Here is a 144179-nt window from a genome sequence, read left to right as displayed (position 1 = left end):
CTTTGTGTTTGTCTTGGGTTCAGGCTCAGCGGCCGACAACGGTTTCCTGGAAGGATGGAGATGGGCCGGCAGGATGGCATGTCTGATGGGGAGGGAGCGAAAGGCGGCAAGCTGGCAGCAAAATTGCTCCCGTCTCCCAGCAAGAAGAAAGTCAGCAAGAAAAAGAAGAAAAAGAAAACCATTCCAGGTCATAGTGGGTAGCTATATAGAATCTAAGTGATGTTTCAGTCGTGATAGCAGTCTTCCAATATTTATGGGGCTGCCCCAAAAAAGAGGGAGTCAAGCTATTCTCCAAAGCACTTGTGAAGGCAGGACAAGAAGCAACGGATGGAAACTAATCAAGGAGAGAAGCAACCTGGAATTAAGGAGAAATTTCCTAATAGTGAGAAAAATTAACTGATGGAACAGCTTGCCACCAGAAGTTGTAGGTAGAAGAGGTTGTAGAAAAAATGCTTTTAAAGGGTTGTGACGATCCCAGCTGAGCAGCGTGATCATCAGAGGCTTTTTTTTTTTACTTTTAAAAGCATTTTTTCGGCCGAAGAAAAATTGCACCAGTACCGTATATGTGGTACCTTGCTCAATAGTAGTACCTGTGAGAGGGATCTTGGAGTCCTAGTGGATAACCATTTAGATATGAGCCAGCAGTGTGCAGCAGCTGTTAAAAAAGCCAACACAGTTCTGGGCTGCATAAACAGAGGGATAGAATCAAGATCACGTGAAGTGTTAGTGCCACTTTATAATGCCTTGGTAAGGCCACACTTGGAATATTGCATCCAGTTTTGGTCGCCACGATGTAAAAAAGATGTTGAGACTCTAGAAAGAGTGCAGAGAAGAGCAACAAAGATGATTAGGGGACTGGAGGATAAAACATATGAAGAACGGTTGCAGGAACTGGGTATGTCTAGTTTAACAAAAAGAAGGACTAGGGGAGACATGATAGCTGTGTTCCAATATCTCAGGGGCTGCCACAAAGAAGAGGGAGTCGGGCTGTTCACCAAAGCACCTGAGGGCAGAACAAGAAGCAATGGGTGGAAACTGATCAAAGAAAGAAGCAACTTAGAACTAAGGAGAAATTTCCTGACAGTTAGAACAATTAATAAGTGGAACGACTTGCCTTCAGAAGTTGTGAATGCTCCAACACTGGAAATTTTTAAGAAAATGTTGGATAACCATCTGACTGAGATGGTGTAGGGTTTCCTGCCTGGGCAGGGGGTTGGACTAGAAGGCCTCCAAGGTCCCTTCCAACTCTGATGTTATGTTATGTTATATGTTATGCTTTTAAAAGTAAAAAAAAAAACCTGTGATGATTGCGCGATTCGGATTGGGGGGGGAGCTACCAGTTCTCCGAACCACCCACCGCCATCGCTACCGGATCAGGTGATCCGGTCCGAACCGGGAGCATTTCACCCCTGAGTGTTTTACATATAAGTTAAATAGGCAGAGCGACAGTATACAGCCTTGTCGGACTCTTTTCCCAATTTTGAACGACTGAGTGGTTCCGTGTCCAGTTTTCACTGTAGCTTCTTGACCCACATCTAGGCTTCTCAAGAGACAAATAAGATGGTCTGGTACGCCCATCTCTTTAAGAACTTGCCACAATTTTTATTTATTTATTTATTTATTTATTTATTTATTTTGTCACAACAACATATAAAAAGATTATATAGTATATAAACATATATTTGTTGTGATCCACACAATCAAAGGCTTTCGCATAGTCAATGAAGCAGAAGTAGATGTTTTTCTGGAATTCCCTAGCTTTCTTCGTGATTCAGCATATGTTGGCAATTTGAAGGGGCCATTAGCAATCCCATTATTTACCTTGGCAACCTCTAGGAATTCACGGAGTCGGTAACTGTACTATCTGCATGGCAGGAAAAGGTAGGTCTCGACTTGCGACCACTGTGGAGCCCAAAATTTCCATTGCTAAGCAAGACAGTTTTGAAGTGAGTTTTGCTCCATTTTACAACCTTTCTTGCCCAGACGTGTTAAATGAATCCCTGTAGTGGTTAAGTAAGCAAAACGGCTGTTGAGTGAATCTGGCTTGCCCATGGACTTTGCTTGTCAGAAGGTCACCAAAAGGGGATCACGACCACCCCGGGACACTGCAACCGTCATAAATATGAATCAGTTGCCAAGTGTCCGCATTTTGATCATGCGACGGTGGGGATGCTGCAGTGATCATAATTGAAAATGTGAAAAGTTGTCATGTAATTTTTTTCAGTAACTTCAAATGATCACTAAACAAATGGTAGTAAGTCAAGAACTACCTGTAATTCAATAATCGGGGACTGAGGGAAATTTATCATGGAAGCTCACAGATCCATCCCTTTGGCAAGATAAGGATGGTCTGGAGGGATTCTTACGTGCTCTGGAAACTGATAGTTGGCCCGGGTGATAAGGGAAACGGATACCATAGAAATATAGGTACTCCTCCACTTATGACCACAATTGAACCCCAAATTTATACTGCTAAGCAAGACAGTTTGTTAAGATATTTAAATTTAGTAGCTGGAACAGTGGGGTTGTGCAGTGAGCCAGAACACACAATTGTGGTTGATTAGTTAGAGAGTACTGGCTCTGCATGAGGCAATCTGCGCTGTGATTGGTTGCTGTGGATGTAAAAGGGGTGTTTCCCTTTTTTCCCGCCTTTTTCTTCTGTGTGCCCTTTTTTGCTCTGTGATTTACCTAAGGATGCTCGTGCTGTGTGGATTTACCTCAGGATGTTCCTGCCTTATTGATTTACCTCAGGATGCTCGTGCTGTATTGATTTACCTCAGGATGCTCCTCCTGTACTGATTTACCTCAGGATGCTCCTGCTCTGTAGATTTACCCCATGATGCTCCTGCTTTGTAGATTTATCCCATGATGCTCCTGCTGTGTTGATTTACCTCAGGATGCTCCTGCTGTCTGGATTTACCTCAGGATGCTCCTGCTGTATTGATTTACCTCATGATGCTCCTGCTCTGTAGATTTACCTCAGGATGCTCCTGCTCTGTTGATTTACCTAAGGATGCTCCTAGTTTGCTGTGTATGCAGTTGTAAAATATATTTATTTACATAAAAATACAAGAACGTGTCAGAGTCTCTGACTCCATTTGGATACCGGCTGCGCAATTCCCTGACACGGTTGTATATTAGAGTATAACATTCAACTCTGAGTGAATAAAACAAAATAAAAGTACCACAGTGATTTGCTTAAAAGCCATGCCAAAAAAGGTAAAATTGGGCAGGATACACTTAACATCCACCTTACTTAGCAGTGGAAATTTTGGTCCAACTTGTGGTCGTACGTCGAGGACCCCATCCTGTAAAAAATTCAAAATTGCTCTGAATCACTTTTGATTTTGATTTTTTTTTAAAAAAAACAGACAAGCATTCCAGCCAAGTCAAGAAAAAATCCATCTTTGCCATATTTCCACTGGATCTGCTGCAGCGCTGGAAGTGCGACGGGACCCCTCAGGAGGGTCACAGCAAGCGAGGATCAGGCAAAGCCACCAGGAATTCGCTCTCAGCCTGCTCGTCGGCCACTTCGATCTCGACCCCAGGAGACGCCACCCTGCCCAATGAGAGTCTTCGCTGGGACGGCGTTCTGGACGACCCCAAAGCCGAAGAGGAAAGACTGTGCAACTATCGACTAAGCCGTAGAAAACGCTACGGTGAATTCTTGCAGCAAAACCCCCTGTTGGACTCGCCCTTTCCATGCCAGCAGCTGCCCGATCTGGACAAAGTCCCCGAGGCAGAGAAAGAGCGTTCCTTACACAAGAGTAAATCATCCTCTCTCATGGCCGCCAAAAACAAACGGCGTCCAAATTCGAAGCAGGGTAGTAAAACCCCAAAGAGGCAGCCGACGACGTTGCCGTCCAGTAAATCTCAGGGAGTTCTGTGAAACGCTCCGAATTTGAGCAACAATTTTTATGTTTTTACGGCCAAAGCACAAGATCAGAATTATTATTAATAATTATTTTTTTGCCTGTGGGAGTCTCACAATGATCCAGATGTATTTTTCAGTTTTTGCAAATTGTATGTTGGAGAATAAAAATGCTGTGTTTGACAGTAGCACCTGCCCGTATTTGCATAAGTTGTACGCGAGGGGAGGAAGGGGAAGCGTGTGAAATTTGTACAAAAGGGATATTCTTCACAGGTGTGTTCAGAAGGGCAAACAGGTTGACAGGACCTGAACGAACAGAAATTTATTTGCATAAATAGAACAAGAGATAAGATCCAAGGGCTCGGGTGCGTGTTTTTTTTTTTTTCCAAAAACGCAAATACGGTACTTCCTGTAATGATAATACAGTAATCCTCGACTTTTGACCACAACTGAGCCCAAAATTTCTGTTGCTAAGCAAGACAGCTGTTGAGTTTTGCCCCATTTGATGAGCTGTCTTGCCACGGTTGTTAAGTGAATCCCTGCAGTTGTTAAGTTAGTCACACGGTTGTTAAGTGAACCCGGCTTCCCCATCGACTTTGCTTGTCAGAAGGTCGCAAAAGCGGATCACGTGACATCTCAATTTTGATCACTCGAGAACGTTGATGCTGCAATGGCCATAAGTGTGGAAAAACAGTCATACGTCCCTTTTTTTCAATAATTTTGAATGGTCACTAAATGAACTGTTGTAAGTCGAGGATTACCTGTAGACCTCAGAAGGGAAAGAATAAAACACATCTAAGGACAGGTTTCCCTCAAATTCTCTTTCCCTCTTTTACGAAATGTTCCTTACACAGGTAGTCCTCGATTTATGACCACAGTTGAATCCAAAATTTCCGTTGCTAAGCAAGACAGTTGTTAGGTGAGTTTTGCCCCATTTTATGACTCTTCTTGCCAGTTGTTAAATGAATCACTGCAGTTATTAAGTTAGTAACAAGGTGGTTAACAGAAACCTGCTTTCCCATTGACTTGGCCTGTCAGTAGGTCACAAAAGAGGATTATTTTTTTATTATTATTTATTGAATTTCTAGACCGCACTTCTCCCGAAGGACTCAGGGCGGTATACAGCCAGGCTAAAAAACATACACAATATACAATTTAAAAACTAAATTTAGAAACTTATTACACAATTGGCCGAAAAATTAAAATATTAAAATCTAAAAACCCCAATTTAAAACAAAAATAGAATTTAAAATTTAAAAAACTAAACAGTTAAAAAGTTTAAGCTAGCCCCGCGCGAATAAACAAATACGTTTTCAATTTGCGGCGAAAGGTCCAAAGGTCAGGTATTTGGCGTAAACCATGGGGATATTCATTCCAAAGAGTAGGAGCCCCCACAGAGGATCACGTGACCCCAGGATACTGCAGCCATCATAACTATGAACCAGTTGCCAAGAATTTTGATCATGTGACCGAATGCCGCAACAGCCGTAAGTGTGAAAATCGGCCATACGTCACATTTTTCAGTGCCATTGTAACTGAATGGTCACTAAACAAATGGCTGTAAGTCAACAACTATCTATATACCGCGTTTCCCCGAAAATAAGACCCTGTCTTATATTTTTTTGAACCCTGAAATAAACGCTTGGCCTTATTGCCATGCGCTCCAAAGCCCAATTGGGCTTCTTATCAGGGGATGTCTTATTTTGGGGGAAACGGTACCAGAAATTAATTAATTAATTAATTTTAATTAATTGTAATTTAATTTAATTTAATTAATTAATTAATTTAATTTTAATTTTTTACATTTATATCCCGCCCTTCTCCGAAGATTCAGGGCGGCTTACAGTGTATAAGGCAATAGTCTCATTCTATTTGTATATTTACAAAGTCAACTTATTGGCCCCTCAACAATCTGGGTCCTCATTTTACCTACCTTATAAAGGATGGAAGGCTGAGTCAACCTCGGGCCGGGCTTGAACCTGCAGTAATTGCAGGCTGCTGTGTTCTAATAACAGGCTTCTTACAGCCTGAGCTACCACGGCTCACAGCCTGAGCTACCATGGTGAACCTTTGTCGTGTGGAAACGTGTGTGTGCGTTTGTTGGGACTGCGCTCCGGAAAAGCCAAACATCCGGGTTCTGGCACACATGCACACCTGACAATTAGCTGGCTGGTGCACATGTGCACACTGGTTTTCGGCACTGCCGCGCACACGAAGGATAGCTGATCGTCGTGCACGCATAATAATAATAATAATAATAATAATATTTTAATTTGTATACCGCCCTTCTCCCGAAGGACTCAGGGCGGTGAACAGGCAGATAAAATATACATACATACAATAATTAAAAACATCCCTTAAAAAACTAATTTAAATGCCCAAAATATTAAAAAACGTACTTCCCCATAAAATCACAGAATTTTAAAAACCCATCCAATAAAAATAAGAATCAGGCTAGTCCAGCCATACGGAATAAATAAGTTTTAAGTTCGCGGCGAAAGGTCCTAAGGTCAGGTAATTGTCGAAGTCCGAGGGAAGTTCGTTCCACAGGGTGGAGCCCCACAGAGAAGGCCCTCCCCTGGGGGCCGCCAGTCGACACTGTTTGGCTGACGGCACCCTGAGGAGTCCCTCTGTGTGGGAGCGCACCGGACGATGGGAGATAGAAGCCGGCAGTAGACGGTCCCGTAGATAGCCCGGTCCTAAGCCATGGAGCGCTTTAAAGGTGGTAACCAATACCTTGAAGCGCACCCGGAAAACAACAGGTAGCCAGTGCAGTCTGCGCAGGATAGGTGTTATATGGGAGCTCCGAGACGCTCCCTCAATAACCCGCGCAGCCGCGTTCTGAACTAGCTGAAGTCTCCGGGTGCTCTTCAAGGGGAGCCCCATGTAGAGAGCATTGCAGTAGTCCAGGCGAGAGGTAACGAGAGCATGAGTGACTGTGCATAAGGCATCCCGGTCCAGGAAGGGACGCAACTGGCGGATCAGGCGAACCTGGTAAAATGCTCTCCTGGAGACGGTCGCCAAATGGTCTTCAAAGGACAACCGACCATCCAGGAGCACGCCCAAGTTGCGTACCTTCTCCATCGGGGCCAATGATTCACCCCCGACAGACAGCCGCATCTGCAGCTGACTGTACCGAGGTGTCGCATCCACAGCCACTCCGCCTTGGAGGGATTAAGTTTGAGCCTGTTCCTCCCCATCCAGACCCGACGGCCTCCAGACACCGGGACAGCACTTCGACAGCTTCACTGGGGTGGCCGGGGTGGAAAAGTACAGCTGGGTATCATCAGCGACAGTTGGTATCTCACCCCAAAGCCACTGATGATCTCACCCAGCGGCTTCATATAGATGTTGAACAGGAGGGTGAGAGAATCGACCCCGCGGCACCCCACACATGAGGCACCTTGAGTCGATCTCTGCCCCCTGTCAACACCGTCTCGTCCGATCAGAGAGGTAGGAGGAGAACCACCGATAAACGGTGCCTCCCACTCCCAACCCTCCAACCGGCGCAGCAGGATACCATGGTCGATGGTATCAAAAGCCGCTGAGAGATCTAATAGGACCAGGGCAGAGGAATAACCCCTATCCCTGGCCCTCCAGAGATCATCCACCAGTGCGACCAAAGCTGTCTCCGTACTGTATCCGGGCCGGAAGCCGGACTGGAACGGGTCTAGATAGACAGCTTCATCCAGGTACTGGGGTAGCTGACATGCCACCACACTCTCAACAACCTTCGCCGTGAAGCGAAGATTGGAGACTGGCCGGTAGTTCCCTAAAACAGCTGGGTCCAGGGAAGGCTTCTTGAGGAGGGGTCTCACCACTGCCTCTTTCAAGGCCGCGGGAAAGACCCCCTCCCGCAAAGAAGCATTTGTAATCCCCTGGAGCCAGCCTCGCGTCACCTCCTGAGTAGCCAGTACTAACCAGGAGGGACACGGATCCAGTAAACATGTGGTGGCGTTCAGCCTACCCAGCAACCTGTCCATGTCCTCGGGAGTCACAGGATCAAAGTCATCCCAAACCACCTCAACAAGACGGGCCTCAGAACCCTCGCCTGGATCTACCCAATTTTGATCCAATCCGTCCCGAAGCTGAACGATTTTGTCGATAGATAACCGTTAACCTCCTCGGCACGCCCTTGTAGGGGGTCCTCCCGCCCCTGTTGAAGGAGAGAGCGGGTCACCCGAAACAGGGCGGCCGGGCGGTTATCTGCCGACGCAATGAGGGAGGAACGAGGAACGCCGAACCCTCATTGCCACTAGGTAGGTCCTACTATAGGACCTAACTAGTGTCCGTCAGCCTCAGAGCGGCTGGATCTCCAGGCACTCTCTAGGCGCCTTCTCCGCGCTTCATCTCCCTCAGCTCCTCGGAGAACCAAGGAGCTGGTTGAGACCGACGCCGGGTCAGAGGCCGCAAAGGCACGACACGGTCCAAAGCTCCAGCCGCGCCCGCTCCCAGGCCGCAACTAGCTCTTCAGTCGAGTCGTGGGCCAGGTGCTCGGGAACGCCCAAGCTCCGCCAGGAACCTCTCCGGGTCCATCAGGCGCCTGGGACGGAACCAGCGCATTGGTTCCGTCTCCCTGCGGTGGTGGGTAGCGGTCAGAAAGTCTAGACGAAGGAGAAAATGATCTGACCATGACAAAGGTTCAACAACTAAATCATTTAAAACCAGATCATTAGACCACTGGCCAGAGATAAAAATCAGATCTAGGGTACCTCCCCCGACGTGGGTAGGGCCGTCAATTAACTGAATCAGGTCCATGGCCGTCATGGAAGCCATGAACTCCTGAGCTGCCGAAGATGCTATGCCGGCTGATGGCAATTGAAATCCCCCATGACCAACAGTCTGGGGGTTTCAACTGCCAACCCGGCCAGCAACTCCAACAGCTCAGGCAGGGCTGTAGTCACGCAGCAAGGAGCCAGGTACGTGATCAACAAGCCCACCTGAGTTCTACGACCCCACTTCACGAAGAGGGATTCACACCCAGCTATCTGAGGCACAGTGGTTTCCCTCGGCTCGAGACTCTCCTTAATAATAACCGCCACCCCTCCACCCCTACCCTGGGCCCTCGGCTGATGGAATGCTCGGAAGCCTGGTGGGCACATCTCCACTAGGGGGACCCCCCCTTCGGTGCCCAACCAGGTCTCCGTAATGCCCATAACGTCCGCGGTCCCTTCCTGAATAAGATCTGCAATCAGGGGGGCTTTATTAACCGCGGACCTGGCATTACATAACATCAGCCGGAGGCCCAGGTCCCGATTACTCTGGCCACTCGGGTCACGGGAAATTTCTGGGGGGCCGGAGCACGCAATCGCTCGTAAACAGCGAGGGCGAGCCCCCGAGACCTGATGTGGCCCCCCCTTCCGTCATATCTGCCTCTCCCACTTACCGTAGTAATAACTCGACCCTGACAAACTGGAACGACACCCCTCGCCATAACCCCAGGACCTATTAAGTTACCGCCGCGAACACATGGTGGACCTAGCCCCCTCCCTGACGGGTTTTCCCCCCCACCCATCCACCCCCCCGCATTAAAATTCCCATTAAAACTCCCCTTAAAAAAACGATTAAAACAATTAATTAAAAATCCCCTAAGTCTCCTATTTTTGGCATGCCACCTCTCGGGGTTCCAAAACCCGTCCTCAAGATGGGCCCTCGATAGTGTAGGGGGCCAAACCCGCGAGAGAGGGGAATCTCGCAGGGCAAGAAGGTCGGCCGCTGTAAAAGTCCGCATACTGCGCGCCAGAAACCCGGAAGAGAAACAGGCAAGTCCGCGTGTGCCGGGCAACATGGCTTCGCGTGCCACTTTGGGCACCCGTGCCATAGGTTCGCCATTGTGGCTATATACACCATGGCCGCCAGGGGAATTCTGAGAATTGAAGTCCACTCATCTTAAAGTTGAGAAAGTTGCTAAGCAATTTAGCGCACCATCATCATACAAACAGCACAGCTCAGGCTATTTTGTTTGGATAATTTATTATGACATGAAAAAGAGGGATTTCAAAAATTTGGCATGACAAACTTTAAATCGCACATTTGAAACCTTCCTTTAAAAATACACAGTTGTTTCAAAGCGTTCATGCTGAAAATGACACAAGAGCGAGACTTTTTTCTTAAAAAACAAAACAAAACAACAACAACAAGGATTTATGCAAAGCTTTTATAAATGAACTCTTGAGCAATGCAATTTAAAAGAGCCCGGAGCACACCTATTCGAGAGTAATATTGCAAGACAGATGTATTTTTAAAAAATCTACTATCTGTGATCCTATGAAAACTGATGCTGTCTTTAGGGAAATTCAGACTGGGAAAATGCCAGATTGTGAAAAATCTCGCCAGGTGTGCCTTCATGTGTGCAAAACGCACACTAGGAGGCCACAGAAGACTGTTGTTACAACATGTCAAATGAACTTGGAGGAATTTTTTTTTTTTGTAGGATCTAAGGGCCCTTTCAGATAATTTATGATCCCTGGCTTCCAAGTTTGGCTGGGCAGGTAAACCCCCCAAAGTCCTTTTTTTTTTTAAAGTAATTTTGCAGGACAAAATATCACAGCAAAGAATTTTAACGTGGGGAAACAGCCCAATAAAATGCAAAAGTTGGCCAAGAATGCAACAATTTCGAATTTCTTAACATGAAAACGCAAAACCAATCCGATCTCCTTTTTATTGCTAAAGTTATTCCTTGACCCACTTTAAAACAAGTTAAGGGTTTTTTTAAAAAACAAAACCAAACTCCGAAGCAATCCTGCCCTCAGCACATTGTCTTAAACTTGATTTATGGCGGTTTTCAGTTGGATATGTAGGCAGTCCCCAATTTACAAAAAATTTCCATTGCTAACTGGCTGTTGAGTAAGCTGCGCCCGATTTTATGACTTTTGCCATAGGTGTTAAGGAAATCACTGCGGTTGTAAAGTGAATCAGGAGGCCATTAAGCGAATCCATCTACCCCATTGACTTTGCTTGTTGGAAGCTCTCTGGAAAAGTCACAAATATTGATCACGTAGCGCTGAGATGCTACAACTCTCGTAATATATAAACCCATGGACAAGTTTGATCATGGTACGCTAAGAATACTACAACAATCTTTTAAGTGTGAGAATTGGCCAGAAGTCACTTTTTTCAGGACCGTGGCAACTTGGAACAGCCGGTAAACAATGTTCGTAAGTCGAGGATTACCACAAATTTCAGAGAAGAGCAACTAAAATGATCAAAGGCCTCTGGTGGCTCAGACTGGTAAGACAGTCTGTTATTAACAGCAGCTGCTTGCAATTACTGCAGGTTCAAGCCCCACCAGGCCCAAGGTTGACTCAGCCTTCCATCCTTTATAAGGTAGGTAAAATGAGGACCCAGATTGTTGGGGGCAATAAATTGACTTTGTATATAATATACAAATGGATGAAGACTATTGCTTGACATAGTGTAAGCCGCCCTGAGTCTTCGGAGAAGGGCGGGATATAAATGTAAATTAAAAAAAAAATCAAAGGCCTGGAGACTAAAATATAGGAAGAACGGTTGCAGGATGTGGGTTTGGCTAGTCTAGAGAAAAGAAAGGCTAGGGGGAGAAGTGGAATTCACTTCTGTAGCAACCAGTTCGCCCAGCACTGGAAATGTGAGCGCGCTCGCTTCACTCGTGCGCGCGCCGTCCTCATATTCATGCAACATCACAAAACACGGCAATTCGATCCTGCGTGCCGTCTACACATGCATGCAACGTCAAACAACATGGTAATTCGCTCGTACGTGCCATCCGTGCATGCATGTGGCTCAAAAACAGCGATATAGGACAGGATTGCGATAGGCCGCCATTACCGGCTGAATAACATCTCTGACTAGATGGGACATGATAGCGATATTGCAGTATTTGAGGGGCTGCCACAAAGAAGAGGGAGTCAAGCTATTCTCCAAAGCACTAGGAGGCAGGAGAAGAAACAACAGATGGAAACTAAAGAAGAGAAGCAACCTGGAATTAAGGAGAACCTTCCGAACAGTGAGAACAATTAACCAGTGGAACAGCCTGCCACCAGATGTTGTGGGTGCTCCATCACTGCAGGTTTTTAAGAAGAGTCTAAACAGCCACTTATCTGAAATGGCATAGGGGGTCTCCTGCTAGAGCAGGGGGCTGGACTAGAAGACCTCCAAGGTCCCTTCCGGCTCTATTCTATTCTACATTTAAAAAAAAAAGAAAGCAGAAAGCCGCTTTTTTTTTTTGCACAGTGAAAATAACCAGAGCTCTCCCGTAAAACTTGCAGTAGCATAACAAACTTGTTATTTTTAATTTTTTCCATCTTCGGATCGTTTTACAGCTTTTAGAATTATTATTTTTAAAAAAATTTTTTTTAAAATACCACGTTGCTGGAATGCACCGCCGATGCCTTGAGTTATGTTCCTTTACAAGGAACACCGTGCCCTACTAAAATATTCCTCTTTTTTTTTTTTTTTAAACCCGAGTCCGTAAGAGAGACAATAGCTGGCGGGTCTCAAACAGGTCCTTTCGCAAATTTAAGGAATTCCTTTCTGCTGCCAGAGGGGGGGGGGGAAATCAAGGCAGTTGGCTTGAAATATCGCTGGTGTCAGCAACTCTGGAGCAACTTTTTAAGTTTTGGCTGGGTTACAATAGCCCACGGCAGTTTCCCCTAACATGCTCCTTTCAGGAACATTTAACTTTTCAAAGAATAACTCTTATTATTCCACCCCCTTTGGCAAGGTTGAACCGCACGTGATGGCTGAGATCTCATAATTTATTTGCCCCCTGTCCTGGGTTCAGGACTTCCAAAACTGGGATTTCTCTTTCAGCCAGAGGCTATTTTAGAGAAGCTGCCTGGAGAAATGCAATCTTTGCATAAAGGAACGTGCTCTCCCTCTATAATGTGCTTTTTTCTTTATACTTCTCAGGTTTCCTATCCAGCAAAAAATAATAATAATAAAAATAAATCGGTTCTAACAAGCAACTCGCTCTAAATCCTCCCCCGGAGTGAAAATCAAGAATCCTAACAAATTTGACTTAAAAGTATAGAGATTTTCCAAGTGTGATTTTGTTAAAGGCTCACAAAGCTTTTAATAAAATTTTCGGGGCAGTACAGCTCCTATTTAATTCCTGATATATATTTTTTGGCCACTACAGATCAGCATTTTTCGAACTTTTTTATTTATTTATTTGATTTTTATTTGAACTTGGCAGTTTTAACGAAGGGTGGACCTCAACTCCCAGAATTCCCCCTAGTTGGCTAGGGAATAGTTGGCTAGGGAATTCTGGGAGTTGAAGTCCACCCATTTTAAGGTTTGCCCAAATTGAAAAATATTCTCATAAATTAACACAACTTTTGCTCCAACAAAATCCTCCCCACGAATCAGACCTAACACAAATATCATAAAATACTTCTCCCTTCTTATTATCACTTTCAAAAAACTTTCTCAGTTAAAGCTAAGCATTGGCTTCCACTCAACATTTTAGATTATTTATATTCCATCCATTAAATCTGTTTGAGCTGGGCTTTTTTTTTAATTAAAAAAAAAACATTTTCTTCAACTATGTGACTACCATTTTTATGGAATATTTTCTGGATTCATCAAAGGTGCCTAAAACTATGGCTTTACAGTCCAGCATACTTTTAGAATGCACCCACTGTGGCTTCTCTTACAAACCATGATAAACCCAACCTTATCTTAGTTACGCGACTGCCTATGCAAAAGGAAATATTTGTTTCCTAACCTTGTCTGAATTTTCTCCCTTTTTGTGATTAGGGATTATTGATCCTGAACTCACAAAAGCAAATATTTGTTTCTTAACCTTTGCTGAATTTTTCTCTCATTCTGTGATTAGGAATTATTGATCCTGAACTCACTAAAGTAAATATTTGTTTCTTAACCTTTGCTGATTTTTCCCCCTCACATTTTGTATTGATCCTAAAACTTGTTTCACACAGGAAAAACAGCTGGAAGACAATAAAACACATATCCCATTTAATCCGCACTCAAGAATGTAAAAAAAATAGCTTCAGATGTAAAAACTTTATCCTGGGAAACAATTTTGCAGCTGTTCCTTTCTCAAAATTAATGGCTAATTCCCACAAGTGCACAAAATGAGCTACTTTTCCTCTCTTCTGCCTTGTCTAGATAAATTATCCCATGATAAGTAATTTTTTTTTTAATCCAAAGTGAAGCAGTAGTATTTAATTGTCTCATTGTTTGGAATTAATGATTAAAAGGCCTGTCTGAATCAAAAATGCTTTTGTTCGATCATTATAAACAGAACTAGCAAAAGTCAATTAATTTTATAGAAAATACAGGGGTGGGTTTCATATAATTTTACCACTGGTTCGCCATGCACTGAAAATGAGCGTGCGTGTGCCTTCCGCACATCCACGCAGCCTTCCACATGTGGTTTGCTCGCGCGCATGACTTGCACACATGCACGTGGCTTAGAAAACGTGGCTAAATAGGAGGGCATAGTGCCGGGGCGCGTGGGCAGACCCACCCGTAGGTCGCCACTACTGGTTTGCCCGAACCGATCTGAACTGCTTGAATGCCACCTCTGAGCAAATAAGATATATTGGTTAAAGTACATCTAAATCTCATTGGTCTTTTCCTTTAAATGTAAAATTATTTCAAACAACTGAATGCTTCGAATATCCTGAATAGAGATAACAGCTAATTTTTTAAAAAATATACATCCATCTAAAATTAGGAACTGCTCCAGCAAAATCTATATATTATACTTTTTAGCTCTTATGTTTTTCAAAGTTGGGAACCTTAAGATGGGTGGACTTCAACTCCCAGAATTCCCCAGCCAGCCATGCTGGCTAGGGAATTCTGGGAACTGAAGCCCACCCCTTTTAAAGTGGCCACGTTTGAAAAAAAACATTGCTTTAACTTAACAAAGGAAGAGCTGAATTTAGCCTTAAAATTGCAACGGCTTTAAAAGGTGAGATTTAAAAAAAAAAGTTTTGTTTTTTAAAACCCCCTGAATCAAAAAAACCATAGTTTCCATAATCCTTTAAAAGTTCTTACTTTAAGTAAGAGGAAAATTAAGTTACTTAAATTTATTTAAGATAAGTTCCCGCTGAAAAAAACAGATCCTGATTTTCACCCCATATAAGAAAACATCAAAACCACCAATAGTCTTTTTGGTTTTTTTAAAGGGAAAGTTAAAAAGAAAAAGAAAAAAAGAAAAGAGAGGGGAGAAATTGCTATTTTTATACATAAAAGCAAAAATGAAGTACGGGAACTTTTAAGCAAAAAGGGACATGCTAGAAGGGAACCGACTTTTAATGAGACTGGGGTGAAATGTGAGATACTTTACACAAGGATTCCACCCTGGTTTAAAGTAGCTCTTGATTATTATTTTTTTCCAATTCCACCACATCAGTGGTGGGTGAAAGCCCATTTATTCCTGGCGTTATTCAAGATTTATTTGAAAGTCTCCATAAAAGCAGCACTTTCTCTTCCAAAGACTCTGAAACGCCATCTCTCTCTTTCTCTCTCTTCTCCCATTTTCCCATTCATGGAAACATTCTTCCCTAACTTTGCAGGTCCTTTCATAGGAATGGTGGCTTGACGGCTTTGCAACCACTTCCAATCCACCGTTCAGATTCTCCCCCCCCCCCCCCCCCGTTGAACTCAACAAGACGAGAAATAAGAACATGGATGAAGGGAGAGAAATTTGATTTTTTTTAAAAATCATTTTTTGGTGCGATCAGAGATTAGAGGCTTAATTTTTTTTTTTTAACTCTATGGCCTGTAACAAATAGGAGGAAGCAAAGCAGCCGCTGACGGATGCTCCCACTTCCTCGTTCCTGTTGCCTGTTGAATCCATAGTGGTGCGGATGTGCAACAGGTCACTCCAACGCTATTTTTTTATTTTTTTTAGTTCTGAGCGTGAAAAAGATGGCGGTGTAGAAGCCACTTGAGTTTCGGCGAGAGAGAATCGGCAGTCAGCAGCTTTCTGGGCGGCTCTCAATTCCAGACGATTCCAACTCCACGCTAGACAAGAATTTCCGGTTGAATTTTTTGCAATTGTAATCCAAGGTCGTGGTATACACAGTCTTGGTGTGCTTCGGGTACACAATGGTGGTGCTCGTGAAATTCCCAGGTCGGTTGCAAAGGTGGAATTGCACCTCCGCTTTGTAACTGCGCCATGTGCTGTCGGGAACACAAATGATGGTCTGGCTGCAAGACGACACGCCAAGCCGGACTGGCATGTAAACATTATTAATGAAGTGTTTTTCGGAGTCATACTTAACCGAGGAGGTATATCTGGGCAAGAAAAAAAAATAAATACAGATTAATATCATTTTCTTGGGAGGAAAAAATACAGGAACTCCTCGATTGACAACCACAATTCATCATCATCGTCTTCTTTTAACGACCCCGTAATCCCTTGCGGGGTGGAGTCTGGGCAACTGAATGGAGCTAGCGGAGTGTTTACTGGCCGGATGCCCTTCCAGTCCCCAATGCAGAGTTTTGTTCGGCAAATACATTCTCATTGTGCCCAGAGAGAGAAATATCTGCCTCTACCTAGGATCGAACTCACAACCTCCTGATTGTGAGGCGAGAGCTCCACCTCTAGGCCACCGCACCGCTCCCTTACAACCACAATTGAGCCCCAAGTTTCTGTTGCTAAATGAGACATTTGTGAAGATAGTTTTGCCCCATTTGATGAGCTATGTTGCCACGGTTGTTAAGCGAATCACTGCAGTTGTTAAGTTAGTCACAGGGTTGTTAAGTGAATCCGGCTTTCCCACTGGCTTTGCTGGTCAGAAGGTCGCAAAAGGGGATCGCATGACCCCAGGAAAACTGCAACCGTCATAAATACGAGTCGGTTGCCAAGCATCTGAATTTTGATCATGTGACCATGGGGATTTCTGTGACGGATGTGTGAAAAACTGGTCATAAGTCAGTTTTTTTCAGTTCCGTTGTAATTTTGAATGGTCACTAAATGAACTGCTGTAAGTCAAGGACTTACAACAGTTCATTTAATGGCTCTTCAAAATTACAACCGCGCTAAAAAAATGTGACTTACGAGCTTTTTTCGCACTTACAACTTTACAACAGCACTTACAACAGCAGCGCCTCCGTAGTCACGTGATCGAAATTCAGACATTTGGCAACTGACTCATATTTATGACGGCTGCAGTGTCCCAGGGTCACGTGATCCCCTTTTGCCCTATGCACGGTCACTCACGCTCACGCTCTCGTGACGTCTCGCCTGGATTACTGCAACGCTCTCTACATGGGGCTTCCCTTGAAGGGCATCCGGAGGCTCCAGTTAGTTCAGAATGCAGCTGCGCGGGTGATAGATGGAGCCCCTCGTGGCTCCCGCATAACACCCATCCTGCGCAGGCTGCACTGGCTACCTGTGGCCTTCCGGGTGCGCTTCAAGGTTTTGGTGACCACCTTTAAAGCGCTCCATGGCATAGGGCCGGGTTATCACGGACCGCCTACTGCGACCAGATACCTCTCACCGACCGTGCGCTCTCACAGAGGACTCCTCAGGGTGCCGTCAGCTAGGCAGTGTCGTCTGGCGGCGCCCAGGAAGGGCCTTCTCTGTGGGGCTCCACCTCTGGAGCAGAACTCCCCAGGACCGTCAACTTCCAGATCTCCGAACCTTCCGTCGCGAGCTCAAGACTCATTTATTCATCTGTGCAGGACTGGCTTAGATTTTTAAATTTAGAGGGGTTTTAAATTGATTTTAATATTTATATTTCTATTTTTAATAATTGGTATTATTAATTATTGGCATTAGAATAAGTCTTTTAATGATTATTTTAATTTGTATATTGATGTTTTTATATGCCTGTAAACCGCCCTGAGTCCTTTGGGAGATAGGGCGGTATATAAGTTTAAATAATAAATAAATAAATAAATAAATTTTGCGACCTTCTGACAAGCAAAGTTTGATTATAATTATAACAACAGAGTTGGAAGGGACCTTGGAGGCCTTCTAGTCCAACCCCCTGCCCAGGCAGGAAACCCTACACCATCTCAGACAGATGGTTATCCAACATTTTCTTAAAAATTTCCAGTGTTGGAGCATTTACAACTTCTGCAGGCAAGTCGTTCCACTGATTAATTGTTCTCACTGTCAGGAAATTTCTCCTTAGTTCTAAGTTGCTTCTCTCCTTGATTAGTTTCCACCCATTGCTTCTTGTTCTACCCTCAGGTGCTTTGGAGAATAGCTTGACCCTCCCAAATCTTCTTTGTGGCAACCCCTGAGATATTGGAACACTGCTATCATGTCTCCCCTAATCCTTCTTTTTATTAAACTAGACATACCGAGTTCCTGCAACCGTTCTTCATATGTTTTATCCTCCAGTCCCCTAATCATCTTTGTTGCTCTTCTCTGCACTCTTTCTAGAGTCTCAACATCTTTTTTTACATCATGGCGACCAAAACTGGATGCAATATTCCAAGTGTGGCCTTACCAAGGCATTATAAAGTGGTATTAACACTTCACGTGATCTTGATGTGTTCATGGGGAAGCCCGATTTTTATTTTATTTATTTATTTATTTATTTATTTATTTAATCACATTTTTATACCGCCCTATCTCCCAAGGGACTCAGGGCGGTTTACGGCCTATTAAAAACACAAATACACAAATATAAATACAGAAATAAAACACTAATTAAAAAACTTATTAAATAAGGCCGAATTAAAATTTATAATTAAAATAATAAAACCCCATTAAAACTACATTAAATTAAAATCCTAGCCCAGTCCTGCGCAAATAAATAGATGTGTCTTAAGCTCGCGGCGAAAGGTTCGAAGGTCGGGGAGTTGACGGAGTCCCAGGGGAAGTTCATTCCAGAGGGTAGGGGCCCCCACAGAGAAGGCCCTTCCCCTGGGTGTCGCCAGTCGGCACTGCCTGGCGGACGGCACCCCAAGGAGTCCCTCCCTGTGAGAGCACACGGGTCGGTGGGAGGCAGTCGGTGGCAGCAGACGGTCCCGTAAGTAGATTCACAACCGTCTTATTGACTGCAGTGATTCACTTAACAACGGCGGCAAGAAAGGTCGTAAAATGGGGCAACACTCACTTCGCAGCTGCCTCGCTTAGCCACAGGAATCTTGGGCTCAATTGCGGTCGTAAGTCAAGGACTTACCTGTACTTGAAGATTTCTATAGTGTCTTTTTTCTCGCATTTTGTGTTGTTTTTAGCTAACTATTACGGGAGATTTTTTTTATGTGGGATTCCATGCAGACAGATTTGAAACCAATCTCATCTCCAAGTTTAACTCACACAGCTGTCCTGTTCCTTCTAGCGAAGAAATCTGTTTTTATGATCTATTTCAGGGGTCTCCAATCTTGGCAACTTTAAGACTCGTGGACTTCAACTCCCAGAATTCCTCAACCTCAGTTGCCAAGGTTGGAGACCCCTGATCTATCTGAAGCTTAACTTGAGACCCATTCCCATTTCTCTGCACTACTTAATGTTTCTCAAACTTGGCAACTTTAAGAAGGGTGGACTTCCAATTCCCAGCATTCCTCAGGAAAAATGCTGAGTTGACTCAGTGGGACTTGAAGTCCCATGTTTTAAAGCATGCTGACTGAGGAATTCTGGGTATTGAAGTCCACCCATATTAAAGCACGCTGGCTGGGGAATTCTGGGAGTGGAAGTCCAACCATCTTAAAGCATGCTGACTGAGGAATTCTGGGTATTGAAGTCCACCCATATTAAAGCACGCTGACTGAGGAATTCTGGGAGTGGAAGTCCACCCATATTAAAGGATGCTGGCTGGGGGATTCTGGGAGTGGAAGTCCTTCCCTCTTAAAGCAGGCTGGCTGGGGAATTCTGGGAGTGGAAGTCCACCCATATTAAAGTATGCTGGCTGGGGAATTCTGAGAGTGGAAGTCCAACCATCTTAAAGCAAGCTGGTTGGGGAATTCTGGGAGTGGAAGTCCACCCATATTAAAGTATGCTGGCTGGGGGATTCTGGGAGTGGAAGTCCAACCATCTTAAAGCAAGCTGGTTGGGGAATTCTGGGAGTGGAAGTCCACCCATATTAAAGTATGCTGGTTGGGGAATTCTGGGAGTGAAAGTCCTTCCCTCTTAAAGCAGGCTGGCTGGGGAATTCTGGGAGTGGAAGTCCCCCCCTCTTAAAACAGGCTGGCTGGGGAATTCTGGGAGTGGAAGTCCACCCCTCTTAAAACAGGCTGGCTGAATTCTGGGAGTGGAAGTCAACCATCTTAAAGCATGCTGGTTTGGGAATTCTGGGAGTGGAAGTCCAACCATCTTAAAGCATGCTGGCTGGGGAATTCTGGGAGTGGAAGTCAACCATCTTAAAGCATGCTGGTTTGGGAATTCTGGGGTGGAAGTCCACCCATATTAAAGCACGCTGGCTGGGGAATTCTGGGAGTGGAAGTCCAACCATCTTAAAGCATGCTGACTGAGGAATTCTGGGTATTGAAGTCCACCCATATTAAAGCACGCTGACTGAGGAATTCTGGGAGTGGAAGTCCACCCATATTAAAGGATGCTGGCTGGGGGATTCTGGGAGTGGAAGTCCTTCCCTCTTAAAGCAGGCTGGCTGGGGAATTCTGGGAGTGGAAGTCCACCCATCTTAAAGCAGGCTGGCTGGGGAATTCTGGGAGTGGAAGTCCAACCATCTTAAAGCATGCTGGTTTGGGAATTCTGGGAGTGGAAGTCCAACCATATTAAAGTACGCTGGCTGAGGAATTCTGGGAGTGGAAGTCCAACCATCTTAAAGCATGCTGGTTTGGGAATTCTGGGAGTGGAAGTCCACCCATATTAAAGGATGCTGGCTGGGGGATTCTGGGAGTGGAAGTCCTTCCCTCTTAAAGCAGGCTGGCTGGGGAATTCTGGGAGTGGAAGTCCACCCCTCTTAAAGCAGGCTGGCTGGGGAATTCTGGGAGTGGAAGTCCACCCCTCTTAAAGCAGGCTGGCTGGGGAATTCTGGGAGTGGAAGTCCACCCCTCTTAAAGCATGCTGGCTGGGGAATTCTGGGAGTGGAAGTCCACCCATCTTAAAGCATGCTGGCTGGGGAATTCTGGGAGTGGAAGTCCAACCATCTTAAAGCATGCTGGTTTGGGAATTCTGGGAGTGGAAGTCCAACCATCTTAAAGCACGCTGGCTGGGGAATTCTGGGAATGGAAGTCCAACCATCTTAAAGCAAGCTGGTTGGGGAATTCTGGGAGTGGAAGTCCAACCATCTTAAAGTTGCCAAGATAGACACGACCGTGAACTGAAGATAGTTCAGCGGCTACTAGAGAAAAACACGACTGAAGTAAGAGACAGGACCACAAAACAGCTCAATTCAAAGTTTAGTGACCCCAACCCCATGGATTTTAACCATGATATGTTGAGAGAATCCCAATGGCTTGGCACATGCAACTTGTGGATTTCAACTCCCAGAATTCCCCAGCCAACATAGCTGGCTGGGGAATTCTGGGCATTGAAGTCCACAGGTCTTAAACTTTGCATACATTCAGCCACTTCTTTTTCAACCACGCTGCTTCTTCTCTTGCCGCCCCCCCCCAAAAAAGCAAACACAATATAAAAACAAATCGACTACCTTACATCCTTGGGCGGCAACGGATCAAAGGCCACCCCTTCGCCAAAGGAGAGCGGGCAGAGCCGCAGTGGGTTGGGAGAAGACGAGGGCTCCTGCAAAGCAACCAATACAATATTTTGAAGGACAAAATATATCAAGGGCCGGTTTAGCTCACGCTGGTAAAAGCCTGTTATTAAGGCTTATTAAGAACACAGTAGCCTGCAATTACTGCAGGTTCGAGCCCGGCCCAAGGTTGACTCAGCCTTCCATCCTTTATAAGGTAGGTAAAATGAGGACCCAGATTGTTGGGGGGGCAATAAGTTGACTTTGTAAAAATATACAAATAGAATGAGACTATTGCCTTATACACTGTAAGCCGCCCTGAGTCTTCGGAGAAGGGCGGGGTATAAATGTAAACAAAAAAAAAAAAAAAAATGTGAAAAAACAGACTTTGAGAAGAACAAAGTTACACCTGACGCAAGAGCAAGGAAAACCCAGCCAAATACAGGACCTAATCCAGCAGTGAAATCCAGCAGGTTCTGACAGGTTCTGGAGAACCGGTAGCGGAAATTTTGAGCAGTTCGGAGAACCGGCAAATACCACTGCTGGCTGGCCCCAGAGTGGGGTGGGAATAGGGATTTTGCAGTATTCTTCCCCTGGGGTGGGGTGGGAATGGGGATTTTGCAGTATTCTTCCCCTGGAGTGGGAAGGGAATGGGGATTTTGCAATTTCCTTCCCCCAGGAGTGGGGAGAGAATGGAGATTTTGCAGTATCCTTCCCCTGGGATGAGGTGGGAATGGAGATTTTGCAATATCCTTCCACCAGGAGTGGGGAGAGAATGGAGATTTTGCAGTATCCTTCCCCCTGGAGTGGGGAGGGAATGGAGATTTTGCAATATCCTTTCCCTGCCACGGCCACCAAGCCACACCACATCACATCCACCAAGCCACGCCCACCAAACCGGTAGTAAAAAAATTTGGATTTCAACACTGACCTAATCCTTTTATTCAGCAATTACAGATACTCTAGATTTACAACAGTTCATTTACTGACCATTCAAAGTTACAACGGCACTGAAAAATGTTACTTATGACCTTTTTCCCCGCACGTACAACTTTTGCAGCATCCCCATGGTCAGGTGATCAATATTCAGCCGCTTGACAACCGACTCATATTTATGACGGCTGCAGTGTCCCGGGGTCACTTGATCCCCTTTTGGGACCTTCTCCCAAGAAAAGTCAATGGAGGAGCCAGATTCACTTAACAACTAGGTTACTAATTTAACCACTGCAGCGATTCACTTAACAACCATGGCAAGAAAGGTCGTAAAATGGGGGGAAAAACCCCACTTAACAACTGCCTTGCTTAGCAACCGAAATGTTGGGCTCAATTGTCATAAGTCAAGGACTATCTATATTAGAAAGCATTATACCAAATTGCTGTTCTTGGAATACAGATCAGTGTTTATTAAACTCAGGAATGATGACTGTCTCCTGTCTGGGGAATTCTGGGAGTTGAAGTCCACCCCTCTTAAATCATCCTGACTGGAGAATTCTGGGAATTGAAATCCACCTATTTTAAAGCATGCAGGCTGGGGAATTCTGGGAGTGGAAGTCTTCCCCTCTTAAAGCATGCATGCTGGGGAATTCTGGGACTTGAAGTCCACCCCTCTTAAAGTTGTGGGGTTTAGTTAGACCATCTGCTCTCTGAACCATCTAAACCAGTATCTGCAAAATGGTTGAAGCATTACAAGGGAGAATTGCAACACGTAGGAAAAAGGTGAGTGAGATGGGAGTTGAGCTATTCGGTCTCTTCTGCATGGTCAGCGTATTTACTTGCAGCTCATCGGTCATGACATACCAGCAATACTCCACATGCAACTCAACAGCTGCCTCTAATCCACTTTCTGGAAGAAGAAATAAAATCGCTTTGCAGCATTTCTGGTAGTTCGTTATTTCCCAGCACGCATAATGTACATTCCTGCAGGGAAACCCCAGCCAGAGATGCTGTCTTGCTTTTGATGGGCAGCTTTGTAGATTTCCTGTGGGGCTGGCTCGTATTTGTCCCAGGTTGTTTGCAGCAGCTGAACCAGGGTTTCTCAAACTTGGCAGCTTTGAGATGGGTGGATTTCCACTCCCACAATTCCCCAGCCAGCATGCTTTAAGATGGGTGGACTTCCACTCCCAGAATTCCCCAGCCAGCATGCTTTAAGAGGGGTGGACTTCAACTCCCACAATTCCCCAGCCAGCATGCTTTAAGATGGGTGGACTTCCACTCCCAGAATTCCCCAGCCAGCATGCTTTAAGATGGGTGGACTTCCACTCCCAGAATCCTCCAGCCAGCATGCTTTAAGATGGGTGGACTTCCACTCCCACAATTCCCCAGCCAGCATGCTTTAAGAGGGGTGGACTTTCATTCCCAAAATTCCCCAGCCAGCATGCTTTAAGATGGGTGGACTTCCACTCCCAGAATTCCCCAGCCAGCATGCTTTAAGAGGGGTGGACTTCAACTCCCAGAATTCCCCAGCCAGCATGCTTTAAGAGGGGTGTACTTTAACTCCCAGAATTCCCCAGCCAGCATGCTTTAAGAGGGGTGTACTTCCACTCCCAGAATTCCCCAGCCAGGATGGTTTAAGAGGGGTGGACTTCCACTCCCAGAATTCCCCAGCCAGGATGGTTTAAGAGGGGTGGACTTCCACTCCCAGAATTCCCCAGCCAGGATGGTTTAAGAGGGGTGGACTTCCACTCCCAGAATTCCCCAGCCAGGATGGTTTAAGAGGGGTGGACTTCTGTAGGAATTATCGACCATACTGTGTGTGTGTGTGTGTGCAGGCAGGCTCGCCCTGCTGAAACATGCACACGGAACAAGAGATATCATCCCACGCTCTGAATGTTTTGTGCAGTTAGACCACAAACCACTTCCTTATCTAGCTAGCTTCTTTTCACACTGTAGTCATATAGAACAGCAGCTGTATCTGCAGCGTGTGATTTGTATCGTCCCATGCTCTGCCTGTTACGCCTTCTGATACCTTGCTAATAAAAGAGGGTCCCGGAGATTGTTCTGGGCTCTCATCCCGAGAAATGACTTTGTCGTGTCTTACTATCATGAGAGACCACCGCAACTGGTGACCCCGACGTGATCACACAAACGATACGTCCCTGGACCTCCTATACTTATCGCCTGGAATAGGCTCGGTGCACCTCGTCCGGACGGTCGCTGGCGACGCGGATCCCTCGTAAGTATGGGAGGAGGATTCTCGGAACCCCAGGCAAATCATTTGCAGGAACTACAAGAATTAACCAGGTCAAATTGTCATATTTTTAAGAAAAACGGCGCTTTACATCCCGCCGTCAAAAAAGCCAACCTCAAAACGTTATTAATTTATATTTGGCAGCATTGTCCGTCTTATCCAAAAGCGGGATCCCTAAAATTTGCCACCTGGCAGAAGATTGGTCAGTATCTTCATGTGACTCCCCGAGCCCCACCAGGAGTTTTGACCACCTGGAAGGTTGTTACGGAGTGCATTGCTGCCCAAGAACAGGCACTCCTCAAACCCTTAACAGAACCACCTCCTTACCAAAATGATAACTCGCCCAAATTGGCTCCGCCACTACCCCAAGAAGCCTTGATTGCTGCCACAGCACCAAGGCCGACCCAAAACTCCCCTATCCCGCAATATGATTTTCCTCCTTCTTCCTCCCTTTCTGCTACTTCAAATCCCACCCCTATGAGTGCAGTTGCTTCAACTATGTCTCAGGCAAAAAGTCAAGGACTTTTAGATCCTGATGAGCTTGCCCAATGTTCCGCTTTTCCTGTTGCCTTTGTTCCCAATGCAACTGGTGCCTTGGTACCTCAATTTGAACCACTTCTCTTAAAGACCATTAGAGATTTGAAAACCGCTGTTTCCATGTACGGCATTCAAGCTCCATACGTAAAAGAACTTTTTAGTGCCCTCGCAGGGTCCTTTGTCATGACTCCACAGGATTGGAAAGACATTTTGAGGATGCTCCTAACGGGCCCTCAGTATGTCATCTGGGAGTCTGATTTTCGTCGTGAAGCCCAGTCCGTGGCCCAACTCGCGGCTGGTGCTGGCATCACACCAGATCACATTTCAGGCTCTGGCGCTTTTGACATGGTCGTGGCGCAGATGCAATTTCCACAAGCAGTCTTTCCGCTTGTTAGTCTGGCTGCTCTTAGAGCCCTTGACAAAGCAGATGATTCAAATGGCATACCCTCTGCCTCATTTTCAAAAATTCACCAAGGTCCCAACCAACCTTTTCCTGATTTTATCGATGACTTGCAAAAAGCTATAAATAGACAAATTACTAATGCCACTGCTCACACAGAGTTACTTTTGAAGCTTGCTTATGAAAACGCCAATGCTGATTGCCAATGTATCCTACAACCTCTTGCTGCTAAAGCAGATGCTACCCTCGCTGACTTTTTCAAAGCTTGTCGCATAGTAGGAACTAGTGCTTTCTCAATGGATGCCCTTGCCACAGCTATACAACAGGGCGGGCGGCCCTCTGGAAATTGTTTTAACTGTGGAAAACCTGGTCATTTCAAAGCTCAATGCCGCGCCCCGGGCGGGGGCGCATCGCGCCAAAATAACAATTCTGGCGTGAAACCCAAAACGGTCTGCCCAAAATGCAGGAAGGGTTTTCATTGGGCCAACAAATGCCGATCCGCTGCCAACCTTCCTGCCCAGCCGGAAAACTAGTTGAGGGGCCCACAGCCTCAAAGGCTGTGCGACAATCGCCGCCATTTCCTGCTTTGTTTCCGGCTTCAGTCTTTCTCGTCACTGACGTGTCCCTTGATGCAGACTTTCCTAACACGCCTTACTCCATCTCTGTCTCCCTGCCGCAACCACTCCCCTCTCCCGCATCCGCTCTTGTTATGCCTCATGAGTCGTTCACCCTCCGGGGTGGTTCCTTCCTCCCGGCGCTCTGATACTATCACAACTGCTATTGAATTTATTCCAAGCTACCCGATTTCAATCAAAAAAGGGGGAAGCACTTGGTAAAGTACTACTTCTTCCCCCTACAAATCAGTTACCACCTCCCACTAAATTATTAACTATAACAAAAACAATGCAAAATAGCCGCCCAGCCATGGAGTTCCATATTAAAGGCCTCCGTTTTTCTGGCATTCTAGATACCGGAGCTGATGTGTCCGTAATCCGGACTGATGAATGGCCCGCGCAATGGCCACTTGAATCGGCTTCAGCAGTCCGAGGGGTGGGCGGAACCCAAGCTGCACAAATTAGTAAATATTGGCTATCTGTGACTTCCCCGCAGACGTCTACGATTGCGCATATCAAACCAGTCCCCCCCCCTCCATATCAACTTGTGGGGATGTGATCTCATGCACCAATTTGGTGCTAAGCTTAGTTTGGAATAATGTCTCTTCCCACTCCTCTCCGCCTTTCTCTTAAGTCTGATATTCCGGTCTGGCTTGACCAATGGCCTCTAACCTCTGAGAAACTTTCCGCTCTACACTCTCTTGTGTCTGAACAACTTGCTTTACAACATATTGAACCTTCTTTGAGTCCTTACAACACTCCAGTCTTTGTGATAAAAAAGAAAATCTGGCAAATGGCGCTTCCTACACGATCTTCGTGCCGTTATTCGACCCATGGGGGCGCTACAATGCGGCCTTCCAAATCCTAACCTCATTCCAAAGGACTATGACCTCATGATTATACACCTCAAAGTTTGTTTCTTTTCCATACCACTGCACCCCGATGATACGCCTCTGTTCGCCTTTTCTGTTCCTACGATGATAAATATGCAAAAGCCTACTCCTCGCTAAATAGCCCCACCATGTGTCAGTTCTATGTCAGTGCTATTCTGGAACCCTATCGCACAATGTTTCCTCATTTTCTTGTCTATCATTACATGGATGACATTCTCATCGCTGCACCAGGGCCTGTGGGCACTGTTAGTGCCACCTTACCCGCACTCACCTCCCTGCTCTCACAGGGAGGACTTAAAGTAGCTCCTGAAAAAATACAACACAAAGAGCCATTCTCATACCTTGGCCACAAGTTGCTTTCTTCCCATGCAGCATCAACATTCCCATCATTACATCGTCCTCACAAAACTACCTTAGTAAAACTTCAACAATATCTGGGAACTATCAGTCGGGTTCGTCCATATTTTGGCATAACCACAACCCAATTGACACCTCTATTTTCTGCCCTGGCGCAGGGCAAATCTCCTTCTGATCCTATTGCTCTTACATCAGCACAGATTGAAACCTTTTCACAAATAGAACAAGCCATGCATGCTCAATGGGTGGACCGCTGTGTCCCCAATGAGCCTCTTTCGATCATAATCATTAATACTCCGCACCTTCCAACAGCAGCCATTGCCCAAAACCCAGGCTCTGTGCGCATCCTGGAATGGCTACATCTACTACACACCCCTAGAAACACCATTAATCAAAGACCCTCTCAATTTGCATCTCTCATTACCAAAGGGAGACTCAGATCCAAAACCTTGGCTGGAACTGAGCCTTCCACGCTCTACATTCCCTGTGCCTTGTCTACGTGGGAAGTCATGTATACCAACTCTGAATTTCTTCAGGTTGCACTCACTGAATGGCCTGGGGTCATTTCCTGCCACCCTCCACCAGACCCCCACCTTCAACTCCTACAACAAATCCCGGTGCAATGGGATACACAGCAAAAACCAGGACCCATTCCCCAGGCTATCACTGTTTTCGCAGATGGTAGCAAAACCTTAGGGTGCCTGTGCATGGTACCTCAACAATCAATGGAACACAAAGAACACCCCACCTCAAACCTCTGCTCAAGGTTTGGCTGCGGCCATCCTCGCCTTCCAACAATTCTCCGCTGAACCTTTTAACCTAATTCTTGACAGTCTATACGTCACACAAGTTGTGAAAACTATTTTTCAATCTTACTTGTCCCCCTCTCTTGACCCTGATCTCGTTTCTCTTTTCACCACCTTGCAATCTCTCATTCACAAACGTACACATCCTTATTTTGTTACACACGTAAGAAGCCACCAACCTTTCCCTGGTTTTCTCCAGGAAGGGAACAATGTCGCAGACGCTGCGGCCTCTGCCTCCTCCTTTTTTTACACTTTCACCTGTCTCTCCCTGGGATAGTCACTCCTATTGTCATCAAAACAAAAAAGCGCTCATTAAACAATTTGGCATCTCTCATTACCAAAGGGAGACTCAGATCCAAAACCTTGACTGGAACTGAGCCTTCCACGCCTATATTCCTGTGCCTTATCTACATGGGAAGTCATGTATACCAACTCTGAGCTTCTTCAATCTGCGCTCACTGAATGGCCTGGGGTCATCTCTGCCACCCTCTGCCAGACCCCGCCTTCAGCTCCTCAGGCAAGTTCCAGTGGAATGGGACACACACAGCAAAACCAGGACCCATTCCCCAGGCTATCACTGTTTTGCAGATGGTAGCAAAACCTTAGGTGCCTGTGCATGGTACCTCAACAATCAATGGAACACAAAACCACCCCACCTCAAACCTCTGCTCAACGCTCTGAACTGGCCGCGGCCATTCTCGCCTTCAACAATTCTCTAAAGAACCTTTTAACCTAATCCTTGACAGTCTATATGTCACTCAAATAGTAAAAACTATTTTTCAATCTTACTTGTCCCCTTCTCTTGATACTAATCTCACTTCTCTTTTCACCACCTTGCAATCTCTCATTCACAAACGTACACATCCTTATTTTGTTACACACGTAAGAAGCCACCAACCTTTCCCTGGTTTTCTCCAGGAAGGGAACAATGTCGCAGACGCTGCGGCCTCTGCCTCCTCCTTTTTTTACACTTTCACCTGTCTCTCCCTGGGATAGTCACTCCTATTGTCATCAAAACAAAAAAGCGCTCATTAAACAATTTGGCATCTCAGCTTCAGAAGCCACTGCCATCGTTCAGCAATGCCCCTCTTGTAGCGAACAGGCTCACTCCCTCCCCATGGGAGTGAACCCCAGAGGCACTGAATGCTGTCAAATTTGGCAAATGGATGTCACTCAGTACCCATCCTTTGCCCCATGGAAATACCTCCATGTCTCTATTGATACCTACTCAGGTTTTATCATGGCTACCCCTCAAAGGGGCGAAGCTACAAAACATGCAATCAATCATTGTATTCGGACTTTTGCAACGTTGGGATGCCCAAAAGAACTTAAAACAGACAATGGCCCAGCTTACATTAGCTCAGCCTTTGCTAGCTTTTGTAACCAATGGTCCATCACCCATAAATTTGGGATTCCCTATAATTCCCAGGGTCAGGCATTGGTAGAGCGCGCCAATCAAACCTTAAATCATGCTCTAGAAAGATACAATCGAACACAAGGGAAAATTCCCCCTAGCCTCCCAGCTTTGCAAAACAAGCTTAACCTGTGTTTGTACACCATCAACTTCCTGAACCTGACAGGCACTCCTCCATCATCTGCAGCAACTCGTCACTTCTCTGCTTCTCCTACTGCAGCAACATCCAGACCACTGGTGTACTTCAAACGACTTCCTGACCCCACCTGGAAAGGTCCTGCTGAACTCATCACCTGGGGACGAGGTTATGCTGCCGTCCAAATCAACGGTGAGACCTTGTGGGTCCCTGGTCGACATATCTGTCCCTACCATCAAAAAACAAAAACAGGGGACCTTCCCCCATCTGACACCATTGACACTTCCCTACTGAGTCATACCGGCAACTGACTCTCTTCGTACGGGAGACGCCTCATCATGTGGATACTTTCCGTTTGTTCTTTCAATCCGCCCTGGTGCTGTCATACTTCCCACCTACTACATCAAATTCTGCCCATCAACCACAGAATCTGACTTGGGTTGTCCTGGATACGCATCATGACCTTCTTAACTCCACCTCAGCACTTCAGGTACCAGGCTCATGGTTTCCCGATTTGTATTTTGACTTTGCACAAATGCTACACGGTACAGAAGACGACAAATTTATACAAAAGCATCATTTCTACATCTGCCTGGGACATATCAAAGAGCGAAAGTATCAACAAACCTGTGGCGGGGCTGACCAATATTTCTGCGCCTCCTGGAGCTGCGTCTCTACAGGACACCTTTGGTGGACCCTTCCAGAGTCAGATGATTACATCACTGTAAGACGTACCACTCAATCTTTGCCGTGCTCCAAACAGAAGGCAGCAGATGGGACAATACAGGGACATTGCAACCCCGTAAAGATATCCTTCACGTCAAAAGGAAAACAAGCAACCTGGACTGCAGGAATGACTTGGGGAGCCCGTATGTATGATCAAGTTCGTTTGGGACACAAGGACTATGGCAACATCTTTACCATCAAACTTATCCAGACCCCTGCACACCACCGGCGCCACTAGGACCTAATACTGTCCTGATAAACGACAACCTTCCCCTCCCGCCAACTGTCATCACTCCGATCTCCAATAACACTCGTAGCAACCCACTCCCTATAAAACCCAGGAACAAGCCCTTATAGGACTTGATTGCGGCAACCTACCAACTCGTCAACAGCTCCAACCCAAACCTCACTAACGCCTGTTGGTTTTGCTATAACGTTCAACCCCCTTATTATGAAGCCATGGCCTTGCGGAGTGAGTTCAATACTTCAACCAATGACCGTCTATGCCGATGGAAACAGGGCACCCAAACCGTTCAGACTATTACTGGCACCGGGACTTGCATAGGAAAGGTGCCCTCAGCTTAGACGCAATATTGCAACACCACACATAGTAACATCAACACAACCATGTTTTACATCCCCCCGGATAATGGCTGGTGGGCGTGTTTCACGGGCCTCACCGTTGCGCCTATGGCAGTGTAATCAACACCACTGGGTTCTGTACTTTGGTTCAAATAATGCCACGAATTTATTACCATACAGATGATGATATCTACTGCTCCTTTGACATCTCTACTCCTGTCAGGTACAAAAGAGAGCCCATCTCAACATTGACAATTGCTCTTCTTGCAGGCCTGGGACTCACGGGGGCGGGAACAGGCATTGCTTCCTTCGCTCATCAATATACACAATATCAAAACCTCAGAGCAGCCATCGATGAGGACTTAAGTCGCATTGAGACATCCATTACTCACTTACAGAAATATCTCACCTCACTTTCTGAGAATAGAAGGGGACTGGTCCTTCTCTTCCTCCAAGAAGGTGGATTGTGTGTGGTTTTAAAGGAAGAATGCTGCTTCTATGCCGATCACTCTGGCATTGTGCAGGACTCGATGAATAAGCTAAAGGAAGGTCTAAATAACCGCAAGAAGGAAAGGGAACAGAAACAGGGATGGTTCGAAGGACGGTTTAATTTTTCACCTTGGCTAACAACATTAATCAGTGCCCTAGCGGGGCCTTTTTTTTTTTTTTTTGTTTACATTTATACCCCGCCCTTCTCCGAAGACTCAGGGCGGCTTACAATTTATAAGGCAATAGTCTCATTCTATTTGTATATTTTTTTTACAAAGTCAACTTATTGCCCCCCCAACAATCTGGGTCCTCATTTTACCTACCTTATAAAGGGTGGAAGGCTGAGTCAACCTTGGGCCGGGCTCGAACCTGCAGTAATTGCAGGCTCTGTGTTCTAATAACAGGCTTCTCTATTGCCTGAGCTCCTCATTTTCCTGTGCAACATTTGGTCCCCGCATCCTTAATCGCCTCCTAACATTTATCAAAGGAAAACTTGGCACAATCGAAAATCGGGTACTCGACACAGTGACCATCAATAACCTCAACCATCCAAACAGGAAGGAGGAAGAGGCGAGCCTTCTCGCCCAATGCACAGACAAAGAGTCGGACAACAACAGCGAAGATCTCATCTCCCTCCCGCTGGAAAGCGTGGAACCTGCAAAGGATAACATCAGTCACCTGAGTGCAGATACAACTCGTGAATTCTGCTATACCGAGCAGCGACTATTTTGATTAAACAAAAACAGAGGAGATGTAAGGAATTATCGACCATATTGTGTGTGCGTGTGCGTGCAGGCAGGCTCGCCCTGCTGAAACATGCACACGGAACAAGAGATATCATTCCACGCTCTGAATGTTTTGTGCAGTTAGACCACAAACCCCTTCCTTATCCAGCTAGCTTCTTTTCGCACTGTAGTCATATAGAACAGCAGCTGTATCTGCAGCGCGTGATATGTATCCCCCCATGCTCTGCCTGTTACGCCTTCTGATACCTTGCTAATAAAAGAGGGTCCCGGAGATTGTTCTGGGCTCTCATCCCGAGAAATGACTTTGTCGTGTCTTACTATCATGAGAGACCACCGCAGACTTCCACTCCCAGAATTCCCCAGCCAGCCTGCTTTAAGAGGGGTGGATTTCCACTCCCAGAATTCCCCAGCCAGCATGCTTTAAGAGGGGTGGATTTCCACTCCCAGAATTCCCCACCCAGCATGCTTTAAGAGGGGAGGACTTCCACTTCCAGAATTCCCCAGCCAGCATGCTTTAAGAGGGGAGGACTTCCACTCCCAGAATCTCCCAGCCAGCATGCTTTAAGAGGGGTGGACTTCCACTCCCAGAATCCCCCAGCCAGCATGCTTTAAGAGGGGAGGACTTCCACTCCCAGAATCCCCCAGCCAGCCATGCTTTAAGAGGGGAGGACTTCCACTCCCAGAATCCCCCAGCCAGCATGCTTTAAGAGGGGTGGGCTTCCACTCCCAGAATCCCCCGGCCAGCATGCTTTAAGAGGGGTGTACTTTAACTCCCAGAATTTCCCAGCCAGCATGCTTTAAGATGGGTGAACTGTCACTCCCAGAATTCCCCAGCTAGCATACTTTAAAATGGGTGGATTTCTCCTCCCAGAATTCCCCAGCCAGCAATGCTTTAAAGATAATCCTCGATTTAGAGCCATTTGTTTACGAAGCCTTCACAGTTACAAGGGCATAGGAAAAAAAATAAACCCTGACTCGCAACCCTGATGACCGTCGTAGCATCCCTAAGGCCACGTGATCAAAGCCCCGAGTGAATGAGGAACTCCCGCAATGTTGGATTGACCTGGCTGCCCTCCAGCAGGGAAGAGAAAGGGCTACTACTGTCCTGGCACCAGGGAAAGGAAAGCTGGAACCAGGTTGCTAACCGCTCCCTGCCCTTAATTCAATCCAGCCTTCGAGCGGCATAGAAACCATTTTAGTCTCTGCCTGAGCTGGGGCCAAACGTAGCCGCATTCCCACCCGGTGCCAAACCGTTCCTGTTTCTCCAGTTCGGGGAAAAAAATGCCGTTTCAGGAGAAACCGATGCCACTGAAAGAGGGCACCGAAGAGAGGATTTTAAAAAAATCCACTTTATCTGCCATTCTCGGCTTTGCAATCCTGCTTAAAAAGGAGACGCTGAACGAGAGTGTTAAGGCTAGGGAGCAAAGCGAACTGTAGGGTCCTCTGAGCTGGGTGGTTTTCTTGCTGACGTTTCACGACCCAACTAGCAAACATCATTAGTGCTGGAAAGGGAGTGAGGTTTGCAGAGAGGAGGAGGAGGAAGAAGAGGAGGAGGAGGAGGAGGAAGAGGACTGTGTGTTCTTTGCTGCTCTCTTGAGCTTGGTTGCTTTCTTGCAGATGTGTCACTATTCAACTAGGTGACATCATCAATGCTAGAAGGGAGGGGGGGTTTGTGGGAAGGAGGAGGAGGGGGGAGGAGGGGGGAGGAGAGAGGGGAAGGAGAATTGTTGGGGTCTTTGGTGCTCTCTGAGCTTGCTTGTTTTCTTGCAGATGTTTCATTATTCAATTGCGGGGTGGGAGGGGAGGCGGAGGGACTGCTCTCTGAGCCTGGTGGTTTTCTTGCAGACATTTCAAGACCCAACTAAGGAATATCATCAGTGCTAGAAGATTGGAGGAGGAGGAGGACTGTGGAGGTCCTTGGTGCTCTCTGAGCCTGGTTGCTTTCTTACAGACGTTTCATAACCCAACCAGGTAACATCATCAGTGCTAGAAGGGAGATAGGGTTGGAGCGGGAGGGGAGGGGGATGGGGGGGAGGAGGAGGACTGTGGAGGTCCTTGGTGCTCTCTGAGTTTGGTTGCTTTCTTACAGACATTTCATAACCCAACTAGGTAACGTCATCAGTGCTACCTGTGTTCAGAGAACACAAAAGAGCTCACAGTTCAACCCTAAGCTACAAATATTCCGTTCAACGGAGAGCAAAGTTTAAGGTTGATTCTCCAGCTCAGAATGGGCAGCCCTGACAGGGACAGCCCCGAAAAATTTTTGCAGCACCAGGTTGGGTATAGCTGTGGGGCAGAAAATTATGGGGCCATTATTTGCTAGATGAACCTCAAAGCTTTCTGTTTATAGCCCTTGTACTGTAGGAGGGTGCCTATGTTAGTCTGTAAGAGTAAAAAATCAGGAGTCTGAGAGCACCGTTTTGGGAAAATATATACATACATTTATCTTAGATTTTTATTCCGCCTTTATTACTTTATAAACAACCGAAGGCAGCAAACATACCTTTCTCCTCCTATTTTCCTGACAACAATAACCCTATGAGGCGGGCTGGGCTGAAGGAGAGAGAGATTGGCTCAAAGTCACCTAGCCGGCTTCCATGCCTAAGGCAGGACTAGAACTCACAGTCTCCTGGTGATTGGCCCAAGGTCCCCCAGCTGCCTTTCAACCTTGATATGGAATTAGAACTCACCATCTTCTCAGTGATTGGCCCACTGTCCCCTCGATGTCTTTCACGCCTAAGGCGGAACTAGAACTCACAGTCTCCTGGTGATTGGCCCAAAGTCACCCAGCTGGCTTTCATCCCTAATATGAAACTAGAACTCCCAGTCTCCTGGTGATTGGCCCAAGGTCCCCTAGCTGGCTTTCATCCCTAATACGAAACTAGAACTCACAGTCTCCTGGTGATTGGCCCAAGGTCCCCCAGCTGGCTTTCCTCCCTAATACCGGGATAGCTCAGGCAATAGAGGGTCGGGATAACTCAGGCAATAGAGAAGCCTGTTATTAGAACACAAAGCCTGCAATTACTGCAGGTTCGAGCCCGGCCCAAGGTTGACTCAGCCTTCCACCCTTTATAAGGTAGGTAAAATGAGGACCCAGATTGTTGGGGGGGCAATAAGTTGACTTTGTAAAAAATATACAAATAGAATGAGACTATTGCCTTATACATTGTAAGCCGCCCTGAGTCTTCGGAGAAGGGCGGGGTATAAATGTAAACAAACAAACAAACAAAAATATATAAAAAAAATAATACGAAACTAGAACTCACAGTCTCCTGGTGATTGGCCCAAGGTCCCCCAGCTGGCTTTCCTCCCTAATATGAAACTAGAACTCACAGTCTCCTGGTGATTGGCCCAAGGTCCCCCAGCTGGCTTTCCTCCCTAATATGAAACTAGAACTCACAGTCTCCTGATGATTGGCCTGCTTTCACACCTACGGCGGGACTAGAATTCCCGGACTCCCAATTTCTGGCCTGGTGCCTTCCCCCAGACATTCCACACACCCCAGCTCTCCGATTAAGCCGTAGCTTCACCCGTACGACCATTGAGCCACAATTCATGGCTCCCTCAGCCCGTGGGCGCCTCCGCAAGCCCCCTCCAGCGTGAAATCGGAAACTCCGCCGAGAAGTCATGCCATGTCGCTTTTCCTCTCGACTTTGTTGTTTGTAATCCAAAAGTATGAAACCGGGAAGGGGAGAGGAAGTGGCTACGGTACAACTGAATTTCGTCTAGGTTTCCTCCCACCGCCACCCCAGCTGATCTACAGTTGTGGTTGCAACACCCCCCCCCCAACCTCCTGCAACAACCCACCCCACCCCACCCCAAAATCCGGTTACGGATGTTGGCGACACAGCAGTTGCCGAACAAATGTTGCTCGCAGCTGTGAAAACGACCGAGAGATTGCACAGGCATGTATTTCCTGACCAAGGAAAGGGGAGCTTATGGGTTGGGGGGCTGCAGGGAGAGGAGAGAGAGAGGGAGAGAGAGAAGAGGAGGCAAGAGGTTTAAGGGACAAAGCTCGGGGATTGAGACTGCAGTCCCCCCTCCCTCCTAAAAATTCCCAGAAGAGAGTTTGGGAAGGCTGCACTGACTTGATTTTTCCCCCCCACTAAACAAAGTTTTAGATTCTTATGCAAAAATGCACGCTGCAAGACCTCGACTTAATGGCCGTCCAACAGTGCGGCTATAAACAAGACATGTATTGAGTTTTGCCCCCCCCTTTTCCGACCTTCCTTGCCACCGTTGTTAAGTGAAGATTACTTCAGCTTCAAGTGCAACAATACACGAGCACACAATAGATTTAAGCTTAATGTGAACCGCTCCAATCTTGATTGCAGAAAACATGACTTCAGTAAGAGATTTGTTAATGCTTGGAAACGCACTACCTGACTCTGTGGTCTCTTCCCAAAATCCCCAAAGCTTCAACCAAAAACTGTCTACTATTGACCTCACCCCATTCCTAAGAGGTCTGTAAGGGGCGTGCATAAGAGCACAAGCGTGCCTACCGTTCCTGTCCTATTGTTTCCTTTCGTTATATCCAATTAATATAGTTATTACATATTCATACTTATATATATGCTTATATATTGTATAATTATTACATGCTTATGCTTATATATACTGTGTGACAAAAATAAATAAAAATAAAAGTGAATCGCTGCAATCAGTAACACGGCGGATAAATAAAATCCGGCTTCCCAATTGAAGGGTCGCTTGTCAGAAGCGCGCAAAAGGGGATCACGTGACCCCGGGACACTGCGACTGTCATGGCATAGGGCCGGGCTACTTACGGGACCGCCTGCTGCTACCGAATACCTCTCACCGACCCGTGCGCTCTCACAGAGAGGGACTCCTCAGGGTGCCGTCGGCCAGGCAGTGCCGTTTGGCGACACCCAGGGGAAGGGCCTTCTCTGTGGGGGCTCCCACCCTCTGGAACGAACTCCCCCCCAGGACTTTGTCAACTTCCGGACCTCCGAACCTTCCGCCGCGAGCTTAAAACACATCTATTTATTTGCGCAGGACTGGATTAGATTTTAAATTTATATTGGTTTTAATGGGCTACTTTTATATTGTTTTTAAAATTTGGCTATGTAGAATAAGTTTTTAAAGTGTTATTTTATTTTGTATTTATATGTATCTTTTTTATCTGCCTGTGAACCGCCCTGAGTCCCTAGGGAGATAGGGCGGTATACAAATGTGATAAATAAATAAAAATAAATAAATAAATAAACAACGAGTCGGTTGCGGAGCACCTGAATTTTGATCGGGTGACCAAAGGATGGACTTTGTAATACTTGAAACATAGTTCTCGTAATACGGTTGCAAGTGGCTAATCAACACGGGTTTTCTTGTGTTTTAAATTTGCTTTCCAGTTTAAAATACAAGAAAACCCATTTTATACAGGCAATTCGACCATATTACACAAAAACCATATTTCAAGTACTACAAAGTCCATCCGCTGTAATATTTAATGATTGCTGCAGCCCTCGTAAGTATGAAAAGTGGTCTTAAGTCGCTTTTTTCAGTGCTGTTATAACTTTGACCGGTCACTAAACAAACTGTCGTAAGTCAAGGACTACCTCCATAACCTAGGCCACGTGTCGGCAACCTTAAACGCTCAAAGAGCCACAAAGCTCCTAACCGGAAGCCCCCCGTTTAATTTTGGAGCCTACCAGTTCTCCCACCATAGCGTCTCCTCCTAGTGCGGCGTCCTTTTTCCTCTACCTGCCCTAACCGAAAGTCCTATCAATTGTGGAGCCGACCGGCGACAGGGAGCCACAGCAGAGGGATGAAGGAGCCACATGCGGCTCCAGAGCCACCGGTTGCCGATCCCTGAGCTAGACAGCTGGTGTCGTGTCCCACTCCTCCGCTGACGGCCGGGTCAGGGAAATCCGAATCAGGCGTGCCTCTGCAGCTCTGCCAAAGTCCTAGCAAAGTCCTCAGGGCAGGCAGGAGACCAGAAAGTGACTTCAGCAAGATATGTTTAGACTTTGCCTGACTCAGAGAATGCCAGAAAGCAGGTCCTTTATATAGGCCATGGGGTGTGGCTCCATGACTCAGCACTTATTCAGGCCTGCCCTTCCCTTCCTTCTGTTGCCTCCATCTATCAAGTCTTCTGACGCGAGGGTCACTCCAGCCTGCAGCTGTTGGCAATTGACCTCCCTCAGGCTCACATGCTGTGGAGGAGAGGGAGGGGTCTAGTTGCTCCGTTTGCCTAGGCATGGAGCCAGAGCTGGGGGCTGGAGATACTTCCTCCTCTTCAGCCTGTCTGGGCATGGAGCCAGGAGTGGGGCGGGGAGGCATACTAGGACATTCCTCCGTGTTCGGAAGCAGATAAGAAGGCCCCGGCTGTGGTGAGATCGGACGAGACACAACAGCTGGTGTGCCTAGGCAGTTGTGCCTAAGCAGCTGGCTACAGTCCTGGGAGGGATGGGAGTCACATTATGGCCCCCTCTTATATTTGGGGGGGCTGAAACACAGGGATCCTTTCTGCTTTCTTCCTCTCCCTGCACCCAAGTAAAGTAGATTCACATGATAGATGATTTTCGGGGACTGGAGGCTAAAATATAGGATGAACGGTTGCAGGAACTGGGCCTGGCTACTCTAGTGAAGAGAAGGACCAGGGGAGACAGGGTAGTATCTTCCAATACTTGAGGGGCTGCCCTAGAGTGGAGGGGGGGGTCAAGCTATTTTTCCAAAGCACCGGAAGGCCAGACAAGGAATAACGGATGGAAACTAACCAAAGAGAGATTCAACCTGGAAATAAGGAGGAATTTTCTCACAGTGAGAAACAAATCAACCCATGGGACAGACGTTGCCTTCGGAAGTTGTGGGAGCTTCATCATTGGAGGCTTTCAAGAAGAGACTGGACTGCCATCGGTCAGGAATGGTGTAGGGTCTCCTGCTTGGGCGGAGGGTTGGACTAGATGACCTACAAGGTCCCTTCCAACTCTGTTAATCTGTAAGATCCTAGATGACCTATAAGATCCCTTCCAACTCTGTTAAATCTAATCTTAATCTAATGCACTTCCAATACCCCTTTTAAGGCAAGCCATTAAAATCCCAGTGGCTGGATTGTCCCCTTTATGGGTAATTTAAGGGTCAATGCATTGGGAAGATCCCTGGATCAGGGCTCATTTCAGTGACTGAGACAGCAAGAGGATTCTTCCTCTTTATCTGATAAAATGCTCCCTTGCATTACAAGGGCATCGTGCTCATTTCTTGAATTATGTCGATCAAGCGAACCTTATCCTGTCCTATAGGGTTAGAGGGGGGAAAAAAACCCACAGTTGTTATCTGTTAGACTTGATTCCAGCCTTCTGGGCACTTGTTATTAAATACCACTTGGGAGCCCTAAAAAAAAAATGCCCCAAATTTGAATAAGCTGGCCAGAGGCTGGGATGGGTGGGGAAAGGCACCTGTGGTTATGTATGACATTATTTATTTATGAGGGTGGGGATGGGCAGTTTAAAAAGTGATAGGTGATAGAGAGAAAGTTAGAGATAGAGATGGACAGAGATAGATAGATAGATAGATAGATAGATAGATAGATAGATAGATAGATAGATAGATAGATAGATAGATAGATAGAGATAGAAAGATAGAAAGAAAGATAGAAAGATAGAAAGATAGATAGATGATAGAGAGAGAGAGAGAGAGAGATAGAAAGATAGAAAGAAAGAAAGATAGAAAGATAGATAGATAGATAGATGATATAGATAGAGAGACAGAGAGAGATAGAAAGATAGATAGATAGATAGATAGATAGATAGATAGATAGATAGATAGATAGATAGACAGACAGAAACAGACACACACAAAGATATATATATATATATATAGAGAGAGAGAGAGTGTGTGTGAGAGGGATAGTAGAGAGAGTGATAGATGATAGATGGATAGATAGATATACAGTAGTGGCCAAAACCGTGGAAACCTTTTGGGAAAAGTGTATTTTTTGAGGTTTGATGGCTAATAACACCACTTTTTTTGGCGTTTCAAGATAATCCTATTCCACTGCAGGAATGGCCTGGGAATAGCCCAGACCTTCACCCCATTGAAAATCTAGGGAGCTGACTCAAGAAACTTGTTAGTCAGAAGCGACCCAGCAATAAAACCCAGTTAATAGAAGCCATCATTCAATCTTGGTTTCACATGATAACAGCTGCGGAACTCAAAGACTTCATTCACTCCATGGGAAGATGTTGTAAGGCCATAATTCATGCTAAAAGTTACCCAACGAAGCATTAACTGACACGGTGATCGTTTTTGTATATCTCGTTTTTTCTACGTGTTTCACTTTTCTACTTTATACTGTAACTGCTGTTCTAATAGCAAATCCTTCATGAAAGTTATTGCCTTACTTTCTTGATTCAATTATCTTTCCATTGATATATAATTTTATGGTACTACTCCCAAAAAAAAAAGTGGTGTTATTAGCTAGTTTTAGAAAATACACTTTTCCCAAAAGGTTTCCACAATTTTGGCCACTACTGTAGATAGAGATAGATTTGATAGACAGATGACAGTCAGATAAATAGATATAGATAGAAGATAGATAGATAGGGGGAGAGAGAGATAGGTAGAAAGAGCTACAGAGAGATGGAGTGATAGATAGATATAGATCAGGGTCTCCAACCTTGGCAACTTTAAGACTTGTGGACTTCAACTCCCAGAATTCCTCAGCCAGCAAAGCTGGCTGAGGAATTCTGGGAGTTGCAGTCCACAAATCTTAAAGTTGCCAAGGTTGGAGACCCCTGATATAGATAGACAAATAGATGGAGAGAGAGGGATAAATAGCGATGATAGCGATAGAAAGATTAAACAGTTGGCAACAGACAGAGAGAATTTAAAGAGGTAGTCCTTGACTTATGACTACAATGGAGCCCAACATATTCTGTGGCTGAGACATTTGTTCAGTGAATCCCAGTTTACGACCGTTCATGCCACCGTTGTTAAGTGAATCATTGCACTTGTTTTAATTAGTCACACGGTTGTTAAGTGAATTTGGCTGCCCGGTTGAGTTTTCGTGTCTGAAGGTCGCAAAACTTTTTTTTCCCCTTGCTCGTGAAAGGTAAGTTTGCAAAAAGTAGATCCCATGACCCCGGGACACTGCAACCGTCATAAAATTGAGTCCAGCTGCCAAGCATCTGAATTTTGATCGCACGGCCAGGAGAGAACGCCGCAACGGTCATAAAGGTGAAAGACGGTCGTAAGTCACTTTCTTCAGTGCTGTTGCAACTTCGAATGGTCACTAAACAAACTGTTTAAAACCTCCTGTACCCCAAACGTTACAAAGAGGCAAGTATGAAAATGAAGAAAGATTAAATAAATGAAAAACCAGAATACAACCGGGTGGAAAGGAAGGTTTCTTCCCAGTCCAATTTCAAACTGGGACTTTGGATTTGGCTAATATAGAGAAAAGAAGGACTAGGGGAGACATGATAGCAGCGTTCCAATATCTCAGGGGTTGCCACAAAGAAGAGGGAGTCAAGCTGTTCTCCAAAGCACCTGAAGGCAGGACAAGAAGCAATGGGTGGAAACTCATCAAGGAGAGAAGCAACTCTCAAGAGGTTTCTCAAGAAGAAACTCATCAAGGAGAGAAGTGGAATTAAGGAGAAATTTCCTGAGAGTGAGAACAATTCACCAGTGGAACGACTTGCCACCAGAAGTTGTGGGTGCGCCAACACTGGAGTTTTTTTAAGAGGGTGGAGCATCAGTTGTCTGAAATGGCAAGAGCCTCCTGCTTGAGCAGGGGGTTGGACTAGAGGACCTCTAAGGTCCCTTCCAGCTCCGATTGATCGATTGATTGGAACTCATTTTGCTCCAGTTTTGTTTGCCACGCAAGATCCGGAATGCAAGTCTTTCCCCCGCCCCCACTCTCTTCCACACTTAAATCAGATTAAGATGTGGGGGGGGTTGTTGAATTCACCCCTTCCCCATCCGAGTACGGTAGGGCTGGGGTGGGTGTTCAATCCTCCCTTGGCATCCACTCCCCCCCACCCCCAATTCCTCTTCCAACCTGTGATCCTGGCTCGATCCCCACCAGATCCCCACCAATTGCTGGGGAGGGGGGGCCTCTGTGATCCTGGCTCGATGCCCACAGATCCCCACCATCTGCTTGGGAGGGGGACTCTGTGATCCTGGCTCGATCCCCACCAGATCCCCACCTTCTGCCAGGGGAGGGGGGGGCTTTGTGATCCTGGCTCGATCCCCACCAGATCCCCACCATCTGCTGGGGAGGGGGACTCTGTGATCCTGGCTCGATCCCCACCAGATCCCCGCCACCTGCCAAAGGAGGGGGGCTTTATGATCCTGGCTCGATCCCCACCAGATCCCCACCTTCTGCTGGGGAGGGGGGGGCTCTGTGATCCTGGCTCGATCCCCACCAGATCCCCACCACCTGCCAAGGGAGGGGGGCATTGTGATCCTGGCTCGATCCCCACCATCTGCTGGGGAGGGGGACTCTGTGATCCTGGCTCGATCCCCACTTGCCAAGCTCGATCCAACCCCCCTTTTGCTACGGGGGTGGGGGATGCGATCGGCTTCTTCTGGGGTTGCGAAAACTGACCCTCCCCCGCCCGGCTGGATCGCGCGCAACCCTGGCGCAACTCTTCCCATTGGGAGGATCGGCTCACCTTAGCCGGCGGCTTGCTGGCGCTCTCCGGTTCGGGCAGCCCCTGAGCGAGCCAGCTGGCCGGGCTGGGGCTGGGAGGCAAGCCGGAGTCGGGACTGTCCAACGGCCGCTCGGTTCGACGCTTCGAGTCCGGCAGCTCCGGCGCCTCCTCCGGCAGGCTCAGCCGTCCCACCATCGCGGCGCCCTGCCCGCCTTGGCCGCTGCCCGCCCGCCCGGCCACCCGCTGCAATGCAAGGCGATGCAAACTGAGAACTGCAAAATGCAAGGCGATGCCAGGCTGGTCCCGGGAATGGGGTGGAGCCTCCCCAAGCCCCGCCCCTTGCCAAGGATGGGAGGGGGGAGGGAATCCCAGAGCTGGAGGGGAGGGGGTGGGGAGTCAGTCACAACTGGGGTCTCCAACCTTGGCAACTTTAAGCCTGGCGGACTTCGACTCCGAATTCCCTAGCCAGCAAAGCTAACTAAGTGGGGAGGGGTCTGCAGTTCTGGGAGTTGAGACCCCTGATCTACAATAAGTGGGGAGGAGTCTTCAATTCTGGGAGTTGAATTCTGTCATGCTTAAAGTTGCCAAGGTTGGAGACCCCCTGATCTACCATAAGTGGGGAGGGGTCTGCAGTTCTGGGAGTTGAGACCCCTGATCTACAATAAGTGGGGAGGGGTCTTCAATTCTGGGAGTTGAATTCTGCCATGCTTAAAGTTGCCAAGGTTGGAGACCCCGATCTACCATAAGTGGGGAAGGGTCTTCAATTCTGGAAGTCAAACTCTGCCAGTTTAAAGTTGCCATGGTTGGAGACCCCTGATCGGTTACCATAAGTGGGGAGGGGTCTTCAATTCTGGGAGTCAAAGCCAGGCTTAAAGTTGCCAAGGTTGGAGACCCCCTGATCTACCATAAGTGGGGAGGGGTCTTCAATTCTGGGAGTTGAAGTCCGCCAGGCTTAAAGTTGCCAAGTTTGGAGACCCCTGATCTACCATAAGTGGGGAGGGGTCCGTGTAGGTTCAGGGAAGGGGGAGGATCGCCAGCATCACCAACAACTGGTGGGGGGAGCTGTAGGGGGGGATCCTCCCCCCCTGCAGATGAGTTCCCCCCCCACTCACACAACCCAGTTTGGAGGTGGGGTGCTCCTCAGGTTTTGGGGAGGGGGGAAACAACAGCCAGCGAAGGGGGTGGTCGTTTTGCAGGCATGAGCAAAAGGACTGGATTTGTCAGCCATATGGGACAGGTAGTCAGAAACAGAATTGAACCGGAAGGGACCTTGGAGGTCTTCTAGTCCAGCCCCCTGCTCAAGCAGGAGACCCTATATACTATTTTGGACTTAGAATAACTTTATTGTCACTTTGACAATACACTAATCAGCATATCCCAAAGGTGTTTTTTTTTTTCTGGAGGCAACTGGACTTTCTGGTTTTTTTCTTTGAAGACGTTTTGCTTCTCATCCAAGAAGCTTCTTCGGTTCTGATGGGATGGTGGGGAATGGAAAGATTTATACTTCTTGCAGACAGCTGGTCATTTGCATCCTTTTATAGGGTCCTTGAGGCCACTTGGAGGTTTGTCTGTGTCCTCTGGGTCACCTGCGTGGTGCTCCTTTTTCCAGATAAACCTCCAGATTTTCTCAATGAATAAGAATAATTTCCCCTATACAGGTAATAGGAATAGAATAGAAAATAAGGAATGGAATGGAATAGAATAGAATAGAATAGAATAGAATAGAATAGAATAGAATAGAATAGAATAGAATAGAAAATATGGAATGGAATGGAATGGAATGGAATAAAATAGAAAATATGGAATGGAATGGAATGGAATAGAAAGAATAGAATAGAATAGAATAGAATAGAATAGAATAGAATAGAAAATATGGAATGGAATAGAAAGAATGGAATGGAATGGAATGGAATGGAATGGAATGGAATAGAATAGAATAGAATAGAATAGAATAGAATAGAATAGAAAATAAGGAATGGAATAGAATAGAATAGAATAGAATAGAATAGAATAGAATAGAATAGAAAATATGGAATGGAATGGAATGGAATGGAATGGAATGGAATGGAATAGAATAGAATAGAATAGAATAGAATAGAAAATAAGGAATGGAATGGAATGGAATGGAATAGAATAGAATAGAATAGAATAGAATAGAATAGAATAGAATAGAATAGAATAGAATAGAATAGAATAGAAAATATGGAATGGAATGGAATGGAATAGAATGGAATGGAATAGAATAGAATAGAATAGAATAGAATAGAATAGAATAGAATAGAATAGAATAGAATAGAATAGAAAATATGGAATGGAATGGAATGGAATAGAAAGAATAGAATAGAATAGAATAGAATAGAATAGAATAGAATAGAATAGAAAATAAGGAATGGAATGGAATGGAATGGAATGGAATAGAAAGAATAGAATAGAATAGAATAGAATAGAATAGAATAGAATAGAAAATAATGGAATGGAATAGAAAGAATAGAATAGAATAGAATAGAATAGAATAGAGTAGAATAGAATAGAATAGAAAACATGGAATGGAATGGAATAGAATAGAATATTGGAATGGAATGGAATGGAATGGAATAGAATAGAATAGAATAGAATAGAATAGAATAGAATAGAATAGAATATTGGAATGAATGGAATGGAATGGAATGGAATAGAATAGAATATAGGAATAGAATAGAATGGAATAGAATAGAATAGAACAAAATGGAACAGAACAGAACAATATAGAATGGAATGGAATGGAATGGAATGGAATGGAATGAATAGAATAGAATAGAATAGAATAGAATAGAATAGAATAGAATAGAATAGAATAGAATAGAATAGAATAGAATAGAATAGAACAGTATGGAATGGAATGAATGAATAGAACAGAACAGAATAGAATAGAATAGAATAGAATAGAATAGAATAGAATAGAATAGAATGGAATGGAATGGAATAGAATAGAATAGAATAGAATAGAATAGAATAGAATAGAATAGAATAGAATAGAATAGAATAGAACAGTATGGAATGGAATGGAATGGAAGAATGGAATGGAATGGAATGAATAGAATAGAATAGAATAGAATAGAATAGAATAGAATAGAATAGAATAGAATAGAATAGAATAGAATAGAATAGAAAATATGGAATGGAATGAATGAATAGAACAGAACAGAATAGAATAGAATAGAATAGAATAGAATAGAATAGAATAGAATGGAATGGAATGGAATGGAATGGAATGGAATAGAAAGAATAGAATGGAATAGAATAGAATAGAATAGAATAGAATAGAATAGAAAATATGGAATGGAATAGAAAGAATAGAATAGAATAGAATAGAATAGAATAGAATAGAATAGAATAGAATAGAATAGAAAAGAAAAGAAAATAAGGAATGGAATGGAATGGAATAGAATAGAATAGAATAGAATAGAATAGAATAGAATAGAATAGAATAGAATAGAATAGATGTTGGAAGGGACCTTAGAGGTCTTCTAGTCCAGCCCCCAGTTCTTGACTTACAACCATTCATTTAGTAACCAAAGGTACAATGGCATCAAAAAAAAGCAACTTATGACCACTTTTAACACTTAATGACTGTTGTATCATTCCCATGGTCACATGTTCAAAATTCGGACACTTGGCAATTAACTCATATTTATGACGGTTGCCTTGTCCCGGGGACACAAGCCAAGTCAATGGGGAAGCCAGAGTCACTTAACAACCGTGTGACTAACTTAGCAGTGATCAGCAGGGAAGGGAAGGGAAGATGGAAGGAAGGAAGGAAGGAAGGAAGGAAGGAAGGAAGGAAGGAAGGAAGGAAGGAAGGAAGGAAGGAAGGAAGGAAGGAAGGAAGGGAGATTATACTGAGAGTGAGGGAGGGTCTCGGGGAAGTCCTGCCTTAGCACTTGGCCATCACAGCAGTGGTGGGATTCAGTCAGTTCTGTCCGGTTCTGGCAGTCCGGTTCAGTAGCTCCGCCCACCCGCCTGGATATAATGCCGTCCTATTTAGCCCCATTTTGGAGGCTGTGTGCATGCGCAGAAGTCACACACGCGAACAGAGAGCATGCGCAGAAGGCCAAGCATGCGTGGAAAATGTTGCATGCGAGTGAAGCCTGCGCGGGTGCGTGGATGCTCACATTTGCAAACCAATAGGGAAGGGAATCCCACCTGTGCCCACAGGTGCCCCCGACATGAGTCCCGTGTCACACCCACCCACCGAGGTCAAACACGACCCTCAATGAAATCAAGTTTGACACTCCAATACAGAGTAAAAGTTTGAGGTAATTTTTTTTTTTTTACTTATATCTTTACCAAGGAAAGACAGAAGCTGTTCCTGGTCACTTTTATTTCTTCTTCTTCTTCTTTTTTTTTTTGACTTCTCTTTCCATTTTTTAAAAATCAATAAAATTATTATTATTTTCAAAAAAAAAAGGAGAAAGGCGCTCCAGGAGGGAGGCTGGCCCGAAGGGCAGCCATCTGCAAGCATCAATAATTCAAATTGAAAACAGGCCTCCTCCACCAGCCAGCTGGGAGCGGTGTGGAATTTGCACTTTTCAGTGAATCACACACAACCATCCCTCATCATGGAAAAGGCGGTTGTTGTTGTTTTTTTGAAAGGTCAAAAGCACTTTAATACTATTTTTTTTTTTTAAATAGATGGAGTCACTTCAGCGAAGGTGCCATGCGGTCAGTATTTTAAGGCCCAATTGTCCTCTCTAAGCTGTTTTGCTGAGCTTTTAACAGACAGAGTAACAGGATAGCAGAGTCGGAAGGGACCTTTGAGGTCATCTAGTCCAGGGGTCACCAACCTTTTTGATCACAGGGACCACTAAATTCATAAGTTTAAATCCTGTGGACCACTAATATGAATTTTTGAAAAAGATAAATAGTATTTAGTGCAATATAAAAATGCAAATAATTTTTCTAAATTTTCTCGCGGACCACCAGTGGTCCACGGATCACTGGTTGGTGACCACTGATCTAGTACAACCCCCGCCCCCCACCACTCCTATCTATCTCTACCTATCTACCTGCCTACCTACCTTACCTATCATCTGTCTGTCTGTCTGTCTATCATCTCTTATCTATCTATCTATCTATTTATCTATCTCTATCATCTATCTCTCATCTCCCCCCCATCCATCCATCCATCTGTCTATCTATCTATCTATCTATCATCTATCTATCTATCTATCTATCTATCTATCTATCTATCTATCTATCTATCTATCTATCTATCTATTCTATCTATCTATCTATCTATCTATCTATCTATTCATCTATCATCTCTATCTTCCCCTCATCCATCCATCTATCTATCTATCTATCTATCTATCTATCTATCTATCTATCTATCTATCTATCTATCTTATCTATCTATCTATCTATCTATCTATCTATGTCATCTATCTCTATCATCTAGCTAGCTAGCTAGCTCTCATCTCTCTCTTCCCCCCTCTCATCCATCCATCTGTCTCTCTCTCTCTCTCTCTCTCTATCCATCCATCCATCTATCATCTCTCTATCATCTATCTCTATCATCTATCTATCTATCTATCTATCTATCTATCTATCTATCTATCTATCTATCTATCTATCTATCATCTCTCTCTTCCCCCCTCTCATCCATCCATCCGTCTCTCTATCTATTATTTATCTCTCTCTCTCTCTCTCTCTATCCTATCTATCTCTCATCTCTCTCTCTTCCCCCTCTTTCATCCATCCGTCTGTCTGTGTATTATCTCTTATCTATCTATTAATCTCTATCATCTTATCTATCTATCTATCTATCTATCTATCTATCTATCTATCTATCTATCTATCAATCATAACTTTATCCTTTCTACTTTGCTCTTTTTCTTTTCCTCTGCCTTGTGTGCGGGATTTTTGATGGAATTAGAGAATTTCCCACTCACTCTCCTGCAATCTCTTTGTGTCCAGCGCAAATGAAGGCTTGAATGGGATGAGAAATCTACCCTCCGCTCCACCTCTGAACAAGCGTGTGCCATTCCCATGTTCCCCGTTGCTCAGGCAAGCAAGCTCTTCTGCGTTTCGTTTCGATGGCTTCTGATCAGAGACCAAGGAGCCTCTCCAGAGGTGAGCCTCTCTCTGGGCTCGTTTCCCCGTCATGAATGCTCTCGAGGCCTCACAAAGGTTCCCGTCGGAGGATTGGAACTCGGTACCCACAGGGAACCTGGCCAGGTTCCTACAAAGAGTTGAATCTTTTTCCAAAAATATAAAAAAATATATAATTGCAACCAGTCTGCCTTCCATAGAAGGCCTGCATATTACGCAGGTCAAAAGGAGGGCTGAGAAAATAACAGTGGACCCCTCACATCCTGGGCATGAACTGTTTCAACAACTCCCCTCAAGATATAGGGCAGGGGTCTCCAAACTTGGCAACTTTAAGACTTGGGGACTTCAGCTCCCAGAATTCCCCAGCCACCATGGCTGGGGAATTCTGGGAGCTGAAGTCCACAGGTCTTAAATTTGTCCAGTGCTGGCTGGGGAATTCTGGGAGTTGAAGTCCACAGGTCTTAAAGTTGTCCAGTGCTGGCTGGGGAATTCTGGGAGTTGAAGTCCACAAATCTTAAAAAGTGGCTAAGTTTAAGACTCCTGCTTTAAGGCCTTGCAGGCCAAGAGAACTAGACGCAGGGACAGTTTTTTCCCCCCTCAGGCCATCACTCTGCCAAACACCTAATTCTTTCAGTGCTGTAGTATTATTCATCCTATCATCTTTACTCCCTCTTTTATTGGTATTAAGGTTTCACACACAGCCAACCAGAGGGTCAGGATAGGTTTGGCATTTTTGTCCATCTAAGCGGGTCCTTAGAGTTGGAAGGGACCTTGGAAGTCATCTAGTCCAGGGGTCTCCAACCTTGGTCCCTTTAAGACTTGTGGACTTCAACTCCCAGAGTCCCTCAGCCAGCAAAGCTGGCTGAGGAACTGTGGGAGTTGAAGTCCACAAGTCTTAAAGGGACCAAGGTTGGAGACCCCTAATCTAGTCTAACCCCCTGCTCAGGCAGGAGGCCCTATATATTTCCAGATTAATGGCTGTCCAATCTCTTAAACATTTCCAGTGGTGGAGCACTCACAACTTCTGGAGGCAAGTTGTTCCACTGCTTAATTGTTCTCTCTGTAAGGAAATTTCTCCTTAGTTCTAGGTTGCTTCTCTCCCTGATTAGTTTCCATCCATTGTTTCTTCTCCTGCCTTCAGGTGCTTTGGAGAATAGCTTGACTCCCTCTTCTTTGTGGCAACCCCTGAGATATTGGAACACTGCTATCATGTCTCCCCTAGTCCTTCTTTTCCTTAAACTAGACATACCCAGTTCCTGCAACCGTTCTTCATATGTTTTACCCTCCAGTCCCCTAATCATCTTTGTTGCTCTTCTCTGCACTCTTTCCAGAGTCTCAACATCTTTTTTACATTGTGGCAACCAAATAGGATGCAATATTCCAAGTGTGGCCTTACCAAGGCCTTATAAAGTGGCGTTAACAATTCACGTGATCTTGATTCTATCCCTCTGTTGATGCAGCCTAGGATTATGTTGGCTTTTTTGGCCGCTGCAGCACACGGCCGGTTCCTATTTAAGGGATTGTCCATTAGGACTCCCAAGATCGCAAAACTATTCAACTAAAAACCAGGTAATTCTCCAAGAGAGGTTGGTTAGCAGAAATGGAAGGGATACAGGTATTACCTGGCCAATTCTCCGTCCTTCCCCTCCCCCCCTCCCGGATGCAGGGGGTAACCACTTAAAGAAGTCCCTTATGCACAAGGTCACCTTTTGAAGGGTTATATCAAACTAAGGTTGAGCTGGCACCTGGTGTCTGAGCCTCCCCACCACATTTGCATTCTGTTCCTCCGGGAATGGAAAAGCGGCTGAGGAAGAGCCTCAGTGTCTGGGATCCAGGCTGGGGATCCTCCGACTGTCCGGTTGCCGCCATCAGTAGGAATGTCACATTCTGCGGGCTGGAAAGATCAGCTGGCCTTGAATGACCCCCAGCTTTAGATGAAAGCCGATTTAGCATTCGAGTTATTTAATGGGATTTATTTGCTGGGTGTTTCCATCAAAGAACATGACAGGTGCAAGCAGGAGGGCCAAAGGCCCGGAGATTAAAACATATGAAAGATTTGCGTTTGGCTAGTCTAAAGAACGTTTGCTCCTGGGGAGGAAATCTAGACGGCGTACTAAAAAGCAGAGACATCACCCTGCCAACAAAAGTGCGTCTAGTCCAGGCGATGGTTTTCCCAGTTGCAATGGATGGCTGGGAAAGTTGGACCATAAGGAGGGCTGAGCGCCAAAGAATTGAGGCTTTTGAACTCTGGTGCTGGAGAAAACTCCTGCGAGTCCCTTGGACTGCAAGGCCATCCAACCGGTCAGTCCTAGAGGAGATCAACCCTGACTGCTCTTTAGAAGGTCAGATCCTGAAGAGGAAACTCAAATCCTTTGGCCACCAAATGAGAAGGAAGGACTCACTGGAGAAGAGCCTAATGCTGGGAACAATGGAGGGCAAAAGAAGAAGGGGACGACAGAGAAGGAGGTGGCTGGATGGAGTCACTGAAGCAGGCGGGAGCTTAAATGGACTCCAGAGGATGGGAGAGGACAGGAAGGCCTGGAGGAACGTTGTCCATGGGGTTGTGATGGGTTGGACACGACTTCGTAACTAACAACTATGATAGATAGATAGATAGATAGACAGACAGACAGACAGACAGACAGACAGACAGACAGACAGACCGATAGATATAGATCAATCGATCCAAGGGAATCCTGCAAGTCCCTTGGACTGCAAGGCGATCCAACTGGTCAGTCTTAGAGGAGATCAATCCTGACTGCTCTTTAGAAGGTCAGATCCTGAAGAGGAAACTGAAATACTTTGGCCACCTAATGAGAAGGAGAAGAGCCTAATGCTGGGAAAGATTGAGGGCAAAAGAAGAAGGGGACAACAGAGAACGAGGTGGCTGGATGGAGTCACTGAAGCAGTCGTCGTGATCTTAGATGGACTCCAGAGGATGGTAGAGGACAGGAAGGTCTGGAGGAATGTGGTCCATGGGGTTGCGATGGGTCGGACACGACTTCGCAACTAACAAAAAGTCTAAAGAAAAGAAGGACTAGGGGGGACATGATAGCATCTTCCAATATTTGAGGGGCTGCCACAGAGAGGAGGCGGTCAAGCTATTTTCCAAAGCACCTGTTGGCAGGGCAAGAAGCAATGGGTGGAAACTAATCCAGGAGAGAAGCAACCTGGAATTAAGGAGAAACCTCCTAACAGTGAACCAGTGGAACAGCTTGCCACCAGAAGTTGTAGGTGCTCCATCACTGGAGGTTTTTAAGAGATTGGAGAAGCAATTGTCTGAAATGGTAAAAGTCTCCTGCTTGAGCAGGGGGTTGGACTAGAAGACCTCCAAGTTCCCTTCCAACTCTATTCTAAAAAGATGAGAGGGTCCTCTGCCTTTGTGTAAAAGGGGTGAGGGGGGTCTTTCAAACGTTCTCAAATCAAATCAAAGCTCCCTTTTCACAACCTTGTAGTCCTTATTCGGGGTACAGTCTCAAATCTCGTGATATTCTTTTCCATTGTTTCTTTTATTGTTCAATTCTCTCTTACTTCTGTTTTAAACTCTCTTTCCGTTTCTCCCTTTTTCAAGTTCTCAACTTGCGACCGCAATGCAGCCTGAAATTTCTGTCGCTAATTTTACGTCGTCTTGCGACCTTTCTCGCCGCCGTTGTTAAAGTGAATCGCTGCAGTTATTAAGTGAGTCACACGGTTGCTAAGTGAATCCGGCTTCCCCATGGACTTGGGCTTGTTAGAAGGTCGCAAAAGGGGATCACGTGACCCAGGGACACTGCGACCGTCAGAAATCTGAGTCAGTTGTCGAGCGTCTGAATGTAGATCACGTGACCACAGGGATGCCGCAAAGGTCGTAAGCGTGAAAAACGGTCCTAAGTCACTTTTTCTGCTGCCGTCGTAACTTTGAACGGTCACTAAATGAACTGTTGTAAGTCAAGGACTACCTGTAGAGTATCTGATCCTTTTATTCAGCCATTACAGGTTGTCCTAGACTTACGATAATTCATTTACTATTGAATAAACAATAAATTTAGTGACCGTTCAAAATTATGACGGCCATAAATATGAGTCGGTTGCCAAGCGTCTGAATGTTGATCAGGTGGCCCACAGGAATGCTGCAACGGTCATAACTCTGGGGGAAAAAAGTCACTGTTTTCATTGCCGTTGTAACTTTGAATCGTCACTAAAAGGAACGGTTGTAAAACTGCCGACCCTCTAAATTGGGAGCGTTTCTCCTCTTCAATTGAGATCACTCCCTGGCTGGGTTCGTAAGAGATCTAAGCCACTGCTGCTCCTGGGCCACCCTGTCCCCCCATCACGGCCAGCTCTGGCTTAGCTTGTCATTCGAACCCAGAGCACCTGTTGCACCATTTGGAGTTTGCAGAATCCAGTCGGAGGAAATCGACCCACAGGCTGAGCTGCACATTATTTGTGGCAAGTAGCAAGTTACCAGCTTAGTGACTGCTTGAAGTTACAACAGACTCAGGCAAAACTTACGACCCGATTTTGAAATGGCGCGCACACACACACACATGCTGACAACCCTGAAAGGAGCCTGGTTGAGGCCACAGGGTTGCCACAAGGCAGAAGAAGAGACAAGAAGTAGCTGGGATTTGTAATCAAAGCAAAAAGTTTTCCTGTGGGAACCAAGATGATTTCAACAGGTGGCTGGGAGAGGAGCGAAGTAACCAAGCAACCAGCCAGCATCTCCATTGGACAATGTGACTGATGACTTGGGGAAAAAGGGGAAGAATTTCTCTTTTAACTAGGTGAAACACGCGGGAACTTTCAGAGTCACTTTTCACCAGTTGTGCCAATTTGATGTATTCAATAAATTGTTCTTTTGAGGAATCTAACATAACATAACATAATAACATAACATAAGACTTCAGAGGATAATTAGAACTGCAGAAAAAATAATTGCTACCAACCTGCCTTCCATTGAGGACCTGTATACTGCACGAATCAAGAAGAGGGCCGTGAAAATATTTGCAGATCCCTCGCATCCTGGACATAAACTGTTTCAACTCCTACCCTCAAAACGACGCTATAGAGCACTGCACACCAGAACAACTAGACACAAGAACAGTTTTTTCCCGAAGGCCATCACTCTGCTAAACAAATAATTCCCTCAACACTGTCAGACTATTTACTGAATCTGCACTACTATTAATCGTTTCATAGTTCCCATCGCCAATCTCTTTCCACTTATGACTGTATGACTATAACTTGTTGCTGGCAATCCTTATGATTTATATTGATATATTGACCATCAATTGTGTTGTAAATGTTGTACCTTGATGAAGGTATCTTTTCTTTTATGTACACTGAGAGCATATGCACCAAGACAAATTCCTTGTGTGTCCAATCACACTTGGCCAATAAAATTCTATTCCATTCTATTCTAACATAATAACAGAGTTGGAAGGGACCTTGGAGGTCTTCTAGTCCAACCCCCTGCCCAGGCAGGAAACCCTACACCACTTCAGACAATTGGTTATCCAACCTCTTCTTAAAAACTTCGTGTTGGAGCACCCACAACTTCTGGTCGCAAGTTGTTCCACTGGTTAATTGTTCTAACTAACAATCAGGGAATTTCCCCTTAGTTCTAAGTTGCTTCTCTCCTTGATTGGTTTCCATCCATTGCTTCTTGTCCTGCCCTCAGGTGCTTTGGAGAATAGCTTGACTCCCTCTTCTTTGGGGCAGCCCCTGAGATATTGGAAGACTGCTATCATGTCTCCCCTAGTCCTTCTTTGCATTAAACTAGACATACCCAGTTCCTGCAACACTTCTTCATATGTTTTAGCCTCCAGTCCCCTAATCATCTTTGTTGCTCTACCTGCCTTAGACTTCTGCTTTCGATGGGTGCATTACTTGGAACTTTCTCCCACTCTCTCCCCTCTCCCTCTCCCTTTCCCTCTCCCTCTCTCGCTCACACACACAAAGTCACGTGATCATATTTGGGGGACTTAACAATGGGCTCACTTGTGCGGCCATTGCAGTGTTTGGCAGTCACATGACCACAATTTTCCATGAGGTTCTTTGGCGTTTCCTTCCTGTAACTGGGAAAAAAATGCCCGCTGGTGTTTGCTTAATGCCCATCGCAAAAAATGCCAAAAAGTTGGTTTCAGTCACATGGGATGCCTCGGCTTACGACCAGAACGACTTACAACCGTAATTCCCATCTAAAGTATGGTCATAAGTTGAGGACTACCTGTCGCCATGTTTATTTCTTTATTTTCATTGGTCATGTGGATTGGTACAACCGCCTGCCTCGCCTGTCAGAGACCCGGATAAGAATAAAAACAAGAGAACAAGAGAACAAAAGAGGAGATGAAGAAATAAATATAGGAACAAAATAGTCACCAAGCTCCATCTAACCTGGTGTTTCCCATCCTTTTACCTTGAACGGAAAAAAACCCAACGAATTGAAGCCAAACTCATCAAGTGACCAGAGAATCCACTTTATTAACAGGAAATGTACAACTTGAGGAGTCTTAATTATTAGCCAGAAAGGGTGTGATAAATTAGGCAACCGTTTAAAATCAATGGGAAGGGAGGAAGGGAAGGAGATAAGGAAAAATAGGGAGAGGGAGAGAGATGATAGATAGATAGATAGATAGATAGATAGATAGATAGATAGATAGATAGATAGATAGATGAGAGAGGGGAAGAGAGAGATGATAGATAGATAGATAGATAGATAGATAGATAGATAGATAGATAGATAGATAGATAGATAGATAGATAGATAGATAGATAGATAGATAGATAGATAGGCAGGCAGGCAGGCAGGCAGGCAGGCAGGCAGACAGACAGACAGACAGACATCTGATGGAAGGAAGGAAGAAGGGAGGGAAGGAAGGAAGGAAGAAGAGGGAATAGAGAAGAAACAAAGGAAAGGAAGGAAGGAAGAAGGAAAAAGAGAAAGGAAGGATGGAGGAGGAATGGAAGGATGGATGGAAAAATAGGGAGAGAAAAATAGAAGAAAGAAAGAAAAAGGAAGAAAGAAAAAGGAAAGAAAGAAAGAGGAAGAACGAGGGGAGGGATGGAAGGATGGAAGAATAGGGAGAGAAAAAGAAAGGAAGAAAGAGAGAAAGGGGGAAGGAAGGAAAGGAAAGGAAAGGAGAAAGAAAGAAGGAAGGAAGGAAAGAATGAAAGACGTTACTATTTACAAGGCAGCAGGTTTCTCAAGAGGGCAACCCTCCTTCCTGTTTGTTCAACCTTTTGCAATCTGAGGGCCCAGAGGGAGGGAGGGAGGGAGGGAAGGGAAGGCCGAGATGCCAGCAGACCGGATGATCTCTTGGGAGGCCCCTCTTATCCCGCTCTCCGGAAGCCCATAAAAACCAGGCAGGTCCTGGTTACACCTTTCCTTGATTAGATTTTTTTCCTTTCCTTTCGCAAGCCAGGCGAGGGCAAACACTGCTCACCCTGGATCGCAACCAATCCGGGGCCAAGGGCCAAGGGCAGGCCACCCTGCCCCAGGGCCTTTTGCTTCGAGGGTGCATGCATTGGTGTGTGTGTGGGGGGAAGGTGTCAGCAACTCAAACACCCTGAATTTGCAAACGGGATCCACCTCCGCAGGCCCCTTAAGGCAGAAAACCCCTCGCCTTTTTTTTTTAAAAAAAAAAAACCACCACGCAAACTCCAGCAGCTGCAAGAATTTTGGGGAAGGGTGAACCTCTCCTCCCGCCCCTCGGGAGGTTTCCTGTTTTTAATGAATGCACTGCAAAGCAGTCCGGGGTTTTGTAGGGTGTGAAAAAAATTTTTTTTGGGGGGGGGGTGTTTCCCTAGCATGGAGTGACGATACCCTGGCCCAAAATTTGGAGTGCAAGGTCTCGAAAGCTTCCCGAAGCTTTTGTCTCTGCAAAGCAGAAAAGGGAAAATGAGAAATCCGCAGATGTTTTTCAACACACACACACACACGCACACACACGCACACCGGGGGGGGGGCATTCCAGATCCCAGAAATTCTCAGGAAGGAAAAAAGGTTATCTTTAAAAAAAAAAAGGAAAGGAAAAAAAGACCCAGGAATTCAGGAAGTTTTTAAAAACGAAAAAAAAAAACACAAGCAAACAAAAAAAACAAACTTTGTTCCACTCTGGACAAATGAAGGGCAGAGGAAGCAAAATTAAAAAGGAAAAAAAAACAACACAAAACCAACAAACAGAAGGCAGTTTTGAAAAGCACAAACAGAGACACACAAAGAGTACAGAAAGAACCAAAGGCTGTGCAACACATTCTGATTTTGGACAAAAAAAACTCTAGCGGCCTCCCGAGTGGTTTTTGTTTTGTTTTGTTTTGTTTTTTTAAAAAAATCCGGAATATTTTCATCCTGGCAAAAACCAGTAGCGAATAAAATTTGGCTGGAGGAGGGAGGTTTCATTCTTTGGACCGAATCCAAGGTAGGTGAGATCCGGTTGAATCTCAGCAGAGATTTTTGCTTGGGTCACGTTAGTCGGTGGAAAAGAGACAAGAAGTTTAGTTTCTGCTCTCCGAAAGGCAGAAAAATGGAGGATGGGGAGGGGGTGGGTTAGATTGCCCACTAAAGATGAGGAGATGGGGGTAGAGGGAACCCAATAAGGAATTATATATTTGTCAAGTGGATTTATCGAATGGGGCCGATGAATGAAACGTAAATTGAAGTTTGCAGCTTTTTTTTTTCCTTCTGAAATTGTCTATGAAATTTCCCGGAATTGATTTTGAAACTGACTGAAATTTCTTCGGGGAATTGACACTTTCTGAAACAGACTCAAAACAATGAGTTTTGGTCTGAGCTACTTAAAGACTGTCTAGGTCTCTTTTCCCCCTCCTAATCTTGGCAACTTTAAACTGTTTGGACTTCCAGCTCCCAGAATTCAGGGAGCTGGAAGTCCACATAGTTGAAAGTTGCTGAGGTTGGGAAATACGGCTTTATGTAATGAAGCCGATAAAACCATCGCAGAGTTACGCCGGAAAACAGCTCGGAGAAAAAAAAATACCCACGGAAAGAGGAAGGAGTGAGGGGTCTATGAAGAAGGAGGACCCTCTGTTCCTGGGGGAATTTTTTTTGCATTTGGAACGTCGCAAAAGAAGATTCCAGCATCAACATCAATCATCCTACATGGCTACTTCTTAAATATAAAATTAACCCTTGCCAAAATTCAGGGATCGCATTTCAATGATAAGACTTTGGAAAATATCAACTTCCTGCCAAAGATTAGGATGTGATTTGGGGGGGTACTTGAATTCATCGGGCAGACCGTCCGGACAGGTTACAGGGGAAGCTGGGATGCTGGAGACATTTCTGCTATCTGGAAGGCCCTCGATGGGGTAGGTAAGTATACAACCTGCAAGCGACAATGAAGTTTGGACCATGATGCCTTCAGCAGCTGGAGAGGAAGAAGATGGCCAAGTAGCAGCTACAGTCTTTTCTTGATCAGTTTTTCCAGTTTGCGGATACGGGAAGATTCCTGCTCGGGCGTGGGAGCCGCCAGGGAGATGCAGCCGCCGGTTTCGGCGCCCGAGGGAAGAGCCGGGAGCCTCTGGCGGAATAAGTCCAACATGTTACTTTGCTCGCTTCGCTTGAGACCCTGTAGAGACATGGGGGGGGGCAGGGGACAGAGGGAGGAAGAAGAGGAGGTGGTCACCATAGTAGGCAAAATTCACATTTGGCTTCAGAGCTTGAGCTAACATGGGCTTTGCAGGACCTCCAAGGCTGTGGTTTATTGTTTCGTGCTGGATTGATGGAGAAGGCCATCCAGAAAGAAAGAGGATAAGGGGATGATAAGGATGGGTTGCGTCCCTGCAGAACATCTGGAGGCATCTGGAAGACATGCCTCCAGCACAACTGGAAGACACACCCAGAATATGTGGAACATCTAGAAGACATGTCCCAGAACATCTGGGAGACATAGCTCCAGCATGTCTGGAAGACACACTTCATTACATCTGGAAAACACTCCTCCGGAACACCTGGATGACATGCCTCTGTGGATTTGGAAGATGCACCTCTAGATCATCCAGAAAACAAGTCCCTGAACATCTCCAGTATGTTCAGACCTCCAGTATGTTCACACCTCCAGTATGTCTCCCAGACCTCCCTTATGTCTGGATGACACACCCCATAACTTCAAGACAAGTCTCCTGAATACCTCGAAGACATGACACAACACATTTGGAAGATACAACCAGAACATCTGGAAGATGCCTCCAGGACATCTTGCGTGTCGTGGCTTGTCTTTCCCAGATATCCTGGAGGCACGCCATCCAGATGTTATTGGCAGTCTTCTAGATGCTCTGGAAGCACATGTTCCAGATGTTCTGGTTGTATCTTCCAAATGTGTTGGGTCATGTCTTCGAGGTATTCAGGAGACTTGTCTTGAAGTTATGGGGTGTGTCATCCAGACATCCTGGATGATCTTCCCTGTCCTCTAGAACACAGGGAAGACAACCAAAACGTCTGGAAGATAAAACCCAGGACATCTGGAAGAGATGCTTCCAGGCACACCCCAGGATGGCAAAGACGTTTGACAGTCTCATCCAAGAAAAGCCACCCGAGCCGCCTCGTCCTCCCTCCTCTCCTCAGCCGGGCCCCTCCCGTCTACACCTGGGCCTGTTATCAGACTCCAAGTCTGATAATGAAGATGAACGGCCTGTCATGCCTCCAGCCCCCAACCCTGGCCCCATGCCCGGACAGGATATCAGGAGTGAACAGACAAGCCTGATAAACTTCACTCCTACAGCATGTGAGCAGGAAGCCAGCCACGTGCTGAAATTACCGACAGCAGATCCAGCTGAAGAGAATTCACAGTGGGAGGATCTTCGCTTCCGGAGATCTGAGAGGCGACGCCAGCAGAAGGAAGGGAGGGGCAGGCCTGGATAAATGCTGAGTCATGGACCCACACCCCACAGCCTATATAAAGGACCTGCTTGTGGCATTCCAACCTTGAGTCAAGCAAAGTCTCATCTAGTTTGCTGCTATTGCTGAAGTCACAACTTGGACTCCTGCCTGCCCTGATAAACCTCGAAGGAATTTGACAAGCTGCAGAGGCTTCGTTGCCATGCTTGATACGGACTTCCTAGACCCGGCCGTCGGAGGGGGAGTGGGACACGACATAGAGGGACGTCAGGAAAGCTGAATTATATGGAGTCTAAATGTTCTGAAAATGAAGCACATCAGGGCAAAGTCAGACTGACTGGTCTTCTTTTTATCCAGATGTGCCATAAGTGAAATCAAACTGGTCCCGGATCATCTTCAACACCCATCTTTCCTAGTCTTTTTCTATGCTCCAGAGGAAATAGAACAGCACTGGCCTTTCTTGGTGCCTGCCTGCCCTGGCGCCCAACTCACCTTCATCTCCAGAATCTTCTGGAATGTGTCAGTGGTGCAGTCGGAGAGGAGTTTGATGTAGTTGTCCACAAAGACCACAGTGGGCTCATGGGGAGCCATCACAACCTACAGGGAGAGAAGAGCAGCTGAGTAAGAAGAGCCTTGACGGCACAGCGGTCAGAATGCAGGATTGCAGGCAAACTCTGCCCACAGCCAGGAAGTTCGATCCTGACCGGTTCAAGGTTGACTCAGCCTTCTGTCTTTCCGAGGTCGGTAAAATGAGGACCCCGATTGTTGGGGGGAAAAATACGCTGTAAACCGCTTAGAGAGGGCTGTAAAGCACTATGAAGCGGCATATACCGTATTTTTTGGAGTATAAGACGCACCTTTTTCCCCCAAAAAAGAGGGTGAAAATCTGAATGCGTCTTATACTCCGAATGTAGCCCCTCCCAGCTTCTCAAATGGAGGTTTCAGAGGCTGAAAAAAGCATCAGAAATGGAGCTTCAGAAAAGAAGCCCCCAAACAGAGCTTCAGAAAAGAAGCCTCCAAACGGAGCTCAGAAAAAAACCCTCCAAACAGAGCTTCAGAAAAAAAGCCTCCAAACAGAGCTTCAGAAAAGAAGCCTCCAAACGGAGCTCAGAAAAAAACCCTCCAAACAGAGCTTCAGAAAAGAAGCCTCCAAACAGAGCTTCAGAAAAAAAAGCCTCCAAACAGAGCTTCAGAAAAGAAGCCCCCAAACGGAGCTTCAGAAAAAAAGCCTCCAAACAGAGCTTCAGAAAAGAAGCCCCCAAACAGAGCTTCAGAGGCTTTTTTTCTGAAGCTCTGTTTCGGAGGCTTTCAGAGGCAGATTTTTTTTTTTAAATGAAATGGAGTTTCAGAGGCAGGGAAAAAAAAGAAGAAGAAAAAAAAAAAGCAAGGCAGCAAGCAAGAAGACCTGTTGCTAAAATTCACCTCTGGGAACAGCTGATTGGGGGTATTCCGGGAGGCCGTTCCACCTGCCAATCAGCTTTTTTCTTATTTTCCGCCCCAAAAACTAAGGTGCGTCTTATACTCTGGTGCGTCTTGTACTCCGAAAAATATGGTAAGTCTAAGTGTAAGACAAGTCTATTGTCAGAAAGGAAAGATTTTGCAGGAGGAGAGCCAGCTACTTGCTGGCCAGAGTCAAATAAATAAACAAACAAAGATCGGTTTTTCACATTCTGCAGCTCACTCCCTCTAATACTTTTCCGAAAAAAAGGAACTTATGATTGTTTTCCACACTTACGACCGTTGCATGGTAACATGATCAAAATTCAGATGCTTGGCAACTGGTTCACATTTACGACGGTTGCATTGCCCCGTGGTCACGAGAGTCCCCTTTTTGCGACCTTCTGACAAGCAAAGTCAGTGGAGAAGCCGGATTCACTTAACAACCGGATTCACTTAACAACCGGATTGCTAACTTATCAACTGCAGCAATTCCCTTAACAACGATGGCAAGAAAGGTCCTGATATGGGGCAAAATTAACGTAACAAATGTCTCACTTAACAACACAAAATTTGGGCTCAATTGCGGTCGTAATTCGAGGACTACCTGGACTCCATTTTGCAAAAAAAATAAAATAAAAATGATACCGGGAACCAGTATCTCCGTTGTCGAATTTGCTGCAGCCATGCCGCGTGACTCCGGCATAGAAACTACTGACAGCTGAAAATAAACAATGATTCACTTAACAACTGTGGCAAAAAAGATCGTAAAATGGGGCAAAGCTCACTTAACAAATGTTTCTCTTAGCAACATAAATTTTGGGCTGAATTGTGGTTGTTAGTCAAGGACTATCTGTACTTATTATGACTCACCCCTTTTATTAAAAGTTTTAGTGAGCTGCAGTTCATGAATCCTTCTGCCTTTTCATGAAAAGTGTGTGTCAGAAGAACCCACAAAACAAAACAAAAACTATTTCCTCTCTAAAAAAACATCCAGTCTGTTTTTTTTTCTGCCTTGACTGCACTTTTGTCCCTGTGCCAGCCAGCAAAATAAAATTAAAAATACAGGTAAGTCCTCAATTTATGACCACAACTGAGTCCAGAATTTATGTGGGGAAGGGCCTTCTCTGTGGGGGCTCCTACCCTCTGGAACGAACTTCCCCCAGGACTTCGACAACTTCCTGACCTTCGGACCTTCCGCGGCGAGCTGAAGACGTATCTATTCTTCCGCGCAGGACTGGCATAGAATTTTTAGAATTTTTATTATTGGGTTTTTAAATTTTAATGGGTTGTATGGTTTTAATGTATTTTAAATTGGGGCCAAATTGAATAAGTTTTTTAATTATTGATTTTATTTGTCTTGTATTTACTTACTGTTGTTTTTACTTGGCTGTGAACTGCCCTGAGTCTTTCGGGAGAAGGGCGGTATAAAAATTAAATTATTATTATTATTATGTTGCTAAGCGAGAAATTTGTTAAGTGAGCTTTGCCCCCATTGACTTGCCACATTTGTTAAGTGAATCACTGCAGTCGTTAAGTTAGTTACACGGCTGTTAAGTGAATCTCTGACGTTGCATGTCAGAAGTTTGCCAAAAGGGATAACATGACCCCGGGACACTGAAACCGTCATAAATATGAGTCGGTTGCCAAGGGTCTGAATTCTGATTACGTGATCATGGGGATGCTGAAACGGCTGTAAGTATTGAAAAACAGTCATTTTTTTCAGCGTTATAACTTTGAATGGTCACTAGATGAATTGTTGTAAGTTGAGGACTACTTGTATGGTTTTTAAGGGGCTTAAATTCTAACTATGTGAGGAAGCAGCAATAAGTTTATGGAGCTTCTCTGTCATCCAGGTCACAGGTTGTCCCAAAGGGGCTTTTTTTCAAGAGGCAACTGGACTTTCTGGTTTTTCTTTGAAGACGTTTCGCTTCTCATCCAAGAAGCTTCCTCGGTTCTGACTGGATGATGGTGGGGAATGGAAGGATTTATACTCCTTGCAGACAGCTGGTCATTTATAATAAATCCTTCCAGTGGGGAAATGTAAAATTTGTTACTACTGGTTCTGTGGGGCTGACTTGGCGGGGTGGGGGTGGGAGTAATGTGACTGGGTGGGTGTGGCCAAGTGTTGTTGTTTTTTACATTTAAAAGCGTTTTTTCTACAACCTCTTTGGCCAAAGAGGTTGTAAAAAAAAATGCTTTTAAAAGGCTCTGACGATCCCAGCTGAGCCGCGCGATCATCAGAGGCTCTTTTATAAACTTTTAAAAGCATTTTTTCGGCCGAAGAAAAAATGCTTTTGAAAGGGAAAAAAAACAAAACAACCTCTGATGATCGCGCAGCTCAGCTGGGCATGGGGGAGGGGGCAGGGATTTTTTATAGCGGTTCTCCGAACCACCCGCCGCATCGCTACCGGATCGGGTGATCCGGTCTGAACCGGAAGCATTTCATCCCTGAATCCTTTCCTTCCCCACCATCCGGTCAGAGCTGAAGAAGCTTCTTGGATGAGAAGTCTTCAAAGAAAAGGAACTCCAAGCTGCCTCTTGAGAAAAAAAACACCTTGGGAAAGCCCATGCCGTGTTTTTTCCCTATCCGATTCCAGCCTCTTCCCGATTTTTTTTTTTTTATTTACATTTATATCCCGCCCTTCTCTGAAGACTCAGGGCGGCTTACAGTGTATAAGGCAATAGTCTCATTCTATTTGTATATTTTTACAAAGTTAACTTATTGCCCCCCCCAACAATCTGGGTCCTCATTTTACCTACCTTATAAAGGATGGAAGGCTGAGTCAACCTTGGGCCGGGCTTGAACCTGCAGTAATTGCAGGCTGCTGTGTTTTAATAACAGGCTTCTACAGCATGAGCTACCACGGATTTTTCAGGAAAAGCTTCTGCCTTTCGGCATCTCGGAGGCCAAACCCCGAATTTGAGAAGCTGCTCTAGAAGGTGGGGGGGTGAGGGGGTGGGAAATGCAAGGGTTACCCCCGTCCAGTCCCCCCTCCCCCCAAAGGCACGAAGCAGCTGTCACCAGCCTTGCCTGGGATCTAATTGGAAATGCCGAAGGAAAACCCATCCTGGGAAAAGCTGAAAAGCCCTCAACTCCGGAACGGAGAAAGGAATTTGGGGAAGGACTCTGCGCTCGGTTGCCTTTAAAAGTGAGCGAGGAGCCCAAAATTAGAATGGAGAGGAAGGGGAAGAGAGCCAGTTTGGTCTAGTGGTTCAAGCAACAGGCTAGAAGCTGGGAGATGGTGAGTTCTAGTCCCGCCTTAGGCACGAAAGCCAGCTGGATGACTTTGGGCCAATTACCGGTGAGTTCTAGTCCTGCCTTAGGCAAAAAAGTAGGTTGGGTGACGTTGGGCCAATCACCAGGAGATTGTGAATTTTAGTTCCGATTTAGGCACGAAAGCCAGCTGGATGATTTTGGGCCAATTACCAGGAGACTGTGAGTTCTAGTCTCGCCTTAGGCATGAAAGCTGGCTGGGTGAGTTTGGGCCAGTCACCGGGAGACAGTGAGTTCTAGTCCTGTCTTAGGCATGAAAGCCAGCTGGGTGACTTTGGGCCAATCATCAGGATATGGTGAGTTCTAGTTCCACCTTAGGCACGAAAGCCTGCTGGGTGACTTTGGGCCAATTACCAGGAGATGGTGAGTTCTAGTCCCGCCTTAGGCATGAAAGCTGGCTGGGTGACTTTGGGCCAATTACCAGGAGATGGTGAGTTCTAGTCCCGTTTTAGGCATGAAAGCTGGCTGGCTGAGTTTGGGCCAATCATCAGGAGACGGTGAGTTCTAGTTCTGCTTTAGGCACGAAAGCCAGCTGGGTGACTTTGTGCCAATTACCAGGAGACGGTGAGTTCTAGTCCCACTTTAGGCATGAAAGTAGGTTGGGTGACGTTGGGCCAATCACCAGGAGATCATGAATTCTAGTCCCGATTTAGGCACAAAAGCCAGCTGAATTACTTTGGGCCAATGATCAGGAGATGGTGAGTTCTAGTTCCACTTTAGGTATGAAAGCTGTCTGCTCGCAGGGTTGTTGTTATCGGAAAAATAGGAGCAGGAAGGAGTATTAAGATACGTTCGCTGCCTTGAATGGTTAAAAACAATAAGGGAAAAAAACAAGCAAACAAACAAACAAACAAATAAATAAATAAATAAATAAAATCAGTCCTATAAGGTGGCTTCAGGTAGCCAACTGCTTCCTTCCTTCCTCAGGAATTCTTTGGAGGGCGAGCCGGTCTGGAAGCAAGAAAAAATCTACCTTGAGGATCATCTCGGCCCGCGTCATGCCCTTGACCACGATCTTCGTGTAGCTGGCAGGCGCCTTCCTCACCACCTGCGAGCCGATGGACGGCAGGTCGAGCAGGACCATTTTCAGGGAGTGAGTGTCCAGCAGCAGCTGAAGCGGATAATAAGAGGGACGATGAAATGACGTTTTATATACTAGCCACTAGTATATAACGTGAAAGCAAACTCCACTCCCTGTTAGAACTGATGATGTTACCTAGTTGGGTCGTGAAATGTCTGCAAGAAAATAACCAAGCTCAGCGAGCACCAAGGAGCCCTCAGCCTTCCTCTGCCTCCTCTTCCCCCCCTTCCTTCCTTCCTTCCCTTCCTCCCTCCCTCCCTTCTCACACTGCTGATGTTACCTAGTTGGGTCATGAAACATCTGCAAGAAAATAACCAAGTTCAGTGAGCACCAAGGAGCCCTCAGCCTTCCTCTGCCTCCACTTCCTCCCCTTCCTTCCTTCCTTCCTTCCTTCCTTCCTTCCCTTCCTCCCTCCCTCCCTTCTAGCACTGCTGATGTTACCTAGTTGGGTCATGAAACATCTGCAAGAAAACTACCAAGCTCAGCAAGCACCAAGGAGCCCTCAGCCTTCCTCTGCCTCCTCTTCCCCCCCTTCCTTCCTTCCTTCCTTCCTTCCCTTCCTCCCTCCCTTCTCACACTGCTGATGTTACCTAGTTGGGTCATGAAACATCTGCAAGAAAATAATCAAGTTCAGTGAGCACCAAGGAGCCCTCAGCCTTCATCCTCCTCCTCCTCCTCCTTCCTTCCTTCCTTCCTTCCTTCCTTCCTTCCTTCCTTCCTTCCTTCCTTCCTTCCCTTCCTCCCTCCCTTCTAGCACTGCTGATGTTACCTAGTTGGGTCATGAAACTCATGTCTGCAAGAAAATAACCAAGGTCAGCGGGCACCAAGGAGCCCACAGCCTTCCTCCTCCTCTTCTCCACAAACCCTACTCTCTTCTAGCGCTGATGGTATTACCTAGTTGGTTCGTGAAATATCTGCAAGGAAACAGCCAAGCTCAGAGAGCACCAAGGATCATCCATCCATCCATCCATCCATCCATCTTTCTCTCTCTCTCTTCATTCCTTCCTTGCTTTCTTCCTTCACTCACAGATGAAGAGAGCATCTATTTTTTAAAAACACGGCAGGCTATCAAATAAATATTGTTATTAAATATTAAATACCCATGCCCAGAATGACTGTGAATTAAATGTTGGAATGCAATAAGGAAAAAAAAAATATTTGTCTCCTGTACTTGTAAGCCACAGCCCAGGGCGTGTGTACTGTGCACAGATCAATGTGGATTGTAAAACAGTTCAGAGACTATAAATAGCTATTTGTTGGGAAACCGAGACTGTTTTTCATTCTCTTTTAAGTGAAATAAAACAAGGAGTAGCTGGATGTGAGGTGACACTCCCTCTTTCTACAGGGAGTCAAATCTAGGTAGTTTCCTGATTGCTTATTTGTAGCCCATGACTATCATTAAGTGTTGTATCATTAAGTTTTAAATTTGTACCCTATGACTATCATTAAATGTTGTAAGTATTGTACTTTGATGAACGTATCTTTTCTTTTATGTACACTGAGAGCGTATGCACCAAGACAAATTCCTTGTGTGCCCAATCACACTTGGCCAATAAAATTCTATTCTATTCTATTCTATTCTATTCTATTCTATTCTATTCTATTCTATTCTTTCTATTCTATGACTATCATTAAGTGTTTTATCACTGTTAAATTTGTACCCTATGACTATCATTAAGTGTTGTTTGTACCTTGATGAAGGTATCTTTTCTTTTATGTACACTGAGAGCATATGCACCAAGACAAATTCCTTGTGTGTCCAATCACACTTGGCCAATAAAAACCTTTATTCTATTCTATTCTATTCTATTCTATTCTATTCTATTCTATTCTATTCTATTCTATTCTATTCTATTCTATTCTATTCTGAACATATCTTTTCTTTTATGTACACTGAGAGTGTATGTACCAAGACAAATTCCTTGTGTGTCCAATCACACTTGGCCAATAAAATTCTATTCTATTCTATTCTATTCTTTCTATTCTATGACTATCATTAAGTGTTTTATCACTAAGTGTTAAATTTGTACCCTATGACTATCATTAAGTGTTGTTTGTACCTTGATGAACGTATCTTTTCTTTTATGTACACTGAGAGCAGATGCACCAAAGACAAATTCCTTGTGTGTCCAATCACACTTGGCCAATAAAATTCTATTCTATTCTATTCTATTCTATTCTATTCTATTCTATTCTATTCTATTCTATTCTATTCTATTCTATTCTATTCTATTCTATGACTATCATTAAGTGTTTTATCACTAAGTGTTAAATTTGTACCCTATGACTATCATTAAGTGTTGTTTGTACCTTGATGAATGTATCTTTTCTTTTATGTACACTGAGAGCGTATGCACCAAGACAAATTCCTTGTGTGTCCAATCACACTTGGCCAATAAAAACCTTTATTCTATTCTATTCTATTCTATTCTATTCTGAACGTATCTTTTCTTTTATGTACACTGAGAGAATATGCACCAAGACAAATTCCTTGTGTGTCCAATCACACTTGGGCAATAAAAAACTCTATTCTATTCTATTCTATTCTATTCTATTCTATTCTATTCTATTCTATTCTATTCTATTCTATTCTATTCTGAACAGATCTTTTCTTTGATGTACACTGAGAGCATCTGCACCAAGACAAATTCCTTGTGTGTCCAATCACACTTGGCCAATAAAAAAATTCTATTCTATTCTTCTTCTAATGTGGGTTTAAATCTTAATGTACCTCTGGCATTGATCTTGTCTGGGTGTGTGCAGGAGTTCGAGATGAATTTGATATCGGTAGCCCTCGACTTATGACCCCAATCCAGCCCAATACTTGTGTTGCTGAGCGAGGCAGTCGTAAAGCGAGTCTCGCCCGATTTTACCACCTTTCTGGTCACCGCTGTTAAATGAATCCCCACGGTTGTTAACTGAGTAGCACGGTCGTTAAAGTGAACCGGGCTTCCCCATGGACTTTGCTTGTCGGAAGGTCGCAAAAGAAGATCACGGACAAACCCCCCCCCCACTGCAAGGGTCATAAGTACGAGTCAGTTGCCAAGCGTCTGAATTTTGATCACGCGACCGTGAGGATGCTGCAGCAGTTGCAAGTGTAAAAAAACAGTCATAAGTCACTTTTTGCAGTGGCCTAAACGGTCACTAAGCGAATGGTTGTAAGTCAAGGACTACCTGTATTATAGCTTTTCAGTGTTTCTCACCCTTGGTAACTTTAAGTTGGGTGGACTTCAACACGCAGAGTTGTCAACAAATTTTGGATGCGCCACCCAAGGCTTTGCATCATGAAGTCGCCCCAGCACCAACCTGAGCAAAGGTGCCAAGTTGATTTAATTCAGTCCTAAGGCTTTCTCCGCGTTCATCCGAAATCTCTCCAATCAAATACAAACATACCGAGAAAGGAGAATATTTGTATCCCAGAGTTGAAATGAGAGGGTCCTTGGTGCTCGCTGAGCTGGGTGGTTTTCCTGCAGACGTTTCATGACCCAACTAAGTAACATCAGCAGTGCTAGAAGGGGATGGGGGTTGTGGAGAGGAGGAGGAGGAGGAGGAGGAGGAGGAGGAGGACGATTGTGGGGTCCTTAGTGCTCTCTGAGCTTGGCTGTTTTCTTGCAGACCTTTCATGACCCAAGTAGGCAACATCATCAGTGCTAGAAGGGAGAGGGGGTTGTGGGGAGGAGGAGGAGGAGGAGGAGGAGGAGGAGGAGGAGGAGGAGGAGGAGGAGGAGGAGGAGGAGGAGGAGGGCGACTGCAGGGTCCTTGGTCCTCTCTGAGCTTGGTGGTTTTCTTGCAGACGTTTCATGACCCGACTAGGTAACATCATCAGTGCTAGAATGGAGAGGGAGTTGCAGAGAAGAGGAGGAGAACTGTGGGGTCCTTGGTCCTCTCTGAGCTTGGTGGTTTTCTTGCAGACGTTTCATGACCCAACTAGGTGACATCATCAGTGCTAGACGGGAGTTAAGTGTGAGGGGGAGGAAGAGGAGGAGGAGGACTATGGGGTCCTTGGTACTCTCTGAGCTTGGTGGTTGTCTTGCAGATATTTCATGACCCAACTAGGTATTATCAGTGCTAGAAGGGAGTTAGGTGTGAGGAGGAGGGGGAGGAGGACGACTGTGAGATCCTTAGTGCTCTCTGAGCTTCGCTGTTTTCTTGCAGACCTTACATGACCCAACTAGGCAACACCATCAGTGCTAGAAGGGAGAGGGGGTTGTGGAGAGGGGGAGGAGGAGGAGGAGGAGGAGGAGGAGGAGGAGGAGGAGGAGGAGGACTGTGGGATCCTTGGTGGTCTCTGAGCTTGGCTGTTTTCTTGTAGACCTTTCATGACCCAGCTAGGCAACATCATTGGTGCTAGAAAAGAGTGGGGATTATGAAGGAGAAGCAAGGGGAAGAGGAGGAGGAGGGGGGGGGGAGGAGGAGGAGGAGGAGGAGGAGGAGGAGGAGGAGGAGGAGGAGGAGGAGGAGGAGAACTGTGGGGTCCTTGGTGCTCGCTGAGCTTGGCTGTTTTCTTGCAGACCTCTCATGACCCAGCTAGGCAACATCATTGGTGCTAGAAAAGAGTGGGGATTGTGAAGGAGAAGCAAGGGGAGGAGGAGGAGGAGGAGGAGGAGAACTGTGGGGTCCTTGGTGCTCGCTGAGCTTGGTGGTTTTCCTGCAGACGTTTCATGACCCAACTAAGTAACATCAGCAGTGCTAGAAGGGGATGGGGGTTGTGGAGAGGAGGAAGAGGAGGAGGAGGAGGAAGAGGAGGAGAAGGAGGAGGAGGAAGAGGACTGTAGGATCCTTGGTGTTCTCTGAGCTTGGTTGTTTTCTTGCAGACGTTTCATGACCCAACTAGGGAACATCATCAGTGCTAAAATGGAGAGGGAGTTGCAGAGAAGAGGAGGAGAACTGTGGGGTCCTTATTACTCTCTGAGCTTGGTGGTTTTCTTGCAGACATTTCATCACCCAGCTAGGTAATATCATCCATGCTAGAAGGGAGGTTGGGCTACAGCAGTGGTTCTCAACCTTTATAGTGCTGCGACCCCTTTAATACAATTCCCCACGATGTGGCGACCCCAACCGTAAAATTATTTTCGTTTTGAATTGATCGCGCCTGAAGCCGTCTTGGCTAGCGATCTGAACTGCTTGCGATTGCCTTGAGGACGGAGGCATTAAAGCGGAGACTCCTCCCCTATTAAGTTTATGGCGCCTGAAGCCAGATTAGGCTAGTGATTGGGAGTGATTGCAGCTGGCTTGAGAGGGAGACATCAGAGCAAAGATTTCTCTCTTTTTTAATTCATCGCGCCTGAAGCCGAGTTCGACTAGCGATTTGAAGAGCCTGCAGCTGGTTTGTGGAGTCAACCATTGGAGCGCGATTCTTCGACTCGCAAGTATACGTCCCATATTTCCGATGGTCTTAGGCGACCCCTGGCAAATCGTCATTCGACCCCCAAAGGGGTCCCGACCCACAGGTTGAGAACCACTGGGCTACACGGAGGAGGAGGAGGAGGAGGAGGAGGAAGACTACTATGGGGTGTTTGGTGTTCCTCAGAGCTTGGTGGTTTTCTTGCAGACGTTTCATGACCCAACTAGGTAACATCATCAGTGCTTGATGGTTGGTCTGGTATTAATCCTGGGGTTAATCTCTGCATATCTGGGTGTTGAGCCAACAATCCAACAGTAATCAATCCCCCAATCCCCAAGAACACTCCCCTCCAAAACTGACAGGGCAAGTATATCAACAGGGAGCACACCCCACCTCCTTCTAGCACTGATGACATTACCTAGTTGGGTCATGAAATGTCTGCAAGGAAACGCCCCCAAGCTCAGAGAGCACCGAGGGCTCCTCAAATTAGAAACACAAGCCTTGCTGTGATTTTCGGCCTGTTCAACCAACGGTTCAGACAGCTGACAAACATTTTGAGAAGGATCGAGCCCCTCTCCTGAGCAACCCCCCCTCCCACCGGCTGTTTCCCAAAGACCCCCTTCCCCAGATTTAAACTTGGCTTCTCACCTGTTCTGCCCCCACCATGCTGATCGGCTTGCACTTGAAAAGGTGGTTGATAAACTTGGGGATGAAGCAGCTGCAAGAAAGAAAGGAAGAAACGAAGAGGAGACATTTTTCCGTGAAGCTTAAGAGGAAAAACAGATATATATTTTTTGCTCATCCAGTATTTCTCAGTCTTGGCTCGGCCGCTGTAAAATGGGTGGACTTCAACTCCCAGAATTCCCCAGCCAGAATTCCCCAGCCAGAGGGGTTGGTTTAGCCCAAATGGCCGACATGCGCATGTGCGTGCAGCTGCATTTACACGAGCTGTGTACACGTGCAACTGCCACTCACTTAAAGGGGAGTGAGGGAGGGTGTGTGCGCGCACGGGATCGCTGGACACGGTTGCAAATCGTTTCTGCGGCCCGGTTGCAAATCCCTCACAGCCCATTGGTGGGATGCGGCTCACGGGTCGGGGACCACCCCCACCCCCCGCCTTAGGCTGACAAGCTGAGCGAGGGACTCACTTGGCAAACTTGATGCAGAACTGGGTGAAATACTTCCGGGTGGAGGCCAGGTTGTCCCGGATGATGGGGACGTTCTGCTTAATGTGCAAGATGACCGACGTCACGTAAGGGCTCTGATCCCCGACGTGCTCCACGTTTTGCCACTGCATCTGTCGAGGTCCAGAAAACAATTCTAAGGTTGCATTTTGTATTTTATAATCTGTTCCACGCTCTGAGGCTAAGGAGTTGTACTCCCCCCTCCCCACCTCAAAAGAAATCTGTTCCAAATGCAAGACACAAGCAGAGGAGAGGAGTTTCACTTTCAGTTTCACTTTCACAGCAACAGCAACCAGGGGATAGGATAGGGGAGGCCTCTGTGGGGCAAGGCTGAGGGAGAGAAGGAGATAGGATAGGCTTCTGTGGGGCAAGGCTGAAGGAGAGAAGGGGATAGGATAGGGGAGGCTTCTGTGGGGTAAGGCTGAGGGAGAGAAGGGGATAGGATAGGGGAGGCTTCTGTAGGGTAAGGCTGAGGGAGAGAAGGGGGTTAGGATAGGCTTTGGCGGGGCAAGACTGAGGGAGAGAAGGGGATAGGATAGGGGAGGCTTCTGTGGGGCAAGGCTGAGGGAGAGAAGGAGATAGGATAGGGGAAGCTTCTGTGGGGCAAGGCTAAGGGAGAGGAGGGGATAGGATAGGGGAAGCTTCTGTGGGGCAAGGCTGAGGGAGAGGAGGGGATAGGATAGGGGAGACTTCTGTGGGGTAAGGCTGAGGGAGAGAAAGAGATAGGATAGGCGTCTGTGGGGCAAGGCTGAGGGAGAGGAGATAGGATAGGGGAAGCTTCTGTGGGGTAAGGCTGAGGGAGAGAAGGGGATAGGATAGGGGAGGCTTCTGTTAGGGTAAGGCTGAGGGAGAGAAGGGAGTTAGGATAGGCTTTGGTGGGGCAAGACTGAGGGAGAGAAGGGGATAGGATAGGGGAGGCTTCTGTGGGGCAAGGCTGAGGGAGAGAAGGGGATAGGATAGGGGAGGCTTCTGTAGGGTAAGGCTGATGGAGAGAAGGGGGTTAGGATAGGCTTTGGCGGGGCAAGGCTGAGGGAAAGAAGGGGATAGGATAGGGGAGGCTTCTGTGGGGCAAGGCTGAGGGAGAGAAGGGGAGAGGACAGGCCGATCGTAACTGTTCGTTAATTTTCAAGCTGTTTGTGTCAATATATGAAGCCCTATCACATAGTTTCTTAGCGAAGCATGGGTATCCAGCTAGTACTCTATAATTCAATAAAAAATGTTTGACAGTCAAACAATTATAAGAAACATAAGGAGACAGCTTGACCCAAGCTGGGACAGTTAAGGGAATAACTGCAGGCATCCCCAGGCTGCCGTATTTAGGGGATAAACTATTATTATACGTATTAATGCTATTATAATTCTCTGTTCACAGCCATGTGGCGCCACAGCTGCCCGTCTTTCGGCTGGCACTGGCCTTCCTTCACATCGAGGTCTTCCTTAAAAGCTAGGGTATCGTAATCTAGCTTTGTAGAATTATTTATTGATTTCATTTTTATCCTGCTTTTATCTGCAAGTAACTCAAAACAAAAAACATATCTAATACTCCTTCCTCCTCCTATTTTTCCCACAACATCCCTGTGAGGTTGGTCAGGCTGAGAGAGAGTGACTGATCAGAGTCACCCAGCTGGCTTTCCTGCTTAAGGCAGGACTAGAATTCCCAGCCTCCTGGTGATTGGCCCAAAGTCACCCAATTGGCTTTCCTGCCTAAGGCAGGACTAGAACTCACCGTCTCCTGGTGATTGGCCCAGTCACCTGATTGGCTTTCCTGCCTAGGGCAGGACTAGAACTCACAGTCTCCTGGTGATTGACCCAAAGTCACCCAATCGGCTTTCCTGCCTAAGGCAACACTAGAACTCCCAGCCTCCTAGTGATTGGCCTTAAGGAAAGCCCAGTTGGCTTTCCTGCCTAAGGCAGGACTAGAATTCCCAGCCTCCTGGTGATTGGCCCAAAGTCACCCAATTGGCTTTCCTGCCTAAGGCAGGACTAGAATTCACCGTCTCCTGGTGATTGGCCCAAAGTCACCCAATCGGCCTTAATGCCTAAGGCAGGACTAGAATTTACAATTTTCTGATTTCGTTCATGTGGAGGGACTAGAACTCACAGTCTCCTGGTTTCTAAGCTAACACCACCAAACACCCGACTGGCTCCATATGCAGATCCAGGCACTGTGGCCTTTTGCAATTGACTGATGAAAGTTTGGTCAATGCCCAGACTTTCCATGACCATCCAATATTTTTTGGGGTATGGCACCCAGTAGGCGAATAACCCCTGGGACCTCCACAGCTAGTTTATGCCACAATCTTCCGACTCTGATTTTCAGACCTCGATGTTTTTTGATCTTCTCCAATTCATTGACTTCTAGTCTACAATGCCTGGAATTGCCGCCTCAATTAATTACAAACGATTATTGTCATTTTTAAAAACGCTTCCCTTCTTTGCAATGAGCTTTGGAGACGCGTACGAGTCCCTTGCTTCTCCATGTGAAGCAGGGGTCTCCAACCTTAGTAACTTTAAGGCTTGTGGACTTCGAGCTGGCTGAGGAACTCTGAGAGTCAAAGTCTACAAACCTTAAAGTTACTAAGGTTGGAGACCCCTGATGTGAAGCATGTTCAAAGCAACCTTGTGAGGAAATTGAGGCAAGGCAGGGCGGAGCCTAAACGTTTTAAATTCTAAATTTAAACGTGCACCCTAACCTCCTCACAGGTAGTCCTCGACGTACAACAGCTCACTTAGTGACCGTTTGAAGTTACGACGCTGAAAAAAGTGACTGTTGTGCCTCGCTCGCTCCCCCCGCCGCAACCGGGCCCCTCTTATCTCCTGCCGGACGCTGATAGTGCTGAAGACTGTCCTGGCATGCCTCCAGCCCCCAGCCCTGGCACCATGCCCGGACAAACCGAACAAACAAACCTCCCTCCGATAGCATGTGCGCCTGAAGCCAGCCACGAGCTGGGATTACTGGCAGCTGGAGACGAAACGATGCAATGGATAGATCCACGCTTCCGGAGAATGGAGAGGCGACGTCAGCAAAAGGAAGGGAGGGGCAGGCCTGGATAAGTGCTGAGTCATGGAGCCACACCCCATGGCCTATATAAGGGATCTGCTTTCTGGCATTCTCTGAGTCAGGCAAAGTCTAACATATCTTGCTGAAGTCACATCCTGGTCTCCTGCCTGCCTTGAGAATTTTGCTAGGACTTTGGCAGAGCTGCAGAGGCACGCCTGATACAGACTTCCCTGACTCGGCCGTCAGAGGAGGAGTGGGACACGACAGTGACTTGTGTTGTGTCTTGCCCGCTCTCACAGCAGCCGGGGCCTTCTTTTCTGCTCCCGAACACGGAGGAATGTATGCCTCCCGGCCCCAGTCCTGGCTCCATGCCCAGACAAGCTGAAGAGGAGGGGGCACCTCCCGGTCCCAGCCCTGGCTCCATGCCCAGACAAGCTGCAGAGGAGGGAGCACCCCCCGGCCCCAGCCCTGGCTCCATGCCCAGACAAGCTGCAGAGGAGGGAGCACCCCCCGGCCCCAGCCCTGGCTCCATGCCCAGGCAAACAGAGCAGCTAGACCCCTCCCCCTCCTCCACAGCATGTGAGCCTGAGGAAGGTTTATTTCCAACAGCTGCTGATTGGAGTGACCCTCGCATCAGAAGACTGGATAGGCGGAGGCAACAGAAGGAAGGGAGAGGCAGGCCTTAATGAGTGCTGAGTCATGGAGCCACACCCCATGGCCTATATAAAGGATCTGCTTTCTGGCAGTCTCTGAGTCAGGCAAAGTCGAACTTATCTTGCTGAAGTCACTTTCTGGTCTCCTGCCTGCTCTGAGGACTTTGCTAGGACTTTGGGCAGAGCTGCAGAGGCAAGCCTGATTCGGATTTCCCTGACCCGGCCGTCAGCGGAGGAGTGGGACACGACATCTTGGGATCGTTTCTCACGCTTACGGATTCCCCAAGATCACATGATCAAAATCCAAACGCTTGGAAACGGATTTATATTTGTGACGGGTTCCCCGTTTGCGACTTTCTGACAAGTAAAGTCAATGGGGAAGCCGGGTTCACTTAACGGCCGTGTGACTTAACTTGACAACTACAGTTGTTCTGCACTTCACAACCGTGGCAAGAAAGGTGGTAAAATGGGGCAAAACTCCCTTAACAAATGTCCTCACTTTGTGACAGAAATGTTGGCCTCCATTGTGGTCGTAAGCCAAGGACTCCCTGTACTTCCGAATTTAACCTCTGCGCGACAGCGGAAAAAAGTTTTCCCACGGTGATCAGATGCCCGCTTAACATAATGGATTTAATATCCATTATAGAATATATAGAATATATATTTATGTCCATACGGCAAGTTGTAAAATAATATATGATGTAATGTTATGTCTGTTATGTGTTTCTAATGTGTTTTTGTTTTTTTGTTGTATTTTTCTTTATTTTGTTTTTAAAAGTTACAAGTTTAATAAAAATCATTTTAAAATAAAATAACATCATGGATTAAAACACTTAAAACACTTAAAACACACCTATTTATTCAAGCAGGACTGGCATAATAATGTAGAATTTTAAATTTGGGGTTTATTAATATTTTAAAATTTTAAAATCTAAATTTTAATTTATCGGCCTTTATAATTTGCTTTGTTTTAAATGTTGTTTTAATTGTTTATATTTTGTTTTATCGCTGGCTGTACACCGCCCTGAGTCCTTCGGGAGAAGGGCGGTATAAAAATTTAATAAATAAATAAATAAATAAAATCTGGCTGTGTGGGAATTCCCACATCGGGAAACTACTTGATTTCTCTTCGAAATCAAACCGCCCTGCTAATCTGATGGAAGCGTGAGATATTCACCCCTGCGTGTTGACAAAAAAAACCAGGTGAAAGAGCCAAGGGCGACAGGCTGGGAAAAGTCAATAAAATCAAATCTTATCTTTAAAATATGTATTCTGCATGAATCAGGTTTTCACCCAAATACGTGCAGGTTCGTGCGCCCTCGCCGAGCCAGGACAACCAGAGGCAATGAAAGAACAAAAGTTTAAAAAGAAAAGAAAAAGGCACAGCTAGAAATACATTAAGTCTCTTCCATTGTTTCTCAGCCTTGGGACTTGAAAACGGGCGGACTTCAACTCCCAGAATCCCCCTGCCATTGCATTATGGGTTGTAAGTGCAGGGAGGCCTACTAGGCCCAAAATGGGGTATGGGGGGAGTTACATGCGCGTGCACGGGGGACGGGGGAGTGGGGGGGTCGGGCACGCATGTACAGGAGGCGGGGGGGCACGCGCATTGCATTATTTCACATTGCATTATTTAAGCACGCAAGAACAAAAAGGTTAGCCATCACTGATCTAAAGTCGGAACTAGAACTCACCGACTCTTAGTGATTGGCCCAAAGTCACTCCACTGGCTGTCATGCCTAAGGCGGGACTAGAACTCACCGACTCCTAGCGATTGGCCCAAAGTCACTCCACTGGCTGTCATGCCTAAGGCGGGACTAGAACTCACCGACTCCTAGCGATTGGCCCAAAGTCACTCCACTGGCTGTCATGCCTAAGGCGGGACTAGAACTCACCGACTCCTAGCGATTGGCCCAAAGTCACTCCACTGGCTGTCATGCCTAAGGCGGGATTAGAAATCACCGACTCCTAGCGATTGGCCCAAAGTCACTCCCTTGCCTTTCATGCCTAAGGCGGGACTAGAACTCACCGACTCCTAGCGATTGGCCCAAAGTCACTCCACTGGCTGTCATGCCTAAGGCGGGACTAGAACTCACCGACTCCTAGTGATTGACCCAAAGTCACACCACTGGCTGTCATGCCTAAGGCGGGACTAGAAATAACCGACTCCTAGCGACTGGCCCAAAGTCATTCCACTGGTTGTCATGCCTAAGGCGGGACTAAGGCAGGACTAAACATGAAATATTTTAAAACGCTCCCTTGGCTTCAAAGTTAGCCTTTTGAAGACGATAGCGAGTCAGGAATGAGTTTGTGTGGGTTTGCGTTTGAGACACTGGAAGGGGTGAAGAGAATTGAGGGTAATGAGAGGCAGTTTGGTCCAGTGGTTAAGACACAAGGCTAGAAAGCCTGAGGTTGTGAGTTCTAGTCCTGCCTTAGGCATGACAGCCAGTTGGGTAACTTTGGGCCAATCACTAGGAGTTGGTGAGTTCTAGTCCCGCCTTAGGCATGACAACCAGTTGGGTGACTTTGGGCCAATCACTAGGAGTCATTGAGTTCTAGTCCCGCCTTAGACATGACAGCTAGCTGGTGACTTTGGAGCATCCCTCTCTCTTAGCCCAATCTACCTCACAGGATTGTTGTTATGGAGAAAATAGGAGGACGACGGTGTGTGGGATATATTTGCTGCCTTGAATTAATTGTAAAATAAAGCCGGGATACAAATAAATAAACATTTGCCAATATTTTATAAATAATCTGATTAGATTATTTGATGATAGAGCAGGTGGAGTTTGCAAAAATCGATCACTCAGTTGTGTTGCCATCTGGAAATCCACTTCTGCATTTTGTATTCCAAACTGGGGGAAAAAATGAAACTTTAATTTTAGATTTTGAGGACCAGAATAATGTTGTTATAGGAACGGCTTGAAACCTTTAGCAATGTAAAGCCACTTATTTTGCAACTTATTTTTCTATTTTATTGCACCAAAAAAAGTTGGAAGTCATATTATATTATATTATATTATATTATATTATATTATATTATATTATATTATATTATATTATATTATATTATATTATATTATATTATATTATATTATATTATATTATATTATATTACATTACATTATATTTTTATTTATTAGATTTATGTGCTGCCCATCTCATCTACTGATTTTTCTTCTTTCTGCCGTTTTTTTCCTTTTTTTAACTTTTTTCTTTAACGTTCTCTATTTTTGCTCCTATTCAGATTTCTCCATTTTTGTTTCTATTCCTATGATCAACTTGAATACAATAGTTTAAAAAAAAAAGAGAGAAAACTAAATACAAAACTAAAGTTTTACAAATCCAGGCTAAATTCACTCGAGACCTTCTGTATTTCTCTCCCTTTCTTTTGGCAGACAAACCCGTCTTCGCGTCCCCCCCAAACACAATTAAAAAAAAACAAAAAACTTTCAGGCCCAGAGAAAAATTCCCTGGGAGGGGGGGGGCGAGTATCAATCTAGCAAATGTTACACCCTTTTTAAATTGCCTTTTGTGGCTTTGAACGTGACAACCATTCTTTTTTTTTCTTTTTTCTTTTTTAAAAAAGCCTCCTGCAGCTCCAAACCCCAATTCTCAAATTTCAGGGTTTTTTTCGGCAACTGTGACATCCTCCCAGGAGCACAAAAATGGGAAGGGTCTTGAATAGACCCTTGAAACACTAACTCAAATCGGAAATTTCTGAGAACTCTAGGAGTGGAATGGTCTGATATATAATGGATTGGAAGAAATGTATTTTCTTTGTTTCTGGAAGGGGAGTTGAGGTTTTAAGGAGTGACTATGGATTATGATTTGTGTTATATTTTAATTTTTGTTGTTAGTTTTATATCCTGTATTCGGTTCTGGGAAGTCCCGGGGTGGGGAGGAAGAGGAGGGGGGGGGGGATGAGGGTAGAAAATGGATTGATGGTCAATGTACAAAGATGATCGAAGACGTATAATTAATGTAAGATCGGAGCTGCCTGGCTACCACTTCAGAATGATGGGAAAGAAGGAAGTAGAAGAGAGAAGGAGGTAGGAAAGAGAAGAGGAGGAAGAGGAAAGGAAGGAAGAGGGATAGAAGAGGGAGAAGAAAGGAGTAGGGAGGAAGGAGGAGAGGATGTAGATAAGAGAAGGGGAGGATGGTCGTGGAAAGTAGAAGAAGGTAGAGAAGGGAAGAGAGTTAAAGGAAGGGGGTGGTGACCGGGCAGGTCCAATGAATTGTATATGATGGTACATTAAATATGTTATTGGATATGAATGTTAAAACTTTTTTAATATATAAAAAAAACGGGAAGGGTCTGAAACAAGAAAAGAACGGAGTATTTCTCCCCCACCCCTCAATAAAACTAGGCCCTTTTTTAAAACATAAAAATAGTCCCTAAAAGATACGGGAGAAGTAATGAATATGTTCTAAGACTGTGATGGTGAACCTAGGGCATGTGTGCCGGAAGTGACACGCGGAGCATCTCTCCAGGCATGCGAGCTGTTCCCCTTTGATCTTCCGGGTTTCGGTGCGCCGGGCAGCTAGTCATCACGCGCACAGCAGCACCGGAAACCACAAAAGCAGCCACCCAGTGCGCATGTGCGTGCCGAGAAGATAATCTTCTGGTTTGCAACGCAGGCATGCGCACTGGCCACCTGGTCTTCCAGTTTCTGGTGCGCATAGACCAGCTGGCCGGTGCGCATGCTGGAAACCAGAAGATCATCTTCCCGGCACGCGCATGTGCACCAGGCGGCTGCTGTTCCGGTTCCTGGCGCGCACATGCGCACTGGCCAGCTGGTTTTCCCACACGCGTGCGTGCCAGAAACTGGAAGACAAGTGGCCGGCGTGCATCAGTGTGCCAGAGACAGGAAGATCATCTTTCCGGTGCGCAGCTGCTCTGCTGGTTTCCGGCACTTGCACGCACGCTCCCATTTCGGCACTCGGTACCTAAAAGGTTTGCCAACAGTGTTCTAAGCCAGGGGTCCCCAACCTTTCGGACCTCAGGGACCACTAAATTCATAATTTTAAATCCTGTGGACCACTAATATGATCTGCTTAATGACCGGCTGGGTGGGTGTGGCTAGGTGGTTATGTGTGGGTGGGCATGACCAACTTGATGCCCTTGATGTCGGGGGGGCACCTCGCTGGCCTCTACTCGCCATTCCCCTCCTACCCACTCCTCACATCCCCACCTGGGCTCCTTAGGGCCCCAACGGGAAGCAGTTGTTGGAGCTAAGCAGCCACCATGAGAAAGAGTTGGCCAAGCAGCTCAGTTCAAATTGGATCTGGCCGAGAAGGAGGCTCAGCAGAAGCCCCTCACTGAGGACTAGGAGCATAGGCTTTCCAAGCAGAGGAAAGACCTGTGGGAGTGCAAAGCCAGGTACCAGCGCCTGGAGGCTCAGCAGGCTACGATGGTCAGCCAGTTGCAGGCCGTGATACAGTCCCACTGGAATAAGGTCCTCCTGCTCTTCACCACTAGCAGCACTTCCCTCCAGCCTTCTCCCAAAGCCCCACACAAGGAGGCTGAAGCAGACTCCAAGTTGGAATTTCTGCCCCCCTCTGACCCACACAAAAAGACCCCCAAGGGGGGAGATTCTCTGCAGCAACACAAAACGTTCATTGCATTGCATTCTCCTTCGGGAGAAGGGCGGTATACAAATTTAAATAATAAATAAATAAATAAATGTGTCTGGTTCAGGAGCCGTAGTTTGAGGACCCCTGATTTAGTGCAATATCAAAAATGCAAATAATTTTTCTGGGGACCACCAAAATTTTCTCGCAGACCACCAGTGGTTCATGGACCACCAGTTGGTGACCGCTGGTCTAAGCCAAGGAGGTGCAGAACTGGTTAAATTTCTGCATGGAGCATGGAGGGGGCTGGCTAGAAAGACCCCCCCCCCAAATCCTTCCGAAATTCCTTAAAGGTTTTACTTTGCTCATGGCGGTGAGGGCTGGATCGCAAGCTCCGTCCAAATCCTGCACCAGAAGCTGGATGCTACTGGAAATCACGCTGAAACAGAGGAAGGAAAAGGCATCGGTTTTAGGACCAGGGTAACCATGATGTGGTAATCAATTCCTTCGTGAAGGTACCACAAATTCAGACACCAAAGACAACATCCTAATCAAGAAACTATCCAGGAGGAAAACACGCTCCCACAAACGACGACAGGACAAGCCGCTACAGAGAGGAAATCCTGCACTCTTCTAGCACTGATGATGTTACCTAGTTGGGTCATGGAAATGTCAGTAAGAAAACAAAGAAGCAGGGAGAGCGCCTAGGGCCTACAGTCCTCCTTTTTCTCTTCCTCCTCCCTTGTGGGTGACTGTGAGTCCTAGTCCTGCTTTCGTCATGAAAGCCAGCTCGGAGACTTTGGGCTAATCACCAGGAGATGGTGAATTCTAGTTCCACGTCAGGCATGAAAGTTAATTGGGAGACTCTGGGCCAATCACCAGGAGACGGTGAGTTCTAGTACCATCTCAGGCATGAAAGCCAGCTGGGTGACTTTGGGCCAATCACCAGGAGACGGTGAGTTCTAGTACCATCTCAGGCATGAAAGCCAGCTGGGTGACTTTGGGCCAATCACCAGGAGACGGTGAGTTCTAGTACCATCTCAGGCATGAAAGCCAGCTGGGTGACTTTGGGCCAATCACCAGGAGATGGTGAGTTCTAGTTCAGCTTTAGGCATGAAAGCCAGCTGGGTGACTTTGGGCCAATCACCAGGAGACAGTGAGTTCTAGTACCATCTCAGGCATGAAAGCCGGTTGGGGGACTTTGAGCCAAGCACCAGGAGACGGTGAGTTCTAGTTCAGCTTTAGGCATGAAAGCCAGCTGGGTGACTTTGGGCCAGTCACTTTTTCTCAGCTCAACCCACCTCGCAAGATTGTTGTGGGAAAAACAGGAAGGAGTATTAATTGTGTCCGACACTTTTTATAAACAACTATAAGGGATAGGAATCAAAGGAATAAATTAAATTAATTGCCCTGCCGCTGGGGACTTACGTGCTGAAGGTATCCATCTCTCCCATCAGGGTGATTCTTTCAACCAAGCTGTCATCCACCTTCTCCTTGAGCTTTTCTTCAAGCTGGAGGAACAGAGAAGAAATTATTCCAGAACGCCAGACCCTAAACGCTGATGATGTTGCATAGTTGGGTTATGAAACGTCTACAAGAAAATAGCCAAGTTCCGAGAACCACAAAGATTTCACAGTCCCTGTATGGGCGTCCTTGCAGATTACCACTATAAAACTATGTCAAAAAGATAAATAGAAAACTGGGAATACCCCTCCCCTCCCCCTCCTATTAAAATCCCCTCCCCCAAATTTGCAACTGCCCTCCCTTGGCTTTTAAGCAGCCTGACTGAAGGTTAGGCTTCTCAAGAGCTATGAGGGCTAGAAACTTATATAAATTATAAAAATAATGTTATGATAATATGTATATTAGAAATTAATATGTATCAATCCATCAATTTATTTATTTCTTTGACCAACAGCTGTAACAAGATGAAAAACCTGCCAAATGTTAATAATGTATGTTAAAATGTACAAAAACAAGTAAAAACTTTAAAACGGTGTTGGAAACGTTGTAAAACATTCGGAAACATTGATAAAATATTCTGTTTAGCAGCAGCCTTGTTAATTTCCCCAACACTGTCTCCTTGTCTAATTTACATATACTTACTTGAATATTATTTTTGCTATATTATATATAGAATTTTAGCTATTAACGGTCATAATGATATAATTTTTTCACTTTTTAAGCACGTTTTACATTTTTCTTTCTTTCAGGAATGCATGTATTTCCATTCCAATTATTTTTCTCTTTTGTTTCTTTCTGGTATTATCTAAAAGCATTTTTTTAAAAAAAACGAGTGCTTGAAACTCGATGGTTTCCTTTTGCAGATGAAATGGTATCTCAGCACTCTTTTTGACTTTAGGAAGTGAGGCCTGGAACAAGACTGGATAGCAATAGCACTGAGACTTCCCATATTTTTCGGATTATAAAACGCTCCCGAAGTATAAGATGCGCCTAGCTTTTGGGGAAGAAAACAAGGGGAAAAAAATCTGCCTCTGCCTCCCAGCAATTTAGCACAAGCAGCTGATTGGCGGTTGGATCGGCCTCCCAGAATACCGCCTATCAGTTGTTCCAGGCTGTGGGGATTGCCATCGCCCATCACCGCCGTCACTGCCTATCGCTGCTGCCGCCTATCCCCGCCGCCTGGAACGGGCCAAAAACGGAACGCACAGAGGCCGAAAGTGGGGTGTGCGGAGGCAGCAGCAGCAATGGGCGACGACGGCAGCGGCAATCCCTGTAGCCTGGAACAGCTGATAGGCGGTATTCCGGGAGGCCGATCCAACCGCCAATCAGATGCTTGTACTAAATCAGGCTGTGCTGAAGCTGACCAGACCGTTTGCTGTTTGCTGCAAGGAGGTAAATTGCTGGGAGGCAGAGGCCAGCGGGTGGGGGCCGGTGGGTGGGCAGGGCTTCAGCAACATTCACTGTATAAGACGCATAGACATTTCCACTCACTTTTGGGGGGGAGGGGAGTGAGTCTTTTTCTTTCTTTTTTTTTTTTTATAAAAAAGTTTTATTTCCATTTTCCATCAACATATTCAATGTACAGTCTCTTATTCAACATCAATCATTAACTTTCATTTGTTACTTATTTGGGCCTGCTCAGCTACCACTTCCTTGCTTAACACAACCTGTTGTGACCCAGGTTCCTGGACCCAGACTCCTGGACTCGGATGATTCAGAAAATGAGGGAGAAGACCTGGCAAGCCCTGCTTCTCTTGAGCCCTCTCCCTCCCTGGCACCCACTCAAAGGGAGGGGCCGGCAAGGCCTGATTCTCCCGGGCCTTCTTCTGATTTGGCAACGCCCCAAGAACAGTTTTGGAGGGACGCAAGATTACGAAGGCTTGATCGACGTGCGCAGCAGCGGAAGAGTTGGGACAAAGCCAAGTCATAATTGTCATGCAGTGACATCTGCAGAGACTATAAATAGGAGGCGGGACTTCCTGGTTTTTTGTCTCGGACAAAGCAATGAATTTGGCGCAAGCTAATTCATGGAGGGAAGAATATATTCGTGAGTAATTCTGGCCTTATCTATAATTTCCTCGTTATCTCCAGAAACTTGGCAGGCCCGTGGGTAGACGTGGCCAGGACATGTATCTATGTAAATAAAAGGAAAAAAGGAAGGCCTCTGACGGACTCTTTGCTGGGAGTATTGGGGAAGGAAACAGAACATTTTGTCCAAGACCTGACTAAAACATCTTCCACCAAAGATGGATCAGCAGCAGGTACAGCAGCAGTTAGAGCAGCTACGGCTAATCAACAGCTCCAGCAGCAAGTGGCTCACTTGGCAGGCCAACTTGCTGCCAGGAATGTGCCTGCAGCCCCCCATCCTCCCACTCCTCCTCCTCGCCGCAAGTGCCCGATAACCGTGCGGATAAGTTTTCTGGGCAGCCTGAGATGTTCCCGACCTTCTTGGGACAGTGCCAGCTCTACATGGCTATGAGGCCAGAGGATTTCCCAGGCGACCGGGCTAAGGTGGCCTTCGTGATTAACCTTCTTTCCGGCTCGGCTGCTCGATGGGCCACGCCCTCTTGCTCCAGGACAGCCCCTGCTGGCGGACCAACAGCGTTTTGGCAGCACCTCGCACCATGTATGAGGACCCGTTCGAATGCTGGCGGCAACCAGGCGCCTTAAGGAACTCCGTCAAGGAAACGCCCCTGCAGGAGTACATCGCGAATTTCGTCTTTTGTGCCAGGACTCTGACTGGAATGATGCAGCGCTGGTGGGCGCGTTCAGGAGGGACTCTCAGAGGAATTGCAAGGCGAGCTGGCCCGCGTGGGCGCCCGCGGACCCTCGACAACTTGGTGCCCTTTGTCTCCGCCTCGATGCCCGTCTGCAGCGGCGACCGTCCCGTCGCACCCCGGGACCCTCCGTCGACATCTGCACCCCACTTCCTGCACCACCAGCACCCAGGGTCGCCCACGTTTTGTAACCGCTGCGGAAGAGCCCATGGAGTTGGGAGCGGCCAGACCTCGCCTAACAGCCCAGGAGCGGAACCGGGCGCCAAGGGGATTGTGCCTGTACTGTGGGGAGCCCGCCACTTCGCCGCTTCTTGCCCCAGAAAGCGGCGGCACGCACGCCGTCCCCGAATCACAGCGTGACCAATCGGAAGCGGGCAGGCCCGACCTCGGGAAACCCTAGGTCGGGCACGTACTAAGCCCCACTGGGCGTTGAAGTAGACTCTGGGCCCCTCGGCATCTGATTCTGGACACACGGATATGGTTGGGGAACCAGTCGGACGGGCTCCAGGCGCATGCGCTGGTGGACTCAGGGCCACAACAAACTTTATGGACCAGGCCTTTGTGACCCAGTTTGCGGTCCCGTGGTTCCGGTGGACCCTCCGATGCGGTAGAGACAATTGATGGGCGAGAACTGGTGTCCGGCCCCATTAAATTCGCCACCCAGCCTTTGCGCCTGGCTATTGGGGACCATGAGGAGGCGATCCAGTTTTATGTCACGGCGGACCTTCATTTTCCCTTGGTCCTTGGGTTGGCCTGGCGGACCCACGATCCTCAGGTGGCCTGGTCGCGAACGCCATCTCTTTCCCGAGTCTGCAGTGCGTCGATCACATCCGCCACACCTGTGCCGGCCAGAACGTCCCCACCGCTGCCATCACCTTGCCTCCTGAGCTGACGGACTTCGCCGGCGTGTTCAGCGAGAAGGAGGCGGACCGACTACCCCGATCGGCCCCACGATTGCCCGTGGACCTTCTGCCCAACGCACCACTGCCTGTGGGACGCCTGTATTCCATGTCGGAGCCCGAGTTGGCCGCCTCAGGGACTTCCTGGACAAAAACCTGGCCCGAGGGTTCATCCGCCTTCAAAGTCCCCTCTCGGCCCCGGTCCTCTTTGTGAAGAAGAAGACAGGGACTTGCGCCTATGCTGTGATTACCGCCGGCTAAACGCCATTACGGTGCGGAATCGCTACCCCTGCCGCTCATCCGGAGCTACTGGAAAGGTTGCGGAGGCCACGATCTTCACCAAGCTCGATCTCCGGGGGGCCTACAACCTGGTGCGGATACGAGAAGGAGACGAATGGAAGACGGCATTCGGCACCCGATACGGACACTACGAATACACTGTCATGCCATTTGGGTTGACCAATGCTCCGCCGTTTTCAGCACTTCATGAGCAGCGTGTTCGAGACATGTTGGATCGGTTCGTGGTTATCTACCTCGGCGACATCCTGATTTACTCCCGGTCCAGGAAAGCCACCTTCGACACGTCAGTCTGGTTCTGCAACGCTTGCGGGAGCAACAACTCAATGCGGCTGGAGAAATGCGTCTTCTTCCGGACTTCCATAGAATTCCTCGGGCATATCATCTCGCCCGAGGGCATAGCCATGGACCCATGTAAAGTAGAAGCTTTGTGTAGCTGGGAAGCCCTCGTCGGGTGAAGGATGTTCAGCGCCTGCTGGGCCGCCAACTACTACGGACCTTCATCCCGGCTTCGCCACACTGACAGCTCCACTTACCCAGCTCCTCAGGAAGAAGGTTGCATTCGGTGGGGTCCCCGCAGCAAGAAGCATTCACAGCCCTCAAGAAAGCCTTCGTCACGGAACCCGTCCTGAGGCATCCCGACCCGCTCCGGCCTTTTGTGGTGGAAACGGACGCGTCCAATGTGGCTCTGGGGGCGGTGCTGCTACAGGCTCCGGCGAATGGTGGCACACTTTTTCCCTGCGCTTACTACTCCGGAAACTCAACCCTTCCGGCGCAACTACACTATCTGGGAAAAGAGTTGCTGGCTATCAAGGCTGCATTCGAGGCTTGGCGACACCATCTGGAGGGCCCGACATCAGGTGGAGGTCGAGCGGACCATCGGAATCTCGAGCACCTCACCACAGCTCGGAAGTTGAACCAGCGGCAGATCCGGTGGTCGTTGTTTTGCCGGTTCAACTTCCGCGTGACCTACATTCCCAGCGGTCACAACCGGAGGGCGGATGCCCTGTCCCGCAAGCCAGAGTACCTCTGCGCCAAGGACCCCTTCCTCCACGGACAGTGCTGCGGCAGAAGCCTTGGCCGCAGCACGGGAGCCAGTGGACTTGCGGGCCCAGGTGCGAGGCGCAGCGCCAGGACGCCTGGTCGCAGCAAAGGAGGCGGAGGTGGGCCCCACGTCTCCTTGGACCTTGGAGGAGGACTTACTCAAGTTTGGGCGATTATATGTGCCCACAGGACCACTCCGAGCCCTCGTCATGACCCAGTGCCACGACAACCCTGCAGCAGGACATTTTGGGTTCTTCAAGACCCTCCACCTGGTGACACGGACCTTTTGGTGGCCCAGTGCGGCATGATATACATGCCTCGTGACATCCTGCGTACCGTGCCGGCAAGCCAAGACCGCCACGGGGCCCCTCCGGGCTCCTCCAACCCTTGCCGACACCCGACAGACCCTGGGGCGATCTCTATGGATTTCCTGACAGACCTGCCGCCGTCCTCTGGGTTCACCACGGTGCTGGTGGTGGTGGACATGCTCACCAAGATGGCACACTTCATCCCATGCCGCTGACTGCCCACAGCCGCAAAACGCCCGTCTCTTTCTGCAGCACATCTTCCGCCTCCATGGTCTACCGGACAGGGTGGTTTCGGACCGCTGGAGTTCAGTTCACAGCCCGCTTCTGGAAGAGCCTGATGGCGCGTTGGAGGTGCAGGTATGTCTGTCGTCATCGCACCATCCGGAGACCGACGGGGTACAGAGAAGGTCATCGGTATACTGGAACAGTATCTCCGTTGCTTCATCAACCAGCAACAGGACAACTGGGCCGACTACCTGTCTCTGGCGGAGTTTGCTTTTAACAACTCTCAGCACACCTCTACTCAGATGACCCGTTCTTTGCCAATGTGGGGTACCATCCGCGGCTCTTCCTCTGGCACCACCGACTCTCCTGTTCCCAAACGCAGACCTTCCTGACGGAATTGCATGCGGTCCAACAGTTGGTACGCCAGCAGCTGAATCGGGCAAAGGAGGACTACAAACGGTCCGCCGACCGCTCCCGACGGGCAACGCCCCGCTGGCAGTTGGAGACCGGTGTGGCTCTCCACCAAACACCTCCCGTCCGACCGCCGGTAAAGAAGTTGGACCACCGATTCATCGGCCCGTTCCCTGTCGAGGCAGTCATCAACCCGGTAGCCTACCGACTGACCCTGCCACGATCCATGCGGATCCACCCGTTTTCACCGGTCCTTCTGGTTCCTGAGGCCACACCGAGTCCCCTTCGGTGCCCAACAGCACCCGTCACTGTCGCCGAGGACGGGTCGGAGGAATCTGAAGTCCACAGCGTCTGAGACTCTCGCTGGCTAAAGGGTCGTTTCCAATATTTGATCGCGTGGAAGGGATACGGGACTGATTTCTCCTGGGTAGATGCCTCCGACGCTCATGCCCCTGACCTGGTGCAGGCCTTCCATGAGCAGAACCCAGCCCGACCGCATCCCGATCGTCAGCCCGGGGAAGGGCCCTGCGGTGAGGATAGTGTTGTGACCCAGGTTCCTGGACCCAGACTCCTGGACTCGGATGATTCAGAAAATGAGGGAGAAGACCTGGCAAGCCCTGCTTCTCTTGAGCCCTCTCCTCCTGGCACCCACTCAAAGGGAGGGGCCGGCAAGGCCTGATTCTCCCGGCCTTCTTCTGATTTGGCAACGCCCAAGAACAGTTTTGGAGGGACGCAAGATTACGAAGGCTTGATCGGCGTGCGCAGCAGCGGAAGAGTTGGGACAAAGCCAAGTCATAATTGTCATGCAGTGACATCTGCAGAGACTATAAATAGGAGGCGGGACTTCCTGGTTTTTTGTCTCGGACAAAGCAATGAATTTGGCGCAAGCTAATTCATGGAGGGAAGAATATATTCGTGAGTAATTCTGGCCTTATCTATAATTTCCTCGTTATCTCCAGAAACTTGGCAGGCCCGTGGGTAGACGTGGCCAGGACATGTATCTATGTAAATAAAAGGGAAAAAAAAGGAAGGCCTCTGACGGACTCTTTGCTGGGAGTATTGGGGGAAGGGAAACAGAACACAACCTTTCCTCTTCCCTTCTCTACCTTCTTCTACTTTCTCCATCCTTCCTCTCCTTCACTTTTCTACTTCCTCTCCTCCTTCCCCACTCCTCTCTTCTTCCACCCTTTTTAAGCCTCTCTCTTTCCCCTTTCTTCTTCCTCTCCTTTCCCCCTCTTTTACCTCTCTCTTTTCCTACCTACTTTCTTCCTTCGCTCTCTCTACTCCTCTCTCCCCTCTCCTTTCCCTTCTGAAATGGCAGCTGAGCAGCCCCGATTTCATTTCAAATTATCTCTATTTTTTGATTGAAAGTGAGTCTTATACATCTGAAAAATACGGTATATACCGCTTCACAGTGCTTTATAGCCCTCTCTAAGCAGTTTACAGAATCAGCCTCTTGCCCCCAACAATTTAAGTCCTCATTTTACCCACCTCAGAAGGATGGAAGGCTGAGTCAACCTTGAGCCTGGTGGGATTTGAACTGCCAAACTGCAGTCAGCCAGCAGTCAGCAGAAGTAGCCTGCAGTACTGCACTGTAACCACTGCGCCACCCAAGTTCTTAGACAAAGTTGTGATACCAGCCTCAGAGGTGGTATGGCATCCCCGTTTTCCCGCCAAAAGTCAGAACTGGCATGTCGCAAAGCCTTAGGGACCTGTCTCGGAGGACGGCTGAGGTGTCCTTACCTGCTGGGTGGTCGCTAAACAATATTCGGCCGTGCTCAGAATGCTACAGATCAGGCAAAGCTCCTCTAGGGTGAATTTGGCCACCTCTGAACCATCCTTTTCTTTTAGTAGGCTGGTAATGGTCAGGCCGCCGCTGCTGGTGTTCGTGGTCCTGTTGTGGTCGCAAACAAGAATAATAATTTATCCAACTTCCATTCCGCTGTCAACCCTGAGGCTGACCTAACAGAAGCCATTTTTGTCCGCTTCAGTGCTGCCACACTGGAGCTGAGGGATAGGGAAGGGGGATTTGAGACAGAGGGATTTTTGTAGCCAAAGCAAAATACATTCTCTTGGGAATCAAGGACATTCTCACACCTGGTCGGAAGAAGACGGAGTCATGTCAGCCGGTTGTCGGGCAGCACGGTGATTGGTCCGTGTGACTAATTGTTTTGAGAAAGTGGAAAATCTTTTTACTTTTAATATGGTGAAAACCGCGGGAGTTTTCAGAGTCGGTTTTTCACCAGATGTGTGCCAATATGATATTTCCAATAAAAGTAATCTTTGAGGAATTCAATTGCCTCGGAGTCTTGCTTGCAATGGATGTATTACTTGGAACCTGGACAGCCACATTACTCCCGATCACTCTGGATGGGAGTCGCAACATTAAAAACATCGCGGGGTGGTCGTCCGCGAATTACAATCTTACGACGGTCTTATTTGCTGAACACTGTTGAACACTACTTCTCATAGTGCTGTCTAATGGCTATATGTATTTACCCAGGTAGTGTGGCTGAAGTGATATTATTTATCTTTATTATCTTCTTTATTCCCCCTTTTATTAATAGTATTATTATTTTATTCTGTCACTTTACGTGCACCGTGAGAGCTTCTGCACCGGACACAAATACACTTGGCCAAATAAAATACAGTTAGTCCTCGACGTGCAATCACAATTGAGCCCAAACTTTCTGTTGCTAAGTGAGAAATTTTTGAAGTGAATTTTGCCCCATTTTACGACCTTTCTTGCCATGGTTGTTAAGTGAATCACTGCAGTTGCTCAGTTAGGAATGCGGCTGTTTAATGAATCTGGCGTCTCCATTGACTTTGCTTGTTAGAAGGTCACAAAAGGGGATCACATGACCCCCCCGGGACACTGCGACCGTCATAAATATGAACCAGTCGTCAAGCATCCGTAAATTGGATGGGGATGGGGATGATACAACAGTCATAAGTATGAAAAGTGGGTCTTAAGCAGGGGTGGGTTTTACTTACCTTTACTACCGGTTTGCAATGGGACTGCGTGCGCGCACTTCTGCGCATGCTTCTTCATGACGTCTGGGTCAGTGGGCGGAGCCTCCCGCCAGTTTTACTACCAGTTCATGCGAACTGGTCCGAACCAGGGGCAACCCACCACTGGTCTTAAGTCACCCTTTTCGGTGCTGTTGTAACTTCAAAAGGTGACTAAATGAACTGTTATAAGTTGAGGACTACTTGTATTCAGTTCAATTCAATTTAAAACTCACTTGGGTAAATTTCCGGAGAGGATCTTCAAGGCGTATTCCCGCAGATATTTCTGGAATATGGTCGTTAGGGCGATCATGGGCTCCCCGGTGCTGAGCTGCGAGCATTGGACCATGCACTTCTTGTAATAGACAAAGAGGTCAGCGCAGCTGGGCAGAACGGCCCCGCCCTCATCCACGTTCGGCTTGGGGGGTCCCTGGGCTTTGAAGTCCCCCACAAAGCGGTCAATCAGCTCTCCGAGGTTTCTGACAACCCACGAAAGGAGAAACACAATTTGTTTAAGAAATATACAATGTGTCAAATCGCACAGCATCCCTGGCCTGCTCTCCAGCTGCCATTGGCAAGGGGGATGAGAAAACAGGGAAGCAGCAGGGCAGCCAAAAAGGAAAGCACATTCCAGACATATCTCTCTCAAGGCTGTCTCCCAGGGCTACCCACAGCGGCTGGAAGGGAGTGATCTTTACAACCTGCAAAATTGCTCCCTGGTGAATGTGACTGATGACACACCCTGGGGGAGAGGGGGGAAATGGGGTCACGATTGTGTTGTAAATTACGTGTGTTCAAGAATTGGCTTCACTTGGAATGTGCAGACATGAAGTTTTAAATAAATGACTGGATTTCTTTTGAAGCTCAGCTGGAGGCTCATGACAATATATGGTTAGGAGAAAAATCCCATCCTATCCCATTTACCTATTAGTCTCTTTTTATCCTTTTTATTTTTGTTAACTTTTAATGTTTTACTGCCCAATGTTTTTAATGTTCTGTTTTATATTGTGCTTCTATAAAGTTGTACGCTACCCAAAGTGGCTTGACGGTGAGATGGGCAGCTTATAAATTTAATAGATGATAGATAGATGAGTCATACATAACACAGACAGATAGATCTTTTGAAGACCATTTGACGGCCGTCTCCAGGAGAGCTTTTTACCAGGTTCGCCTGGTTCGCCAGTTGCGCCCCTTTCTAGACCGGGATGCCCTATGCACGGTCACTCATGCTCTCGTGACATCCCGTCTGGATTACTGCAATGCTCTCTACATGGGGCTCCCCTTGAGGAGCACCCGGGGACTCCAGGTAGTTCAGAATGCGGCTGCGCGGGTGATAGAGGGAGCCCCTCGTGGCTCCCACGTAACACCTCTCCTGCGCAGACTGCACTGGCTGCCTGTGGCCTTCCGGGTGCGCTTCAAGGTTTTGGTAATGATCTTCAAAGCGCTCCATGGCATAGGGCCGGGCTACTTACGGGACCGTCTGCTGCCACCAATTGCCTCTCACCGACCCGTGCGCTCTCACAGAGGGACTCCTCAGGTGCCATCGGCCAGGCAGTGCCGACTGGCGACACCCAGGGAAGGGCCTTTCTATGGGGCCCCACCCTCTGGAACGAGCTTCCCCAGGACTTCGCCAACTTCCTGACCTTGAACCTTCATGAGCTTAAGACACATCTATTTATTTGCGCAGGACTGGACTAGAATTTTTAAATGTTTTAAATTTTAAATTGGGTTTTAATGGGGTTTTATTATTTATATTCCTATTTTAAATATTCGGCCTATGTAATAAGTTTTTTAAATTGGTGTTTTATTCTGTATATATATGTGTTTTATATGGCTGTAAACCGCCCTGAGTCCCTGGGGAGATAGGGCGGTATAAAAGTGTGAACAAATAAATAAATAAATAAATAAATAAATAGATGATATGTAACATTATGTCAACTGCATTCTTAAATCTGATTACATGTTATAGTTCAGTTATAGGTAATCAGTAGCAATAACAGAGTTGGAAGGTACCTTGGAGGTCATTTAGTCCAACCCCCTGCTCAAACAAGAGACCCGATACCACTCCGGACAAATGGTTGTCCAATCTCTTCTTAAAAACCTCTAGTGTTGGAGCACCTCCACACCTCTTGGAGGGAAGTCTGTCGCTAAGCGAGCCATTTGTTAAGTGAGTTTTGCCCCATTTTACGACCTCCTTTGCCACCGTTGTGAAGCAAACCAGTGCAGTTGCTCATTTAGTGACACCGTTGTAAAGTGAATCTTGGCTTCCCCGTTGACTTTGCTCGTTGGAAAATCGCAAAAGGGGAATCACGTGACCCCGGGACACTGCAACGGTCATAAATATGAGCCAGGGTCAGTATTTTGATCACATGACCATGGGGATGCGGGAACGGTCGTAAGTGTGAAAATGTTCATGAGTCACTTTTGTCAGTGCTGTTGTAACTTTGAACGGTCATTAAATGAAATGTCGTAAGTAGAGGACTACCTGAAGTATTTTGTCACTACTTCTTGAACTCTAGGTTTTAGTTTAAGTTTATTCTTTTATTTTGTAAGTGAGCCATGCTTTCCTATCCGGCTCTCTGTGTCGTTGTCGCTCCCCCAACCCCCGTCCACCCGTGCTTGTCACTCACCTGTCCTGAGATTCAATGTAGACATACAGATGGGGCTCAAAGCACTTAGAAACAATTCCATGGAACGGATTATTTGGAATTTTGGGCTTTTGTGGCTAAGGAAAATAAGAGAGAGATTATAAAACCTAGTACAGAGTCTCAAATGGGACGCGGTGCGTCAGTGGCTAAGATGCTGAGCTTGTCGATCGAAAGGTCGGCAGCTCAGCGGTTCGAATCCCTAGTGCTGCCGTGTCACGGGGTGAGCTCCCGTTACTTGTCCCAGCTTCTGCCAACCTAGCAATTTCGAAAGCACGTAAAAATGCAAGTAGAAATAATAGGGACCACCTTTGGCGGGAAGGGAACAGCGTTCCGTGTGCCTTTGGCGTTGAGTCATGCCGGCCCCATGACCACGGAGACGTCTTCGGACAGCGCTGGCTCTTCGGCTTTGAAACGGAGATGAGCACCGCCCCCTAGAGTCGGGAACGACTAGCACATTTGTGCAAGAGGAAACTTTACAGAATCTCAAGGAAAAGAATGCCACTACAGGTAGTCCTCAACTTACAACAGCTCATTTAGTGACCATTCGAAGTTACTAAAAAAGTGACTCATGACCCGTTTTTCAGACTTACGACCATTGCGGCATCCCCATGGTCACATGATCAAAATTCAGATGTTTGACAACTGGCTCATATTTATGACAGTTGCAGAGTTCCCGGGGTCATGCGATCTCGTTTTGCGACTTTCTGACAAGCAAAGCCAATGGGCAGATTCACTTAGCAGCGGCGAGAAAGGTGGTAAAATGAGGCAAAACTCACTGAACAAATTTCTCACTCAGCAACATAAATTCTGGGGTCCATTGTGGTCGTAAGTCAAGGCCTACCTGTTCTGTGCCCCTCGCCTCAATCCGAGCGATGACTTAATTAGCCGGCACTATCAGCTCTGGCAGCAAACTAGCGAGCGTCTGCCAAGTGTCTCTGTTATCTCTCTTGATGAGTCAACCAGGAACAAACAGTACTTCAGCTCTAGGTAAGCAGTTAATTTGCTTGCTACGAAGAGGTATAGCAGCCCTTGCTGCTTTTATATCCTGTGGGGTGTGGCTCCATGACTCAGCATTTCCTAGGCCTGCCCCACCCCTGCTTCTGTTGTTCCCGCCTCTCCTGCCTACGAAACCTAGGGTCCAGCCAGGCCTGATTGCCATCAGCTGGGTCTGAAGGCATGGGCGGGTGGGGGTGGGGGTGGGGGGGAAGAGTCAGGGGATGGAGGCCTCGTTAACTCCTCCACCTGGCCTGCCTCTGGCTCCTGGAGCTGAGCCAGGGAAGCCAGTGCTCCCGAGGTAAGTCCTGATGGCCCTTCCCCCTCACTTTCCGAGTCACTTTCTGGCAGGAGGCCTGGCTCAGGGGGCGCAGACACAACACTACCTGTATCTTGCTTTTTATTTTATTAGTTCCCTGTTGGGCTAATCATTTATATAAAACTAGCTATACTTACTTTGTAATTTCATATAGAGTTAGGGTCCGGCTAAGCGTTAGTGCCCACTGTTTTTGAGTAACTCAGTGCATTTTAATGAAGTAGTAAAGAATTTTGTTCTTTACATGTGCTTGATGGGTGGGTGGGTGGAAACCCAATAAAACGAGGATTAAACCCTATTGAATAGTTCTAAAGTAGGAGCATCCAAACTTGGCAACTTTAAGACTTGTGGACTTCAACTCCCAGAATTCCTGAGGAATTCTGGGAGTTGAAGTCCACAAGTCTTAGTTGCCAAGTTTGGACACCCCTGTTCCAAAGGAATTTTCTTTTCTTTCTCTTCTAGGTTTTGGCTTTGATATTGCATCTGCAGTTCCGGATGGATTTTCTCCTCCGTATGGGTTTTTTGCAGTCTCTTGTTTCTTTTTTTTTAATAATTTATTTACACTTTTTTCTTATACACACATAATTGCTTTGGGAACAGTGTGTTGTCCGGGTCAAATTACTTACACATAATAATATATATCCATTTTTCTTTAATATCCATAAGTGCTTAGTAAACAATGTATTACCTAGATCCATTTACTGATACATATTCATAATGTTCAATTTCTAATTTCTACCTCTATTGTCTAACCATTGATAAATCAAATCCCATGTTAAAAAAAATATTCCATATCTTCTTTATCCTTTAATGTCAACCTATCCATCGATCGAAAGATCGGCAGCTCAGCGGTTCGAATCCCTAGTGCTGCTGTATAATGGGGTGAGCTCCCGTGACTTGTCCCAGCTTCTGCCAAGTTCGCAGTTTCGAAAGCACATAAAAAAACACAAGTAGAAAAATAGGGACCACCTTTGGTGGGAAGGGAACAGCGTTCCTTGCGTCTTTGGCGTTGAGTCATGCCGGCCACATGACCACGGAGACGTCTTCGGACAGCGCTGGCTCTTGGCTTTGAAATGGAGATGAGCACCGCCCCCTAGAGTCAGCAATGACTAGCACGTATGTGCGAGGGGAACCTTTACCTTATCCATTTCTGCACATTCTAGTATTACGCTCTCTTCTGCAGGAATTTCCTCATTTTTCCACTGCCGTGCAACTAATATCCTTGCTGCTGTTAAAACATGCAATATTAATACGCAGTCTTAGTGGGTGTGATGATCACACAACCACGGAGATGCTGTGAGGGTCGTAAGTGCAAGGACCGGTTGTCACTTTTTTGAGGGCCGTTGTAACTTCGAATGGTCGCTAAACGAATGGATATAAATCAAGGGCTATATAAGCACTGAAGGTGCTTATAACTAGCTGCTAAACAAATGGTTATAAGTCGAGGGCTAACTGAAGATCATATTCAGAATGTTTATAACTAGTTGCTAAAAAAACCGGTTATAAGCTGAGGACTACTTGAAGACAACATCGAAGGTGCTTACTTGTATTTTTCGGAGTACAAGACGTACTTTTTCCCTCCAAGAGGGTTAAAATTTGGGTGTGTCTTATACACCTAATGCAGCCCCGCCCACCTGCTGGCCCAAACCCTTCGGCTGTTTTCGGCCTCCATTTTGTCACGTTTTCGGCCTCCTTTTTGTCGCATTTTTGGCCTCCGCATGCTGTTTTAGATCTGTTCCAGGCTGCAGGGATCGCAACAGCACATCGCCAACTCCGTGCCTCGAGTTTTTGGCCTCTGTGCCTCGCATTTTCGGCCTCCGAATGCTCCATTTTAGACCTGTTCCAGGCTGCAGGGATCACCACAGCACATCCCCGTTTTTGGCCTCCACATTTCACGTTTTCGGACGGTTCCGGGTGGCGGGGATCCCTGCCGCTGCCAATCCCCGCCACCTGGAACCACCCAAAAACATGATGCGTGGAGGCCAAAAGCGGGGTGTGTGGAGGCCAAAAATGTGAGGCACAGGGGCCAAAAACGCGAGGCACAGAGGCAGCAATGTGTTGTGGCAATCCCTGCAGCCTGGAACAGCTGATTGGGGGTATTCCAATCAGCTGTTCGTGCTGAATTAGGCTGCAATAATGTGCTGAAGCTGACCAGGCTGTTTGCTATTTGCTGCAAAGGACGCTAGCCAGATGAATACCGATGGATGCTGGTAGGCAGAGGCAGACTTTTTTTTTCTTGTTTTCCTCCCCAAAAACTAAGGCGCGTCTTATACTCCAGAGCAGGGTCAACCTTTCGGACCTCAGGGACCACTAAATTCATAATTTTAAATCCCACGGACCTCTAATATGATCTGCCTAATGACTGGGTGGGTGGGTGTGGCTAGGTGGTCATGTGACTGTGTGGGCATGGCCAACTCGATGTCACTCACATCGAGGGGCACCTTGGCAGCCTCTTCTCAACCCTCACCTCTCAGCCACTCCTCCCCTGCCCACCTGGGCTCCTTAGGGCCCCAACAGGAAGCGGTTGTTGGAGCTAAGCAGCCACCAGGAGAAAGAGTTGGCAAAACAGCTCAGTTCGAATTGGATCTGACCGAGAAGGAGGCTCAGCAGAAGCACCTCACTGAGGACTAGGAGCATAGGCTTTCCAAGCAGAGGGAAGACCTACAGGAGTGCAAGGCCAGGTACCAGCGCCTGGAGGCTCAGTGGACTGAGATGATCAGCCAGTTCCAGGCCATGATGCAGTCCCACTGGAACAAGGCCCTCCGGCTCTTCACCATCAGCAGCACTTCCCTCCAGCCTTCGCCCAAAGCCCCACACCAGGAGGCTGAAGCAGACCCCGTCGGAATTTTCCCCCCCTCCAACCCACACAAAAAGACCCCAAAGGGGGAGTCTCTGCAGCAACACAAACATTCATTGCATGTATCTGTCCCAGGGGCCGTAGTTTGAGGACCCCTGATTTAGTGCAATATAAAAAATGCAAATAATGTTTCTGTGGACCACCAAAATTTTCTCAGGGACCACCAGTTGGTGACTGCTGCTCCAGAGCACCTTATACTCCGAAAAATACGGTATATCTTGCAGTAGCTAAGAAAATTGCAAAAAAAAAAAAGACTGCAGCCGGAAAGGGGAAGGAGAGAGCTGTAGCACCCTCTACTGAAGGATCTCCAGCACAGCTGGGAATGATGGGGATTGTAGTCAGTGGTGAAATCCAATTTTTTTACTACCGGTTCTGTGGGTGTGGCTTGTGGGCATGGCTTGGTGGACTTGGCAGGGGAAGGATACTGCAAAATCTCCATTCCCTCCCCACTCCTGAGGGAAGAATATTGCAAAATCTCCATTCCCACCCCACTCTGGGGTCAGCCAGAGATGGTATTTTGTTGGTTCTCCGAATTACTCAAAATTACCGCTACTGGTTCGTCAGAACCTGTTGGATTTCACCCCTGATTGTAGTCCAAAATGCATATCAATGTAAGGAAGAGAGAAGGGAAACAGCCCACGTGTTTGTGGGGGAGGAGATGTGAAATTCCAGAAACAAAGACATTTACCTTGTCAATGTCAATCTTTTCCGATGGACTTTCATCCTCATCCATCACAGATTCTTCGTCGAGAAAAGGGTTGGTGGAGACCGGGGGAGGATCCGGCTTTTTCTGTCGGAGAAAGATGGGAAGTTTGAGGGAATCACTTAAACATGAGCCAGCCGTGTGCGGCGGCAGCTAAAAAAGCTAATACAATCCTTGGTTGTATAAAAAGAGGCACAGAATCAAAATCACGTGAAGTATTAGTACCGATTTATAAAGTCTTAATAAGGCCACACACCTGGAATCCTGCATCCAGTTTTGATCCCCACGTTAAAAAAAAAAAAAAGAGGTTGAGACTTTGGAAAAAGTTCTCTGAGCAACTCAGATGATTAAAGCCCTGGAGACTAAAACATATGAAGAACGGTTGATGGAACTGGGGATGGCTAGTCTGCAGAAAAGAAGGACTAGGGGGGACATAATAGCAGTATTCTATAATAGCAGTATTATTTGAGGGGCTGCCCCAAAGAAATGGGGGGGTCAACCTATTCTCCAAAGCAGGAGTCTCCAACCTTGGCAATTTTAAGACTTGTGGACTTCAACTCCAAAGCTGGCTGAGGAATTCTGGGAGTTGAAGTCCACAAGTCTTAAAGTTGCCAAGGTTGCTACTTGTTTGAAATTTTACAGTGTCTCCTGTGAGTAGGGGGTTGGACTAGAAGACCTCTAAGGTTCCTTCCAGCTCTATTCTGTTTCTGGTTCCTCTTGGAAAAGAAGCACAAGTAACCCCCAATTTAAGAACAAGTTCCCTTCCCAATGTCTGTCCTTAACTCGAATTTGTCCATAAACTAACCCAGTATTATTGCATCAACATACAACATACAACCATTCGTTTAGTGACCATTCATTGAAGTCAATGAAAAAAGGGACTTATGACCGTTTTTACAACCATCGCAGCACCCTCATGATCATGTGATCAAAATTTGGACGCTTGGCAACTGGCATGTACTTATGACGGTTGCAGAGTCCTGTGATCATGTGATCCCTTTTTGCGACCTTCCAACGAGCAAAATCAATGAGGAAGTCAGATTCACTTAGCAACACTGTTACTAACTTAACTGCAGTGATTCCCTTAACAACGGAGGCAAGAAAGGTCACAAAATGGGGCAAAACCCACTTAAAAACTGCCTTGCTTAGCAACAAATCATTTGGCGGCCGTCTCCAGGAGAGCCTTTCACCAGGTTCGCCTGGTTCGCCAGTTGCGCCCCTTCCTTGATCGGGATGCCCTATGCACAGTCACTCATGCTCTCGTTACCTCTCGCCTGGATTATTGCAATGCTCTCTACATGGGGCTCCCCTTGAGATGCACTCGGAGGCTTCAGTTGGTCCAGAATGCAGCTGCGCGGGTGATAGAGGGAGCTCCACGTAGCTCCCATGTAACACCTCTCCTGCGCAGACTGCACTGGCTACCTGTTGCCTTTCGGGTGCATTTCAAGGTTCTGGTTACCACCTTTAAAGCGCTCCATGGCTTGGGGCCTGGGTACTTACGGGACCGCCTGCTGTTACCTCATGCCTCCCACCGACCCGTACGCTCACACAGAGAGGGACTTCTCAGGGTGCCGTCCGCCAAACAATGTTGGCTGGCGGCCCCCAGGGGAAGATCCTTCTCTGTGGGGGCTCCTACTCTCTGGAATGAACTTCCCCCCAGTTTACGCCAAATACCTGACCTTCGGACCTTCCGCCGCGAACTGAAAACATATTTGTTTGTTCGCGCGGGGCTTTCTTAAATTGGTTAGATTTTAAATTTAATTGTTATTTAGTTTTAAATTGGGGTTTTTTAGATTATATATTTTAATTTATCGGCCTAACTGTATAATAAGTTTTTTAATTTATTTTTAATTGTACATTGTTTATTTTTATCTTGGCTGTACACCGCCCTGAGTCCTTCGGGAGAAGGGCGGTCTAGAAATCTAATAAAATAAATAAATAAATAAACAAATATTTGAGGCTCAACTGTGGTAATAAGTCAAGGAGTACCTATAAATAGACTTTAAAACCCCAATAGAGCCAGGCTGTTACAGTTGTAAGTCGTGACAATTGTATTGCAGGACAGACTCGATGCTATGACCTTTTTTACAGCAGTCATTAAGTAAACCCATCGTTCCTACACGGCGTTTTCTTCCAAAAGCCGGAATTAAATGCCAGTTGTTTTTTTTGGGGGGGGGAGGGGAATGTAAATTGTGGTCATGTGATCATGAGATGCTGCAAATAGCCCTATGAACTGCAGGTGGAGGCAGGCAGACATATCTCATAACTTTGAAACAGGGTCATTAAGTAACTTTTGGGGATCTATGACAACTCGACAGGGCCAATTTGCCAGGGAAGAAGAGTTACACTAATATCGAAGAAATAGTGGAGCAGAATTAGTAAAGAAAGTGTTATGTCTGACAAAGTTACCGCTACCGGTTTACATTGCCTTACACGATGTAAGCCGCCTTGAGTCTTCGGAGAAGGGCGGGATATAAATGTAATTAAAAAAAAAAAAGTTCTAGGGGCTAGGACACGCCTGAGCCTTGACAACAGCCAGGCGGTCCCTGATTGGCTAAGACGCGCCTGGAGGAAAAAAGCGGGAGTTTGGAAGTCCTGTCATTGGTTAAGGTCCTGAGGCAGCTAGTATATAAGGGCTGTCACCGGAGGGTTTGGTTGTTGCTGTATACACGTTATCTTGTTGTTATCCACAGTTGAGTTAAATAAAGGTTGTGTTAATTACAACCTCTGTGCGTGACTCATTTGTACCGATTTAATAGAAAAGATGCCAAAGGAGAGACAAACTGAAATGTGCATGACACAAATTAAAATTATTTTAAAATTATTTTAAAATATGGCATTTCCCCGAAAATAAGCCCTCCCCTGAAAAAAAGCCCTCCCCTGAAAATAAGCCCTCTCCCGAAAATATTTAACCGCATGCGCAACTGATCCCCGCCATTTCCTCTGGTTAGGGTTAGGGAGACAGTGCTAGAAATCAGGTAAGACGGCAAGAGGGGCCTCATCTTGCTCCATGCGCCCCAAAATAATAAGACCTCCCCGAAAATAAGGCCAAGCGCTTATTTCGGGGTTCAAAAAAATATAAGACAGGGTCTTATTTTTGGAGAAACACGGTATTTAAACTGAATTGCTGAACTGTCCCGCCGCAGGGTGGCCATGTCGAGTTTGTCAGGAAATTGTTATTTGCCTAACTAGTTGGCCAGGCAATATATAAACTAACTATGTATGTTTGTAGAAAGGCATGATATTGCTTTAAGGCTGTGCTGCATCATGCAAGCATCCTGATTGGTTGAGCTCTGTAGCCAATGTATAAAAGGACTACTAAATTATGGCTTGTGGGGAGTCTACAGGGACGCTACAGCATTGTAACCTGATGACATGCTGCAACTGTATATTTGAGCTTTATGATCGTTGCTTGATCATGGCTAGTTACTGATTCCTCAAGATATTGACTGTTGTGAATTGAACTGTGTTTTGCTGAACTGAAAGAAGACCTTGTTTGTTGTACAAGTCTATGTTGGTTAAGAAGACTAACTGACTTTATATGTGTATGACCTGGAATTGTTTTTGGACTATGACTTTGCCTTTCCCCTAAAAGTAAAGGAATATCAAACCCCAGTTTGTCTGCAAGTGACTGTTATTGTATACAACCAGTCTCAGTCGTTTTCATGCGTAGGGTACTCTGCTCAACAGTCCACAACCTTGGTTGTGAACCCAGATTACCCTTAACAGAGTTGACCGAATGAGTTTGGCTGCAGCGAGTGGTCGCACGCTCAACTTTTGGGGGCTGCATCATTAACGTCGATCAGATGTGAAGAACGAGCGGTTGTGAGAAGAAAATCCTTTTTTTCCCCCGCAGGCCCACTTGGCTCCAGGACTGGGGGGCACAAACTGGCAAATGGGGTGCAAGATACGCAGCAATTTCCCTCTCTAACCGCAGGAGGGGGAGAACTATAAAAACAGGAGGTCCTTTTTTTTACCGTCACTGTCTCTGACAATGTGGAGCCCGAGAAGCGTTTGGCCAGCAGCCCTTCGAAGTTGGTAGTCCTCTGGATGGCGAAAAGCAGAAGCTTGACTTCGATCTCTCTTGCCCGGGTGCGCATGATTTTCCCCAGCTCCGTCCTGCAAGGAGAAGGAGGCAAAATCTCTCACGTCAGTACAGGTAGTCCTCGAATTACAACCATAATTGACATTGCTAAAGTGAGAAATTTGTTCAGTGAGCTTTGTCCCATTTTACGACCTTTCTTGCCCCAGTTGTTAAGCAGTTGCTAAGTTAGTCACATGGTTGATAAGTGAATCGGGCTTCCCTCTTGACTTTGCTTTGCCGTAAGGTCGCAAAAGGGGACCCCGTAACGCCGTGACACTGCAACCTTCATAAATGTGAGTCTGTTGTCAAGGATCTGAATGTAAATCGCATGAGCATAGGGATGCTGCAATGGTCGTAAGTGTGAAAAATGGTCAAAAGTCAGTTTTCCAATGCTTTTGTAACTTAGTATGGTCACTAAATGAACCATCGTAAGTGGAGGACTACCTGTACTCGTTCCAATATGTGGCATCCAAAACAGAAATGCTGGAAAACCCCACAGCCTTTTTTTTAATCGTCCCATTGCTTGGGTTTTATATATAGTCCTCAACTTACAACAGTTCGTTTAGTGACTGTTCAAAGTTACAAGGCACTGAAAAAAGCGACATATGAACATTTTTTAAACTTACGACCATTGCAGCATGTGAGCACGGTCATGTGATCAAAATTTGGACGCTTGGCAACCGGCTCCTACAGGTAGTCCTCGAGTTATGACCACAATTGAGCCCAAAATTTATGTTGCTAAATGAAACATTTGTTGAGTGAGCTTGGTCTCATTTTACAACTTTTCTTGTCACCGTTATTAAGTGTATCATTGCATTTGTTAAGTGAATCAGGCTTCTCTATTGGCTTTCCTTGTCAGAAGGTCGCAAAAGGGGATAGAATGACCCCGGGACACTGCAATCGTCATAAATATTAGACAGTTGGGTCTGAATTTTGATCACATGACCAGGCAAATGCTGCAACAGTTGTAAGTGTGAAAAAGAGCATAAGTCACATTTTTCAGTGCTCCTGTAACTTTGAACGATCACTAGATGAACTGTTGTAAGTCGAGGACTACCTGCATTTATGACGGTCGCCATGTCCCGGGGACGTGTAATCCCCTTTTGCGACCTTCAGACAAGCAAAGTCAATGGGGAAGCCAGATTCGCTGAACAACCGTGCGACTCACTTAACAAACACAATGATTCGCTTAACAAATGTGGCAAGAAAAGTCGTAAAATGAGCTCAAACTCACTTAACAAATGTCTCACTTAGCAACAGAAATGTCGGGCTCAATTGTGGTCATATGTCGAGGACTGCCTCTATTGTTCCCATTTTCGCAGCCGCTCGGGCAGCACTTTGGCATTTATGATATTTCTTTTAGGATAATTTTAACTTTCGGGGTGTGTTCCTTCCAAGCGCCAAATGTTAATTGCTGCTTCCCCAGGAACGCTGGTAGGAATTTCTCCCCCCTGGCTGCGATGGGCACAATCACGAGCCACTCTTTCGTGGCTGATCTGCTGGCATGCTTTTGGCAAAGGTCTCAGAAGGACAGCCCCAAAGCGGACTTATTTCTCTCGTTATTTACTTCAGCCGCCAGTAATTTTTAAGCCGGAGTCACGCGGAACTGATGAAGGAAATTCAAGCACAGAGAATGATTTCCAGCATCATTTTTTTGCAGGACGGAGTACACGTAGTCCTCGAATTACGACCACAATTAAGCCACCACTTCAGTTGTTAAGTGAAGACATTTGTTAAGTGAATTTTGCCCCATTTCACGAACCTTTCTTGCCACAGTTTGTTGCGGTCCGCCAGCAGCCTGCAGAGTTGGCAACGGAGCCAGACAGGGATGAGGCTGAGGAAGAACCTGGACCAGTCCTGGAGGCTGGGGAAGGCCCAGATGAGGGCTCTGTGTTGGAGGCTGAGGTGAGGCCAGGGCTATTGGGGAGTGAGGTGCAGACTCCGGAGCCTCCAGAGACTGGTAGTGGTGAGGCAGGGGAACAGGAGGAGCCTGTTCCTAATGCACGCATGAGAAGAGCTGTCAGAAGGCAAGAGCAGCTCAAGCAGAAAGGACAACTCGGGAGTATGGCCAAGAGATGATTGGCCCCTCTCATAAGACTTAAAAGACCAGCAACAGCGTTTGGGCCCTTTGCCAGAAAACAATGTTGATAGCTTCGTCTTCTGCTTCGTATACGTCTTTGTTTTTGTGGCTTCTGGACGTTTGCTAGGAAGGGTCTTTGGCAGTTTGCCTAATTGGACTAAGGTTTGTGAGATAACGGAGGAATTTGTGTTGGGAGGCATTTGTTTTACTTTGAGTTGAACGACGCTGGGAATGAAGTAATTCCCAGCTGTTCGAATAAAGTTCGTTTTTCCACGGACTAAGTTGATTACTACCTACTTGGGCCTGGGTCACAACACCGTTGTTATGTGAATCGCTGCAGTGGATAATGGGGGAGGGGAAATAGTGTTTTAGAACCCCACCTTGTAATATGACAGAAATCCACTGCGATCCGTTCAGTCATCCACCACTCTCCTGGGAACATCCGGCCGTATTTTTCCTCGTAGTCTACCAGTTGACGTTTGATCCAAGCATAACGGCGGTCAATCTTGTCTAGCCAAGCCACCTGAGGGAGAACACAAGAGAGTCCAGCCATCTTTTCTCCTCCATGTTGATCTCAGCATGTAACAATGCACACCGTGAAGCGAGTTTTTTTAACGGATGTGAATCACTCAAATCTCTGAAGGAACATATCCCAAAGGTGCTTTTTCAAAAGGCAGCTGGACTTTCTAGGGTTTTTTTTCCCCTTGAAGAAGTTTCGCTTCTCATCCAAGAAGATTCCTCAGTTCTGACTGAAGAACTGAAGAAGCTTCTTGGATGAAAAGCAAAACGTCTTCAAAGAAAAACAAAGAAAATCCAGTCGTCACTTTAAAAAGCACCTTCGGGATAACCATAACTTGGATGACTGAGAATCTCCTTAACTGAAGGAACATCATTTCCATACAAACAAAAATCCCAGTCCAGTTTCCAATGAGTCAAAGGGGGAAGCCAAATTCATTTAACAAGCGCATGATTCACTTAAGAACCGTGACGGAAAAAAGGATATAAATTTGGCTCCCAGCTGCGGTTGTAAGCGGAGGACTACCTTTGTCGATCTGTTGCAGGGATCTCTAAACATGGCAACTTCAAGATTTCTGGACTTCAACTCCCAGAATTCTCCAGCCAACCATGCTGGCTGGGGAATTCTGGGAGTTGAAGTCCACAGGTCTTAAAATTGCCAAGTGCTGGCTGAGGAATTCTGGGAGTTGAAATCCAGAAATCTTAAAGTTGCCACGTTTAGAGACCCCTGATCTATTGGAACAGAAACGTGTAAGTCCAATATGTTTCCCGCCTCCCTTTGTATTCATGGGAACTAGGGATGTGTTGTGACACACCTGCTCAGGTGACATTTCAGCCCTCAAGGCTATTCTTTCTGCCATTACACTATACGTCGTCCTCAACTTACAGCCATAACTGAGCACAAAATTTCTATTGCTAAACGAGACATTTATTAAGTGAATTTTGCCTCATTTTACAACTTTTCTTCCAGTGTTAAGTGAACCACTGCAGTTGTTAAGTGAGTCACACGGTCATTAAGGGAATCTGGCTTCCCTATTGAAGTGTCGCTTGTAAGAAAGTCGCCAAAGCGTGACCCCGGGACGCTGCAACCGTCATAAAATGTGAGCCAGTTTTCAAGCGACTGAATTTTGATCACCTGGCCACCGGGATGCTGCAATGGTCATAAGGGTGAAAAACGGTCATAAGTCCCCTTTTTTAGTGCTGTTGTAACTTCGGTCACCAAATGAGCTGTTGTAAATTGAGCACTGCTGTAATTCAGAAAGGTAGTAGTTTCGCTGTCCATCTAATCTAGACTTGGTCTGCCACACATTAAAGCAGTCAATTCTTTTTTTTTTTCTTCACACAAAGCAGGAAAAGGTGTTTAGCTGCTTCCTGTTTTTCTAACTCCAATTAAGTAGTTTCCGTAAGGCAAATGTAATTTTCTTTTCGGCATCAATCGGACGTGGGTTTCACATAATTTTACTACGGGATCACCGCACACCCGTAGTAAAATGTGAGCGCGCGCATGCGCTTTGCTGATGTGTGCGGCTTGCACATGGGCTGCTGGGGGTTCACTGGGGGGGTTCGGGAGAACCTCTAGCTAAGATTCTGTGCAGTTTGGAGAACCCCCAAATCAGTGGTGGGATTCAAAAATTTTTACTACCGGTTCTGTGGGCGTGGCTTGATGGGCGTGGCAGGGAAAGGATACTGTAAAATCTCCATTCCCTCCCCACTCCAGGGGAAGGTTACTGCAAAATCCCCATTCCCTCCCCACTCCAGGGGAAGGATACTGCAAAATCCCCATTTCCTCCCAATCAGCTGGGACTCGGGAGGCAGAGAATAGATAGGGGCAGGGCCAGTCAGAGGCGGTATTTGCCGGTTCTCTGAACTACTCAAAATTTCCACTACCGGTTCTCCAGAACTGGTCAGAACCTACTGAATACCACCTCTGCCCCAAATCACACTCGTGGCTGGCCCTGCCCATCCCTCCCCTCCTCTCCCCTCCCAGGAGTCCCCACGCGGCCCGTTTTGGATGCAGGTTAAGTGCAGGGTGCGCGCAGAGGCTCGGGGAGGGTGAAAAACGGGCCTACCGGAAGTTCGGGAAGTGCCTACGGAGCCTGGGGAGTCCGTTTTTCCCCTTCCGGAGGCTGAAGGAAAGCCTCCGGAGCCCGGGGAGAGCAAAAATTCCCACCCACCCCCCGCCTTGGTGCAGGAGGTCAACTAGCCACGCCCACCATGGCCACACCCACCCAGCAACCGGGCAGGGAAGCCCTTGCTAAAATTTTTGAAGCCGATCCCTGTGCACGTGGCTTAGAAAACATGGCTAAATAGGACGGCATAGCACCTGGCGGGGGGAGGCAGGCGCACCTGCAGGTCACCACTACCGGTTCTCCTGAACTGGTCCGAACTGGCTAAATACCACCACTGGCATCTATCAAAATGAGCTTTCGTGAACAGCAGGAAAACACAGGGCTTCTGCAAGACCCAAAGGATTTCTGAATCTTTTTTTCAAAATGTCTGTCCAGGCCTGAAGGATCGTAGAGCCCAACTCACGTCTTGGTTTTCCTGGAAAAGCACCAGATATTCCGAGAGGTGCTGCTTAATAAACTTCTTGATGATTTCCTGCTTGATCCGGGGATCTAAGACGTTGGCGACCAAACAGGCATCGCGGAGAACGTTGCTGGGACCAGCTGATCTCTGCTGAGAAGAAAGAAACCCAGAGAAATAAGCTTTTGCCGCCATCGGAGTTCTAGTTTTGCCTTAAGCATGAAAGCCAGCTGAGCTGACTTTGGAAAAAACACAAGGAGACGGTGAGTTCTAGTCCTACCTTAGATATGAAGGTGGCTGGGTCACTTTGGGTGAAACACCAGAATATGGTGAGTTCTAGTTCTACCATAGGCAGGAAAGCTGGCTGGTTGACCTTGGGCCGATTACCAGGGGACGGTGAGTTCTAGTCCTGCCTTAGGCACAAAAGCCAGCTGCGCGGACTTTGGGGCAAAACTCCAGGATATGGTGAGTTCTAGTCCTGCCTTAGGTATAAAAGCGGCTAGGTAACTTTGGGCCAATCTCCAGGAGATGGTGAGTTCTAGTCCTGCCTTAGTTAGGAAAGCCAGCTGGGTGACTTTGGGCTAATCGCCAGGAGACTGTGAATTCTAATCCCGCCTTAGGTGTGAAAGCCAACTGGGTGACTTTGGACCAATCACCAGGAGATGGTGAGTTCTAGTCCCTCCTAAGGCACAAAAGCTAGCTGGGAGACTTTGGGACAGTCACTGTCTCTCAGCAAATCCCACCTTACAGGAAGGAGTATTAGGTATGCCTTGAGTTCTTTACGAAATAAATGGGTGGAATAAAAATCTGGTAAATAAAATCTGTTCTACTAGGTCAGCGGTAGACTGACCTAGTATACTATGTACACTAGGCACGTGTGCCTAGTATACTATGGCATACGTGCCAGAGGTGACACGCAGAGCACTCTCTGTGGGCACGCGAGCTGTCACCCCAGCTCAGCTCCACGGTGCATGTGTGTGCGCCTCCCGCCAGCCAGCTGGTCTTTGGGTCTCTGCCGCGCCTATGCAGGGGGTGAGGTCAGAGGTGATATTCAGCCAATTCGCACTGGTTCGTGTGAACCATTGGTGGAAATTTGGCCAGGTCGCCGAACCAGTAGCAATGGCCAGCTGATCACGCCCCTGAACTGGTCTCCCGCTCACCGCTCACTCACCTCACCCACCATGGGCCTCGTGCACGCGCAAAAATAAAATAAACGCAAAAATAAACACCTTTGTGCCTTGGGAAGGAAAGGCCTCTTCAAAATCAGCCAAGATCTGTTGTCCCAGCTCATTCTGGGCCGCTTTCACTCTGTCAAGGAGAGAACATGAAAATTCCTGTCAACTTTTGGCTGCAGGGCTGCAGAAGAAAACATGAGGCTGGCCTTCAGCCAAAAGACGGTGCTTGACAAGCCAGGAATCACAGCGCGGATCTGATGTCCTTTCATCCAGAGCGATAACCGAAAGCTAAAAGAATATCAGAGCCCTGTTTGCAAACAGGGAGTACAGATAGTCCCCGACGTATGACCACAACGGAGCCCAAAATGTCTGTTGCTAGGCAAGACAGTGATTAAATGAGTTTTGCTCTATTTTTATAACCTTTCTTGCCAAGGTTGCTAAGTGAATTGCTAAAGTATTTAAATTAGTAACACGCTTCTTAAGTGAAGCTGGATTCCCCATTGACTTTGCTTGTGGGAAGGTCACAAAAGGGGATCATGTGACCTTAGGACACAGCAATGGTCATAAATATGAGTCAGTTGCCAAGCATCCGAATTTTGATCACATGACCACAGGGATATTGGAACGGACATGTGAACAACGGTCATAAGTCACTTTTTTCTGTGCTGTTGTAATTTTGAACAGTCACTAAACAAATTGCTGTAAGTCGAGCACTACCTTGAGTTGTTCAATGAGCCAGAACACACAGTTATAGCTGTCTGGTTGAAGAGTACTGGCTCCTGTGTGAGGCAAACTGCGCTGTGATTGGTTGCTGTGGGTGGCATTTCCCTTTTTCCCTACCTTTTTCTTCTGTGTGCTACCTTTTTGCTCTGTGATTTACCTCAGGATGCTCCTGCCTTAATGATTTACCTCAGGATGCTCCTGCTGTGTAGATTTACCTCATGATGTTCCTGCTGTGTAGATTTACCCCATGATGCTCCTGCTGTGTGGATTTACCTCAGGATGCTCCTGCTGTGTGGATTTACCTCAGGATGCTCCTGCTGTGTGTGATCTACCTCAGGATACTCCTGCTTTGTGGATTTACCTCAGGATACTCCTGCTGTGTGTGATTTACCTCAGGATGCTCCTGCGGTGTAGATTTACCTCATGATGCATCTGCTGTGTAGATTTACCTCAGGATGCTCCTGCTGTGTGGATTTATCTCAGGATGCTCCTGCTGTGTAGATTTACCCCATGATGCTCCTGCTGTGTGGATTTACCTCAGGATGCTCCTGCTGTGTGGATTTACCTCAGGATGCTCCTGCTGTGTGTGATCTACCTCAGGATGCTCCTGCTGTGTGGATTTATCTCAGGATGCTCCTGCTGTGTGGATTTACCTCAGGATACTCCTGCTGTGTGTGATTTACCTCAGGATGCTCCTGCTGTGTGGATTTACCTCAGGATGCTCCTGCTGTGTGTGATTTACCTCAGGATGCTCCTGCTGTGTGGATTTACCTCAGGATGCTCCTGCTGTGTGTGATTTACCTCAGGATGCTCCTGCTGTGTAGATTTACCTCAGGATGCTCCTGCTGTGTGGATTTACCTCAGGATGCTCCTGCTGTGTGGATTTACCTCAGGATGCTCCTGCTTTGTGGATTTACCTCAGGATACTCCTGCTGTGTGTGATTTACCTCAGGATGCTCCTGCTGTGTAGATTTACCTCAGGATGCTCCTGCTGTGTAGATTTACCTCAGGATGCTCCTGCTGTGTGTGATCTACCTCAGGATACTCCTGCTGTGTGTGATTTATCTCAGGATGCTCCTGCTGTGTGTGATTTATCTCAGGATGCTCCTGCTTTGTGGATTTACCTCAGGATGCTCCTGCTGTGTGGATTTACCTCAGGATGCTCCTGCTGTGTAGATTTACCTCAGGATGCTCCTGCTGTGTGTGATCTACCTCAGGATACTCCTGCTGTGTGTGATTTATCTCAGGATGCTCCTGCTGTGTGTGATTTATCTCAGGATGCTCCTGCTTTGTGGATTTACCTCAGGATGCTCCTGCTGTGTAGATTTACCTCAGGATGCTCCTGCTGTGTAGATTTACCTCAGGATGCTCCTGCTGTGTGTGATCTACCTCAGGATACTCCTGCTGTGTGTGATTTATCTCAGGATGCTCCTGCTGTGTGTGATTTATCTCAGGATGCTCCTGCTGTGTGGATTTACCTCAGGATGCTCCTGCTGTGTGGATTTACCTCAGGATGCTCCTGCTGTGTGGATTTATCTCAGGATGCTCCTGCTGTGTGGATTTACCTCAGGATACTCCTGCTGTGTGTGATTTACCTCAGGATGCTCCTGCTGTGTGGATTTACCTCAGGATGCTCCTGCTGTGTGTGATTTACCTCAGGATGCTCCTGCTGTGTGGATTTACCTCAGGATGCTCCTGCTGTGTGTGATTTACCTCAGGATGCTCCTGCTGTGTGGATTTACCTCAGGATGCTCCTGCTGTGTGGATTTACCTCAGGATGCTCCTGCTGTGTGGATTTACCTCAGGATGCTCCTGCTTTGTGGATTTACCTCAGGATACTCCTGCTGTGTGTGATTTACCTCAGGATGCTCCTGCTGTGTAGATTTACCTCAGGATGCTCCTGCTGTGTAGATTTACCTCAGGATGCTCCTGCTGTGTGTGATCTACCTCAGGATACTCCTGCTGTGTGTGATTTATCTCAGGATGCTCCTGCTGTGTGTGATTTATCTCAGGATGCTCCTGCTTTGTGGATTTACCTCAGGATACTCCTGCTGTGTGGATTTACCTCAGGATGCTCTGCTGTGTGGATTTACCTCAGAATGCTCCTGCTGTGTGGATTTACCTCAGGATGCCCCTGTTTGCCTGACTATTTAGTTTGGTGTACACAGGATAGTCCCCTGCTTACAACAGTTCAGTTAGCGATCGTTTGAAGTTAGAACGGGATTGAAAAAAGTGACTTATAACCATTTTTCACACTTATGAGCGTTGCAGCATCCCCATGGTCACGTGATTTACATTCAGGTGCTTGACAACTGATTCACCTTTACGATGGTTGCAGTGTCCCGGCGTCGTAAGGGTGAGAACCAATTGGAAGTCAACTTTTTCAGCCCCACCATAACGTCGAACGGTCGCTCAATGAATGGCCGTAACTCGAGGACTACCTGTATGGGTAAAAAAACTAAAGAAACTGGCTGTTAGACTAAGAAGGGCTGTTTTTTGTCCCGTTGCACAGAATTACTGGAGCTGGGACAAACGCTAAATTTAACTCCACTGAAATTTAAGTCGGTTAATTAAATACCATTAACATAGCTCCCTGCTTTCTCCAAGCATTTGATAATTGTCTTTATGAAAGCATGTCAGGGCAGCCCTGCCAAGATCTATCTTGGTCTATTGTCTTGTGGTTCACTAGATGCTCTTGGGAGGGTCCCGTGCTTGAGATACAGACATACTCCCCCCCCCGCCACCGCTCCCTTTTTAACAGTTGCTGTTCCTAAGCCAGATAACAACCCCAACACTTCAAAGACGCAGCCCTTAATAGTAAGCTCAAACTGCCCAAGGAGCTGCTGATTCAGTTCTACAGAGGAATTATTGAGTCTGTCATTTGTACCTCTATAACTTTCTGGTTCGGTTCTGCAACCCAACAAGACAGACACAGACTTCAGAGGATAATTAGAACTGCAGAAAAAATAATTGCTACCAACCTGCCTTCCATTGAGGACCTGTATACTGCACGAGTCAAAAAGAGGCTGTGAAAATATTTACAGACCCCTCACATCCAGGACATAAACTGTTTCAACTCCTACCCTCAAAACGACACTATAGAGCACTGCACACCAGAACAAATAGACACAAGAACAGTTTTTTCCTTAAGGCCATCACTCTGCTAAACAAATAATTCCCTCAACAATGTCAAACTATTTACTAAATCTACACTATTATTAATTTTCTCATCGTTCCCATCATCAATCTCTTTCCACTTATGACTGTATGACTGTAACTTTGTTGCTGGCAATCCTTATGATTTATATTGATATATTGACCATCATTTGTGTTGTAAATGTTGTACCTTGATGAACATATCTTTTCTTTTATGTACACTGAGAGCATATGCACCAAGACAAATTCCTTGTGTGTCCAATCACACTTGGCCAATAAAAATTCTATTCTATTCTATTCTATTCTATTCTATTCATCTGTCCTCCACAACTTCTTCCAATTGCCCTTCCAAACCATAACCATTAGCAGACACCACCATGTCCTGTCACCGTACTATATATATCAATGCTAGGTCTCGACGAAGCATTGAAGAAAGCTCAAGCAGAGAACTTTAGATCTAAAGAGGAGGCCTGAGAGGTCCTTAGTACTCTCCGAGCTTGGTTGCTTTCTTGCAGACATTTCAGTACCCAACTAGGTAACATCATCAAGCCTGGAAAGGAGTCGAGTTTGTGGAATGAAAGGGGAAGAGGAGGAGGAAGAGATGGAGAAGAAAGAGGAGAAAGAGACGGAGAAAGAGAAAGAGAAGGATTGAGAGATCCTTGGGGTTCTCTGAGCTTGGTTTTTTTCTTGTACTAGGTAACTAGGTAACCTAACCAACTAGGTAACATCATCAAGTCTGGAAAGGAGTGGAACTTGTGGAATGAAAAGGGAGGAGGAGGAGGAGGAAGAAGAAGAAGAAAACAACCAAGCTCCGAGAGCACCAAGTAGCCCACCATAAAATTCAGCTCGTACAAGAGTCCACCTTACACCCCTGGCTGTATCTGGGAAACTGTACTTACCTTTCGGAAAGCTGACGGATCTGTGGGATCCCCATATATTTGTTGAAATGTTCCAGTACGTTGACAACCCCTTGTAGAAGGTTAGCAAGCTCTCCATACTGCCTTCTCCTGGTCATAGCCCTAGGTGGCAAAAAAGGAAGGAAAGAGACATGAGTGAGGCTGGTGCCAATGGTTCCCCCCTGGGGTTTCGTTCCTTTACCGTGCTCAAATCACGCACAGGGTCCCCACAAGAGACAAAATCACTAACAACCTAACCCCACGAAACTCCAGAGTCCTGCGCTGTCGGTATGACTCCAAGAAAACTTTCAAAAAATATACAGGTACGCTTCAAAATTTCTTGTTATTTGAACTCTTCCTATCTTCTTCATTTAAGGACCCCATAATCCCTTGTGGGGTGGAGTCTGGGTAACTGAATGGAGCTAGCAGAGTGTTTTCATGGCCGGATGCCTTTCCTGTCCCCAATGCGGAGTTTTGTTCGGCAGATATCTTCTCATTGTGCCCAGAGAAAAATATCTGCCTCTACCTAGGATCGAACTCACAGTCTCCGGATGGAACTCACCGTACCACTCCATTTGAACTCTTCCTATACAATGGGATAAGGATTCCTGCTTTGGTTAGGGGTCTGGATTAGATGACCTCCAAGGTCCCTTCCTGTCCGAGGATTCTATGATATTGCTAAGCAAGGCAGAAGTGGGTTTTCAACCGAGTTTTGCCCTACTTTAAGGATCCTTTTTGGCCACAGTTGTTAGCAAATCAATTCCAGTTGTTAAGTGAATCCTGAGGTCACTAAGCGAATCTGGCTTCCCCCATTGATTTTGCTTGTCAGAAGCCGGCTGGGAAGGTCACAAAAGGTGATCACATGACCCCGGGACACTGCAACTGTCATAACCACTGAATATACCAGTTCTCAAGCATTTGAATTTTGATCGTGGGACCATGGGGATGCTACAACGGCCATAAGTGTGAAAAATGGTCGTAAGCCACTTTTTTCAGTGCTGTGTTGTCTTTGAAAGGTTGTAAGTCGAGGACCACCTGTATACATGGGGATATAAAGAATTTTAAAGTGCAGGTAGTCCTCGACTTACGACCACAATTGAGCCCAGAATGTATGTTGCTACATTAAGTGAGTTTTGCCCCATTTTACGACTTTTTTTTGCCACATTTATTAAGAGAATCACTGCAGTTGTTAAGTGAGTCGCACGGATGTTAAGTGAATCTGGCTTCTCCATGGACTTGGCTGGTCAGAAAGTCGCAAAAGGGGATCACGTGATCCCGGGACACTCCGACCGTCATAAATGGGAACCAGTCGTCGAGCATTTGTATGTAAATCACGTGACCTTGAGGACGCTGCAAAGGTTGTAAGCATGGGGGGGAGAAATGGTCATAGTTCCCTTTTTCCAGTACTGTTGTAACTCTGAACAGTCACTAAATAAATGGTTGTAAATCGAGGATTACCTGTACAAGGACTCCGGACAGTTAGAACAATTAACCAGTGGAACGACTTGCCTGCAGAAGTTGTGAATGCTCCAACACTGGAAATTTTTAAGAAAATGTTGGATAGCCATTTGTCTGAAATGGTTTCCTGCCTGGGCAGAGGGTTGGACTAGAAGACCTCCAAGGTCCCTTCCAACTCTGTTGTTGTTGTTGTTGTTGTTGTTATTATTATTATTCAATGGAAACTGGGTGTTTTCTTTGCTGGGATAATGGACAGACTATTAGAAAAGACTTCTGGACAATTGCTTTTTCCGTACGGTAAGTGCAGCAAGATTATTATACAGGCAGTCCTCGATTTACGACGAATCACTTCGCCACCCTTAAAAGTTACCACGGATCCCAGTTCCACTTACTCCAGGGAATCCACTCCCCCGGCTAACATATGGAGGTGGTTCAGCGTTGTGATGGAGGTGGTCAGGTGGCGTTTGGCGTGGTCGAGCTGCTTGATGTCCCGGGTGATCTCTTTAACCTATTAGAAGGCGGAAGCAGAGGAGTCAAGAGACTGAAACAGCCTCTTTTCTAACTGTGGGCTTTGGTGAAATGAGAGAGAGAGAGAGATGCAATCCACAAAATAAGGGAAGGGGGCTTCGGAGACCATCTAGCCCCACCCCTCCCCAAGTTATAAGCTGAGGTGGAAGTCCAGTAGAGAAATCAGGTTTTTCGCTCCTGTTTGCTCAGAAGTGTGGATGCTCGACAAATTCGAGTGGCATCAAACTCACCCTGGGCTTCAGCGGAATAAATCATATCAGCATGAAACACTGCCTACGGTTTGTTATTCCTTTTATTCCTTCTTTTTTTCTTCCCTCCCTCCCCTCCATTATCCCTTTTTTCTCTTCCTTTCCCTAGATCTCATCTTCCTCCTTTCCTTCCTTCCTTTTTTTCCTCTTCCTTCCCTTCCCTAACTCCCTTTCCCTTCGTTCCTTGTCCTATCCTTCCCTCTCCCTTCCTTTTTTCCTTCCGTCCTTCCCTCCTTGCCTCTCTCAGTTTTCCTTCCTTCTCTTATCCCTTCGTCCTTTCCTTCCTTTCCTCCTTCCCTCCATTCTATCTCTCCCTCCTTCCTTCCTCTTTTTCTCATTCTCCCTTCCTCCTTTTCCTCATCTCCTTTCCTTCCTCCCTTCTTTTCCTTTTTCCCTTTACCTCTTCTCTTCCTTCCTCTCCCTCCCTGTCTCTCAATTTTCTCTTCCTTCCTTCTCTTATCCCTCCCTCCTTCCTTCCTGTTTTCACCATTCTCCCTTCCTTCTTTCTATTATTTCCTTCCTTCCTTTCCTTCCTTCCTTCCTTCTCTTGCTTCCTTCAATCCACAGATTCCTAAGCAACAAACAACATTCATACAGCAGCCAAGAGTTACCGATCGCAGTCTGTAAGTATCAAGGAGAAATAAATAAAGCGCTCACCATCTGCTCCGATTTTTCTGCTTTATCCTTAATGTCTTTAATCTTGCCAAACAGCTGCTGGATGGCTTTTTGGGCCTCCTCAAGAGCCTGGAGAAAGGGGCGGTGGGGGGGCGGGGAGAGGAAACATATTGAAACACCGAGGACCCCACCAATTGAATCCACACGACCAGCTCATCCTCTTGATGGGTACCAAGAATTCAAGGTGGCCAGGCCAGGATGGGCCATGCAAGGAATTTCCTGAGTCAGGGAACGGGCATTGTGGGGGGGAGGGGGGAATGGGGTTTGCATCTCTGCATTCTTCCTTTATCACAGGAGTGGAAAACCTGGGCCCTTTTATGACTTGTGGACTTCAATTCCCAGAATTCTCCAGCCAGCATTCTTCAATATGGCTGAACTTCCACTCCCAGAATTCCTCAGCCAGCATGCTTTAAAGATGGATGGACTTCAATTCCCAAAATTCCCCAGCCAGGATGCTTTAAGATGGGTGGACTTCAATTCCCAGAATTCCCCAGCCAGCATGCTTTAAGATGGGTGGACTTCAATTCCCAGAATTCCCCAGCCAGCCTGCTTTAAGATGGGTGGACTTCAATTCCCAGAATTCCCCAGCCAGCATGCTTTAAGATGGGTGGACTTCAATTCCCAGAATTCCCCAGCCAGCATGCTTTAAAGATGGGTAGACTTCAATTCTCAGAATTCCCCAGCCAGCATGCTTTAAAATGGATGGACTTCAGTTCCCAGAATTCCCCAACCAGCATGCTTTAAAATGGATGGACTTCAGTTCCCAGAATTCCCCAGCCAGCACGCTTTAAGGAACGTGGAAGTCCACCCATGCTGGCAAGGGAATCCTGGGAGTTGAAGTAAAAACAGCTCAGACTGAGAAACACTGGATTCCGGTGATTCAAATAATTCACCGAGAAATCAAAAGCCAACATATATTCTGAGCCAAAACTGGTACTTCTCGTCCAATTCCCCCAAGGCTCCGTCAACATAAATCCGAGTGCCCCCCAACCCCCCCGCCACGGATCCCTTTCCCAGAATTCCTCCACTCCATCACAGCTGCAGGGTATCGTGGGAGACAAAAAGCCCAGGGCTTGGAACCAGCTGCTAGCATGCCATCACAACACGCTGAGGAATTCAGCTGCAGCCCTCTGGATAATTTTCCATCTGAATGGAAATGAAATGCTAACGGGGAAGGTTTTTGTGGGGAGTGAGGGGTGGGGGGAAACACCCTCAGCTGCACTAGCTACAAATGCTGGCCCAGCCGACCACAGCTGTAACAGGATCTGTTTGCCCAGCCCCTGCGAAGGCGTCAGACACAGCCGCCGTCTGGAACAGTGGAGGAAAAGCCGACATGACGCCCCGTTCTGGAATGCTATTCCGCTAATATCTCCTCGGTGGGAAGAGGGCCATGGGAGACGCAGGTTGTGGAAATTCTCTTTTTTTCCTTATTTATTTATTTATTTTGTCACAACATCATATAAAAAAGATTATATAGTATATAAACATATATATGGGTAAATATTAGGAGGTATAAGCATCAATATATATATAGGAAGAAGAAAAGAAAAACAATAGGACAGGAACGGTAGGCACGTTTGTGCGCTTATGCACGCCCCTTATGGTCCTCTTAGGAATGGGGTGAGGTCAATAGTAGAAAGTTTTTGGTTAAAGCTTTTAGGATTATGGGAAGAGACCACAGAGTCAGGTAAAGTATTCCAAGCACTGATGATTCTGTTACAGAAGTCATATTTTCTGCAATCTAGATTAAAGCGGTTAACATTAAGTTTAAATCTGTTGGTTGCTCTTGTATTATTACAATTAAAGCTGAAGTAGTCTTTAACAGGAAGGACTTTCTTCTTCTTCTCCCAGTGTTATCTGCAAATCTTAACACAGTTGGAAGGGACCTTGCAGGTCATCTAGCCCAACCCCCCAGCCCAAGCAGGAGACTCTACATCTGCCTCTACCTAGGATCGAACTCACAGCCTCCCGATTGTGAGGCAAGAGCTCCCCCTCCAGGCCAGAAAAACAATTTTCTGCAAGCTGAAACAGAGTCCGCCCTGACCCCCTAAAAACAGAATAGAAGGCAAAAAAAAAAAAAAAAGGTAGTCCTCAACCTATAGCAATTCATTTAGCGACCGTTCTAAATTATAACAGCACTGAAAAGAGTGAATTTGAAGTTTCAACGGTATTGGAAAAAAGTTTCTCATACTTCAAAAGCATTGCAGCATCCCCACAGTCACACTGCCTTCCAAAAATTGTCTTCCAAAACTGACACACATGATCAAAATTCAGATGTTTGCCTTTCCAATAAGATTCCAATGGATCTTAATGTAATGTAATGAGTTTAACTCATAGAATCATCTATTACAATGTCCTTCCTGTCGAAGACTACTTCAGCTTCAATTGCAACAATACATGAGCACACAATAGATTTAAGCTTAAGGTGAACCGCTCCAATCTTGATTGCAGAAAATATAACTTCAGTAACAGAGTTGTTAATGCTGGAATGCACTACCTGACTCTGTGGTCTCTTCCCAAAATCTCCAAAGCTTTAACTAGACTATCTACTATTTTTTTATTTTTTTTTAATTTGAATTTATATCCCGCCCTTCTCCGAAGACTCAGGGCGGCTTACAATGTGTTAAGCAATAGTCTTCATCCATTTGTATATTATATATATATATTGACCTCACCCCATTCCTAAGAGGTCTGTAAGAGGCGTGCATAAGAGCACAAACGTGCCTACCGTTCCTGTCCTATTGTCTCCTTTCATTATATCCAATTAATATAGTCATTACATACTCATACTCATATATATGCTTAGATATTGTACAATTATTTCATGCTTATGCTTATATATACTGTGTGACAAAATAAATAAATAAATAATATAAACAAATAATATAAACGTTGGTATTAATATTAGATATATAAGTTTGTTAAATATAACAAATATGATTGATAATATTTTATTTATATTAAAAGGTATGAGAATTAAGATCGAGTGATTGACATAAAAATAACATATTGAGATACTGAATAACTAGGCAATGAAAGATTATAATTTAATATAAATATTATTACTAGTATTATATAAGCTAGTTAAATGAAACAAATATGATTAATACTAATTTTCTTGTATGAAATGTATGATATGTTTGTAATAAATAAAAAACTTTTTAAAAAAAATCAGATGCTTGGCAACTGACTCATATTTATGACGGTCGCAGTGTCCCGGGGTCACGTGATCCCCTTTTGCGACCTTCTGACAAGCAAAATCAACGGGGAGCCCGGATTCACTTAACAATTGTGCTATTAACAACCGCGGTGGTTCACTTAGCAGCTGTGGCAAGAAAGGTCGTAAAATGGGGCAAAATTCATTTAACAACTGTCTCGGCTTGTCAACAAAGAATTTGGCTTTGATTGTGGTTGTAAGTCAAGGACTTACATGGCCGGCTGGAACTCTGAATTGCATTGTCATATTTTCTGGTTAAGTACCGTGTTTCCCTGAAAATAAGACCCTGTCTTATATTTTTTGAACTCCAAAATAAGCGCTTGGCCTTATTTTCGGGGAGATCTTATATTTTGGGGCGCGTGGAGCAAGACGGGGCTCCTCTTGCCGTTTTACCTGATTTCCAGCTCTGTCTCCCTTACCCTAACCAGAGGAAATGGCGGGGACCGGCTGCGCATGCGGTTAAATATTTTTGGGGAGGGGCTTATTTTGGGGGGGAAGGGCTTATTTTAGCGCATGCACTCGAAAGCCCAATTGGGCTTATTATCAGGAGTGGACTTATTTTTGGGGAAACAGGGTAATACTTTGTCCACTTCTACTACAATTTGAGGGTTCAGAGATGATATGCAGGAAAGATATACCCGAAGACCTTGCTGTGACTAAGGATTGTGGACAGAGTAGATCGAAAGAAACAATTCATCATTATATCTTTTATTCCATGCAGAGTTGAGAGCTTACCTCACGGCCATCTTGCCCCACGTTGGTCTGAGCTCTCACCACTGTCCGAATATTATCATCCAATCTTCTGGAAAGGAAAATATATATATATAAAACGACTAAAAATAATTCAACAAATCAATTTTGGGGGCAAAAGAGATTGCTGAGACATTTTAAGCTTTAAGATATTGTCCTTGGCAATCCACTTTTGTGACTGGAAGTTTACCTCCAGAAGCCTGAGCTAATTAGAAAAGGAAGATTGGAATAATTGCTTGACCATTTCAAGTAATCATACCCCATTGGTGAAATCAAAAGGGGTAATAAACCAGTGCTTGTCAATTTTAAAATGGGTGGACCAATATCCAGAATTCCTAACCAGCACACTTTAAGATGGGTGGACTTCCACTCCCAGAATTCCCCAGCCAGCCTGCTTTAAGATTTAATAAAAAAAGGACTAGAGGAGACATGATAGCAGTGTTCCAATATCTCAGGGGTTGCCACAAAGAAGAGGGAGTCAAGCTATTCTCCAAAGCACCTGAAGGCAGGAGAAGAAGCAATGGGTGGAAATTAATCAAGGAGAGAAGCAACTTAGAACTAAGGAGAAATTTCCTGACAGTTAGAACAATTAATAAGTGGAACGACTTGCCTGCAGAAGTTGTGAATGCTCCAGCACTGGAAATTTTTAAGAAAATGTTGGATAACCATCTGACTGAGATGGTGTAGGGTTTCCTGCCTGGGCAGGGGGTTGGACTAGAAGGCATCCAAGGTCCCTTCCAACTCTTTTGTTATATTATTGCTAAGATGGCTGAACTTCCACTCCCAGAATTCCCCAGCCAGCCTGCTTTAAGATGACTGAACTTCCACTCCCAGAATTCCCTAGGCAGTATGCTTTAAGATGGGCGTATTTAAACTCCCATAATTCCCCAGCCAGCATACTTTGAAATGGGTAAACCTCAACTACCAGAAATGCACAGCCAGCATGCTTTAAGATGGGTGGACTTCAATTCCCAGAATTCCCCATTCAATATCCTGAGTGGACTTCCACTCCCATAATTCCCCAGTAGATGGGTAGATTTCAACTCCCATAATTCCCCAGCCAGTATCCTTTAATATGAGTGAACTTCTACTACCAGAATTCCCTAGCTAGCAGGTTCTAAGGTGGCTGGAATTCAAATCCCAGAATTCCCCAGGCAAGCAAATGTCTAGGGAATGCGGGGAATTGAAGTCCACACATCTGTATGTTGCCAAGACTGAGAATCCCTGGTGTAGATCTTCTATGTTAAGGGAATAAAAAATTGTTGCCATCTCTCCTACAAACCGACTGTTGCTTACCTTATTTTCAATCTGATTTTGTTCACTACATCATCAATATTGGCCAAAGACTGTAAGAGAAAAATCAGGATTTAATCTTTCCATTATGCACCATCAACTGAATCAGATCCCCAATCTGCATTCCTCAAACATATTCACCAGAAATTGTTAATTGTTTTTACTGTCATTAAATTTTTCCTTAGTTCTAGGTACGGGGTCTCCAACCTTGACAACTTTAAGACTTGTGGACTGAAGTTGTGGACCCAAAATTCTGGGAGTTGAAGTCCACAAGTCTTAAAGTTGCCAAGGTTGGAGACCCCTGATCTAGGTTGCTTTTCTCCTTGATTAGTTTCCAAGATGCAATGGATGGAAACTAATCAAGGAGAGAAGCAACCTAGAACTAAGGAGAAATTTCCTGACAAGTGAGAACAATTAATCAGTGGAACTACTTGCCTCCAGAAGTTGTGAATGTTCCAACACTGGAAGTTTTTCAGAAGAGATCGAACAACCATTTGTCTGAAATGGTATAGGGCAGGGGTCTCCAACCTTGGTCCCTTTAAGACTTGTGGACTTCAACTCCCAGAGTTACTCAGCCAGCTATGCTGGCTAAGGGACTCTGGGAGTTGAAGTCCACAAGTCTTAAAGAGACCAAGGTCGGAGACCCTTGATATAGGGCAGGGTTTCCTGCTTTGAGCAGGGGGTTGGACTAGAACCGCGGTCACCAACTGATGATCTGCAGAGAAATTATTTCTCACTTCGCAACATAAATGTTGGGCCCAGTTCTCAGGTCGTATGTTGAGGACTACGTGTAGTTAGGTATAGTCCTGGATTTAACAGCCATTCATTTAGTGACCATTCAAAGCACAATGCCATTGTAACTTTGAAGAGTCACTAAACAAATCCTTTGTAAATTGAAGAATACCAGCACCTCCAATCTAATAAAGAGAAGTATTGGGGGGAGGGGTGACATTCCAATATTTGAGGGGCTATGACAAAGAAGAGGGGGTCAACTTATTTTCCAAAGCCCCAGAAGGCAGGATAAGAAGTATAATGGATAATAGACTAGAACAGCGGTTACCAACTGGTGGTCCGTGAGAAAATTTTGGTGCTCCGCAGAAAAATTATTTCCATTTTTAATATTGCACTAAATTTGGAGTTTTCAAACTACAGCCCCTGGGCTGGATATGTGCAGTGAATGTTTGTGTTGCTGCAAAGAGTCTCCCCCTTTGGGGTCTTTTTGTGGGGGTTGTAGGGGGGCAGAAATTCGACTTGGGGTCTGCTTCAGCCTCCTGGTGCAGGGCTTTGGGCAAAGGCTGGAGGGAAGTGCCAATGGTGGCGAAGAGCCAGAGGGCCTTGTTCCAATGGGACTGCACCATGGCCTGGAACCGGCTGACATCTCAGCCCGGTACCTGGCCTTGCATTCCCACAGGTCTTCCCTCTGCTTGGAAAGCCTATGCTCATAGTCCTCAATGAGGTGTTTCTGCTGAGACTCCTTTTCGGCCAGATCCAATTTGAACTGAGCTGTTTTGCCAATTCTTTCTCATGGTGGCTGCTTAGCTCCAACAACTGCTTCCTTTTGGGGCCGTAAGGAGCCCAGGTGGACAGGTGATGAGTGGGTGGGAGGGGAGGGGTGAGTAGAGGCCAGCGAGGCACCCCTCAACATGAGGGACATCGAGTTGGCCATGCCCACCCAGCCACATGATCACCTAGCCACGCCCACCCAGCCGATCATTAGGCAGATCATATTAGTGGTCCGCGGGATTTAAAATTATGAATTTAGTGGTCCCTGAGGTCCGAAAGGTTGGTGACCCCTGGACTAGAAGACCTCCTTCCGAGGTCGGTAAAATGACCCAGATTGTGGGGGGCAATATGCTGACTCTATAGAGTGCTTAGGTTGTAAAAGCACTGTGAAGCAGTATATTAGTCTAAATGCTATTGCTGTTTGAATAGTCAATAAATGAATGGTTGTAGGTCAAGGACTATATGTACACAAGAAACAAGTCAACTAACGGTCAGCACCAAATCGGTGCTAGATAAGAGTCAACGGAATTGAAGAGGGGATGAACCATTTGTGGGAATGCAACAGTTCCAGGCTGATGCCTCTCTTGATTCCGCCCCCACCCAGGTTCTGCCTGTCCTTCTACATCAGGGTTTTTTATACCTACCGCCCACTTTTGTATCTCTGTTAGTAGTAAAATTTTCTAACCGCCCACCGGTTCCACAGTAATGCGGCGTGTATCGTCATCTGCGCATGCCTCTCGCGCAACGTGGATTGGGGTTTGGGGGGAGGGATGCCGGCTACCAGCTCTGCTTGTCTGTTACAGCTGGGTGGTGTGGGGGGAGATGCGCGAGCTATTCTGGGATGAGGCTCTTTTGTTTGCGGTTGCACTATAGCGCCATTTAGTTTCACTTACGTAACGTGAACTAAACTTATGCGCGAGCGATACAACTAGTATATTTTCAGAAATTTTAATTGTCACGGGGAATTTTATGAAAACCTAATGAAAATGTTTTTAAATAATGCTATGAAATTTTTTTAAAAAGTCAATTAAATTAAAAAAAAAAGGAAAATGCTTCGGTATCGGACAAAACCCCTACCGCCCACCATGAAAGCTAGTGGGCGGTAGGGAGCAGGTTGACTACCACTGTTCTACATGAAGTGACAGTTCCAGTATTATGGCTGTAGAAGCCCTGGTAGTTAGAATGCAGCTTTGCAGGCTAACTCTGCCCACTGCTAGCAGTTTGATCCTGACCGGCTCAAGGTTGACTCAGGCTTCCATCCTTCTGAGATTGGTAAAATAAGGACCCAGATTGTTGGGGGCAAGAGGCTGACACCTAGATTGCCCAGAGAGTGCTGTAAAGCACCATGGGGCGGTATATGAGTCTAATTGCTATTGCTTCTAAACAAACACCGATTAGCCAAGAACTACTTGTACTTTCTGATGGGCCTCATTTGCCGTCTCAGAATTGCAGTAATAGACAACCGGACTTTCGGGTTTTTTCTTTGACAATGTTTAGCTTCTCATCAAAGAAGCTTCTTCCGCTCTGACTGGATGGAGAGGAAGTGAAGGACTGATACTCCTTGTAGACAGCTGGTCATTTGCGTCCTTTTCGAGAGCCGTTGAGGCCACCTGGAGGTTTGTCTGTGTCCTCAGGATCACCTGAGTGGTGAAAATGGGTGTGGAGCCTCTATTGGAAAGGACCATGTTGTAGACTGGAGATAGATGAAGTGGTATCCCTCCCCCACTGTTGAGAGAGGGCTGTTCAATTTTGACAAAGATGGCCTCTGTGACCCCTCTTTCAAACCAGCAGCCCTCTCTGTCCAAAATGTGGATTTCAATGTGGCTGTCTTCAAAAGAAGGGGCTGTGTCTTTTAAATGCAGGTGGACGGCTGAATCTAATCCTGACAGGTTTTGTTGTGGTCCGCCAGCAGCCTGCGAAGCTGGCTGTCCGAACGGAGCTGTCCGAATGGAGTTGGACAGTGATGAGGCTGAAGTGAGGCCAGGGCCATTGAGGAGTGAGGTGTAGACTCCAGAGCCTCCAGAGACTGACAGTAGTGAGGCAGAGGAACAGGAGAGATGATTGGCCCCTCCCATAAGGCTTAAAACAGACCAGCAACGGTGTTTGGGCTTTGCCGGAAAACAACATTGGTAGCTTCGACTTCTGCTTCATCTACATCTTGCATTTATTTTTGTGACTTCTTTACGTTTGCCAAGAAAGGCCTTTGGCAGTTTGCCTAATTGGACCAAAGTTTGCGAGAGAACTGAGGAATTTGTGTTGGGAAGAATTTGTTTTAATTTAGTTGAACGACGCTGGGAATGAAGTAATTCTCAGCTGTTCGAATAAAGTGTTGTTGTTGTTTTTCACGGACTGAGTTTCTTACTCCCTACTTGGGCCTGGGTCACAACAGGTTTGTTCTCGTACCTTGGCCTTAAAAACTTGCTAAAAGGATGCCAACGACCAGCTGTCCGCAAGGAATATCAATCCTTCCGTTCCCCACCATCCGATCAGAGCCGAAGAAGCTTCTTGGATGAGAAGCGAAAACGTCTTCAAAGAAAAAACAAGGAAGTCCAGTTGCCTCTTGAAAAAAGGCCCCTTTGGGACAACCATGTCCTGGATGGCTGAGAATCTCCACAGGCAAAGAATATGAAAATAAATCAAAATCACATGAATATCCCTACAGCGACGTCGATTCAACTCACTTGCTCGGTTGGAAAAAGACTATTGATGTATTCCACGGCGTTGAAGTCAGCCCTGTCCAATGGATCCTGGCTGGGAAATACCTAACGATCAAGGAAGGAAGAAAAATTAGCAATTGAACGGCAAGGACTGCCATCGCAAACATTAAATTGCACGCCGATTCTACAATGTAAGCTGCTTGCTTAGCCGCATTATATTTTGAATATGGTTGTAAATTTTTTCCGGTATGTATCTTGGATTTATGTTAATGTAGTTATCTGGTATTGTTTGTTAAAATCTAATAAATATGGGGGCACTTTCTGCTCTCTGCGTTTCATGACCCAGTGCTAGCAGGGGCTGACAAAGGGAAGCTACTAGTATACAAACAGACAGCATGCCTGGCTGGGGAATTCTGGGAGTTATAATCCACATAATTTCAAGTGGCCAAGATTAAGAAACATGTACATAAGACTCGTAGAGATGACATAGGGGTGTGGGGTTTTTTTTCGTTTTGCTTCATAGAACTCCTCTATGACTTAATTCAAAACAAATTTAAGTTGTCACTCTGTTTTAGAATAGAATAGAATAGAATAGAACTTTTTTATTGGCCAAGTGTGATTGGACACACAAGGAATTTGTCTTGGTGCATATGCTCTCAGTGTACATAAAAGAAAAGATCCGTTCATCAAGGTACAACATTTACAACACAATTGATGGTCAATATATCAATATAAATCATAAGGATTGCCAGCAACAAGTTATAGTCATACAGTCATAAGTGGAAAGAGATTGGCGATGGGAACTATGAAACGATTAATAGTAGTGCAGATTCAGTAAATAGTCTGACAGTGTTGAGGGAATTATTTGTTTAGCAGAGTGATGGCCTTCGGGAAAAAACTGTTCTTGTGTCTAGTTGTTCTGGTGTGCAGTGCTCTATAGCGTCGTTTTGAGGGTAGGAGTTGAAACAGTTTATGTCCAGGATGTGAGGGGTCTGTAAATATTTTCACGGCCCTCTTCTTGATTCGTGCAGTATACAGGTCCCCAATGGAAGGCAAGTTGGTAGCAATTATTTTTTCTGCAGTTCTAATTATCCTCTGAAGTCTGTGTTTTTTAAATCGTTTACTGCTATATTTAATTGACACACATATCAACATTTTACATTTCAGATTTTCCTTGCCTAGGTTCCAAGTTCCTGAACCCGCTACCTACTTTCTATAAAAATGGAACGGTGTGAATTGAAGTAAGGTGACCATTACGTGGGATTCAAAAATCACAATAATGAAAATGCCACCAATGTTGCGTGAAAAGGCAATCCTGTATTTTCCTCTGCAATAACTACAGGAGCAGAAAGTACAACACGTTTGGCAATTAGATTGGGAGGGAAGAATATAAAATTAAAATATAAAAGGATTGATGAGCTTTAGCGTCAGACGCGAGCTAAAGACCTTTTTGTTTCATCGCGCAGGGCTGGCTTAATTTAATTTTAGCATGGGTTTTATTATGGTTTTATGATAGTTTTAAATTTTGTTTCGGCTGAATTAAACTAGATTTTTAAAATGTTCTTAATTTTTATGTAATCTGTTTTTTTATCTGGCTGTAAACCGCCCTGAGTCCTTTGGGAGAAGGGCGGTATATAAATTTAATTAATAAATAATAAATAAAATAAATATCAGGGAGGGAATCTATAAAATAACTTGTTCTCTCTCTCTCTCTTTCTCTCTCTCTCATCTATTTATTTATCTATCTAGCTCTATCTACCTATCTATCTATTTATAACTATCTATTGAATAGAACAGAACAGAATTCTTTATTGACCAAGTGCGATTGAACACACAAGGAATTTGTCTTGGTGCATATGCTCTCAGTGTACATAAAAAAAGAAGAGAAAAGATACCTTCATCAAGGTACAACATTTACAACACTAATGATGGTCATAGGGTACAAATAAGCAATCAGGAAACAATCAATATCAGTATAAATCGTAAGAATACAAGCAACATAGTTATAGTCATACAGTCATAAGTGGAAGGAGATGGGTGATGGGAACGATGAGAAGATTAATAGTGCAGATTTAGTCAATAGTTTGATAGTGTTGAGGGAATTATTTGTTTAGCGGAGTGTTTATCTATCTATCTGCTAACACAATCCTATAAACAGAGGCATAGAATCAAAACCATTTGAAGTATTAGCACCGCTTTATAAAGCCTTAGTAAGGGCACACCTGGAATACTGCATTCAGGTTTGGTCACTATATTACAAAAAGTACGTTCAGACTCTGGCAAAAGTGCAGAGATGAGCAACTAAGATGATTAAAGGCCTGGAGACTAAAACATATGAAGAACGGTTGCAGAAATTGAGTTGGGCCAGTCTAGTGAAAAGAAGGATTAGAGGGGATATGATAGCAGTCCTGCAGTATTTGAGGGGCTGCCACACAGAAGAAGAGGGGGGAAAGCTATTCTCCAAAGCACTTCAAGGCAGGACAAGAAACAATGAATGGAGACTAATCAAGGAGAGAAGCAACCTGGAATTAAGGAGAAATTTCCTAACAGTGGGGACAATTAACCAGTGGAACCGCTTGCCACCAGAAGTTGTGGGTGCTCCATCACTGGAGGTTTTTAAGCAGAGACTGGATTGCCATTTGTCTGAAATGATATAAGTCTCCTGCTTGAGCAGGGGGCTGGACTAGAAGACCTCCAAGGCCCCTTCCAGGCAGATCTATCTATCTATCTATCTATCTATCTATCTATCTATCTATCTATCTATCTATCTATCTATCTATCTATCTACGGATGGACTGTATGCTTAAATAAAGCCAGGTTATGATACACACCTGACAATAAATCAGGAAGACTAATTGTGGAGTCTTTCTGGCCAGAACAAAGAATGCTTATCTACAGGAAATACGCATGTGTAAATCTTGTAACAATTCTGGGTAGTTAGAAAGCTGATAAAAGTAACAAGAGTCAGACAACTTGCAGGCCTCAACCAAAAATTAGGAATACAGATGGCCTGCAGCCAATTAAATGTGTATTAGATAACTCCTGGAGCATTCATTAGCCAAGGCTTAGAGACGAATAGAATAGAATAGAATAGAATAGAATAGAATAGAATAGAATAGAATAGAATAGAATAGAATAGAATAGAATAGAATAGAATTTTTATTGGCCAAGTGTGATTGGAGACACAAGGAATTTGTCTTGGTGCATATGCTCTCAGTGTACATAAAAGAATATGTACAATACAATATGTACAATACAATAGAACCAATTGTAGAATTATTACTAAAATGTTTATTAGATGCTATTTTCTTATTATCTCGCCTTGCCCCGCCTTCTCTTTTAGTGAAAAACGAATAGAATAGAATTGAATTGAATTGAATTTTTTATTGGCCAAGTGTGATTGGACACACAAGGAATTTGTCTTGGTGCATATGCTCTCAGTGTACATAAAAGAAAAGATCCGTTCAGAATAGAATAGAATAAAATAGAAATTAAGAATAGAATAGAATAGAATAGAATAGAATATATGGGAATAGAATAGAATAGAATAGAACAGAATAGAATAGAATAGAATAGAATTTTTTATTGGCCAAGTGTGATTGGACACACAAGGAATTTGTCTTGGTGCATATGCTCTCAGTGTAGATAAAAGAAAAGATACCTTCATCAAGGTACAACATTTACAACACAATTGATGGTCAGTATATCAATATAAATCATAAGGATTGCCAGCAACAAGTTATAGTCATACAGTCATAAGTGGAAAGAGATTGGTGATGGGAACGATGAGGATTAAGCTTTTCTTAATCCTTTGTTCTTGGTTTCTCAGCATTTTGGCCAGGAGCCATTTTCCTTGGAGAACTCCAATAAAAAAGCCATCAGAAAACCTGCATCTCCTGTCTAGCATCCATCATTGGCTTCGGCAACCAGGCTCAGATCCGAATTAGGGACATCATGATCTTGCTCACTAGAGATGGCAAATGATACCTAATCCATTAAGCTTTATTTATATGGATCCATATATATATAACCATATATATATGGATCAATAGAGAATTCTAAGGTAAAGGTAAAGGTTCCCCTTGCACGTGTGTGCTAGTCATTCCTGACTCTAGAGGGCGGTGCTCATCTCCCTTTCAAAGCCGAAGAGCCAGCGCTGTCCGAAGACGTCTCCGTGGTCATGTGGCCGGTGTGACTCAATGCCAAAGGCGCACGGAACGCTGTTCCCTTCCCGCCAAAGGTGGTCCCTATTTTTTTCTACTTGCATTTTTTTTACCTGCTTTCGAAACTGGAAAGTTGGAAGAACCTGGGACAAGTCACGGGAGCTCATCCCCGTGACGCGGCGCTGGGGGTTCGAACCGCTGAACTGCCGACCTTCCGATCGGCAAGCTCAGCGTCTTAGCCACTGAGCCACCGTGTCCCTTTTGAGAGAATTCTAAAGGATTCTAATTTTGGGGGGTGCTGCCCCCACCCCCACTTTGTCCTCCTACAGGCATCCAGACCCCCCCCCAAACCACCCACCCATTTCATGCCTTCTGGAGGACCCCCTAGGGATACCCCAGCCTTCTTCCCCTGGACTCCTGCTACAACCCCCACCTCCAAAGGGACCCCCCAACTCCATCTGGTTGAGGCTGCTGGGACCTGGAGTCCAAAGCCTCCTGAGCAGCCCCCAAATCCCAGTTAGGGGGTCCCTGTTCCCTTATTGGGGGGGTCCCTTGCCTAAAGAGAATGCCCCCCCTTAAATATGGACACACTAAAACTGTCTCACCTTGGTTACTTTTGAGATTCAACTCCCAGAATCCCCCAGCCAGCTTTGCTGGCTGGGGATTCTGGGAGTTGAAGTCCTCCAGGCTTAAAGTGGCCAAGGTTGGAAACCCCTCAGTCACCCCCCCCACCCTTCCCTCTCCCAACGGTTTAAATTAGCATATGACGGCTCCGCCCTCGCACAAGCCACGCCCCCTCGCCCTCCGGGCCACGCCCCTCGCCCCCTTTCACCTGCTCGATGGCCAGCTGCACCTCCGGCGCCAGCTGCAAGGCGGCTTCCAGCTCGTCGGCCAAATCCAGCTCCTCGTCCTCCATCCCGGCTTCCCTTCCCCTCACAGCGGCAGCGGCGGCGGCTGCGGAGGAGGAGGAGGAGGAGGAGGAGGCGCGGTTTCCGGGTACAACGGCATTCTGGGATGCTGGAGGACCCGGCCAACGGCGCACGCGCTGCTCGGGAAAGGGGGCGCAGCCAATGAGCGCCAGGCGCGGGCGAGCGGCGGAGGCCACGCCCTCTCCATGTTCCTCTCTGGTGAAAAGGGCGAGCCGCTAGGTGGCGCTGACGGCGCGTTCTGCTTTGGTTGTTGAGTTTTGATTTGTTTTATTAAAACTTTTAAGTTTCTGGCCCCAGTGCCTCTGAGCAAGTACAGAGGGCTTTCTGTTTCAGAGTGCGAGTACGGGGGGGGGAGGGGGGGAAGGCGAAGTACTGTATTGTAAGCGGACCAGAGTCTCTTTGCATAGTGACTGACAATTAGCACATACCTTTAATCTATCAATCAATAACCATTTAATAAAAAAATTAACAATAAATCAAAAACACAGAGGGGTTGTTCCTCTGCCCTGGTCCTATTAGATCTCTCAGCGCCTTTTGATACCATCGACCATGGTATCTTGCTGCGCCGGTTGGGGGGATTGGGAGTGGGAGGCACCGTGTATCGGTGGTTCTCCTCCTATCTCCGAGTCGCACGGTGTTGACAGGGGCAGAGGTCCCAGGCGCCTCACTTGTGGGGTGCAGGGTTGATTCTCTCGCCTCTGTTCAACATCTATATGAAGCGCTTCATCAGTGGTTTGGGTGAGATACCAGCTGTACGCTGATGACACTCAGCTGTACTTTTCCCAGGCCACCCCAATGAAGCTGTTGAAGTGCTGTCCCGGTTTGGAAGCCGTGCGGGTCTGGATGGGGAGAAACAGGCTCAAGCTTAATCCCTCAAGGAGTGGCTGTGGATGCGGCACCCGATTCAGTCAGCTGCAGCCGCTGACTGTTGGAATGAGTAATTGGCCCAAAGGATAGGGTGCGCAACTTAGGTGTTCTCCTGGATGAGCAGCTGTCTTTGAAGATCATTTGGCGGCCGTCTCCAGGAGCCTTCCTGAGGTTGCCTGGTTAGTTGCCCTTCCTTGATCGGGATGCCTTGTGCACAGTCACTCATGCGCTCGTTTCTCGCTTGGATTATTGTAATGCTCTCTACATGGGGCTCCCCTTGAGTGCACCCGGAGGCTTCAGTTAGTCCAGAATGCAGCTGATAGAGGGAGATAGCTCCTGTAACAGCTGAATAACATCCTGCGCAACTGCACTGGCTACCTGTGGCCTTTGGGTCCACTTTTTTTGGTCACCCTTTAAAGCTCCATGGCTTCCTGGTATACAGGACCGCCTGCTGTTACTGTTTCGCAATACGAGGCAGGAGACCAGGATAGTGACAACAGCTCTTTACTATATGGTGAACCCAGCAAGGGCTGGGGAAAAACCTCTCTATACAGTTCAACTGACTTCAACCAATCAACAGCGTCTTGTTTCCATAAAATATTTAACATTACACTCCTTCCTCCCAGAAAACACTTTACCAATATTTACATTATATTTACATATTATTTACGTAATCACGTAAATACTGGCGTCTTTACCTCGCAGTACATTTGGGAGTGGGTTGAGTTGACGGACTGTTTATTGCTCCTCCTCTAGGCCATCCGGCCCTGGATTATGCAGTCGTCCTGCTGTTTCTACTGGAACCTGTTGGCGTCGCTGGACCTCCGGAATTCAGTTAAGTCCTAGATTTTGGGTTTGAGTCAGCTGTGGTTCAAACATGTATAGTCAGGGCCTGTTGTCTGACTCGGATTGCTAACGTTTCCTATTGATCTATATGTAAATCATACTGGCCATTCTCTAACTCCACCAAGTATGATTTGGGACCTGTTATGTTTAGAATTTTTCCTGCTACCCAGATGGGTCACCATAGTTGTGTGCCCATCTTGCCTATTTCCATCCTCTTGTTTTAGTCTTGTAACCCTCTGGTGTATAGTTTGGATTTAACGGTCTAGTGGGTCTGAGCACATTAATAATTCAGCTTCTGCGGTTGTACTGGGGTTGTGTTGTGCAGGAAAACATCTATTTTTGATTGCCAGTCGCCTGGCTTTCTGGACAATGCCTCTTTCGGACGAAACGCTCTGCAAGGCCATTAAATGCAGGGTGGAAAGGCGCCAGAGAGGGCATGCGGATGCCTCTTCTGCCAAGTTCTCAAACTGTGTTGCCGTGGTGCGGGAGTTGAAGTCCTCAGGCAAACCCAAGGTTAAACCTCAGTCACCCCCCACCTTCCCTCTCCCAACGGTTTAAATTAGCATATGACGGCTCCGCCCTCGCACAAGCCCCGCCCCCTCGCCCTTTGGACCACGCCCCTCGCCCCCTTTCACCTGCTCGATGGCCAGCTGCACCTCCGGCGCCAGCTGCAAGGCGGCTTCCAGCTCGTCGGCCAAATCCAGCTCCTCGTCCTCCATCCCGGCTTCCCTTCCCCGCACAGCGGCAGCGGCGGCGGCTGCGGAGGAGGAGGAGGAGGAGGAGGCGCGGTTTCCGGGTACAGCGGCATTCTGGGATGCTGGAGGACCCGGCCAACGGCGCAGGCGCAGCTCGGGAAAGGGGGCGCAGCCAATGAGCGCCGCGCGCGGGAGGCGCGGGCAAGCGGCGGAGGCCACGCCCTCTCCAGGTTCCTCTCTGGAGAAACGGTAGAGCCGCTAGGTGGCGCTGGCGGCGCGTTCTGCTTTGGTTGTTAGAATAGAATAGAATAGAATAGAATAGAATTTTATTGGCCAAGTGTGATTGGACACACAAGGAATTTGTCTTGGTGCATATGCTCTCAGTGTACATAAAAGAAAAGATCCGTTCAGAATAGAATAGAATAGAATAGAATAAAATAGAAATTAAGAATAGAATAGAATAGAATAGAATAGAATATATGGGAATAGAATAGAATAGAATAGAACAGAATAGAATAGAATAGAATAGAATTTTTTATTGGCCAAGTGTGATTGGACACACAAGGAATTTGTCTTGGTGCATATGCTCTCAGTGTAGATAAAAGAAAAGATACCTTCATCAAGGTACAACATTTACAACACAATTGATGATCAATATATCAATATAAATCATAAGGATTGCCAGCAACAAGTTATAGTCATACAGTCATAAGTGGAAAGAGATTGGTGATGGGAACTATGGAACGATTAATAGTAGTGCAGATTCAGTAAATAGTCTGACAGTGTTGAGGGAATTATTTGTTTAGCAGAGTGATGGCCTTCGGGAAAAACTGTTCTTGTGTCTAGTTGTTCTGGTGTGCAGTGCTCTATAGCTGCTTTGAGGGTAGGAGTTGAAACAGTTTATGTCCAGGATGCGAGGGATCTGCAAATATTTTCACGGCTCTTCTTGATTCGTGCAGTATACAGGTCCTCAATGGAAGGCAAGTTGGTAGCAATTATTTTTCTGCAGTAATAATTATCTTCTGAAGTCTGTGTTTTTCTTGTTGGCTTGCAGAACCGAACCAGACAGTTATAGAGGTGCAAATGACAGACTCAATAATTCCTCTGTAGAACTGGATCAGCAGCTCCTTGGGCAGTTTGAGCTTACTGAGTTGGCGAGAAAGAACATTCTTTGTTGTCCTTTTTAATGATGTTTTGATGTTAGCTGTCCATTTGAGATCTTGATATGATAGAACCCAGAAATTTGAAGGTTTCTACTGTTGATACTGTGTTGTCAAGTATTGTGAGAGGTGGAAGTATGGAAGGGTTTTTCCTAAAGTCTACCACCATTTCTACGGTTTTGAGTGTGTTCAGTTCCAGATTGTTTTGGTTGCACCACAAGGCTAGTCGCTCGACCTCTCGCCTATATGCGGATTCGTCATTGTCTCGAATGAGACCAATCACTGTTGTGTCATCTGCGAACTTCAGTAGCTTAACAAATGGATCATTGGAGATGCAGTCATTGGTATACAGAGAGAAGAGAAGTGGGAGAGCACACAGCCTTGGGGGCCCTGTGCTAATTGTACAGGTATTTGATGTGATCTTGCTTAGCTTCACCTGCTGCTTCCTGTTTGTTAGGAAGCTTGTGATCCACTTACAAGTCTGTTCCGGTACCTGTAGCTGGTTTAGCTTAGTTAGAAGAATGTCTGGAATGATGGTATTGAATGCTGAACTAAAGTCTACAAAAGGACCCTTGCATAGGTCTTTGGAGACTCAAGATGTTGTAGGATGTAGTGCAGAGCCATATTAACAGCATCATCTGTTGATCTATTTGCTCGGTATGCAAATTGCAAGGGGTCTAAAAGCGGATTCGTGATGGTTTTCAGGTAGGAAAGCACTAGCCTTTCAAAGGTTTTCATGACTACAGATGTTAGAGCAACTGGTCTGTAGTCATTCAGTTCCTTGATGGTGGGCTTCTTCGCACTGGGATGATGGTAGAGCGTTTGAAGCAAGAAGGAACATAGCACATCTCTAGTGATTTATTGAAAATATGGGTGAAGATGGGGGCCAATTGGTCAGCACAGATTTTTAAGCAAGAAGGAGTTATCTTGTCTGGGCCTGGAGCTTTTCCTGGCTTTTGTCTGTGAAATAGGTCCTGCACTTCCTTTTCTGTGATCACTAGGGGTTGTGAACCCAATGAAATGGGGTCAGTTGTAGGAGGCTTGGCTGTTGTTGGTGTGTCTGAGATAGGGGTTGTGGAGATAGGTGGCTGTAGTTTCCTTTCAAACCTGCAGTAAAACTCATTCAGGTCATCTGCCAGTTGTTGATTACCTTCAGCCTGGGAAGGAGGTTTGCCATAGCCGGTGATATTTTTAAGAGTTTTCCACATGTTTGCTGGTTCATTTGCTGAAAATTGATTCTTTAGCTTTTCAGAGTAGCTTCCTTTTGCTGCTCTTATCTCCCTTGTTAGTGCATTTCTGGCCTGATTGTACAGCATTTTATCACCTTTTCTGTAGGCTTCCTCTTTGGAATGTCGTAGCTGCTTAAGTTTAGGTGTAAACCAAGGTTTGTTATTACTGTGTATTCGCAAGTTCCTTGTAGGTACACATAGGTCTTCACAGAAGCTGACATATGATGTTACAGTATCTGTGAGTTCATCCAGGTCTGCAGAGGTATCTTTAAAAATATTCCAATCAGTGCAGTCAAAACATGCCTGTAGCTTTAATTCTGATTCCTCCGTCCAGGTTTTCACTGATTTAATTATTGGTTTTATGGCTTTAAGTCTTTGCCTGTAAGCAGGTACAAGGTGAATCATGCAATGATCAGAGTGTCCTACAGCTGCACGTGGTAAAGACCGATAGGCATCTTTTAGTGTTGTGTAGCAGTGGTCTAGAGTATTCTTGCCTCTGGTGGGACAATTGACATGCTGAAAGTATTTTGGTAGTTCTTTCCTTAAGTTTGCCTTGTTTAGATCTCCCAAAACTTTGGGAGATCTAAACAATTTGATTTGTTTTATTAAAGCTTTAAGTCTCTGGCCCCAGTGCCTCTGAGCAAGTACAGAGGGCTTTCTGTTTCAGAGTGCAGGGGGGGGGGGGAAAGGCGAAGTACTGTATTGTAAGCGGACCAGAGTCTCTTTGCATAGTGACTGACAATTAGCACATACCTTTAATCTATCAATCAATAACCATTTAATAAAAAAATTAACAATAAATCAAAAACACAGTCTATCTAGTCTAAGAAAGAGTGCAGAGAAGAGCAACAAAGCTGGTTAGGGGATTGGAGGGTAAAAGATACAGTTTGGCAGGAACTGGGTACGTCTAATTTAATGAAAAGAAGGACCAAGGGTGACATGATAGCAGTTTTCCAGTATTTGGAGGGGCTGCCCCAAAGAAGAGGGGACAAGCTATTCTCCAAAGCAGCTGAAGGCAGGACAAGAAGCAACGGATGGAAACTAATCAAGGAAATTAGTCAATCAAACTGGAAATAAGGAGAAACTTCCTAACAGTGAGGACAATTAACCAGTGGAACAGCTTGCCACCAGAAGCTGCGATGCTCCATCACTGGAGGTTTTTAAGAAGAGAATGGACAACCATTTGTGTGGAATGGTTGGGAGGGGGTTGGGAATTGACCAATTTCATTGTATATATGATGTACATTGAACACCAGAACAACTAGACACAAGAACAGTTTTTTCCCCCGAAGGCCATCACTCTGCTAAACAAATAATTCCCTCAACACTGTCAAACTATTTACTAAATCTACACTACTATTAATCTTCTCATCGTTTCCATCACCAATCTCTTTCCACTTATGACTGTATGACTCTAACTTTTTGTTGCTATCATTAAGGGTTAAATTGCAACCTATGACCATCATTTGTGTTGTAAATGTTGTACCTTTGATGAAGGTTTTTTCTTTTCTTTTATGTACCCAGAGAGCATATGCACCAAAACAAATTCCTTGTGTGTCCAGTCACACTTGGCCAATAAAATTCTATTCTATTCTATTCTATTCTATTCTATTCTATTCTATTCTATGATGCACAATGACAATAAAGGCTATACTATACTAGACTAGGAGACCTCCAAGGTCCCTTCCTACATGGTTATACTGTTCTATTCCATTCAGTCCTTCTTTTCATTAAACTAGACATAACCAGTTCCTACAACTGTTTTATTCATTTATTTTGTCAATCATATATAAGATAACAGGTTAAAGTATAAACACAGTTTGGATACGTGAAAAGAGTAAGTAAAAAGGAATATTAGGACAGGGACGGTAGGCACGGAGGTATGCTTTTGCAGGCCCCTTGCAGACCTCTTAGGAATGGGGTGAGGTCAACAATAGACAGTTTAAACTTAAAGTTTTGGGGATTTGGGGAAGAAACCACAGTCAGGTAGTGCATTCCAGGCATTGACCACTCTGTTACTGAAGTCGTATTTTTTGCAATCGAGTTTGGAGCAGTTTACCTTGAGTTTGTATCTATTACTTGCTCGTGTATTGTTGTAGTTGAAGCTGTAGTCATTGACAGGTAGGACATTGTGGTAGATAATTTTATGTACTACACTTAGGTCAGACTGAAGTCGGCGTAGTTCTAAGTTGTCTAAGCCCGAAATTTGGAGTCTGGTGGCATAAGGTATTTTATTGCGAGCAGAGGAGTGGAGGACTCTTCTCATGAAATATCTCTGGACTCTCTCAATTATATTAATGTCCGATATGCAGTGTGGGTTCCAGACAGATGAGGTGTATTCAAGAATTGGTCTAGCAAATGTTTTGTATGCTCTAGTTAGTAGTACAATATTACCAGAGAAGAAGCTACGCAAGATTAGGTTAACAACTCTTAGTGCCTTTTTGGCAATGTTGTTACGGTGGGCTCTGGCACTTAGATCTTTAGAAATGAGTATTCCAAGGTCCTTGACAGAGTGAGGGTCATCTATAAGGTCATGTCCGTCTAATTTGTATTTTATGTTTTCATTTTTGTGCAGTGCTTGTGCAAGACAGAGCATTTGTTGGTTGAGATTTGAAGTTGCCACTTGCTAGACCAATCTGACACATAGTCAAGGTCTTTTTGAAGGGTAGTTGCATTGTCTGCAGTGTGTTGAATAGTTTAACATCCTCAGCGAAGAGAACACAGTTGTTTTTAATATGATCGCAAAGGTCATCTATAATATGTTCTTAGCCTTCAGTCCCCTAACCATCTTTGTTGCTCTTCTCTACTCTTAGTGGCAACTGTCTGGTTCGATTCTGCAACCCAACAAGAAAGACACAGACTTCAGACGATAATTAGAACTGCAGAAAAAATAATTGCTACCAACCTGCCTTCCATTGAGGACCTGTATACTGCACGAATCAAGAAGAGGCTGTGAAAATATTTACAGACCCCTCACATCCAGGACATAAACTGTTTCAACTCCTACCCTCAAAACGACGCTATAGAGCACTGCACACCAGAACAACTAGACACAAGAACAGTTTTTTCCCGAAGGCCATCACTCTGCTAAACAAATAATTCCCTCAACACTGTCAAACTATTTACTAAATCTACACTATTAATTGTCTCATAGTTCCCATCACCCATCTCTTTCCACTTATGACTGTATGACTGTAATTTTGTTGCTGGCAATCCTTATGATTTATATTGATATATTGACCATCAATTGTGTTGTAAATGTTGCACCTTGATGAACGTATCTTTTCTTTTATGTACACTGAGAGCATCTGCACCAAGACAAATTCCTTGTGTGTCCAATCACACTTGGCCAATAAAAAAAAAAAATTCTAAAAAAAATCCACCTTAACAAACCACATGAATGTACAAGAACTTGTATCTTGCCGAGCTTCACTAAACACAATGTGATTTGTTTACCTTTGCTCCACCTGTGCAAACCAAGACATGTATAAAAGATGTCTGTGGATGACTTAGGCTAGGTTGTAAATAGGTCCCAAAATGGCCCAGCCTTTTCTGGAATCTGTCCTGTTTGAAAAGTCGGGCTGCTGCTGTTGTTGCTGCAAATCAGGTTGCACAAATGAGATTGCAAGGTTTCGAAGACATGTCTGTCACACAGGCCAGCCCTAAAAGTCCCGGGGCATACCTGTCCAGACAAATTTTATTTCCTTGTTTGCTTTATTTGTTTAATTCAAGTCAAACGATATAGGTGGCAGGAATGCTAGGTTTGTATGCTGTCTTGCGCTGAGACAGGCATACACACATGCAGTGTATATTGTAGGAAGGTGAGGGAGAAAGAAGGAAAGGAGGAGGAGGAGGAGGAGGAAGAAGAAGAAGAAGAAGAAGAAGAAGAAGAAGAAGGAGAAGAAGAAGAAGAAGAAGAAGAAGAAAGGAGGAGGAGAGGAAGAAGAAGAAAAGAAGAGGAGGAGAGGAAGAAGAGGAGGAGGACGAGGACGAGAGGAAGAAGAAGAAGAAGAAGAAGGGGAAGAAAAAGGAGGAGGAAGAACAAGGAGGAAGAAGAAACGTTTCTTACAGACGTTTCATGATCCAACTAGGAAACATCATCAATGCTAGAAGAGAACAGGATATTTAGAGAGGAGGAGGAGGAGGAAGAGAAGAAGAGGAAAGGAAAGAGGAGGAGGAAGGGGAAAGAGAGAGCAGGAGGAAGAGAATGGTGACTTCTAGTCCTGTCTTAAGCATGAAAGCTTAAGTTATCTGACTTTGGGCCAATCTCAAAGAGACTCTGAATTCTAGTCCTGCTTTAGGCATGAAAGTCGGCCAGGTAACTTTGGCCCAATTGCCAGGAGACCACGAGTTATAGTCCTGCTTTAGGTAAGAAAGCTAGCTGGGTAAATTTGGACCAATCGCCAGGAGACAGTGAATTCTAGTCCCGCTTTAGGCAAGAAAATTGGCTGGGTGATTTTGGGCTAATCACCAGGAGACGGAGTTCTAGTTCTGCACGCCTTAAGCACGAAAACTGTCTGGATGACTTTGTCCCTCTGTCATCCCAACCCACCTTGCAGGGTTGTTGTGATGGGGTGGGGAAAGGAGCAGGAAGGAGCATTAGGCATATTCTCCACCTTGAGTTACTTATAAAATGATGAAGTTGGGATTAAAAACCTAAGAAATAGACAAGCACAGACAAGGCAGACGTCGAGCTGTTGATATCTCCCTGTTAATATTTCTTCCTGCTAAGATGTTCTGCAACTCTTGTGTGTTGGAAAAAAAACCCAGAAGCTGCAGGGGAAAAAATGTACTTAGGGAAAAAAAAGTTTAAGTGCACTCCACGACTTTAGATAATTAGCTGCATCCTTCCAAGAGGTGGGGAAATTCCTTGCAAATTCTGTTTTGCTGTTTAAGACATTCGCATGTCTCTGGGTGGTGGCGTTTTGTGACCAGGCTCAAGCATTATCCTCACTCCCTTCCTGCTTAACAGCCTGAGTGCGAATATGGAGCTATTTTGACCGACCCTGTTTTAAAATCCAGGCTTCAGAGAAATTCCTTCGGCCTTCAATTTGGCAACTTTCTGCCCAGAAGCCTAGGCAATCGCCGTGGCTGCTTTAAACAGGCGATTCACTAAAACAGGGGTGTCAAATTGGATTTCTTCCAGGGCTGGATTCGCATTGTAGTTCTCCTCTGCGGGCTAGAAGGGGGGACGGACGTCTTCTGCAGCATTCTGATGGCCAAAATGGGGCACAGGGGGGGCCACACCTGGATGGTCTCCTGCAGCACTTTGCTGGCCAAAACAGGGCCTGGGAGGGGGGGCTCATTTTTGGCCTCCATGGCTGTAATGTATCTTTAAATAGTTTGGCGGGAAACAAGCACGTTGCTGATTGGTTGAAGCCGCCGGTTAGACTGTATATAAGGAGAGGTTTTTCCCCAGCCTGGTTGCTGGGTTCACCATATATTAAAGAGCTGTTGTCACTACCCTGGTCTCCAGCCTCGTTACTTCCCGAACTTAACACTGGCGACAAAGGTGGGATCTCGAGGCTAAAGAGCACCAGGAACGGGCTGAACGCACGGAAGAACCGAACCCAGCAAACTCAGGGCAGAAACGCGGAGATGGCCAGCTACACTCTGCCCGCGCCGTTTGACCCAGCCAGGGAGAAATGGGGAACGTACATGACCCGTTTCGAGAGCTTCCTAGAGGCAAACGAACTGCAAGGAGTTCCAGACAACCAAAAAAGGGCATATTTCCTGAGCCACTGCGGTCCCGAGGTCATCGACATCGCGGAAGCCCTGGCAGAGCCAACGCCGGTACAATCGGTATCGTGGCAAACTCTGCAAAATCTATTGAAGAACCATTTCGCGCCAACACCGTCCAAATACGTACGGCGTTTTGAATTTGGAGAGCGCAGACAGCAAGAGGGCGAATCCATCAGCGATTACATGGCCGCCCTGAGAAAAGCCTCCAAGGACTGTGGGTACCGAGACTTAACATAACATAACATAACATCAGAGTTGGAAGGGACCTTGGAGGCCTTCTAGTCCAACCCCCTGCCCAGGCAGGAAACCCTACACCATCTCAGTCAGATGGTTATCCAACATTTTCTTAAAAATTTCCAGTGTTGGAGCATTCACAACTTCTGAAGGCAAGTTGTTCCACTTATTAATTGTTCTAACTGTCAGGAAATTTCTCCTTAGTTCTAAGTTGCTTCTTTCCTTGATCAGTTTCCACCCATTGCTTCTTGTTCTACCCTCAGGTGCTCTGGAGAACAGCCCGACTCCCACTTCTCTGTGGCAGCCCCTGAGATATTGGAACACTGCTATCATGTCTCCCCTGGTCTTTCTTTTTGTTAAACTAGACATACCCAGTTCCTGCAACCGTTCTTCATATGTTTTATCCTCCAGTCCCCTAATCATCTTTGTTGCTCTTCTCTGCACTCTTTCTAGAGTCTCAACATCTTTTTTAAATCGTGGCGACCAAAACTGGATGCAATATTCCAAGTGTGGCCTTACCAAGGCATTATAAAGTGGTACTAGCACTTCACGTGATCTTGATTCTATCCCTCTGTTTATGCAGCCCAGAATTGTGTTGGCTTTTTTAACAGCTGCTGCACACTGCTGGCTCATATCTAGATGGTTATCCACTAGGACTCCAAGATCCCTCTCACAGGTACTACTATTGAGCAAGGTACCACATATACGGTACTGGTGCATTTTGTTTTTTTGGCCTAAATGTAGAACCTTACTTTTTTCACTGTTGAATTTCATTTTGTTAGATAGCGCCCAATGTTCAAGTCTGTCAAGATCTTTCTGTAACTTGAGCCTATCTTCTGGAGTGTTGGCTATTCCAACTTGGATGAGGAGCTGTTAGAGCAACTCATCCGTGGGGTCAGAGACATTCGTTTGCGGAGGCGGCTGCTATCAAAAAGCAATCTAACGCTGGCAAACGCTCTGGACGAAGCCAGAGCTCATGAGATGTCCACCCAAGCGGCGGAAACCCTACAAAAGCCACTCACGCCAATGGCGAGCGCGAGCGCGAAATCAACCCCGGTCCACAACGAAGAAATCCAGACCGAATCAGACGGCGAGGATGAGGAAGGAGTTTGCCTCACCGAGAGAAGGGGCAAAGAAGACCGGGATGAATGCGGAAGTTGCGGAGGGCAACACCAGCGTCAACGATGCAAGTTCAAGGACGCTACATGTCGGCGGTGCGAGAAGAAGGCACCTGGCTCAAGTCTGTCGAGCACCCCAACCTTCCGCCGAAAATTCAAACCAACCAATCAGGCGCGGGATCGGCAAGGCGACCCGCGATTGGTCAAAACAAAAGGGCGAATTCAAATCGAACAACCGTGATAATAGGCCGTGCAGCAACCCGCCGAGAAGAAAATCTTCACAAAACCGAAAATCGAAGGAGTGCCGTGCCGACTAGAAGTGGACACAGGGTCAGCGATCACAATCA

The 144179-nt window shown here is 46.1% G+C and overlaps 3 protein-coding genes across 5 annotated transcripts in view; 1 reads left to right on the top strand and 2 right to left on the bottom strand.

Annotated features, from left to right (window-relative positions):
* The window catches only part of LIAT1 (ligand of ATE1), a 7480-nt gene extending 3439 nt beyond the window's left edge, over window positions 1–4041 (top strand). Inside the window, exons 2-3 of the mRNA XM_058163809.1 lie at window positions 24–187; window positions 3372–4041. Coding sequence (XP_058019792.1) covers window positions 55–187; window positions 3372–3889 — 651 coding nt within the window. The 5' untranslated portion in view covers window positions 24–54 and the 3' untranslated portion in view covers window positions 3890–4041. The remainder of the gene's footprint in view (window positions 1–23; window positions 188–3371) is intronic.
* A 10761-nt stretch (window positions 4042–14802) lies between these two features.
* Window positions 14803–43229, bottom strand: RFLNB (refilin B). 2 transcript variants are annotated; one of them, XM_058164061.1, is made up of 3 exons: window positions 42960–43229; window positions 21397–21488; window positions 14803–16120 (listed from the first exon to the last, which is right to left on the bottom strand). In XM_058164061.1, exons 1-3 carry the CDS (start codon window positions 43131–43133, stop codon window positions 15799–15801), a joined length of 588 nt encoding a protein of 195 aa, XP_058020044.1. In that variant the 5' UTR covers window positions 43134–43229; the 3' UTR covers window positions 14803–15798. The 2 variants fall into 2 exon arrangements, with proteins under 2 accessions (XP_058020044.1, XP_058020045.1); XM_058164062.1 differs by lacking the exon at window positions 42960–43229 and adding an exon at window positions 35826–36002.
* Window positions 43230–55470: 12241 nt separating this feature from the next.
* VPS53 (VPS53 subunit of GARP complex) lies at window positions 55471–132002 on the bottom strand. Of its 2 annotated transcripts, none has more exons than XM_058164058.1 (22): window positions 131845–132002; window positions 126874–126954; window positions 122693–122742; window positions 121382–121448; window positions 117412–117498; window positions 116371–116486; window positions 114524–114643; window positions 109800–109878; window positions 108577–108723; window positions 105909–106051; window positions 103342–103483; window positions 99350–99451; window positions 94478–94572; window positions 92084–92326; window positions 90582–90732; window positions 82842–82924; window positions 81774–81852; window positions 72150–72298; window positions 71650–71719; window positions 65550–65687; window positions 60355–60459; window positions 55471–58594 (listed from the first exon to the last, which is right to left on the bottom strand). In XM_058164058.1, the coding sequence occupies exons 1-22, from the start codon at window positions 131926–131928 to the stop codon at window positions 58424–58426; spliced, it is 2502 nt and encodes an 833-aa protein (XP_058020041.1). In that variant the 5' UTR covers window positions 131929–132002; the 3' UTR covers window positions 55471–58423. The 2 variants fall into 2 exon arrangements, with proteins under 2 accessions (XP_058020041.1, XP_058020042.1); XM_058164059.1 differs by having other exon boundaries at window positions 108577–108720.
* Window positions 132003–144179: the final 12177 nt, after the last annotated feature.

Source organism: Ahaetulla prasina, chromosome 1 (genome assembly GCF_028640845.1).
Source record: "Ahaetulla prasina isolate Xishuangbanna chromosome 1, ASM2864084v1, whole genome shotgun sequence".
NCBI classification, from domain to species: domain Eukaryota; kingdom Metazoa; phylum Chordata; class Lepidosauria; order Squamata; family Colubridae; genus Ahaetulla; species Ahaetulla prasina.
This window is presented reverse-complemented; position numbering and strand designations above follow the sequence as displayed.

Coding starts and splice junctions, on each gene's coding strand:
- RFLNB (XM_058164061.1), bottom strand. CDS start 43,133: ATGGTGGGACGGCTGAGCCTGCCGGAGGAGGCGCCGGAGCTGCCGGAC. Junction 21,489..42,959: donor CCAGCAAGCCGCCGGCTAAG/GTGAGCCGATCC, acceptor GTTGCTTTGCAG/GAGCCCTCGTCTTCTCCCAA. Junction 16,121..21,396: donor TTGCCGCCCAAGGATGTAAG/GTAGTCGATTTG, acceptor TTTCTTGCCCAG/ATATACCTCCTCGGTTAAGT.
- VPS53 (XM_058164058.1), bottom strand. CDS start 131,928: ATGGAGGACGAGGAGCTGGATTTGGCCGACGAGCTGGAAGCCGCCTTG. Junction 71,720..72,149: donor TTCTGCATCAAGTTTGCCAA/GTGAGTCCCTCG, acceptor TCTTTCTTGCAG/CTGCTTCATCCCCAAGTTTA. Junction 65,688..71,649: donor GCATGGTGGGGGCAGAACAG/GTGAGAAGCCAA, acceptor TATCCGCTTCAG/CTGCTGCTGGACACTCACTC.